Raw genomic sequence first — 121,567 nt, forward strand, 5'->3', positions numbered from 1 at the left:
CTCGGTTATCTTTATCTCTGCTTCTCCAAGGGAGGTGCTCTTGGTAGGGGCACTTTGTAGGTGCTCAGAGTCTAGTGAAGGGAAACAGACAACACATAAGTGACTATCATAAGGCAGCTGGTGACAAGTGCTATGTAGGTACGATGAAGAGGGTAGACAGCTGGGAGAGGCTAAGGTGCAATTGTTTTTGCAGGCTGGCCAGGGGAGACCTTTGGGTTAAGGGGCTATTTGAACAGAGTGCTGAGGAAGTGAGAGAGTAAACCAAATGCAGATGGGCTGAGGTGGAGTGTGTTTAGGGGACAACAAAGAGGCCAGTGTGGCTGCAGTCAGGTCAATGGCGGGAAGAGTGGTAGAAATGTGTTGAGCCAAGCAATGGGGGAGGGGGGGGGGGCTTCAGCTCATACAGAGACTTAAAATGAGATGACGAGTCACTGGAGGGTTCTGAATAGAAGACTGACAACATACCTAACTTAAGACTTGAAAGGATCACTCTGGCTGCTAGTATAAGAATAGATAATAGAGAGGCAAGGATGAAGGTGGGGAGATCTGTTGGCAGGTGACTGGTGTGGTCCAGGTGAGAGATGCGGGTGTCCTGGCCTTGGGTGGTAATGCGGAGGTGATGAGAAATGGACAGATTCAGGATATATTTTGAAGATAGAGTAAGGATTCGTTGATGTACTAAATGTAGGGAGAGAAAGAAAAGAGGCAAGGATGAATGGATAAGTAAATGAATAAGTTAATTGTATATATATAGTCATTACAGAGTGATACATTACAAGGGCTGCCTCGGTCAGAAAATAAATGAAAGGGAAAAGTTAACAGAAGAAAGAGGATTCAAGATACACTCACATACTTCCATTCGCTTGAGAAGAAGGGTAATGAAAGATAGGTCAATAGCTTGAGAATGAATTAAAGGGAAGGTGGTGTTTTTGTTTGTTTGTTTTTAAGAGAGGGAGACTTGAGCCTGTCTATAGCTTCAGGGAAAGTATCAATGAAAAAGGAAAGAAAAAATTGCTTAATGAAGATGCAGCCAAGTTTCTGAAAAGAATCATCTACCTTCAGAGCCTCCACTTCCTTCCCATCTTCCACATACTCTGCAAACACTATCATCTGGCCACCCACTACCCCATTGAAACTGCTGCCACCAAAAAACTCCCATGACTTTCTAGTTGCTAAAACTAATGGAGACTTTTTAGTTCTTGTTGTACCTGGTCTTTTTTGCAGCATGGTTGAACTTCTGGAAGCTCTCTTCCCTTGGTTTCCATGACCCCACTCTCTCCTTCTTGCTTTTCCACCTACCTCTCTAATCTTTCTATCTCAGATCCCTTCAGTGGCTTCTTTTCTGTGTCCATCCCTAAATGTTGATGTTTCTCAGAGTTATGTTCTTAATCCTCTTTTCTTTTCATTATTTCATTCATGTATTCAAATACTTACTGAGTGCTGACTACATACCAGGCACAGTTGTAGGTGGTGGGGATACAGCAATAAACAAAACCTACAGAAACACCTGCTGTCCCCTCCTGGAGCCTTCCCATTCTTCCTAAGCAATCTCATCTCAGAAGCCAGGCCCCAGTCCCTGCAGTGGGCTTGTTACTTCCAAATTTACATCTTCAGCACTAACCACTCTTTCTAATTTCATACATACAGAACCAACACTTTGTTGGGCATCTTCACTTAAACTAAATTCCTGTTTACACCAAAGTTTGCCTCTTTCTGTACAGCCTCCTCTAATTACACCACCGTGCACTCCCAATTGCTCATTTCTTTTCAGGATAACTGCTATAGTTCCCAGTCTAATCATCCTCTGATAGAAGACTGATCTTCCTAAAATGCAAATCTGACCATATTACTTCCATCCTTAAAATACTTTAATAATTCCTTATCATCTTGAAGATCCTGTGTTATTTGGTCTAACTCTCCCTCACCCCTTCCTCCAACGCTCATCTATTCCTTGTGTTCCTGCCTTATTAAATTTGAATTCTCTCCTACAGTTCTGCTTTGGTGCATGCTATTCCCTCTGTCTAAATAAAGTCCTTCTTTCCCCTTTTGTTCTCTTGGCTAACTTCTAGACCCATCTCAGGTGCCAGCCCCACTACCCCAGCATTCTTCAACCTCTCCTGTGTATACAACCATAGCATAATGTGCAGACTTCTCTTGTTGATCTTTACATGATGTATCATAATTGTGTGACTTGTAATTGTTTATTTTGCTACCTCTTCCCTTTGAGTCCTTTGAAGGTAGGATATGTGTCTTTTATTTTCAGTATCCCAAGCACTTAATATGCCCTATAACAAGAGTGTAATACATGTTTGTTGAACAAATAAATAAATGAACAAAGGAAAATGGGGAACGGGTAGGTCTCTTCAGATCACTGAAGAGTGGAAAGGCAGAGAAGGGAGAGCAAATGTAGAAGGATAATTTCAGAAAGAGTGTTCTAAATGTTTTCCTCTAGGACAGGAGAAAGGAGGGAAGAAATAGATCAGTTTGAGGTGAGGGGAGGAAATTGAAGGAGTCCTTGCTACATAGTTTCTATTTTTCCTTAATGTAGCAGGTAAGGCATTCCTCTTTTCTCAAAGACTGTCATGTGAACGAAGGTGTATCACCGCTTCTTTGAATCTCAACTTCCATGCCTGCGGAACACTTGATTCTATATTCTTTATCCCATAAATCTTATCTCTTGTGAAATTTTAAGAGCCAAGGAGATCGTATAATATAAGACTTTGGGGTCTTTAGATAAGTCAATGGACCTACTGATTCTCACTTAAATATGACTTTAAATCCATGTCGCTGAAAGCTGCTAAATTCCAAAGCCCTTCCCATTTTAACATTCCTTTTAATTACTTCTGTGTATTGTCAATGCTGCAGTTCCTGGAACTGGAAACATTTTGTTTGCCTCCAAATTACTTTGAAAAAAATCACTAGACCTAACATTACCAAATAAAAAAATTTTTGTTAAACTACAGGCAGAAAAAGGGTAATACTGAGCAATGTTATTCTCCCACTGATATGTCTAGGTGTTTTTGAGTCATGCTTAAAGTCTAACTCAATGGTCTGAAATTGGTTTAGGATTCCTTTCAACCACCAATGCTAACTCACCTTAGGCTAACAAGACTAGAGTTCAGTTAGTCTAAATTAGAACAAATTTTTATCTGTAGATGGGGTGGAAACTCTAGGTGAGGATTAAGGTCATGGCCAAGGTACAAGAGGAGGAGGAAGTCTGAGTTAATTATAACCTAGGTTCTTCAGTCTTAATTCCAGGAAGCTGTCCCTTAGCTAGGTGGACAGCTTGTTGATGGAGGAATATTCTCAGAGGAACTGGAAGCTACCAATTCCTGATTCTGAGATGAATTTCCACAAGTGAAGATGTTAGCATTGCAAGACTAGACTTTATGGTCACTTGAAGAAGACTTTTGAGTAATAAGCATTTGGTTATTTTCTCTCCAGCAATCATGACTGGCCTGGAAGTTTTCCCAAAGGTTATCTTTTCCAAGGCTAGATGAGTAAGCTTGTTTCGACATGTTTTTGAATCTATAATACAACGCATGCACTGTGTTTAGTTTATTCCTAGACTTAAAAAAAAATACTCACTGTATATCTTTTGGAAGATAACTGAAGTAAAAAACCAAACAAACAAAACCACGAGAGCATGGCCATCATTGCACAAGGCAAAGACCTCATAATCTGATACAAAAATGTAAGCCTGCTTTAAAAGCTATGCTTATTAATGTCTCTAACAGGTGAAGTTATATGAGCTTCTGATACCAAGTTTAAAAACTGAGAATTTATTTTGAAACATTATGGGTAGAGACTAGGTAGTTAAAGGGTCACTGGTTAATTTGACTTTTTTTTTTTTAAATTAATTTTATTCATTTAATTTTGGCTGCCTTGGGTCTTCGTTGCTGTGCGCGGGCTTTCTCTAGTCGTGGCAAGCGGGGGCTACTCTTCGTTGCGGTGCACAGGCTTCTCATTGCGGTGGCTTCTCTTGTTGTGGAGCACAGGCTCTAGGTACATGGGCTTCAGTAGTTGTAGCACGTGGGCTCAGTAGTTGTGGCTCATGGGCTCTAGAGCGCAGGCTCAGAAGTTGTGGCGCACGGGCTTAGCTGCTCCGCGGCATGTGGGATCTTCCCGGACCAGGGCTCGAACCTGTGTCCCCTGCATTGGCAGGCGGATTCTTAACCACTGCGCCACCAGGGAAGCCCAATTTGACTTTTAAGATAATTAGGATTAGGGTTTAGCCTTTTCTCTTTAGCCGCATTCTCTTCTCTGAGTCCTCTCTATTAATATCTGGACAATCCTATTGCTTAAGACCCAGGAAAAATCATGGGACGCTGACACAAGGAATACGTTATGAATCATCACTTGCTCCTGCTAGAGTTGAAATGAAGTGTCTTACATGTGGGTTAGAGTTCAGATGTAAGTTTCTGAATAAACACATAAAAAGCAAACCATCCCCCATCCCCATTCCTGCCCCTCAGGGTGCAATGACCAGGTTAAATATCCAAGCATAGAGAGGATGTAGTTAGAGTTAGGAAACCAGGAATCAATTCCTGCATTCCAGTCCTTCAACCCTGACTCACTCACCTCACCGCGAATGGTTCCACATCATTTCATTCTGCACTGAACAGTGAGGAGAGTAACATTTTGTTTCAAAACATCTAAGCGGAGTGGCTTCTGCTAACCTGCACCAGGCCTTTGCTGAGACGGGCAATAAGGAAAACATGCAGCTACGGATACCATCTTAAGAGAGAAAAGAAAAAGGGTTTCGTTGCTGATGTGTTCTTCAGGTGGGCCTTTCCACAGACAACTTTGAGAGGCTTGCTACTCAGTGTTTAGAGGCAGCTTTCTTCTGGGATGGGTGGCTCGCGGTGGCAGGCGGTGGAGGGGGGTGGTGTCAGACGGTGAAGGTAGAGCAAACAAACTCAAGGGTCTCAAATCCAGGGCCATTTGGCTTCAGTGTTTACCCTTAGTGCAGTGGGGGTGAAATTTGGAGCCTGCACAGAAGTGGAAATCAGTTTCCCTAATGTAGCAGTAACGTGGGTATCACATAATAAAGCATTCTTCTGCTCGCAATATTCAAGGCAGATGAAACCATAACAGGATTCAAAGTAAAGCAGGGACTTCCCTGGTGGCGCAGTGGATAAGACTCCACACTCCCAATGCAGATGGCCCGGGTTCAATCCCTGGTCGGGAAACTAGATCCCACGTGTATGCTGCAACTAAGAGTTTGCATGCCACAACTAAGGAGCCTATGTGCTGCAGCTAAGACCCAGTGCAACTAACTAAATAAATATTAAAAAACAAACAAACAAAGCAAAGTAATGACGATCAAAATATCACTCCTGACAATATTTATTTGGCTCACATTACTTTAAAAAAAACTCCCCAAAACAACAATCCTGGGCTTACACGGTTTTCTTTCCATTACTCTACCTGAAGGTCATCAAAAGTGGTAATCACTTTTCTACCATCATATTAGAATTCACTGTTACCTCAGAACTATAGTTATTCACTTGTTCTATTAACTTCCCTACCCTCTGGAGACCCAAAGTGAGATGACATCAAGGTAAAAATGCAGGTAATCCTTAGGGGAAACAATAGCTGTTTTAACAAGTAGTCTATAATTCAAAACCACACAACAGTGTTTGAATTGCTTTTGGATTTGACAACACTGGAATGCATTAAAACTTCGAGGCTCTAAAGATAACCTTTTTTACTTTGTGCAAGAAGTCCAACATATAATTCTTATAAAAATCCACCCATATCTATTTACACTAGCCAGGACATGGAAGCAACCTAAGTGTCCATCGACAGATGAATGGATAAAGAAGATGTGGCACATATATACAATGGAATATTACTCAGCCATAAAAAGAAACGAAATTGAGTTATTTGTAGTGAGGTGGATGGACCTAGAGTCTGTCATACAAAGTGAAGTAAGTCAGAAAGAGAAAAACAAATACCGTATGCTAACACATATACATGGAATCTAAAAAAAAAAATGGTTCTGAAGAACCTAGGGGCAGGACAGGAATAAAGACGCAGACATAGAGAATGGACTTGAGGACACGGGGAGGGGGAAGGGTAAGCTGGGACGAAGTGAGAGAGTGGCATGGACGTATATACACTACCAAATGTAAAACAGACAGCTAGTGGAAAGCAGCAGCATAGCGCAGGGAGATCAGCTCGGTGCTTTGTGACCACCTAGAGGGGTGGGATAGGGAGGGTGGGAGGGAGACACAAGAGGGAGGAGATATGGGGATATATGTAAATGTATAGCTGATTCACTTTGTTATAAAGCAGAAACTAATACACCATTGTAAAGCAATTATACTCCAATAAAAATGTTTAAAAAAAAAATCCACCCATAGGCTGCATGTGTAAATCCTATGAGGAATAGTGTGGTGCTATAAACTTATATATGATGTGCTTCTTTCAGCTCTCCAGAAGGGTATAATTCCTGAAAGGCAGGTGTGGCAAAGAAAGAGGGAGTTAAGATGATCAGTTCCTAAGGAATTTCTGGGATTTTCAGATTTCAGGCTAGGTCTTCGGTAAAGGATCTTCTGCTGCCCACCCTCTCATTCTTTCCTCCCAGGTCTTGTGAAGGCAGCACTGCACTAACCTTGCTTAGTAGAGAAGGGCTGATAATCAGGGATCCAAATCTCTGAGTTTCAGAGTTAGAGGCTGAGATGCAGGAGTGACTCAGCTGGCATCAGCTTTGTAGCAGTCTCAGCCTTCAGGCCTTCAGGAAATGAGTCCCCTAGGCCTGCATCTCCCTCTGTGGCAAACTGCCACTAAACTCTTCTGTTTTATCAACCTAGCACCAAACACGGTAAGCTAGAGTTGGCTGTTTTACTGTTTGAAAACCTACTATAGACAAGTCAGATAGATAATGAGATAGGCTAGGATTACAAAGGTGAATTAGATACTGTACCTTCCTTAAAAAGCTTAGCAAGGGGAATAAACAAATGTAAATGTGTCATTAGGGTACAGTGATGTGTACTATAAGAGGCCCAACAGGAGGGGAAAGGGAAGCAGTTCGGGAAAATCAGAAAAGACTTCTCAAAGTGGAACAGAGATGTACAGGTAGAAAGAGACAGGGTAAAGGCCGAGAGAACAGCATTTATAAAGGTATAGATTCATTAATGGATAAATTAATTTATTCATCATATCTGTATTGAGTGATTATGTGCTTGGAGCTTGGGATAATGTCAGTGAACAAAACAGATTTTTAAACATTTCTGCCTTTGTGGGGCTTGCATTGATTTTAGCAAGGTAAAACAATAAACATAATAATCCAGTAAATCATGTGGAATATTAGAAGTTGAAATTTTTGGAAAAAAAAGCAGGGTAGGAGAAAAGAGTATTTGGAGGGAGGTTTACTTGCAATTATAATTAGGATGTTTGGGGAAGCCCACACTGAAAATACTGAATGAGGTGAGGGAGCCAGCCCTGGGAAGATCTTGGGGTAGAGTATTCCAAACTGAGGAACCAGTCAGTGCTAAGGCAGGAGCTGCCTGGTGAGTTTGAGAAACAGCAAGGGGGCCAGTGGGGCAGGGTGAGAAAGGAGAAGGGTAGAGGGGGATGAAGTCAGAGATATAATGGAAAGCCAGATCTTGTTGGGCCTTGTGGCCCACAGTTAAGGACTTTAGCTTCAAATCTGAGTGAGGCAGGAGCCATTGAAGGGTTCTGAGCAGAGGAGTGACATGGTGTGACTTACACTTTGATACAATCACTCTGACTGATGTAAATAGACTGTAGACAGGCAAGCTTGGCAGCAGGAGGCCATTTAAGAGGGCATTTCAGCAATCCCAGTGAGAGATGATAGCGCCTTGGTGTTAGTGGTGGAGGTGGTAAGAAATAGACATATTTTGAAGGTAGAACCAATAGGACTTCTTGAAGGATTGATATGGAACATGAAAGACAGGAGTCAGGGATGACTCCAAAGGTTTTTAGCCTGAGCAACTGGAAGGACACAGTTGCCATCAGCTGAGAGGGAGAAAACTGTGGAACAGGTTTGGGATGGGGATGGGGAAGGAAATCAGGAGTTCACTTTGGATATACTAAGTTTGAGATGTCTATTAAACACCCAAGTGGAGGTGTAGTGGCATATAAGCCTAGAGTTCAGAGGAGAGGTAGGGACTAGAGCTATAAATTTGAGAGTCATCAGTTAAGAGGTGTCATTTAAACCAGGAAACTGGATGAGATCTCCAGTGGAATGATGAGAGAGAGAGAGAGAGGGAGAAAGAGAGCGAGAGAGCGAGAGAGCTGAGCCTTATGTTTGGGATATTCCAAAGACAGGCTGCCAGGGAAAGGAGGAACCAGAAAAGGAAACTGAGAAGTGAACAAAAAGGAAGGAAGAAGGAAGGCCAAAGGAAAGTTCTGCAAGTCAAGTCTATCAGAAAGTGCATCAAGCAGGAGGAAATAGTCAGCTGAGTCAGATATTGCTGAAAGAGCAAGTAAAATGATGATTGAGAAGTGACCCATTTAAAGTGTCAGAAGAGCAGTTTCAGTGGAGTGGTAGGAATGAGTGCTGGATTGGAATGGGTTGAAGGGAGAACAGGATTTGGAGACACCGAATACCGGTAACTTTCAAAAAAATATTTTATTTATTTATTTAGGCTGCGCCGGGTCTTAGTTGCAGCACACGGGATCTTCGCTGTGGCATGCGGGATCTTTAGTTGTGGCATGAGGGCTCTTTATTTGCCGCATGTGGGATCTAGTTCCCGACCAGGGATCAAACCCGGGCCCCCTGCATTGGGAGCGTGGAGTCTTATCCACTGGACCGCCAGGGAAGGCCCTGAATATTGACAACTTTTGAGGTGTTTTGCTGCAAAAGGGGGCTAATTTTGTAGAAGATGGGGTAGATAATATGTGTATACACTCATAGGAACAACAGACAAACAACAGGAAAAGGGGAGAAATGATGGCACAAAGACACTGAATGGAGGGACTGGCTTTAAAAAGGAGCATGAATTGGGAATTCCCTGGTGGTCTGACGGTTAGGACTCGGCACTTACACTGCCGAGGGGCCGGGTTTGATCCCTGGTCAGGGAACTAAGATCCCACGAGCTGCAGGGCCAAAACAAAAAGAAAGAAAGAGAAAAAAAAAAAAGGCACATAAACTATCTAGTATAGGCAAGGTGGAGAATATTTATGGGTGCAGACAGTATGTGAGAATGATGCTGTGGGAGCCAATGGAAGTTCTCTAATTGCTTCAGTTTTCTTAGTTAAGTAGTAAGCAAGGTCATCTGCTGACAGAAATAATCGTGGCCCAAGGAAACACAGTGTGGTTGTCAGGTAGTACTAAGTACCATCTGAAGATTCTGATCATGAACATAAAGTGAGAGTAGCCACCTTGGTTGTTTCCTCCAGCTACATTCAGCTACATGGGTGCAAGTACAGACTAAGCAGACTTAGCCGAGGATGTGGTTTTGGCAAATGAGTACACCAAAATGAGTGAGAGGTAAAGAAGTTCAGGGTTTATTCAAGAGTGATCCCGATTGACCATGGGATATAAATAAGCCGGGAGAAGAAAAGGGGACATCGAGGTGGTGAGGGAGATGGTAGTATCAATTTTTTGATAGTCATGGTGACTCCAAATTAATATAGCTGGGATATTAGAGGGAATGGGCTGGAAAGATTATAGGTGGTCAGAGAGAGGGATGCGTGAAACTTAAACTATGGAGTGGCTGAAATTCCTTGGTGACGACAGGAATGAACGCCCAGGGAAGGTGAGACATAATCATTGGACTTTTTAAGGGAACTGAGGCCAGTTTGTTGGAAGGACAATTTATGTCAATAGTTCTCAAACTTTAGCATGCATCAGAATTAAACGGAAAGCCAATTCAAACAGATTGCCAGATCCCACCCTCCCTTCCTAGGTAGAACCTGAGAATTTTCATTACCAAGTTTCCTTACTTTGAAAACTACTGATCCACGTGTACGTTGAAATGGCCAAGAATTAAGACAGAATTCGTTTTGTAGAGTGACAGAAAGCCAGGAGAAAAAAATTTATCAAGAAATAAAGAAGAGTGGCCTGGTGACTGGTAGAAAACTGCAACAATCAGGGGCAGTGGGTACATAATCTGAAGACTAGATTTAAAGCTTTGAGTTTTTACGGGGACTGGTTAGAAGCTGTGTGGCTGAAACCCTGGTTGGTAGCAAAATGTGATTACGCCAAGGCTGAAGGCATACTGTCAAGGGCCTTGCATGTATTTATCAGTATTTTAATAGTATCAGGGCCTTTCATTTGGTAAGCAGGCCTAGTGTTAAGTTCCCTGGTAAGGGAATCTCTGGCGGAATTGCTACTGTATTTATCTCAAGAGTCATCCTGATCATACCAATTCGTATTCCAGTAGAAATGAAAACCACACTAATTAGGAAATACTAAGTCTCACAAAGCTAGATATCACTTTATATACGATTAGGTAGGCTGACATCTGATTTGCCAAGAAAGCTTAAACAGCTTGACAGTAGGGCAAAGGACTGAGAATATACAGAAAGCAGGGCAGAATGGAACCGTGAAAAACAATGTAAGGGCGTCTACAAGGAGTGAAGACAGGGCAGAGGCTACACATGGGATCACCACCTGGGTCCAACTTGCGGTTCTACGGATTACCCATGGGATCCTAGCCAAATCACTGAGTGTTTCTGCTGCTTAGTTCCTGACTTCTTAACACATTACTGACCAGGGGATTTTTTTGCAGAAACTAACTCCTGTGGCCGTAGTATGTCTCTGATCAAAAATGTCTTAAGTGGGTCTATCATTTGTGCCGCATGCCTCAGAGGGAAGCTGAGGGCTAAATGAGATAGTCAGTGAAAATGTAAAGTGCTATACAAATATGAGATGTTAAAAAAGTAAATTATATTGAGCCATCCTTATAAATCAGGGCAGAATATGTACTTAGGTATATAAAAGATAAGTGGAAAAGAAAAAAGAAGCTTATCCAACGAGAGTAATGCTGAGGTGTACAGAACAGAGGATTAAGTATGCAATGTGGACAGAATCACATTCAACGTGGTCTTGAAATGCAAGCCTCAGGCAGGCTTTGCTGTTTATTGACAATTTATGTTTAATAACTTTAAGACCACATGCACCCCATGCATATTTCTACCCTAGCTTTTGTTAATGGATTTGAAATTGCCCGCTGCTGCTAGACTATACAAAGTGAAGGCTGGGATTGTGCCTTGTCTAAGTCCTTCAATGGGTTTCCGTTCACAAGCCACAAGGTACTCTAACTGCATGCTTAGTTACCTGTCTCACCAGATCAAGCTCTGTGAAACAGGTAACAGTCTTGTTCATGAATGTTTCTACCATTTAGCATACCTGGATTTAGGAGGTGCACCAAAAGTATCTGACTTCAAACTTAAGTTGCCAGTGGCAAACACTTGGCACACAAAAATTCAGTGAAAGACAGTCTGAACAGTTCTGTGCTAGGAGGCAAGACATTTGGGGTTTAGGAGGACAAAAAGTAGCAGGCCTGCAGAAGTCAAGTGGCCAATTCAGAGTCCACTGCTATTTTAACCCAAGAAAATTCTGTACATACACTATTAGCCACCCTACACCAGAGGTGTGCCATATGGCAAAGGAGGAGGAAGTAGCAGTGGAGTGAGTAGTAAACATTTATTTTGAGGACTTTCTGGTGTGACCATGTAGTTAAAATAAAATCACATTACATATCATGAATCAACTTGGCCTCTGTAGGTTCTTACTAGTGCTAGCTGATCTCATACCTTTAAATTTTTATAAAATTAACTGCACTGCTCACTCACGTATGCAATAGAAAAATTCATGAAAATCACCATTATTGTAGTAGTGTCTTTTCTGTCTGTTGCTATGCATATTTAAGTTACTGAATGCTTTTTGAAAAGAGGTAGTTTCAGTTTTGACCACCTGCAGTAAGTTAGGCATTACTTCACAGTTCAGAGAGTAGCAGTCTCTCCTTGGAGAGTTCTTGCCTATCACAAAGAAAAGCTGTGCCCTTTATTGGCTAAAGCAGCAGTGTTCAAAACCAGCTGGTAAATTTGGGATTGACTGGATAAAGGTTCAATACTATTAAAGGATTAATACTATATTGTGAGCCATGATGCTTTTCCAATATGCAATCATCTTTTGCTTATCGTCACCTGGTATTCCATGTTGTGCAATGGCTGCAAAGAGAGTTACAACGGATTTAGAAACATACCAACGAGACACTCATAGATGGTAAGAACCCCAGGAAAAGCCAATGAATGATTAAGTCGCTCCCAAATCCTCAATAAAGTGGCTCAAGATGACAGACTGATACCAATCACTTGTATTTATTTCAGGACATAATATACTATTTTGACCCATGGACGATACTAAACTATAATCCTGTTAAGTATCTATAGGATATTTTATTTTTGTAAAGATAGGTCCTTAAAAAAAAAAAAAAGACAGATTAATAACATATCAAAATTAGATTAAAAACATAGGTCATTGCTTTCATTCTCTGTCCTAGTGTTAAAGATGTTACAAAGACACACAGAATATCACCCGGCTGGTCTCTTTTGGGGAAGCTATATTCAAGTTGACAAAAAGTACCCCTACATTTACAGACACAGCTGTTGCCAAAGGGGTCTTTCTCTGATTTTAGCAAAGAAAAACAGTCCAAATTGTATTCTTTATACTAGGTGATTTAACTAGTATATAACATGCTTGGCACATGGTATTATTTTTCTCCTACTGGAACAAGTTCTTGTTTTCTCAAAGCCTTTCCCCAACTTTTCTAAAATTAAGCTTAAATATCATTTATTTCAAGCCTTCAGAGTAAAATGCTGTCCTCATATATACATGCACCAGGTTGGTATATTCATATCTATCCTTTCCAATTGCAGGCTAAGCAAAGACATGCATTTAGAGCTGTATTAATGTATTAAAGCAAAAGACAACCCAACTTAATATCAAGAGAAATTGTGACCTTCCATGTAGTGCTTGACAGAGAAACACTGATTTTGACACATTGTCTTATTTTATTCAAATAGCAGTCTGGTCACACATGGTCCAAGAACACCCAAATAACAAAGCAAAGATTGGTCTTCAAACATTATAGCCAATGATGCCACGCTTGCCTATGATCTCGCCAACATAAAACCACATCCACACCTCAGTGGCCACCAAACCATTCAGTAGAGCTTCCTGAAAAAAGAAGCACAAATTTTAATGTACATTTTTTTCTTATATATTTAAAACTATTCTTTTCCAGGATTAAGTGACAGAGAATATAAGGATGCTATTCAAATTAAAGGGCAGTTTTAGTCAAAGTCAAGAATTACTGATGTTAACTTTAACTGCTGAGAACCCCTGAACTTTCAATTATGTAAGGTAAGTAGGCCAGAGCTTATAAATTCTTTCAAAGCATTCTTTAAAGACCTGAACTGACTTAACCCTTTCATTATTAGTTTATGAGACACTTTATGAGCCCTAAAACAACCCACATCCTGGAAATAGCTGCCACATTTAGACAGGGCATTCATATGAAAGGATGGCTATAGGAAGGCAAGTCTCTGAACAGACATTTCTGTCTGGCCAAAGAAAATCTGTTGACAGATGAAGGGCTCTATCTTCCCCTTTAGACATAATTTTTATTCATTTATTATTTGGTTTAATCCTTTCCAAGTATTCAGTAGTTTCCCAGATCAATGTTTTATTGCCCTAAAGAGAAAAAGTACACACACACAGTTCCAGAAAACAGCAGTTCACACAAGCACAAATATGGATCTTGAAACTCCAGTTGAAAAGAATACCTTTCCACAACAAAACTGGGCCTTTTCCTTTCAGCACCTGGAAGTGAATTTGTTCCAACTATTTTTTCTTTTTTTCTTTTTGGCTGTGCTGAGCAGCATGTGGGATCTTAGTTCCCTGACCAGGGACAGAACCTGTGCCCCCTGCACTGGGAGCACAGAGGAGTCTTAACCACTGGACCGCCAGGGAAGTCCTCAAGTTCCAATTCTTTAGAATTCTTAAGTCTTTAGATTTTATCTCCCCTTCATATTATATTATATGCTTCTAGGTTTTGGTATTTTTACCCTCCATGAGTCTTAGCTGCTTGACTGTGATATAGACCAAGAGATCTTTTGGCCAAATTGGGGATAGTTTTAGGAGTACAGACAAAAAAAGTACAGAATCAGCAAAGCAAGCCATTCTATTTAGTACACTAAACAAACAGGAAAGGAAAAAAAAAAGCTGCCCAGTAAAAATGATCACTTCTTTGTTATAAGATTAATAGGAAACTAAGACATAAAACAGCCCAATTATTTCAACCCAGATGACAAAATTACAAAGGTAAGTATCTTTCTTCGCAGTCAAAAAAGAGATTATCTCTCATTATGTTGGCTTCAGCCTCACTGAAAAATACATATATTAATCAAAACAATCAGAAAAATCCCAAGGGGAGACATTTTCTTTTACGCACATACGTTTTCATTTAGCCCATAGTTACCTTAACTGTGAGCTGTTTGAAGCTACCAGTTTGAGCACTATTGATAATTTTTTTCAAGCTCTGAATAGCTGTAGGGATCTCAGCAGGGGTTGGAGGAACCAGCTCAACCTTGGCATAGTGCCAAAAGGTGGCCAATCGAGGCTTCGAGTAAGTCACAGCAGCTGGAAAACAAAACAAAACAAAAAACCAGGATGAACTCACTAGAGACCGAAAGAAGCAGATGTGTGGGCTGGACACAAATATTTATTCATGCATCACATTCATTCAATGCTTGTACCAAATGTGCACCCGGTGTGAAAAGTCAAAGCTGCTCCCTGGAAACCAGAGGCTTTTAAAGATGCAGAACACCTGTGTCACAGGGCAGTTCAATCAGGCAGGAAGCTATAAGCACATTCAATTATGCCAGGACTTCACTAGTGGCCAGTACCAGAGTACTAGTACTTCATTTATGAATGGCAAATCTAGTTAACTATAAAGTTACTAGAAGTTGTGTTCAAAAACAAGAAAACAGCAGCAATGTAACCATATTGTCTTGTAGAGACCAAAAAATTTGGAGGGAAGAGGTGCAGAAGGGGAGGGAAGGAGCTCTGTAGAATGGCATCCTTAAGAATAAGATTAAAACTTGTCACTATACTGGCCACAAATCCAGATGGAATTATACCAATTAGTACCCATTTTTGGTATCCTCATCAATATGTGCTGGATTAACAAAGGCATAGCTGCTCCTCCTTCAAAATACCACAAATAATAAAAATAAAGCCTACATGTAATGTTAAGAGCAGCCAAAACTTAACTCTGTTATTAAGCTGAAATTCCTCAAGGTATTTACTATTTCAGGAAAAAAAATTTTTAACAACCAGGGTAGATGTGAGACTGTGGTAGTGATTTCAGCAAAAGAAAAGGTATCTTATATAAAAAATTACAAGACAGCATGACAAAAATAGCACAAATACATGAACATCCATAAAGTGTCTACTGTTTAAAGACAGATAAGCCAAAGCTCCTGGTACTTTCCCTATTATTAACTGCCTGTATTTAGGTTATTTCACTACTCTTAAAGTTACTATCTCCGTCATCCTCTGGCTTAGGGCCATGGGTAAATCTTTAAGCGGACCCAAAGCTCTAACAGATAGTTCTAAATAGAACTGCCAACGCCTGCGCTATCAAAGAGAACAAAGTCTTGTTTAACAGTCAACAGTCTTTAAAATTATCTTCAACATACAGATATATTCTTTATAAACAAACAAATCAGTACAATGTACACAAACACTGTACTTTAGTTGGTAAATTTGTTTCTCAGGGAGTTTACGTTAAAAAGTTCGAAACTGCTTTACATGCATACAAGGGATGAACAAAATGTAAGTAAGTTAATGGTGGATGATGGGAGCCAGGTTTCTCACTGTAAGAGAGGGAAGTTACAGATGTGGAAAAAAAGAACAAACCTTGCGGTACTGGATTAGAGTTGGAGACATTCATTATGAACCTATGTTTAGTTTTATATACAGATTGATCAATAAGAAACAATTATAGTTGACCTTTGAACCGCACAGGTCCACGTATATGTGGATGTTTTTCAATAAATATGTACTACGGTACTTCACGATCCGAGGTTGGTTGAATGCATGGATGTGGAACTGTGGATATGGAGGGCCAACTGTAAAGTTATACTCGGATTTTCAACTGCATGGGGGTCAGCGTCCCTAATCCCCACATTGTTCAATGGTCGTGTGTGCGTGCGTGTGTGTGTGTGTACACACACCCATGGGTGAGTATACAGATGGTCCCCAATTTTTGATGGTTCAACTTATCATTTTTCAACTTTACAGTGTGAAAGTGATATACATTCAGTAAAAATGATACTTTGAATTTTGATCTTTTCCCAGGCTAGCAATAGTGGGTACCATACTTTTTTGTAATGCTGGACAGTGGTGGCAAGCTGCAGTTAGTCTATCATGTGATATGAGGGTAAACAACCAACACACAACCATTCTGTTTTTCACTTTCAGTACAGTACTCAATAAATTACGTGAGATATTCAACACTGTTTTATAAAATGGGCTTTGTGGTAGGTGATTCTGCCCAACCGTAGGCTAATGTAAGTATTCTGAGCACGATTAAGGTAGGCTAGGCTAAGTTATGATGTTTGGTAGGTTAGGTGTAATAAATGCATTTTTCGACTTACAATATTCTCAACTTGTGATAGGTTTACTGGTACGTAATTTTATTCTAAGTAGAGGAATATCTATATGCACACACCTCCTTGTCCACTGAGAGGGCCTAGAGGCAATGATATTCTAGTACAACAGTCCCCCCATATCTGTGATTTTGCTTTCCATAGTTTCAGTCAACCACTGTCCGAAAATATTAAATGAAAAATTCCAGAAATAAACAATCCATAAGTTTTAAGTTGTGTGCCTTTCTGAGTAGTGTGATGAAATTTCGTGCTGTCCCTGTTCCATCCTAATGCTGTCACAATGCCTACATCATCTGCCCCACCTCATCCTATCATGTAGGCATTACAACATCTCACTCATCAGAAGGGTGAGTACAGTACAATAAGATATTCTGACAGACAGCTCCCCTCACATAACTTTTATTGCAGTATTTTAATTGTTCTGTTTTATTAATTATTGTTGTTAATCTTTTACTGTGCCTAATTTATAGATTAAACTTTATCATAGGTATGTATGTATAGGAAAAAACAGCATATATAGGATTCAGTACTATCTGTGGTTTCAGGCATCCACTGGAGGTCTTGGAACTTACGTTCCATGAATAAGGGGTGACTAGCATAGTCTAGTGGCAAGGAACATATCAAGTACCTAGATCTTAGTTTCAAAATACAATTGTCCAATAAAAGGAACTAGGGTTCCTTGGAGAAATGGCTAATTCTAAGCCTGGGGCAGGGGATACATAAGATGAATCTGGGGAATTCCCTGGCGGTCCAGTGGTTAGGACTCAGCGTTTTCGCTGCCGGGGCCCGGGTTCAATCGCTGGTCAGGGAACTAAGATCCTGCAAGCCATGTGGCATGGCAGGGGAAGAAAAAAAAAAAGTCTGAAGCATCTTGTAGTACCAGAAAGTAAAGGGGAATGTCGAAGGGACAGAGGTGCCAAAGTGACAGTTCTCAATGACCAAAGCTGGAACAATGTGAGCAACAAAATAAATAACATACTACTGTACTACTGGAGGTACAAAGTTTGAAATAAATGTACGTGAGTCCATACAATAAATGACTGAATAAAAAAACAGGGAAGAAGAGACAAATCTTTCTCACAGAAGAATTCTATTTAAATATGTGTAAATATTCCCTCTTACAGGAGACAGAATCCAGCCCCTGCCTCCCCTAATTTAGTTACTTGCTTCTAAAGAATACAGTATGGAAAGGAAAAAACAGTAACTTTAGGAGAAACTTAGTGAAACTACCTTAACCAAGTGATGAAAGCTAACTTCACTAGTGATGTTATACGCATATCACTTACATCATGATATGTGATTAGGGGACTTCATTTTTGTGGTATTCTTTCTCAAAATCCACAGCTCCAGGGACTTCCCTGGCGGTCCAGCGGTTAAGACCCTGCACTTGCACTGCAGGGGGCGCGGGTTCAAACCCACATGCTGCGAGGTGTGGCCAAAGGAAAAAAAAAGAAAAAAAAGAAAAAAACAACAACAGCCCCATAGCTCCAGACTAATCATGACAAAGACACCAGACAAATTCAAAATGGGGAACATCTTTAAAGGATACCTAGACAGATACCTACACAGACATCCTGAGACTGTCAAGGTCATGAAAGGTAAGGAAAGGTTGGGAAACTGTCACACAGGAGACTAGAGAGATAGACAACTCATTGCACTGTGGTACCCTGGACTGGTTGCTGGAACAGAAAGAGATTAACTGGAAAAGCTGGTGAAATCCAAATAAAGTCTCAAGTTTAGTTAATAGGAAAAAAAAACAAAAACCAAAAAAAACCCCCAGACTCTATGACCTTTCCGGGGAAGTTTGATGAATAAAAATTACTTATTTCTGTAAGCTTCTTTGTCCTCCAGGAGAATTAACAGATATAGTTAGCAACATTTTAGATATTTAACATTAACACTTAATACACTAAGTTACAAAGCAAAATACAGCTCCACTTTAACATTCTGACCCCAGTTGAGTTCTCCTTTCTGAGTACTTCTGGAAGAATAACAACCTGTATCTTTCAATTATTCATGGTAATAGAGGAAATGGTTGATATATTTCATAATTATTTTCATATTACTTTTTTTTTTGTAAATTATCATTAAAATTAGTTTGCAATTCCCCAAGATGCACCACCGAAAAGATGTGAAAGCCCTGGGAGGAGAAGAAAAATCCACTTGAAATTAAAAAAAATTTGCCTCAAATCATCCACAAAGTCCAAATAATCAAGCTACTATTCCTTCTCCTTGTATTACGTAAAAATGTAGAGCTTTATCTTAGTCAAGTTGTAAACTTAAGTTCTTTGGTGAAGTGTGTAAACGGATAATAGTAGTGGACTGTGGGGTTCCGTAGGAGAAGAGAATCAAGTATTTATAGTATCTGACACTGTCAGGCATTCGGTAACTCATTGTTCGACTGCTGATGGAGAAAAGGGAGGAGACAACGAAGAAAATTTGAGCGAAAGCCGTTCAGAGATCTGCGCTTCAACCACTTACTAGAATATAGCACATCTAGCGAAGAAGCTTCCGTCTACTTAACTGATCTCACTATGGGGATAAAATGAATAGCTTGCTACCCAGCAGACAAATGAAATATTTACTGACATAAGACTACTACCCTGGGCTGTGAATACTCAGGGTTGTTCTGAAATACAGCGTTCTACCAGTAAGGCTGCATCCAGCTTTTTCAAACAGAAAATCCTCACGAACGCTAACCTATGGTAATAAACATTGCTGCTTACAAATATCCCTTCCTATGCTTACCGGGGCAGGAATATTCGTTCGTAAAGCTCAATTTCACCTAAAAATTCCCTTAGATTAAAGGCAAAGTATCTCAGAATCTGGCCAGGACAAAATGCAAAGGCAACGTTCCAAAGGTCACCCATCCTTAAAAATTCTACAGACTTCCACATACTCCACTGAGAAGCAGACAAGCTGAAGCGGCCGCATTTCTATGCTTTCCAAGTGTCTCTGCCTGCCGTCTCCCACGCTCTCCTAACTGAGCCATCCCCTCTCTATTCCTCCTCGTGGAGGTCGAAGGGCGTCATGGCGTCGGCTGCTGGGCGACCCCGGCTGCCTGCACATTCCTTCCGCTCGCTGTCGCGGTCAGAATTCAGAATTTCTAGGTTGTAGACAGAACCCAAGCCGCAGCCGCAGGCCTGGCCAGCGGAAAGCTAGAGAAGAGCCGCCAATCCGCCTCCTGCCCCCCAGCCCCCCACCCACGTTCAGGCCGTGCCCGCCGCGGCCCCCGCCGGCCGCGTCCTCCCCTCGGGCCCTCGCAGGCCTCTCCGCCCGCCCGGGTACCCGCGTCGGCGGGATGATGCCGCGCTCACCGCTGACCAGCGCCGGGGCCTTCTCCGCGAGGTTACGGACAAACTGGGCCATGGTTCTAGGACGGAAAGCCCGTCGCCCCGACTGGCCGGCTGAATGTCACCCTCCCGGAAGGACCTGTCGCAGGACCCCGTTCCGCTTCCAAGGTCAGGCCTCCCATTTCCGCGCCGGTCCAAGATATTTAGGTGTCCTAGTATTTTTCCGGAATTCAGTGGGCCAATTCATTTTCTTCAGTCACAGATGAGAAAGTGGGTACGAGAAGATGAGACCAGAGAGCACGTAAAAAACAACGGAATTCCGCAGAGAAACAGGCATTTCTTGGGACAGCCGCTCAGGGAAGTTCGAAAGGCCGGCGCGAGGAGGGAAGGCGCATGCGCCCTGCGGTGGCGCCGACCTCCACTTTTTTTTTGCGCAGGGTGCTTTTGCAGCTTTTCAGAGAGAGCGAGGCAAGTTAGGGCTGGAAGGCACCGCTGCGATTTTTCTAGGCCAACATGATCGTCTTACAAAGGCAGAGAGGGTCCTAGGCCAAACACGGAAAGTTAGGGGCGGAGCAGGCGCCACACACCCTGTCAGCTGATTTAGCCCATTGCCTTTAGTTGATCTTTTGTAATCCTGGTCTTCCCCGCATCCTGTATTAGGATTGGAATCCAATTCCCCTAATTCCCTAACCAGCCGCAAGGAACTATGGGGATATAAGGAACAAAACCACATTTACTGAGGGCCTCCAGTCTGTCAGGCATTTTGGAATTTAAAGAAAGCCTGTGTGTTAGGTAGTGTGCCCATTTAAGACTGGCATTGGTAAATTGCCACAGTAGCTAGTGAGTGGCAGAGTTGGGATCTGATGAGGTTGCAATGTAAACAGAGAAGAGGCATTAGCATCGGATTAGGCGTGGTGCTGATCTGGGAAGACTTCCTAGAGAAGGAGATCCTTGGGTTGATGTATAACAGAACAGGTGTGTCCTACCGAGTTGAACTTTATAGTTAACATGACTGGAAGGAAAGATATACGTAGGGATGTGGCATTTGATGAGAAAAACACAATAAATAATGGACCCGGGGAAGCTGAGTGGAAGTAAAACTCTGATTGATGGAATGGTTAGAGGTGGAATGAAAAATTAGGAGTGATATCAAGGAGTCAAGAACAGCGCTTCAGTGAAGGACTGATTCAGTTGCCTGATACTCCAGAGAAGTTAAAATTAAGGATGAGGAAGTTAATGGAGCAATACAGAAACATTAGCTAGAGCAGTTTCAATTAGGATAGAAGCCAGAGTGAATGAGTGAAGAAATATGGCTATAAAGGAATACCAGCCAGAAAACCAAATATGAGATATGAAACTCAAGGGAGAGATTGAAGATCAAGAAGCGGGATTGACAAGATTCCTGATGAGGCTGGAAATAAGGTTGGAGGGATGAGCCTTGAAACTGTGGGGCCTTCTCCACAGATGGGATGATGGAAGAGAAGTTTGAAAGTGGAAATTCTGAAATCTATGAAGTAGAAGGCAAGGTCATCTGAGTGTGAGGGTTAAGTGGGAGGGTGGGAGAAAATCTAAGGAAAGAAGTTAAAGTTTGGAATAGCTGTTGAAGTTAAGGACACACAGGATTGTTGGTCACACCACTCTAAAGTTTGTGTCATTTTTCTCCAACAGTAACCTGTAGCTGGGATATTGGAGCAGAGGGAAATAGTTGGGTTAATCTGGGCTGAGGTTTTGCATAGCAGAGGTGCAGAAACAAGGGGCAAGAAAGGGGAACTTGATAGTGAATGATTAAAATGAAAGACCTGGAGTTTAGGCCAGATGAAGAAAAGTGAAGCCAAAAGTGAACTGCTTAGGAAGAAACATGCCCTGAGACTCATCTGAAGATAACTCCAGGGTCCAGAAGCCTGGTAAGGCAGGTTAGGTCAGTCAGGCCACACATTTGATAAGACCTTTAAAAAAAAGTCAAGTTCAGAGCCTTCTAAGTTTTCAGAGGGATTTCTGGAACTGCCACTAGCTTTTGATACTGTAATAAAGGCAGTGATAACAAAGGTTGTTAAGTCAGATGTTCATTTATTAAATACAAGCTTTGAACAAACACCCCCAGGCAAGTATGACAAGAAGTAACCTTCCTGGAATGTTCCAAAATAGTTACGTTGATCAAGTTTTATTTCAATCAAACTTTTTGTTGTTTTGTTCTTCATTTTCTTTGTTTCTAGGTTCTTTTTCTTTTCCAAGCAGTTAGAGCATGTGCATTATTTCCTCACATGACATCAACAGTGCAGCATCAGCCTCTGGCTTGTAAAGGCACCCAGTAGACTTATGCTCTGTGCAATGGCTGCTTAGTAACCAGCATCAAATAAAGTAATGAAGCTTTTGTAGAGTGTGATACCAAATAGCAACTGGCACCTTCACCTGCACCATTAAAAAACCTTTGACATTTCTTTGTTTTCACATATCCATTAAAAACTATATTAAAAACAAACAAACCCAGATTGCTTGATAAAACCTACTTAATTTTCCAAGTTTAGTATTACCCTTAGTAAGCAATACTAGAGCTGATTAAAGAGTCTTCACTTTCCTATCATACGCTAGCAAAGCCAACACATAAAACTAGGTATGTCAGAAAGTCTGCTCTAATAGATTTAGAGCTTGCTTCCGAGTTCCAGAAAACACAAGCCCTCTTTAAGCTTCCGAGTGCACATATGCACCATGTTGTCCCACGATCATAATTTTTTAGTCTCATTTTTGGGATGTCTTAAATTACTTCAAGGAAAGGAAAAAGGCACAGAGGACACTTGGTTTCCTTACCAATAGTGGCCTTAAGCTATGCACTTGCCTTTGTGATGAGTTTATAGATATTCAGCAGCATTAATGGTGCCATAGCCATTCATAAAAAGTTTCAGGAAAAGAGATTTTTTTTTTTAAAACAAAACAAAACAAAACACCTTGCCAGAAAAGGCTTACAATCTGAAGACTTAATACAGAAGTAGAATACAGACACAGATACAAGAGGCAGCATAGAGGTTGTTAACTAGAAAGCTGCTGGGAACAGCTGCCTTCTGAGGTTTTGTGCCCGTTTTTTCCTCCAATTTTCTCCTATAAAACTCTGGTCTTTTCCCCACTTCTTTTAAAAATGAAAATATCCTACTACATTGGGTTTGGAAGATAAATGCAAGTAAATTGAAGCTTATTTTATACAGTTCATTCTCAGAGAAGTAAAGGAGGATAATAAATATGAAATGAAGCTCATTTTAAGAAAATAAACAAATCCTGTCAACCCATGCCTTAAAGGCCCAGGGAGCATACTGAATTACTATCTTACATTCTGGCATTTGCGAGAGTCCTAGACTGCCTTTTTCATTTATAAGCACAGCAATAGGCAACATCTACTTTATATCTAGTGTGGGATGCCCTCTGACTTGAGGGTTTCCAGCTGATACCATCAAAAACACATCAAGGACTGCTTATAACAACTTGTGTTGGATTACCGTAAAACTACCATCTTATTTGAAAGAGGCGTGGTTAACAATAATATCCTCTAAATGAAGCAATGACCCCCGTTTCTAGATCATACTACTTTTCTTGTTAGTTATATTTTCGGGCTTAGAGGGATAGTGATATAGACAGTCCCTAGGGGAATGTGCCTCACTCAGCGTGTTAAGCTCCACAACTGAGTAGGGAACTCAAGCTCAACTTGTAAAAGTGGGGCCCATCCATCTACTAACTGCATAGGGCTAAGTGGGTATTTAAAATGGTTTGTGGACAAGGTTGTGTTCAAATTCCTGCTCTGTTAATTGATGACCTAAGCCTGAGTTAGAAGCAGCTCTTAGAAGTCAGGTCATAAGCCCAAACAAACGTTAACTATATACATTTTACAGTCTCAGAACTTTGTCTAGAATAAGTGTTAGTAAACATGGCCACACACTGCATACATCTTACCATGGAAGAGACAATATAAAGTGGTACTCTGTTTACACTAGACCAATATAAAAATGTACATGGTGTGTGTATGTAGGTGTATATATATATATACTGAGATATACTGCTGCTATTAGTGTCTTAAAATGACATTTTTCATGGTTACAATGTTTGTTGCCTAACTTTTCTACTCAAGCCTAGTCCTTGATTTCCAGTAGATGAAAAGGGCCCAACAGCCTTCTTTTTTCACCTCGGAATTTTCTGAATAAAGTGTCAAAACTGCAAATTTGTTCTACCAATCCTCCTAAAAATATTATAGGGCTAAATTTTCTGTGGTAATGACAACTCCATGGGGGAGTGTTTGGCCTCCAAGGTATCTCTGAGTTACAAGATAACACAAAACTAAGAGCTACCAACTGAAGTTGCATAAGATTCCTTTTTTCATGCCATCTTTCAACTTATTCAAAAATCTACTCAGACATCAAGGTATCTGCTTTTATACAAAATGTTATTCTGTAACATTGCAGAGCTGTAACAAGGAAAAGGGCTGAAGTCTGGGTCACAAAGTCTAGTAAATACCTTGATAACACAGGACATTCTGATATCAGCTGTCACTGAAATATGTGACATCATACACTTAAAAGCAGTGCTCACCAAAGATGTTTGAGCAGTTCTTGGAAGAGAAATAGTAAGGTGGCAGGAGGTTTTAGTAGTTGAAGTTAATGTAATTTAAGGTAAGAAAAGGAAGAAGAAAGAACAGGAAGAGATATAACAAAGGGTAAAAATTACTGATGATTTCCAAACGTGGTGATGCTATAAGTATAATTTCCTGCAAGCCAGCACTGTAAAGTTCTTAGGAATTTTAATTATCATAATATGAGAAAGCGCAGTTCTCTAATTTAGTAAAGGGTGAAGAAAAAAAAAGAAAGAAAGCAAGAAAAAGGAAAGGAACAGAACCAGAAAGAGAGAAACCACAAACAATTGTTTATCTACACTCTGGGGTTGGTTTTTGGTTTCTTTAGGTCACAGTATTTATTCAAGTTGCTCCTTTTGTTGTTGTTTCCTCTCTGCGAGCCACCGTTGGATTTTTTCTTTTAGTTCTGTGTTTGGCCGGATCTGGTCCATGGTGAGGGGACTACGGTTAAAGGGATCTGTTTGGTCACTGAGACAAAGAGAAAAAGAGAAATGGGGTTATTTCCGTAAGTTCTAACATCTTCAGCCAAAAAGAGAATACCTAGGCATCTCACCTTGAGACTGAAGCTAGAGTGTATTATGATTCTGAATCAAGTGCTGACTTGAGGTTAGAAAGAATGGGATGAGAGAGAGTGATTTGGGAGGTTTTTTGGTTTTTTTGCAGATTTTTTAGCTACTTTGTCTCTCTGCTTAACAAACTTTATCTCAGCATTGCTCTTCAGATGGTATTTGATTCCATTTCCCCAAGACAGAGACCCTATAACAATCATGTCAGCATAAAGAGCTGTTTGTAGTTTTAGTGACAGACTCTTGAAACAGTATAAGGTGTTAAGGGATAAAGCTTTGTAGGTTGACACTGGATTTAGCTAGCTGATTGCTCTTCAAGTAAATGCAGATTATGGCTTCCTCATAGGTAAGATGATATACCTTCTCTCTGTATTCTGAAGCCACGATAAAAATATAAATTCTCACTGACACTTTGGAAAAGACATACTACCCAGCACAGCATCATGCATATAGCGAGTGCTTAATACCAAATACCATCAAGTAGAACATCCTTTTTTCCAATATTTAAAAAACATTATTTCCCTAGATCTGGGTCAACTTATATAACTTCATTTTAAATAGGCAGAGTCTCTCAGTACCCATTTCTTTCTAATGCTGCACTTAGAGTAGGCAGGCTGGGGAAAACTTGTAGTCACCATGGCTGAGTCCAACAGCTGCAGCAGAATGTGGGTAAACCCATACGATGAGTGTAAAACCTGAATTTTTTTTTTTAAATCTGTCTTTTATATTTTTACAACTAAAGTAAAATTAAAACAATTTCATGTCAACTTATACTCCAGGTTGACATATTTTATAATTGATAGAAATTATTTCCTTGAGGAAGGAAGAGGTAAGGTTAGCTCCAGCATTTCTCAACAGGTGTCTTGTTTTGGATGTTGAAATCCTTAACAATCAAGTGATATACTTCTACCAAAATGCCTCCTCAACACAATACGTTAATAAATCAACAATGTGGAGTACCTACTGGGTGCACAGTACTGTACTGGGAGAAAAAGATGATAGCAGACAAATGTACACCTGTACTCTTGAGGCTGCTTTTGGGGGCTGGCTTACCTGAGCAAATGTCTGGCAATGGTGGATCTATCCACAGTGACTCTGGAAGACGGCAGCACCACAGGGTCAGACATCAGTGTGCTCATGATGGGATCCAGAAACTCATCACAGGCATCTGCATAGGTCTCCTCTTCCTGTTGTTGGAGGTCTGCTAGAGACTGAGCACAAATACCGGGTAGTTACGGGGAAATCACAGAAGCAGCTGAACTCAAAATGCTCAGTGACTATACCTTAATCTTCAAGGGTTATTATTAGTAACCCTTTACGGCGACAGTAACAATTCTCAGCTTTATGTTCGAAACAAGCCAATATGGATACTATAGGAGCAAATTTAACATTCAGCCCCAACTCTGAATCTTCAGTTTGGCTCAGCTGCTAGCAGCCATGACCAGAAATGGATTTAAATGTTAACAGGGGAAAAAAAACCACACCACGCACAACATCCATCCTTCTGACAACAGCCTGGCTGTAAGGGGTGGGGGTTGGAGGGGGTTATTATTTGTATAATTACAGAGTTACTCATGCAGTCTGTGTATGAAAAGCAGTTTCCGGTTTTAGGTACAAACAGGTATGGGAATTTAAAAGTGGCTTCAACATCTGATTGAACTTTAGTTCCTCAGCGATCCATCTGCCTAAGCTCTAGGCAAAGATGAAGCCCAATTCAATAAATAAGTAACTCAATGAAGGGAAGACTGTTATCAATTAGGAAGGTTCTCCATTAGACTCCGTGCCATAATTTTTCCTTCTTCATAAATGCAAATGAAGCTGCTCCAACGAAAGGGATTAGCTGAGTACAATACAGTATTTTAATCTTTAAAATGTATGGCCATTCCTATATAAGCCAACTACCAACTACAAATAGAGAGAACAGAGAAAAATCAATAAAAATCTATGACTAAAAGATACTAATCTTGAATTGTATTCTGAAAAGTTCTGCATTAATATTGTAGATTTTCAAATCTATTGGTAACACTGTACAGAGAAGTTTTCATAAAAACAGCCTATTAAAAATCTGTAAATTGTTTTCTTTTAGTAGAAGCTTCTTATTTTTCTGTTCTCACCTTCATATTGAAAAGAGTAGTACTATTAAAGAATATGGTAGTTTAGCTATTGACTAATCAGGAAGAATCAGCTATATGTATTTTCTCAACGCAATACTCTTTTTCCCCCTCAAATTGGATAAAAAAGCAGAACGGCTGAGCTGACATGATTTTTATTGAACATGTTAATAAGCAAATTATCCTCCTCCTTACCTTGATTCTCTCTGCTAAGTTGCTGAAAGCCACAATCATATTCCCAGGCTTATTTATTTTCTTCAGGACTCGGACTGTCTGTGCAAAGAGAGTTGGGGAATAGGAACGTCCATCCTTGGGCACAGTGGCACAGAAATTCTCCTCATCCCTAGAAGGTCAGCACCAGAAAGAAACTGAGCATCAGAGGATAGGTCAAAGAGGGCAATAACGGATGGGCTGAGGAACAAAGTTCCCCATCACTTATATATCATGAATGTTCTTTTGATATAGAATGATTTCTTCTAATTTTTAGGAAGGAAGTCTTATCAAGTATCCCATGGCCTTAAAAATATACTGCTTTACCAAACAATGTAACAATCAGTAAAGTTTATCTTTGCACAGATCAAGGCAGAATGTTGGAAATTCCAAATAACGTCCCACAGGTCATACAAAATCTCATTATTTAAAACTATAGAAGATTCCTTCATCAGCCAACTAGAAACAAACCATTTCCTTTCTATTTCCACATAACTACCAGCTAGTCATTCCATTGTCAAAACCCCCAGTTAAAACATGAGCAAGGCCTCTGGCCTGCCCAATTTAAATCTCAGGTACCCAAGATTTAAGTAGATGGTGCAGATATCTGAAACGAGCTGCTGGGGTTTGAAGTCAAATTCACTGAAGTCCTTGACTTTTAAGGCCCCCATCTTGGGGCCAACCAGGTGCTGCAGGAAGTAGTTCAGCATGGAGATGATGCGCTCGGCCAGGAAAGGATGCACAAAGAGGGATTTGATCTCTGGAAAAAAAACCAAAGTCTGTGAAAACTCAAGCCATTAGCAATCTTCAACTTACAATGTCTTAGAGTTTTACTTGGAGACCTCTGGGGACTGCTATTTTTTAAAATACATTTTCATTGCAGTAATATTAGAAAATATTAGACAAGGAAAAGCAAACAAACAAAATATAAAAACTACTACTCAGATGTAAACACTGTTAACATTTTGCTAATATATCCTTCTAGTTTTTCTGTCCATATTTACATACATATACATTTATAAAACAAAATGATTATCATATTGTACATATTCTGTAACTTACTTTTTTCATTAACGATATCGTAAATACCTTACCATTTCAGTAAATATTGGTTCTTGTGCTGTCCAACATGGTAGCCGCTGGCCACATGTGACTATTTAAATTAATTAGAATTAAATTAAAAATTCAGTTTTTCAGATACACTAGCCACATTTCAAGTGTTCAATGGCCACATGTGGCTAGTATCTATAGTATTGGACAGTCCAGATTTATAGAACATTTCCATCACATAAGGTTCTATAGGATAGTGACGATTCATACCCTTTTTAATGGCCACATAGTTTTCCAATGTGCGACTGCACCATGAGTTATTTATTTACTCTATCTTTATTGCTGGACATTATGACTGTTTTCAATTTTTTCCTATTATAAGCGTTTCACTAATTGATGAACTTCACTGTGTACATATCTTGTAGACATTACTTCCTACAACAAATTTGTAAGGAACTGCTAGGTCACAGCATGAATGAATGAACGAATGAATGAATGAATAAATAAATAAATAAATACCAAGTGCAACAAACCAAGTAGTATAAGGCTTGCTTAGTACTGCTGGCTCTTAATTTTTCAATTTTAGTCATTATCTGTTGACTCTACTACTGATGAGAGTTTAGCTCTCATTGCTGTCCCTCTTCCCCAAATACAAATTGCCCTAATATATAAACAAATCTTTCGTGAAATAATTTATATTTTGTCATTAAGATTATGTAAATATCATATACAGCAGAGCCACAAAGTATTCTAATGATTATATATATACTTTTTAATTTTTACTTTTAAAAAAATTTTAATTAAAAAAATTGTTTTATTTATTACTATTTTTGGCTGCATGGGTCTTTGTTGCTGCACACGGGCTTTCTCTAGTTGCAGCAAGCAGGGGCTACTCTTCGTTGTGATGCATGGGCTTCTTATTGCAGTGGCTTTTCTTGCTGCGGAGCATGGGCTCTAGGTGTGCGGGCTTCAGTAGTTGTGGCACGCGAGCTCAGTAGTTGTGGCTTGCAGGCTCTAGAGCGCAGGCTTAGTAGTTGTGGCGCACGGGCTTAGCTGCTCCACAGCATGTGGGATCTTCCCTGACCAGGGCGTGAACCCGTGTCCCCTGCACTGGCAGGCAGATTCTTAACCACTGTGCCGCCAGGAAAGTCCCAATACTTTTTAATACTTTTTTTCCCCCACTTATTTTCAGAGTACCTATCATTAAATCTTTCGAAACTCTCCACCAGAAATGTAAAACTCTCAAAAATAGTTTTTGGAGATGTTCTTTCTGGAAGCTTCCATTCATCACTCCAATCTGGACTCCTTGTTTTATAGGCCTATGGTGTGGTCATACAAGCTACCTCTATCATCAGCCTGGGAACTTCCTTTGCATCTCTCTTACAGGATTCCACTTTCTTCCTTCATATTTTTTTTTTTTAAATTATTTATTTATTTATTTATGGCTGTGTTGGGTCTTCGTTTCTGTGCGAGGGCTTTCTCTAGTTGCGGCAAGCGGGGGCCACTCTTCATAGCGGTGCGCGGGCCTCTCATTATCGCGGCCTCTCTTGTTGCCGAGCACAGGCTCCAGACGCACAGGCTCAGTAGTTGTGGCTCACGGGCCCAGCTGCTCTGCGGCATGTGGGGTCTTCCCAGACCAGGGCTCGAACCCGTGTCCCCTGCATTGGCAGGCAGACTCTCAACCACTGCGCCACCAGGAAAGCCCCTCTTCCTTCATTTTGATGGAGTATATTTATCCTTTTGTAGCTTCTCAAAAAAGGGTACACCAGAAGTAAATCTGATACCTTCATATCTGAAGATGTCCTTACATTTTACCCTCAAACAGGGTAAAATTGTTTGGTTGGCTATAAGATTCTAGGCTGAAAAGATATTTTCCATCAGGACTGTGTTCCAGCTTCAAACGTCAGTGCTGTGAAATTCAAAGATGTTTTGATGCTTAAACCATTGTACATGACCTGATTTTTCTCTGGAACCTTTTAGGATGCTCTCTTTACCCTGATTTTCTGAAATGCCACAATGATATACCTTAGTGCAGGGGTTTAAAAATTCCCTGCGCTGGGTACTTGGTGGCTCCTTTTAATTTAGACTCTCTTAGTTTTGGGGAATTTGGGGGGTATTATTTCTTTGATAACATCCTCCACTTTTCTCTTTTGACACGTCCTAGATTGATCCTTAATTTTCTTGTTTTCTCTTCTAATTTCCATCTCTTTTTCTGTTCTACTTTCATGGAAGAGTTCCTTGAATTTATCTTCTAACCCTTCTACTGACTTTTCAAAATTTCTGAAGTTATATTTTCAATATCCAAGAGCTCCTTCTTGTTCTTTGCATAATCCCTTGTATTGCCTCTTTGTTTCTGTTTTACGTATGCTGTATCTTCTCTCATACCTCTGAGATTATAAAGATATTTTAAAGCAGCAGTCCCCAGCCTTTTTGGCACTAGGGACCGGTTTCGTGTAAGACAATTTTTCCACGGAGTGGGGGTGGGGGTGGGGTGATGGTTCAGGCGGCAATGCGAGTGATGGGGCGCGATGGGGAGCGGCAGATGAAGCTTCGCTCGCTCACCCGACGTTCACCTCCTGCTGTGCGGCCCTGTTCCTAACAGGCTGTGGACCGATACTGGTCCGTGGCCTGGGGGTTGGGGACCCCTGTTTTAAAGAGTTTTCATGTGTTATCTGTGTTTCACATTAGAGGATTTCCTCAAATGTCTGGTGATCCTTGGTTGTCATTTCATATATAATCAATATAAAAATTATTAATGAAAGGTTTTACTTTGTTTGTAAATACAAAGTCTTGCAGTGTGCATTTTCTACTTATATCACATCTCAATTCCGACTAGTCAAAGTTTAAATGCTTGAGAGCCACATGTGGCGGGTGGCTACTGAACTGGACAGTGCAGCTCTAGAGGGAGTAGAGATAAATATCTCTGTTTGATCTACCACATTTAACCAGAGTTCAAGAATATTTTTTTTCAGGTAACACAAACACCCCCAGATACACTGATATGGCTAAGTTGTCCTCAAGAAAAATGATACTAACTTATGCTTTCTGGCAGCTGTGTGAGGACGACCGTTTCCTCATTCCCATGTCAACAATGGACAACATCATTCTTTTTGAAGCTTCTCTAGTGATTCACTTCCTCTCAGACTGTGGAGGAGGATACTGTCACCAGAGCCTCAGTGGGCTGATCCCTCAGATGAAGCAGATCTTAACCACTGCATGTTTTGGGAAAGCAGTGTGTTGTATCCTTACCTGATGTCAGAAAGGCAAGGGTACCAATTGTTTCATTGGACATGATGTTATGGAAACGTGCCAGCTGTCCAAACATCTGTAGGCCAGCCTCCTTCTCTCGGCGGGCTTCTGGAGTCAGACTGTCCCATTCACCTCGGTCCTTCTCAATTTGTTGAATTTTTATCTTGCTCAAATACTACAGAAACCAGAGGTGGAAGGTATCAGAGAACAAAGTGTATTGAAGGGAAGATGATATTTAAGAGGTCCTATTTAAAATCTAGTCCACTAAGCTGGGAAAACCACGGACTATCTAAGAGACATGAGGCTTTATTTCTCAGCACAGGGCTGAAGTTTAAAAAGAAATTGCGGGGAGACTTCCCTGGTGGTCCAGTGGCTAAGACTCCATGCTCCCAATGCAGGGGACATGGGTTCGATCCCTGGTCGGGGAACTAAGAATCCTGCATGCCGCAAGGCACAGACTTAAAAAAAAGACGAAAAAAAAGACAAAAAAAGATAAAAAAGAAATTGTGGGAAAAATTGTTTCAGCCTGGGTAGACTTATGGGTAATTCCCCTGGAAATACTATAGTCTATGAAATAGAAACGAGGATAAATAGTATACGAAATACTGGTAAAAGCAATCAGGCTACAGGGAAAAAAAAGATGAAAGATGGAAAAAAAAAACCACCCCCAAAACTGCTTATCAAAAAACAAAGCCTTATCAAATATGCAAAAATGTCTGGAAGGAGAACCATAAATATTTAAAACCCTCTACCTCTCACCACTCTTGCTGTTGTAGCAAGCATGTTAAACTTACAGTCCCATGAAAACGCCATCTGTGTCATTCTGTCACATAGCTCTTGCTTAGAAAGGTCTATTTATTACAGGACTTGTTTTCTAAGGCAACAGATCTAAAATCTTCAAGTATGGGATTATGAACAAGCAGGAACATTTTCTCACAAATTAAATACAAGCTACTGGGAGATTGCTAATCAATACGAGGAGTGTGTGGGCTATCCAACAGGCTACCCTCATGATTTACCTGCTTTGTCTCCCTTTGGGTCACTGCCCTTTCTTACACCTGTCGCAGATAAGGGAAGTTTTTATAGGAGCAATAAGCAGCTCCACAAGGGATGGTTAAGCTGAAGGAACTGAGAGGCCCCCACGTGTATACTTTGTAAAACTCATGTTTCAGATATAGCTAAAGATTTGGGAGGCAGTGGACAGATGAAGAGTACTGATGACTTGGAGTCTTTATGTGAAAAAATAACCCAAACCAGAGATTTTTTTTTTCAAATAGTGGTATAAAAGTCAGAAGCTTTTAGGAAAGAGGGCTAAGGATCATTGCCTTGGTCAGTCACTGTTACTAAAGTCTTGGGATGGAAGAAAGTTGAAAGTCACTAACTGAATGAAGATCCTGTGATTTCTTTCTGTAGTGCTAGACTGATTAGTTCCGCCAGTGTACCTTAGTTTGGCCTTTCACACTTTCTTTTCCACTCTCTGCCAAAATATCATCCTAGCTCATAAGGCCCTTGGTCTTGGTCTCTAATGGAACAATACCTATCAGACTCTACAAGGGCAAGGTTGGTGGTACATTACTACTTGCAAATTTTTGGTGTCTAAGACTGGTACTAGGGGGTTGCTAGCATAAGGATTGCTCTATTATGACTAAGAGGTAAAAAGTATGTATGACAGTAAAAGGGCAGTTAAATCTGTTTGTTTGTTTGTTTGTTTGTTTACCTGTATGGCTTCATCCAAAAGGAAGATGGCATCGTTCATTAGCAGGTTAAGAAAGCGGAGGAAAAGTGGGGGATTCATGGCTTCTAAATTCTTAGAGGCATAGTCAGCCAAATCCTGTAAGTCCCAGCCCAAGAAAAAACCATTTTAGTACCGAATCACAACCCACTGGGGCTTATGTGGAGCAAAACTCAGATAACTCAACTTTGGTTTCACCAAAAACATTCTCACCTTAATGCTCTCTCGATAGGCATCTGTCCCCCACATGTACCTGAGGATGGGATACATGGGGCGGCGGTAATTAAACTTCTGCTCAAACTGATGGGGGTCTCCTGCAGTAAGGTAAGAGCAAAACATCAGCAAAGGTGGTGCTATTAGAGAAAAGGCAAGGGCTTATGTTTATGTGTAGCCATTTTATAAAAATTCTGAATGTTGTCAAGGCTACCGGCAAGACCTGCTGTGGGAGTTTATGAAGGCCTAGAGTCATAACCAAGTGTTTGCTTATCTCCTTACCGATAGAACAAGAGGGAGACATATAAACGATACAGTACTCAGAAAAGGACAAGGACTGAGCTGCAAAATAAAAGCCAAGGGAAACAAATGCTTCCATATCCAAACGTAGACTACTTATCAGACTTTGAATGAGGCCTCTGAGCTGGCCACTGTGGCAGTGCCAGCCATGTGCAGAATGGGCTACTAAAAGTAATCCCCACATTCTTCATGGATAACATCCCAACTGTGGGGCCAACTGGTTCTTGATTACTCTGAAAAATCAGGCCAGGAGCTAAAAGTCTGAGGCTTATACTGCTTTTGACATGCCAGAAGTACCACCAGAGCTCTACAGGTTGGGTCATATAATAAAGGAGGGGCATGGGATTTGGAGTCAGGAGACTCAGGTTTTCCTTCTGGCTCCACTTAATGCAAGTCTCTTACTCTTTCTCAACTCCCACTTCCTCAGAAAACAAAACAGGAATTATAATACACCTTCTATTATTACAACCAAAGGGTCGTAGTGGCTGTATAATGAGATAACTGCAATGATTTATTGTGCAACTTCTTATATATTATAAAGATTTACATACACTGCCTCAACCATCACTTCAACCCCTTTTACAAATGAGGAAACTAAGTCTCGGAGGTAAGCAAGTAACAAAGTCAAAATTCAAATATGGAAAAACAGTCAGTAAAGTGTTAAATGTCTCTTTAATGTTAACTGTATTTATCACTGGCTGGTAGGACATCCCCTTTAAAAGGGGTCTTAAGTAACTGCTTTGCATATCTTGTTTACTGGTTGAGAGGGGGTACTGTTTACTCAGACATAGCATCTCAGGGTTACAGCTCAAAAGGGCATGAGAGAAAGGGAATGCTGCCTGCTGTTATTCTTAATCTAACAATTAAACTGTACGAGAGTTAGACCGTCTGGATAAGACAAAAGAATATCTCAATCAGCACATTGTCTCATTATCCACCATTCTGTAATTTTGAGGCAGAGAAAAATAAAGACCCGGGGTTTTAACTGGACAGACTAATTTATTTGAGTATGATTCTATCAAAAATTATAGTAAAGTTGTTAACAGTATGCGTTTTTCTTTTTTAAGGTGAGAGAGACCTGATTCTACCGCTTAGTTGTATGACATAAACAAATAATTTAATCTTTTTGAGCACCCATGTCTTCATAGGTAAATGGGGATAAAAGAGTAAAACTTTCCAGATGGCAACAGATTAAGTAAACAATGTGAAAAAAGCACTTAGCATCAAGGGTAGCACATGGTAGGTATTCAATAAGTGATGGCTTATGATAGTTTCCTGACATTTAAAAACTGATCAGCGATGTATCAGTTTCTTGGTTCTAGACTGCTTTACCTGTAAACTCAATGTCCACAAAGACCTTGATTAGAGCTTCTGCAAGGTGGGATGCGTAGGGAAAGTTGCAGAACACACGTTTCCGGTGGAACACACTGGATAGCAAGGGATTTGGGGTCTGATCCATGTGGGGCATCACTGCTTCCAGCACCTCAGCGAGTTTGGCCCTTAGGTGGGGATTCTTCATCCTATGAATAGGGCAGAAAGCAAACTGAGCAGGCAGAAAATTTGACTCCCAAATTTGTAACTATTCTCTCCATACGAGGAGTCAAAACATCATATATCATCTGTACAGAGTTACAGGAGAAAACACGACTCCACAGTTTTAAGTCGGTCAATTTCTGGGGGATATGCAGAGTGTACCGTTCAGCTCTTTAAGATCATCACAGCTTACCAATTACGAGGGTGAGTACTTAAGTTTCTATTTAATGCTCCGCCATTCTGTTTACTTCTCTATAACAATGCATGACTTACTATTTACTATTCTCTGACAGCTTCATCTGGGATAAACTTGCCTTTCCAAGCTTTCTGAGGCTAAGGGCCAGGATATTATTATTCCACGTTACTTATAATGCATACCATGTGCGCCTAATACTTGTTGACTTATGATTTTTCATTAGGTCTGCTCAGTTCAGTGAAGGACTGGCTTCTACCTATGTCTCACTGACACGGCTCAGGGGATTGTGGATCTCTTCTTTGTGCAGCAAATTCTCACTTACGTACGTACTGTTTCCTTTGGCCTACCACCAAAAAATCAGAGAAGCAACTCCACAGGTCAATGAGCGTCTTCCTTTGGGAAGGAGGACTAGAAGCTATGAATGGTAAGACTTGAGATCAGAGAGCATTTACCCAAGTTTACTGCTCATCCAACTCAGAATTTTAAGAGCAAACTTTGCTATCATACACTAGAAGATCATTAGCACCTGGCAAGGTCTCTGGCATTAAGGTAACTATTTTAACCAGGGACTAGCAATGAAATTCCCATCAGGTACCTTATATGCAGGTTCAAATTCTCTGTGGGCAAAGTCCTTTGTTTATTATGCCTCTCAAGTGTGGGATTTTGGGCTACCCATAAGGATAGTCAGGTGATTCATTAATGTTAACACAACTTCTGAAGGCAACCCCTTATGATTCAGGCTTGTTTATTTCTTGGTTTAGAAGTCTTCTGAATGTTTTGCAGCTCTAAACTGTGACAGAGCCACGCTTTCAGCACTTCACCTTTCTATGCTTCCAGTGAAAATGGTGATAAAACGAAGGACATGTTCCAGGGAATCTGCTGATGTCTCCAAGATGTCGTCGGCAAAGCGGCGGAGAAAAATGAGGAAATCACCCAAGTTATCTGCAAAAAATTCTGAGAAAGAAAATATACACTGGAATTAGCCAAACATCTGACTCTTTGTATTATGCAATATTTAAATTCCTCCCTTTTACTCTACTCAGTGAAGGTTAAAAAAACCCCAAATGTCTTGTAGGTACTAGAAATGACGATAAATTAATATAGAATCTCCTTTGAATGTAAGTCAATTTTTATTTTTATCCAAGTAAACAGAATAGTAGAGACATAAAATGTTAACACACCAGTGCAGTTTAAGAAAGTATACTGATAGACATTATACTTCCACACTCAAGGTTAACTGTGCATTAAAATAACCCTTTAGATGAAAAAGAATCTTGAATAGAAATGAATACGTTAGATGACTATGGTCTTCACTCTCCGGGGTCCTCCACTGGTCCTTGCCTTCTAGTATTTATGCCCTTGTATACCTCCTCCTACACTATTCCAGGGTAGAAGACACACTATGGGGCACACAGAAGTGATGGCATGTCATTTCCGTAATTAGGTTATAAAAGCCTACAGCTTCCATTTTGGTTCCCTGCTCTGAGGGAAGCCACCTGCCATACCGTTAGCAGTACTAAGGAGAGTCCTGTGTGGCCTGGAAAAGAAGCCAGCAAGCAACTGAGGTTTGCCAACAACCAAGCAACTAGGCTCGTAAGCAGATCCTCCAGCTCTGGTGGCGTCTTCAGATCCCCATGGCACTGGTGGGCAGCCTGGCTGCAACCTCGCGAGAGGCCAGAGTCAGAACCTTGCAGCTAAGCTACCCCTGGATCACTGACCCGTGGAAACTGTGTGTGATAATGTTTGTTGTGTTAAGTTGCTATGTTTTGGGGTGATTTGTGACTCAGCAATAGATGACCGGTACAGTGATCAAGAACATGTAACCTGATTTTGACGGACAGTTTCTGCCGACCCCTCACCAACATACATACATACATACACAATCTCACTTCTGGGTTAACTGAGAGGAGATGTTTTTTTTTTTCTAAAGAATAGCACAGGGGGGTGGGTTAGACAGATGAATTTGTAAGTTGAACGACAAACAATAGTAATGATAGAAACTAACAGCTCTGAAAACCCTGACCGCACTTCATCCTTTGAAGACTATTTTCTTATCTGCACAGCAGTGGCGACACAATGCCGAGGAACAAGCTGTCAGTTCCCCCAGGCTTCAACCAACAGACATTACCTACAAGTTTGAGCTGTTTCTCCAAAAACAGCTGAATGATAACTAAGGAAGGATATTTTGAGGATTAAACTTCCAACGTGACCCAGTTAAACTTAGATGGCTATAAATAGGAAGCTCCCAAGGGAGAGCCTGCTTACCTGGCACGTAAGCCAAAGAACTGTAGCCATCTGGCAAAGGAAAAGTTAGCTCTATCGGCTGTGAGCCCTCATTGCCTATGGCCAGTTGAACTAGGAGAACAGCCATGGACACCTGCAAATTTAGGCAGTTTTGCAGCATTTGCGGCTCAGTCATGGCAGTCTTAGTAGAAAGATAGATGGTCATCAGTCGTTCAAACTGCTCACGGAGGTTGTCAGCAGCAGGGCTAGAACTTTGCTGAGCATCCCGCCAGGCTACCTGCAGCCGATGCAGATTTTGGTTGATTTTTACCATCTGATCATGCAACCTGCCCCCAAGAAAGCAGAAAAGGCTGGGTCAGGAGGCTCATATAGGGACAGTTGAGTACAGACCGTTTTTTTAAATTTTAACATCTTTATTGGAGTATAATTGCTTTACAATGTTAATTTCTGCTGTATAGCAAAGTGAATCAGCTATACGTATACATATATCCCCACATCCCCTCCCTCTTGCACCTCCCTCCCATCCTCCCTTACAGACCATTTTTGAAAACCAAATCCTCACTTATTTATTCTATTATTCCCTTTTAGGATGTAGGGAGCTGCAGTTGTGATGACACAGAAGGCAATCACAAAAGTTATTGACAGGACAGAGGTGGGGGCATAGCACCGGGAAAATGTTACCAAGTATTCAAGAATTGAATCTAATTACATAGATTAGTTGTCTTCGGCTGAAATGCACCATCCATAGAATGGCTCGGTTGAGCAGGGTGTAGATTGGGCTTTTATTATGTACAATATATAACGATCAGGCAAAGTACAAGAAGCCCAGCAGGAGAGTTTGACACCACACAAGTGCAATGATTGTACCTGGATGTGGTTATATGGACAGTCTTTCCATGGTTAGTAGAGAACTAACGCTGGTGAGAAAGGAGTCTAGATTACTAATGACCACATATCAACCAGCAGCCACCTATGATGCAGCCTAAGAGCAGCTTCCAGTCCTCTGATGCTCAATATAAAATTAAATGATTCTTCCAGAAGGGTCAGCCAAGTGTTCTCTAATGAAAGGAAGACCCATAATTCAATGTTATAGATAGTTGTGTCTATGTGTACAGTCCAAAGTCATTCTTGGCCTCGTGGATAACGTCTACGATTAGCTAGTCAATACCGGGAAACTAGATGACATTCATTTTTGTGTTTGAATCTACGTGGTTGAACAGGTTAAACACATGCTAAATTGTTATCTATTGTCTCACTTAAAATGTCAATGATAGGGATAGAAAATGTCTCTAATAAAGATATAATTTCATTCTTCCAAAAATTTGCTGAGTTTTGAAAAATGCTGTGTCAGTTTAAGTATCCCGAAAAGGCATTAAAAATTGCTGTCCTCAATATACCTTCCTATAGACTGAGTGAGTAGCTATTTTCTCCCCTTATTTATACTTGTCACAGTCAGCTAAATCAGAGGGAAAAAAAAATCATAGAATAACATACGGTTAGCCAGAACCAGACCATTTTTGGAAGTCATACACTTTAGCTCTCAAATCTTCACACTTCCAGAATCCTCCTTATCTTTGATACATAGATTTTTGTGTTCCTACTGATCTTATTGAAATACCTTATACACATTTAATTTTGTCAATTTTGTCTCTATACCATAGCGTAAAGCTTTCTCTTTTTTCATCAGGAGTAATAAGTAATGAAAATTCAAGAGCAGAATGTGAAATGTTAAATGAAAACAATTCCACTTTAGCAGATGACAAAAGGAAGATGGTGATTTAAAAATGTGCAAGTTTAGAGAAAAATACTAGTGTATCTTTAATTTTAAAAAGTTTAACAGGTCAAAAATTAAAAATAAATTCAAGTTATATGGATAAAGCCGCTTCATGTAGACACAAATAAATGCATATAATGCCCTTTTCCTACTAGATCCTAATGTCAGCCTTCAGAATAAAGTGAGATTGTTATCTGTAAGATGCACTTTCAACCTTCTGGTTATCAACACAACCAAGCAGTTCTTTCTTAATGACATCAGAGCAGTTACCTGTGAAATCCCAAGTACAAGGTGTACTCTGTCAGGACAAGGTTTTCTGTTACAAGGTTGTAGTTCTGGGGAAACTCTGGCTCCCGCACAGCTGGGATCAAACAGGTTTCTTTGTCCAAACCTCAAAGAAATTAAAAGGAAGAGTAAATGGCTTGCCACAGACATCTATCTTGGCTCCAGTGTCCCCTTATTCTAGTTCAACTTCCATCCTGCTATCAGTGAATTAAGTAATACCTTCTTAAAAACAAATCTTCTCACATTCCTACTCTCTTGTCTAAAAATGTAATTTGGCTTCTCAGTTTATAGAAATACAGTTAAATCTCTTTAGCTTGATCATGAAATCACCAACAATTAAAAGGAATGATAACATTGTAGATTTTTCCAGGGGATAGATAATAGATCATTTGTATCTATTCTGTGCTTTTCTGTATTTAAGATTATTTGCTTTTGAGCATGTGTTACTTTTATAATTAGAAGAGTTATAAAACTGGGAGGAAATACATCAAGATTGAGTGATTCATTTTGAGTGGTAGAATTAAGAGTGATTTATCTTCTTCTTTTCACTTCTCTGTGTTGTTTGAGTTTTCCCCAATATTCTTCCTCCCTAGGCTAATATTTCCTGCCAATTCCCATACCCCTTCCCCCACCTACCCCTTGTTCCAGCCACATTGAGCTTCTCACTGTTCCTTAGTTAAGACATTACACAGCTGTGTACCTTCATACTTGTTTTTCCCTCTATATAAAGGGCCTCCTTTGCTCCTTTGCTTGATAAACCCAACTCATTTTTCAGGACTCAGCTATGAAGACCTCCAGCTTCTGTAGAATTAATCATTTACTCCCTCCTCTGTGCTCCTGTAGATTAGCCCTAGACCATATTATGATGATCTGTTAACATATCTGCCTTCCTGTGGAGACTTTGAGTTCAAAAAGGACAGGGACTGTACTTTATTCATTTTCATAAAGAATGAATGAATGAGCGAATATCCAAGTCTGCCAAATTCAGACAGAAGGTCTCATTAAAGGACAACATCTAAAAAATAACAGTTTTTAAAAGTTTGTCTTTTTAAAACTCATAATAGCTTTTCTTTTTGCCTCATCTTCTTTGATAAAGAGGGACCTCTGTGAAAAAGGATATAGAAGTGAATGGCTTAGATGTTATGCACACACAGTTTTGAGAAGACCAGCTCCCCCTTACCTCTCATGTGTACATTTTTTATTTTTCGTTCTTCATCATTCAACTCCTTCAGGGCACAGTAAGTGGGATTAAAGGTGAGGAGCCGAGAAGATCTGGGTTTGCAAAATGGCTGGCATAACTTCAGGAGAGCAGCGCCCAGATTCAGAAAGAAGGCATCCGAGGCGTACATTTGGAAGAAGATTTCTGGCATCTGATTGGCCCAAATCTTGGTGCGGCCTGCATTTGCATGCAAACAGTTTCCAAGCCAGGACAAGATACAGTGTTTGGTTTCTGGAGAGAGCTGGAGTAAGTTCTTCAACATCTGGTAGATCTTTTCATGGAACCGAGCCATGAACTGTTTAACCAGAAAACACAACCACAGAACATTCCAGTTTCACAATCCTAATATTTGTTACTCTCAAATCTTAGCCACTGGCAATTTCCAAAAATACACGAATCCTAATCTTCTCCCTCACTCTCCCTGTGCCTTACGCCACCATTTCTGATTAAAAAAAAAAATTTTTTTTTTTTTTCTGGGAACTTTTAAGAGATTTCCTGATGAGCTGTCCAACTGCAGGTAGCATTTACACAGCTTTAGAGTAGGGGATGGTAAACTTCTTCTGCAGAGGGCCAGATGATAAATATTTTTGGCTTTGCATGCCATATGGTCTCTGTAGCAACTATTCAACTCTACCACTGTGGCATGAAATCAAGCCATAAACAATACATATACACAGGGGCATGGCTGGGTTCAATAAAACTATTTACAAAAACGGACGGCAGGCTGGATTTGGCCACTGGTATAATTTGCCAACCCCTGCTTTAGAAAGTTGTGATGACGGGAGATTTAAACTGCCCCCAATTCAACCATTTATTGCCATATGTTGGCCAGACTTCTACCATAATTTATGCTAAGAAGCCCAAAAAGAGAGGACATAAGTAGAAGGAGGAAAGGGAAAACAATTTGGCTTTTAAGCTGGAGTTCAATCAGAAGATTTTAGGAGCTAAAGTTATAAGAAATAGCTTGGTGAGAAAAACGAGGATTGAGAGCAGGTAGCTGTGCTACAGCACAAGGCAAAGAAGAGCAGCAGCTTACTCTTCAACCACACAAAGGTTTGTCCCCTGCTCTTAGCGCTTGCTAAAAAGAGGGCCATTTCTGGACATGATTATGGTAGAGAGCCAACCAGATTGATCTGCTTTCCCAAAGAGGCTCAAGCAGCCTTATCTGCATCTGCTTTCTGAGGAAACGATACTTAATCTAAGATCAGGGGGCTGGGATACACCGGTAAACAGCTCCACCTGATGAATGTTGGCCTCTTGTACTTTGATCTCCTGGGGACTGGAACGAGATGGATTCAGGAAGTAGCCATGATTTTCTACTACACCCGGAGTCTTTAATAAGCAGGAGATATTCAGGATTACTCCCAGCAAGGTCTTCTGGTACATCTGCCCATTACTAGGATCCTTGGGCTGAATGTATTCTACAAAAACCTGTAGGAGAAGACAAGCCTAGTTATTTGTCTGTATGATGAGATAAATGATGGGATGAGAGGGCCTCAAAGAGTTAAGACTATACAACAACCAATGCATCTTTCTCTTATTCCATAGGCAATATTACACTGCCCTCAGGATAGGGAAGCATAGAGTATTAAGCTTCCAACTCGACTGAATACATATGAGCTCTCAGACCTACCTTTGCCATATCCTTTTGCCTAGTGAAATACAGAAGAACGTCCAGATATGCGTACAACATGATCTGGCAGAGTTCTAGATCTTTTATTCGGCCCAATAAAATATCAAACACTGGAATCATGACTTCTGGAAATGTTCGAACTTCCTCATCCAGTATCAAGGCTTCGATGACCTCATCCAGAAACTCAGCTACACCTTCAAAATCTGACAGAAGACAAAAGAGAGAGAGAGGAGGCCATAAGAATTTTTAGACGCCTTTACACACAGCTCTTTACTCTTCTGATACTTTTGATAATTTTATTGGTATTCAACCTCAAAGGTCAAGGTGTGAGCTCTCTTCCTTAATTTACGCTGGAACCATAGTAGCTCTGAGGCTTTCTAATGCAATCAGAGGAATGTTACACTTGGAAATCAAATGTAGAAGCTCATAGATGTTGCTTATGTACTCACGGCCTCCTAGGATGGCTTCCAACATCAAATCTACCAGTTGCTCGTGGATGTTTTGGTCAACATAGATCTCTGGGGTGAGGAGAACTGTTCGGGTATTGGACACAGTGAGGTTCCTGCACTGCACTGCAAAGGGTAGCAGGTTCTCTGGAACTTTGGTAATCTGGAAACAGCAATGAAAAGAGGGAAGAGGCTAGCTCTGTGACCTGGCACAAGGACAGATATAGCAAATAGAAGGGAAAAGACACTGTGTCCCAAAACAGTAGTGCTTTCCTGTGGATGCTTGAAAAGCCATGAGAGTTCATTCTTTGGTTTAAGGAATCACCTGTTAGAAATTCTAATGCTGGAAGTGATCAAGCTTAGTCTACTCTGTTATATACACCTTAGTGGAAATGAATTTATCAGACCGTTTTTTAATAAGGGTGTCATATATTAAGACGTTTGTGGAAAGAATAATAGGAGGCACTTGTTAATTGGGGAAAGGGGTAGACCCCAAGCCACAGAAAGGAGAGACTAAAACTTTAGAAGATAAACTAACAGTGCCTCTGATATCCAGTTCCACATATAATATGATGTATATAAATTGATATAATAGACACTGATCTTGGGACTTCCCTGGTGGTCCAGTGTTTAAGACTCTGTGCTTCCACTGCAGGGGGTGTGGGTTCGATCCTTGGTTGGGGAAGATCCCGCATGCTGCATGGCACAGCCAAAAAAAAAAAAAAAAAAGACATTGATCCAACTCTCTGGCTTATGTGTTAAAGTCATACCCAAGAGGACAATGGAGTACTCAATAGGGATTATTCTTTTACCTCTTCCTTGGCTCTTTGGAAACAGGAATAAAGGTAACAAAAAATGTGCCTCTCCCCTGCATCTCGATCAGCAGAGAGATTCAACGTTGTAGAAGAGGTCATGTTAATCAAGTGGTTGCCTGGATCTTGAAGTAATAAGCGAGTGAAGACGGCCTATTAAGAAAAACAAATAAACAAAAATACTAAATCATTGCAAAGTTAATTTATTTTTAAATTTTTTTGATGTATTTTTTATTGAAGTATAGTTGATTTACAATGTGTTAGTTTCAAGTGTTCAGCAAAGTGATTCAGTTACACACACATATATAGATATTCTTTTTCAGATTCTTTTCCATTATAGGTTATTATAAGATATTGAATATAGTTCCCTGTGCTATATAGTTGGTCCCTGTTGTTTATCTATTTTATATGTAGTAGTGTGTATCTCTTAATCCCAAACTCCTAATTTATCTCCCCTGACCACTGCAAAGTTTATTTTAGAACATCAAGATATAAAAGATAATTCTGACACAGGTTATTATGAGAATCACAGAACACAGAACAAATGGGGAAAAAAGAGCTCAGTGTATCATTACTTTAGAAAGTATTACATATACAAATCTAGTTGTTTATGTAGTTATCCTAAAGCAAGCTTAAGTGTCTAGCATAGCCCCTAGCACAGAGTAAGCATTAAAAGAATATTTGTTGAATGGTGTGGAGAATCGGAGATTAAACTCGTATGTGAAATCTAATACTCTGCATCACTGCTGACCTCACTCAGACTTATATAAACACAGTTTAAATGTACTGGGTTGGCCAAAAAGTTCGTTTGGGTTTTCCCATACCATCATACGGAAAAACCCGAATGAACTTTTTGGCCAACCCAACTATAAAGTTAAACTACAAGTTGTCAAGTCTTCCCTATCAAACTTTTATTCCTTTAATGTTAATTAGGCACCTGTAAGGTAAAATGCATTGTTTTGATTTTGGAAAAGATATAAAAAAAGAGATGGACCTTGGCCTTGATAAATTAGTGTCTACGGGAAAGAGAAGACAGGTTCATAAAGAAGCCAAGACATGAGACAGAAAGAGACAATTCCCGTAAGAGATGCATGGAGATTACTGCCGGAGCCCAGAGGAGAAAATAACTTCTACTTGGCAAAACTTTGTAAACAGGATGGCATTTTAACTAGGTCTTAAAGGATGGGTAGATTTGGACATGGGACCATGGTAGATGAGAAGATTCCAAAAGAGGAACACCACAAACAGTGTAAGAGATGGAGCTACGCAAAGCCATGGTTGGAGAAAGGTAAGCAGAGTTCAGCTGCAAGGTTAATTTTTGCTGAAGGCACATGTAAGGAATGTTAAGAATGGTACCTGCTCTACGTTGTTCATATCAAGCCAGTCTTGATCTTCCAGGTCTACTGCCATTTCTTCCAAATACACACAACGGCTGGGGATGCCATTCCCACTTTTCAGGCTTGGGTCACCTGGGAAATGGTTTTAATCTGGTAGGTTAAGGATAATGCTTCTGTCTTATACAGACAACTGATCTTGATGGCATTTCTCTTGAACCCCAAGTTTGACTCAGGTAACATCAGAATGATCTTGACACACAGAGCAGTATCTAAAGATTTAAATCTTTTTTACCCCTCAAGAGTATGTGCTTTGTTATAAACCTAACACCATGATATTTAAAGAGTAAATCCCAGACATCAGCACTAATTCTGGGGTTTAACTACAGATAGGGCACAGAGGGGAAACACTATCTGACCCTTCTTGGGGCTTTCATCTAAATGTTTAGGTCACCTCTGAGAAGAAAATGGATTTAGCTACCATTCCCATTTCCCTTTTAAGGTAGTAGAGGCAGTAGCTACATGGCCCAGTCAGTATCAAAATAGAAATGAAAGTTGTATCTGTGTCAAAATTCTGCTTTAGGTCACATTAAAAGCTTCCTTGAAATATAAACCCTGTGTTCCAGGGAGTATGATGGGTTTGTTTAACCATCAGATACAACAAGTTTCTAGGAGCAAGTCCCTAGCCCAAGCAGGAAGGGCAGAGTAATAAACACACTGGCTGCAAATATGTAACTCACTGTTGTCCAGAGTGATGAGGAAGATCCTTTGGATCATGTGATTGATGTTGAGTTGCTCACATATTTCCTGCTGTGAACGGAATGAGCGGCTAATCTCAGCCACAGAGTAATCAAATTCATCCAGGCTCTCTGACACACTATTATCTGAGTCATCTGGGCTGGCTGGGAGTTCATCTGCCAGAAAATGTAAGTCATTAACAGTTACAATGCTCTCTTTAAGAGAAAACCAAGTGCACATGATAAATGTAACCAAGAGGAGGATAATTTTGGGTGTTAAACAAGTTAACTATCTAATTAGTGAACATCTCAAGTCAGGCAACATCTTTTGTTTTTTAAATTAAGGTATCATTGACATATTAGTTTCAGCTGCACAACATAATGATTCGACATTTATATATTGTTAAATGATCACTACAATAAATCTAGTTAATGTCTGTCACCATACATAGCTACAAATTTTTTTCTTGTGGTAAGGATTAAGATCGACTTTAACAACTTTGAAATACACAATACAGTATTGTTAACTACAGTCACCATGCTGTTCATTGCATCCCCATGGATTCTTTATTTTATAACTGGAAATTTGTACCTTTTGAAACCCTTCACCTATTCTGCCCATACCCCCCCACCCCCCCGCCCCGCCTCTAGCAACCACCAATCTATTCTCTGTATTTATCAGCTTGTTTTTTTTTTTTTTTTTAAATATTCCACATAAGTGAGATCATATGGTATTCGTCTTTCTGACTTATATCCCTCAGCAGAACGCCCTCAAGGTCCAACCACTGTCCACCTGTTGTTGCAAATGGCAAGATTAATTTCTTATTTATGGCTGAATAATATGCGTGTATGTGTGTGTGTGTGTGTGTGTGTGTGTGTGTGTGTATGTAATTACATTGTTTTCTTTATTCATCCGTGGATGGACCTTTAGGATGTTTTCACATCTTGGTTATTGTATACTGATGCAATGAACATGGGGGTGCATATATCTTCTTGAATTAGTGTTTTTGTTTTCTTTGGATAAATACCCAGAAGTGGAATTGCTGGATCATATGGTAGTTCTATATTTATTTTTTCTTAGGAACCTCCATTCTATTTTCTATAGTGCCTGCACCAATTTACAATCCCAGCAACAGTGCACAAGAATTCCCTTTTCTCCACATCCTTGCCAACACTTGTTATTTCTTGTCTTTTTGATAATAGCCATTCTAAGAGGTGTGAGGTGGTTTTGATTTACATTTCCCCAATTAGTGACAGTTTTTTTTTCATCGATTAGTGATGTTGAGCACCTTTTAATGTACCTGTTGGCCATCTGTATGTCGTCTTTGGAAAAATATTTATTCAGATCCCGTGCCCATTTTTAAATTGGACTGTTTGTTTGTTTTGCTATTGAGTTGTATCAGGAAACATTTTAAATACAGAATTCTGAAATCCCTGGTTATAAAATCTACATTTTAAAAACCAAAAGTTTTATTCTTTATACTCATAATTAATTGTATTCCAAAATGCCAATAGTAGCAACACTATCTTCCCTACAGAATCCTAGTGGGCAAAGAGTTACCCAATAGATCAGTATGCCTTTAATTATATGAAATATGGCTTGGGGCTTCCCTGGTAGCGCAGTGGTTAAGAATCCGCCTGCCAATGCAGGGGACACGGGTTCGAGCCCTGGTCCAGGAAGATCCCACGTGCCGCGGAGCAACTAAGCCTGTGCTCCACAACTACTGAGCCTGTGCTCTACAGCCCGTGAGCCACAACTACTGAGCTGCAACTACTGAAGCTCACGTGCCTAGAGCCCATGCTCTGCAACAAGGGAAGCCACTGCGATGAGAAGCCCGCGCACTGCAATGAAGAGTAGCCCCTGCTCGCCGCAACTAGAGAAAGACTGTGTGCAGCAACGAAGACCCAATGCAGCCAAAAATAAATAAAATAAATTTATTAAAAAAAAAAAAAAGAATCCTCCTTTGAATGCAGGGGACATGGGTTCGATCCCTGTTTGGGGAACTAAGATCTCACATGCTGTGGCGCAACTAAGCCCGTGCTCTAGAGCCCATGCCCCACAACTAGAGAGCCTGTGTGCCGCAACTACTGAGTCTGCGCGCTCTGGAGTCTGTGTACCACAACTAGAGAGAAGCCCTCACACCGCAATGAAGATCCTGTATGCCGCAACTAAGACCCGACGCAGCCAAATAAATTATTTTTAAAAAATAATAATAAATAAAAAATAAAATAAAATATCTTAAAAAACAAAAGAAGCAAGAGTTGCTTCACTGTGGTGATTTTAGTAAAAGTGAAGCTCAATAAAGGAGACCAAAGGTTTTGGTAGAGTACTAACTGCTGGTGGAAAACGGGTTAGGTCAGGTGGCCTGACTAACTCACTGTAAACAAACTAAGACGATGAGGTGCCAAAATAGTAACAGAAGGGCATGCACCTGACTTGTCCCCACTGCCTGGCGCCTGCAGTGCTCCCGAACCTAGCCAGCTTTATGTCTGTTTATAGCCAGAAGGATGAACATTCTGTCACTCTATTCCTATACCACTCTATTCCCTTCTGAATTCCAAGAGTAATAGGTGGTGATTAGCAAAATTTCCCTCAACCACATACTTAAAAACTTTATTTTCTCATTTCCTTATTTTTCTAACGCCTCACTCTCCATTCTCTCCTACAATCTCTTAATCCAGGGTTTCCCATTCTGATCCTATATATTAGAAATCTGGGAAAGTTTTCAGAGGCGGAGACTCAGAGCTGCCTCTTTCTATCACGTGAAAAAAGTCAGCATTACATGTTTTTCTCCCTTGTTTCATCCATCACTTTGTCTACTACTCATGTGTCTTCCCCTGACCTCCTTTTTCTTTTTTTAAAAAATTTTTAAAATTTATTTTTGGCTGTGTTGGGTCTTCGTTGCTGTGCGTGGGCTTTCTCTACCTGTGGTGAGCAGGGGCTACTCTTCGTTGTGGTGCGCGGGCTTCTCATCGTGGTGGCTTCTCTTGTTGCACAGCATGGGCTCTAGGCGTGCAGGTTTCAGTAGTTGCAGCACGCAGGCTCAGTAGTTGTGGCTCACGGACTCTAGAGCACAGGCTCAGTAGTGTGGCGCACGGGCTTAGCTGCTCCGCGGCACGTGGGATCTTCCTGGACCAGGGCTTGAACCAGCGTCCCCTGCATTGGCAGGTGGATTCTTAACCACTGTGCCACGAGGGAAGTCCCCTGACCTCCTTTTCATTCAATCCTAATCAGAGAGTAAGGCCACAACTTAGCTACGTATCTGAATACTTCAGAAATAAACAAAATAAAGGGAAAATATAAACATTTCTCCTTTCCTAAAAACAATCACACTATTATCCTTTTTGGAGGAGGGAGAAGGGGAGCGATTTCTGGCTTGAAAGATCGTGAAAACCCTCAGAAGACGAATACATTTGAGAAACAGCACCCTACTTCTAGTCCATATGTTACCTTATAGGAGGGAGCTGGACTTGATCTTAATTTTGGTCCCAGATGAGGAAAATCATTGTTCTGATTAGTAAGATATTATCCTAATTTTCTTCACATTAAGGTTAAGGATCAGATTTTCCTAGATGTCTGTTCTGAAAGCAGTAAGTTATGAAAGTGGCCACTCTATGGAGTGAAAGAAACGTTCTGCTTGAGATAGACTCTGAAGCACTTGGCTTAAGAACAAATCTCATTTATTTCTCTACAGGCCAAAAAGCTTTTAAAATTCTTCCTTCAACACATCTGCTTTCTACAGCTGCATGTGACTTGCTTTCCGCACCTACGCGTATAACCTCAGTTTCCTATGTGAAAAAAAATTAGTATCTTTGTTAAGTATCTTTCACTAGGTGATTTTTAAAATAAAAGAGCTTGACAGCTTTGGGATAATGACCGGCATCTGTTCCTCTGGAACCACCTGTTATCTGGTCTCTTTTTCATGCAGGGGATAGGACAGGGAGAAGAACCCAAAACAAAACAAACAACAAATACGAACAAAGAAAACACTTCTGCCCTGAACTTAAATTCTAGTTGCAATTAAGGACCCAAAGAATACTTAATTTGGGAAGACCCCATTCTCGGTCATCTCATCTGCCACTACTGGCTCGTCCACTTACCAGATTGCTGCTTCAGCTGCTCTTTTTGGATTGCTGCAAACTGCTTGGCATCAGCCAGGGAGCCAAAAAGAGCAGCAAAGGGGTTACTTGAGATGTTGTTGTTATTCTCCTGGTCTGTCATTTCACTTTAAAGTATCCTCCATCCAGACCTAGGGGGAGGGGCTATAGAAAGGACAGGTATTAGACGCCGAAGGGCAGATAACACAACAGTTATAATATTATCATAGTTGTTTCTTCTCCCATTTCTTGAATACATTTTAAAAGGGTTTGGGTAAGACTTGCCAACTCCTCTTCCAAGATTCAAGACAATTTTTGGCAAAAAGGTTACAAACCTACCAACTGGACAAGTTGGCTTGATTTGGGGGTGGCTAAAACCAAAAAGCTTAATAAATGTTCAGCTGGAATGCATTTATCTGTTGACATGTTTCTATTTACTATACCTTTAAAAAATAGATTACATAGAAAGAATTATTGAAGTCAAAGAGGAAACTCAGCTACTAATAGTAACAACAATGTGGCACTTAAAAGTAATAGGACAAAAACTGTGGATTTCCCATAAATCCCTAGGCTGGTCGACTAGTCCTCACTCACCATGAGCATAAGGTGGTGCTTGCACAGGCTTCTGTGACTTAAGAGTTGGAGCTGGGAATTCCTCAGCTACACAGAAACTAAATGTAAGTCTGTATGTCAGATGTGGAATTGCAAACCAGGACAGGAATCAGATTAGCAGCATATCGTGGGTTTTAAATCTATATTAAGCAATCTATCTCTACTTCTAGGCTTATGACTACAGATATTTTTTCCTCTAAAAACTAAATGGTCTTTGCTTAATTCTATATTTAACTTTCCCTATTTATCTGACTTTTTACAATACTGAAGAAACACAAATTCCTAACGTACAATATGAAATAGATATATACCTCAAAGGTATTTAAAGGAGCTGACTGAGGCTGCATTTGCACTCTTCTGACTACATTTCCTCATCCAGGCGCCAAGGGGACTCAGTGGCACAACGGGATGAGCAGAGCTCCCTGAAAGGCTTTCTCCCCTTTCTGAAATTTTAAGGCCACAGCATAGAAATACAACCCTGAAAAGGGTGAGAAGAGACAAAGGGTATGAATACTCTGCTTACAAGGATGCTGAATTGCTACAAGGACAGAGGCCTTAGAAGGAGTGGGGTCAGGGACACAAATGTGGGAGAAAAAAAAGAACGTTCGGTCTACCTTTAATTAATTGAGTTAAGACTCCTTACACAATCCTATTAACAAAAGCTAATGCAAGTCGGAAAAGTTCCCCTTATTTTTAGGAGGAAGAGAGACTAACACTTTTTGACACTTCTGAGGCATCTCTACCAGTTGCTTCATGCTCCTCTGCCGTGCTTTCTGCCTAAGAGCTAATGGCTACTGAGCTGTAATGACTCAGGCAGACAGTCTAGTCTCATCTCAGCATGGTGCTGGGCTTTACTGCTTCAAGGAACTGAACTGTTAGATGTTGCTCTATGTATTTTACTTTTTACTATGTATAGTTTAGTTGAGCTTAATAATGCAGAAAAGAAAGACAGCATATTTACTGTTGGAATTAACAATCCTTGAGAGGTCTTTCCTCCCATTTAAACATTGCATAAGCTTAATTATTACCCCTAATTCATGTAGAGGCACCAAGAATTGTGTCACTGTTAGCTGACCACCACCCTACCTCTATTCTGAGGTACCCAGAGGAATGCAAAAAGTGTAGTGAGCTCTCGTTACTTTTCTGTCTGCAAGATATCAACCTCTTTTTTCAACATGACACCCACACTCTTCCTTTCGGGATCCAACCCATTCCCGGTCCATGTGTACAGAAGGGGATGACCTTACCCATTAGCTCTAGAAATGGGCATATGAATCTGGCCTGGCCAAAGAGAATACAGTATTCTCTGGCCAAAGTGACTGATTCAGGAGTGGGCACAAGACCCTAGCAAGGCCTCACAGAATCAATGAACACCAGCTACAGGCCTTTGGCTAAATCTACAGAAAAGGGGACTCTTTTTTCCTGCTTGGGTTGTTAGGCTAGTAAGATAGGAAACTGGAGTTGCCATCTTTCTACCATCTAGAGAAGGCCTAGCCTAAAACTAAGCCAACATGTAGGAAAAGAGATGTGAGATGGAAAGAGTCTTCTCAGTTATAAAAAAGCCAGTAGATTTCCCTACATTGTGGAAGCCAATACAACTGAAAAGAGTTCAGATTAGTACAAAGGAAATGCATCACCTGCACCATCTATGCAGAAAGGAAGTGAGTTGAAAGCTAAGAATCAGAACATAGGACACAGGCTCTTAAGACTATCAAGAGAGATAAAGAGGATTTATCATCACAAATGGCATTATTTCCTCCTTTCAATAATATACTGTTGCAGTATATAAAGCTAGCTTCCCACTACATTTTACCTATATTAACAGGATTTATAACTTTCTACACTGTATTCCTAATGTAGATCTTCTATCTTACTAGAAGGTAAGCAATTTGAATACAGGTTCATATCTGATTATTTTTTTCTTCTGTACCTGGCATATTCCGTAATCACAAAATCCCAAATAAACATGTATTGAATGATTCAATCTTACATGTAATTACTCCTGACCTTCTTGTAATCAATAGCAGCACCCATAATCCTACTTCAAGGTAAGGGTTTTACTGTTTGTCCTGGGTTGCAGTGGAAGGTCAAACTATTGGGCCAGACACTTGTGGCTCTTTGATATCTCAGAACGTGTAGAATAGAGAATGGAAATAAATCTCTGTTGTCATCTATGCTGTCTTTTTGAAAAACAAAAAGGGCTTTGCCTACCTCACTAAGCTCAACTTTCTCATATGTACTTCAAATCTATTTGAAGTAATAGTGCAAAAACTATTTTCATAGAAAAATAGCTAACACTGTGCAACCAGGAAAATTTTACAGGAAAAGGGAGGACTGATCACTTGATGGGAACCTTTGTGGAGATGTCAGTTTAGATTTGTTCAATGATCACACAAATGTAAAAAGAGTACCCACTCCAAAAGAAACGTCTGATAAAATGGAAACTTGATATTTTGTTTAGTATTCAATGTCATCAGGAATTTATAATCTCCTACTTTCAACTGCCATACAAAGATAAAGTACTACCCTGTTGTCAGCCTTTGGCAAATAACCAATCCATATAACCACCAATCCTTAGATGTTTTTGGATTTGATTTTTAAAAGACGTCCTCTTTATTTATTTATTTACTTTTGGCTGCACGGCTTGCAGGATCTTAGTTCCCCGACCAGGGATTGAACCTGAGCCCTCCGCAGTGAAAGTGCCGTAGTCCTAACCACTGGACCGCCAGGGAATTCCCCAAATATGTCTCCTTTAAAAACACGTTTCCCTCTTTTTTTTAAAATAAATTTATTTGTTTATTTATTTATTTTTGGCTGTGTTGGGTCTTAGTTTCTGTGCGAGGGCTTTCTCTAGTTGCAGCAAGCGGGGGCCACTCTTCATCGCGGTGCACGGGCCTCTCACTATCGCGGCCTCTCTTATTACGGAGCACAGGCTCCAGACACGCAGGCTCAGTAATTGTGGCTCACAGGCCCAGCTGCTCCGCGGCATGTGGGATCTTCCCAGACCAGGGCTCGAACCGGTGTCCCCTGCATTGGCAGGCAGACTCTCAACCACCGCGCCACCAGGGGAGCCCACGTTTCCCTCTTATATACATGCTGCAAGACTCTACATTTAAAAAAGCTGTCTATCTCCAGTCCTACAAAATCCTCTCACCCTCCCCTGATTCAATCTTTTGTTTATAAAGAGTACTGCTAATCCCTTAAGGGGCACTGTCAGCTTTTAAAGAGGTGAGCACATAAATGTTTTAACATCAGATTTGGTATTGCTTTTAAACAGAAATACTTGGAATACGTCACAAAACTAGGATTGTCAAAATTAAGCTTTAGGGTTTCCCTGGTGGCGCAGTGGTTGAGAATCCGCTTGTCAATGCAGGGGACACGGGTTCGAGCCCTGGTCTGGGAGGATCCCACTTGTCGTGGAGCAACTAAGCCCATGCGCTACAACTATTGAGTTTGTACTCTAGAGCCCACGAGCCACAACTACTGAGCCCGTGCACCTAGAGCCCATGCTCCACAACAGGCGAGGCCACTGCAGTGAGAGGCCCACGCACTGCAGCGAAGAGTAGCCACCACTCGCCACAACTAGAGGAAGCCCACGTGCAGCAACGAGGACCCAATGCAGCCAAAAATGAAATAAATCTATTTTAAAAATCAAGCTTTATTAAATTATACTCCAGAAGGTCTCTTTCCTGGTGAGTAATACATAGATCAAACCAAAAAAGGAATTTAAAAAATGTTTTCATTGTTACACATTCAGGCCTCTGTTGTGGCAACAGATCCTTCCATCACATCAGCAAGCTAGAAGGATCTCATCAAGTCGCAATGCACACAGCATTCCTTCCTGGGTCCCATTTTATCTCAGGACGGCTCCCATGTGAGACCAAAACAGACCAAGGCAGTGAGGCTAAACATATCCTTGTTCTGGGAGTGAAAAGCTGAATCCAAAGAGAAGACCCATCAAGTATAAGCTCCTGAGCTCTGGTTACTCAATTTTAGAAATGTCTTCTAAACCCAATTGCTGAGGGAGCAAGAAGCAGAGTGCTAGGAGAGTTTTGAGTGGTGAACTGATCACTTGCCTTAAGAAATATCAACACCTTGCCATACGGATTCGGCTGGTTTGACTACTGCGACTCGTGCTTAATTTTCTCTTCTTTGGCACCTAGCTATTTGTTGTCTACTCTTTATATTTTATCCCTCCAGGTTCCATAAGGGATTTGCGGGACGGAGGGAGACCCACCCACTCGGCGCACGTCCTAGAGAAAGGAAACCAAAGATAATGCAAGGCCAGGATTCGGCCTTTTCCAGGAGGGAAATGGCAAAGAGGGGCAGAGATGCCAGAAGCTGGAGCACTGTAAGGGGTTCCCAAAGCAGACAGGGTCGAAGTTCGTGAAGGAGAGAGACAGTGTTTAGGAAAGCACAGGAGAAGGCATTTGGAGGAGGTAAGAGAGCAGAAGTTTGGACTGGCATTCGACTAGGAGAAAAAAAATCCCATTGTAGACTCAACGATCCCCTCCCCTCCAGCTATATCCTCTCTTACCAGAGCCTGAGGGCCAGCAGCGACGACACGACTGAGTCTCAGTGGCCGAAGGGTTCCCACTTCCGACTCAGCACGGCAACCGGAGGTAACGTCATGACAAGGCGCCGGGCCTTGTGGAAGCTCATCTGGGCGCCGGAAGCTGGGTGTGTCGCCCTGCGCTGGAAGCGGGCGCGCAAACATCCCCACTGCGCATGCGCTAACTGGCTTGGGCGGGGCGGAAGTGGCCGGAAGTGGATTTGGGGTTGAATTGGGGGCGGGTCAGGTTGAGTTCGGAGTGGATTGTGGTGGAGCTCACTGGGATATGCGACCCTCGGAAACCCATGTATCAGCAGCAGATATGACTTGGTGAACCCTGGCACTGCTAAGGCCTCTGTGGACTTAACGCTAATTGTCCCACCGATCTCAGGCCTTTTTGAAACAGCTTCTGTAACTCTTCATAGATAATTATTATCTATGAAGCAATAACAGTAGCATTAACAATAACTGAAACTTGTGAACTGTTATTACGTACCCGGAAATGTGTTAAGATATGCTTTGATTGGAGTGCAGTTTTCTTATTTGTAAAGTGAAGACGAGTACATCCTAAAGGTTACTTTGAGGTACACAAAGGCAAAGGAAGCAGCATACTTTTCAAGCACGCAAGTGAAAAGACAATTCATAGAGTGACAGAAAATATTTGTAAATCACATATCTGATAAAATATTAATATCCAGTTATATAAAAAAGCCTATAACTCAACAACAAAAAACCCAAACAACTTGATTAAAGAATGGACAATGGGCTTGAATAAGCATTTCTCTATAGAAGATATACAAATGGCCAATAAGCACATGAAAAGAAGCTCAATGTCACTAATCATTAGGGAAGTGCAAATTAAGAGCACAATGAAATACCACCTCATACCCATTAGGAAGGTGATTATGAAAAAAAAATAGAAGATAAGTCTTGGTGAGGATGTGGAGAGATAGGAGCCATTGTGCATTGCTGATGGGAATGTAAAATAGTGGAGCACTTTGGGAAAACAGTTTGGCGGTTCCTCAAAAAGTTAAACGGAATTATCATATGATGCAGCAATTCCACTTCTGGGTAAATACTCCAAAGAATTGAAAGCAGGGACTCAAACAGATACTTGTACACCACTGTTCATAACAGTATCGTTTGTAATAGGCAAAAGGTGGAAACAACCCAGAATGTCCATTGACGGGTAAATGGACAAACAAAATGTGGCATATACATACACATGATTATTAAGCCTTAAAAAGGAGGGAAATTTTGATACTTGCTATGAACCTTGAGAACATTATGCCAAGTGAAATAAGCCAGACACAAAGGGACAAATATTGTATGACTCCACTTATATGTGGTACCCAGAGTAGGCAAATTCATAGAGACAGAAAGTAAAATAGAGGTTACCAGGGGCTGGGGTGAGGGAGGAATGGGGAGTTATTGTTTAATGGGTAGAGTGTTTCTTCAGGATAATAAAAAATTCTGAAAATGAGAGTGGTGATGGTTGCACAACATTGTGAATGTACTTAATGCCACTGAATAGTATACTGTAACATACACAGACACACACACCAAATGTTGAGCAATCTTAGAGTACCTATTATGTTCCAGCATTGTTCTAGCTCCTGAAGCTACAGTAGTGGAAAAAATATACAAGTTTTCCTGGAGCTTACAATCTGGTGAGAGTGGAGTGGTAATGTAGCATTTAAAATTAATGTGCACAAGGTGGATTATTCAATAAATACTTCCAGAATAAGTGGGTAGCTATGGATTTAAACGTTAGTCAAGATATTAGACCTTTACACTAAAATTAATTCAAGATGGATCAAAGATTTAAATATATAAAGTGAAACCAGGAAAATGCTAGAGAATTAATGGGAGAAGTTTTGTAAAAGAATAATCTAAGAATGGGAGAAGGCCTTTCTAAATAAGAAACAACCCAGAAGCCATAAAAGAACAGTGAATTCTTCTACAGTCAAATATTTGTAAAATGTGTATAGAAAACCAACCATAAGTAAAGTCAAAATCTAAATAACAGCACTGGAAAAATATTTGCAACTAATGCCACAAACAAAAGATCTATTTTTCCAAATATGTAAAGGGTTGTTGCAAGTCAGTAAGAAGAAGGTCAGGGGCTTCCCTGGTGGCACAGTGGTTAAGAATCCGCCTGCCAATGCAGGGGACCTGGGTTCAATCCCTGGTCTGGGAAGATCCCACATGCCACGGAGCAACTAAGTCCGTGTGCCACAACTACTGAGCCTGTGCACCACAACTACTGAAGCCCGTGCGCCCTAGAGCCTATGCGGCACAACTACGGAGTCCACTCGCCACAACTACTGAAGCCCACATGCTCTAGGGCCCGCATGCCACAACTACTGAGCCCGCGTGCTGCAACTACTGAAGCCCGTGCACCTAGAGCCTGTGCTCCGCAACAAGAGAAGCCACTGCAATGAGAAGCCCGTGCACCGCAACGAAGAGTAGCCCCTGCTCGAGCAACTAGAGAAAGCCCGTGCGCAGCAACGAAGACGCAACGCAGCCAATAAATAAATAAATAACACTAAGAGAAGGGGTTATATTCTAAACATCAAGAGTAACAGTAAAAAAAAAAAAACAAAATCAAAGGATATGAGCCTGTATTTCATGAGAAGGAAAAACAAATGGTTAGAAAAATGCAGATTAAAATTAAGCTGAGATGCCATTTTTAACTTATCAGATTGGCAAAGTTCAAAAAATTTAAGGGCTTCCCTGGTGGCGCAGTGGTTGAGAGTCTGCCTGCCAATGCAGGGGACACGGGTTTGAGCCCTGGTCTGGGAAGATCCCACATGCCGCGGAGCGGCTGGGCCCGTGAGCCACAACTACTGAGCCTGCGCGTCTGGAGCTTGTGCTCTGCAACAAGAGAGGCCGCGACAGAGAGAGGCCCGCGCACCGCGATGAAGAGTGGCCCTCGCTCGCCGCAACTGGAGAAAGCCCTCGCACAGAAACGAAGACCCAACACAGCCAAATATAAATAAATAAATAAATAAATAAATAAATAAATAAACTTCTTAAAAAAAATTTAATAGTACACTGTTAGATTGTGTATGGAACAGTAGGGACTCTTGTTAGGATTATGTATTGGTCCAACCTCTATGAAGTGCAATTTGGCAATATTTAATTAAATTACAGGTGCAAATACATTATGGTCCTGCAATTCCATTTATTTGTATTTGTTACGAATAGTCTTAATGTTCAAAATGACATTTATTGTTAGAAATAAAACTGTAAAAACAAGACATATGAGAAATCTTTGTGACCTTGGGTTTGGCAAGGATTTGTTAGACATGACACCAAAAGCACAATCCATTAAAAAAAAAAAAAGGATAAAACAGACTTCAGCAAAATTAAAAACTCTTGCACTTCAAAAGACACCATTAAGAAAATGAAAAGACAAGTCACAGACTGGTAGATATATTTGCAAATCATGTAGCTGATAAAAGACTTATATTCAAAAATATATAAGAACGTTTACAATTCAATGGTAAGAAGAAAAACAACTCAATTAAAAAAAAAGTTTTGAACACACGCTTCACTAAAGATATGATAATAATAGCTAATAAGCACATGAAAAGATGTTCAACATCGTTAGTCATTAGGGAATGCAAATTAAAGCCACAATTAGACACTATTTTACATCTACTAGAATGGTTATACTAAAAAAGATAGTAACAAATATTTGTGAGGATGTGGAGAAACAGGAACCTCATTCATCCATCGCTGGTGGGAATGTAAAATGGAACAGCCAGTTTGGCAAACTGGCAGTTTCTTAAAATGTTATACATAAATTTACCATACAACCCAGCAATTCTTCACTCCTAGATATCAACCCAGACAAATGAAAACATATGTCCATGCGAAGACTTGTACGAGGATGTCCAGAGCAGCATATTGTATGACTCCATTTATCCAGAAAAGGCAAATCTAAAGAGATAGAAAAGAGATTAGTGATTGCCTGGCGCTGAGGGTGAGAACAAGGAGTGGCTGCAAAGAGCGCAAGAGATCTTAAGAGACTGGTGGAAATATTCTAAATCTGGATTATGGTGATGGTTGTACAACTGAGTAAATTTGCTAAAAATTACTGAGAACAGGTGAAATCACTTAAAATGAGTGAATTTTATGTAAATTATACCTCAATACAATTTAAAAAAATGACATTTATACAGTCATTGTGGCATTTTAAGAGCAAAAGAACAAACTTAAATGTCCATCAATAGAGGACTAGTTAAATAAATTATAGGGGATCTGTACAAAGTGGCTGCATTAAAAAAAAAAAGGAGCTCCTTTATATATTGGTATGAAGTAATCTTCAGGTTTTATTAGGTGAGAAGTGCAAGATGTAGAGTATGATAACATTTGTGTGGAAAATAGGGGAAGGAAGAAAAATGTGTACTTAAGAATTTGCTTGGGGACTTCCCTGGTGGCACAGTGGTTAAGAATCTGCCTGCCAGTGCAGGGAACATGGGTTCCATCCCTGGTCTGGGAAGATTCCACATGCAGCGGAGCAACTAAGCCTGTGTGCCACAACTGCTGAGCCCATGTGCCACAACTACTGAAGCCCGTGCGCCTAGAGCCCATGCTCCACAACAAGAGAAGCTATCGCAATGAGAAGCCAACGCATTGCAGTGAAGAGTAGCCCCCACTTGCGGCAACTAGAGAAAGCCCACGCGCAGCAATGAAGACCCAACGCAGTCAAAACCAAACAAAACAAAAAATCACGATGCATTTATCACCCATAAAACAAAAAAGAATTTGCTTATGTATGCCTAGAATACCTCCGATATATAATACTTTAAATATCTTGTAAAGCTATATAAGAAACTAGTATTATTGTTTGCCTCTGTAGAAGGCAACTGGGTGGCTGGAGAGGGAGGCGGAGGGAGACCTTTCACTGCATATTTGAATCATGTGAATTATGACTTATAAAGGAAGTAAATAAAAATTAAAACTTAAAAAAATGGTATTCAAATAAAGGAGGTTATCTGACCTTTCCGTTTTTCTTTTACAGAAAAATTACTTCCAATAGGTGGCGCTCCTGAAACACCATACAAGTTTTACTTTACTTTTTTTTTTTTTTTTTTTTTTTTGAGAAAAACCCGAATTTGCTCTGATGGCCTTTCTTCTCCATTTGTCACCTTTGGGAATCTTGAGTCTAGATTTAAGGTTGAAAATCTCTACTAGGATTGCTCCAAAATGTATTGCTTTGTTTCTGAGAACTGGATAGAAGGGAAAACACCTGGATTAGAAAAAGAAAAATTGCAACTGGTTCAGAAAACCAAATAATGCTTGGGCCCTGTTTTCCTGATTGAAAATTCTGGTTGATTGAATTAGAACTTCTGATTGATTGCTTGGGTGATTGGAAGGTTAATATAGGTTCAGTGATTCTTAACTAAGGGCGACTTTGCCTCCCGTGGGGATACTTGCAATATCTGGAGATATTTTTGTTGTCACAGCTGGGGAGTACTACTGGCATCTGGTGGACAGAGGCGAGGGACGCTGCTAAAAATCCTACAATGCACAGCAGCGTCATCCCCCTCCCCCCAAGGAATTATCAATCAATCCTTCCTACCCCCCCATCCTTATAGCTGCTTGGGGAAAGGAGATAAACTTGGCAGTAGTTGGGAAGGCAGGTAGTGCAAAGGCACTTTCTTAGAATTGGTGTAGAGAGACACACCTACTCTGAGTCCTGGGCTCAATTCTTCCTCAAATGGTTTCCTTGAAGGTGGCTGTATTGGTCATCTTCCCGTTCCTTAAGGGGCTAAAAAGGATAGTACAGTCATAATCATTTTCCATCATCCTCTATGAGTTAATTTGATGCATATTTATTTTCTAATTAAAAAAATTTTTATCTTTCACTCTAAATGTCTTCATTTTTTTCACCTTTCTTCATATATATATACTTTTCAAAAATTTTTATTGGAGTATAGTTGATTTACAATGTTGTGTTAGTTTCAGGTATACAGCAAAGTGAATCTATTATACATATACATATATCCACTCTTTTTAAAAAAAAACTTTTTTTAAGATTCTTTTCCTATATAGATCATTACAGTGTATTGAGTAGAATTCCCTGTGCTATACAGCAAGTTCTTATTAGTTATCTATTTTATATATAGTAGTGTGTATATGTCAAATCCCAATCTCCCTATTTATCCCTCCCTGCCCTTACCCCCTGGTAACCATAAGTTTGTTTTCTATTGATGCATACTTATTGAGTGCTTTTTATGTTCAAGGCTTTGGAGTGGTTTCTTTATGGTCCTGGGGGTGGGAGAGGACAAGAATGGAGACTCTGTATCTAGTTTCTCTGTGTGTTCTTCAACTTTTTCTCACTAGACCCTGACCTCAGTCTCTCTCAACCCTTCTCTTTATTTCATCCATTGTACCCAAAGGGATAACGATGCCATCGTCTGGTATGTCCTAAGCAGTTTCTTCCAAATAACTTGTCCCCCAATTCCAAAATTTTACCACTACTAACTAGCAATGTCTCTTTCACTTCACATTCCCTTACCTGATAGAGCTGATCATTGGACAACAGTGTCTGCTTGTCTGAAGCTGCACAAAAAATAAACAAAATGTACATATACACAAGATAGAATGAATAATAAACTGGGATATATTCACCCAATGGAGTACTGAATAGCAATAAGAATTAGTGAAATACATCTACATATAACACTATGGATAGATCTCACAAGCATATTGTTGAGTAAAAGAAGCCACACACAAGAGTACTTACTGTATGAGTCTATTTACGTAAGAAACAAAAACAGGCAAAATGAATCAATGTTGTTAGAAGTCAGGATAGTGGTCGCTTTGGGGACTAGGTGGAGGCTGGAAGTGACCACAAGTGTTAATTCTCTTTCTTAAACTGGGTGCTGGATTCATGTGTGTGTTTGCTTTGTCAGAAAATTTTTTTGAGCTGTGCGTATGTGATTCATGCACTTTTCTGTATGTAGGTTTTACTTCAAGAAAGAGTTTTTTAAAAAGCACAGAGGACAAATCAGAGAGAGTTGGATCTTGAGATAGGCAAATATGCTGTGAAAACACCAAGTGTCCTTTTCTCCTGCCTACAGAACCAGAGCCCCACCCAGCCATGCTCATCAGTGACACGTGCCAACCCAGTCTTTTCTATTGGTTCTATTTTGGTAGGAAGGAGGCTAAGGGTCCCAGGTGGTCTCACCTCTCATCTAAGAGCATTCTTTTACCTCTTGACTGGCGAACTCCTTCCTGTCCAGCAATGTAGTAGACCCCAACAGCAAGGAGGAAAATGCTGATGATTTCAGCGAAGATAAAGCCAGACACAGTGGCTGAATTCAGCTCAATGCAGTTCTGACACACTGTGGGGAAAGGGAAGGATAAGCTTCCTTCGAGGTGTGAAAGTTGTTCTGGATTTTTTTCTCCTGAGATAATACCTCTGTCTAGGGCAGCAGACTGCTCTCTCTGTGGGTGGTATGGCAAGGGAATTGCCTGGGAAGATCCTTGGACTGAGAACTCAATGCTTTTTGATGTTCCTCTGTCCCCCAGGAGTCCTGGGGAAGCCCACGTAGTCTTACTACCAGCAACTATTGAAATATAAGGAAGACCAGATCCCATTCTCCATGCTCAACTGCCTTCTACATTTCTGTTGCTTACCTTGTAGTCTCCCCTGTCTCCCTTACCCGCTCTAACTCACTTTATATAAACTGCTGACTGCTCCAGTCTGTGGGGCCTACCCGAAAGTGAGTCAGGCTTTACAACACAGGCTATGCTTTTTCAAGAATTTGGGGGAACTGCTTTGTTAAATTCAAAAAGAAGTAAGTTAAAAAAAAAAAAAAAAAAAAAGAAGTAAGTTGAGGGACTTCCCTGGTGATCCAGTGGTTAAGTCTCCACGTTCCCAATGCAGGGGGCCAGAGTTTGATCCCTGGTCAGGGAATTAGATCCTGCATGCTGCAACTAAAAAGATGCTGCATGCCGCAACTAAAAGATCCCACATGCCGCAACTAAAGATCCCCCATGCCTCAATGAAGATCCCGCGTGCCACAACTAAGACCCGGTGCAGCCAAATAAATAAATTAAAAAAAAAAAAAAAAAGAAGAAGTACGTTGAGATTAAGAAAACTCGCTCTTACTTCACTGTTTAGCATCTATTTCCACACTCACCCCAGACAAGAAGCTCACCAGAACAGCAAGTACTGCTTAATTTCACACAAGCAAACCAAAGGGGTTACGTACTTCTATAATATACTTGGAGTGGTTTTGAAAGGTTCTTTGATCCTTGACACCAATATATCCCTCGAGGGTCCTTGGTACTACTTCCAAGATTCCAAGTCTTTTTATTTGTGTTTACAGGACTTATTTCCACCTGATCTTTAAACCATCTGATATCTTTTTCATTCATGTCACAAGTCAGAAGTACTGAACCATCTTCTCGATTGTCATCCACTTTTACTGAAAAAGGAAATGTCTGTTAAGATCTTGCCTCTGAAATTCTCCCTGTCCCAGGGCATCAGGAGAAGACCATGACAGTAGTGCTTCTTAAGCTTTAATGTGCACATGAATCACATGGGGTCTAATTAGAATTTCAGGTTTTATTCAGTAGTTCTGGGGAGGTACTGAGATTCTGCATTTCTAACATGCTCCCAGGTGATGCCAATGCTGTTGATTCATAGGTTGTGCTTTGAGTAGTGCCTAGCTGCTAGGGTCCTGTTTCTCCTCCAAGAACCAGAAAATTAATTGTTTAGCTACAGGAAAGTTGCCAGGGAGGTCAAGACTGGCCACTGATTTGGTTGACACTGGAGAGGTTTGCTGTCTATCCTTCATCATCCCATCCCTTCTTAGCTCTTCACTTGCTCCTATAGGACTACTGTTGTGGGAAGCCATATTTCCATGAATTTCCTCAGAGGTTGATGATAGAAAGAAGCCATTTCCCCTACCTTCATTCAACTGTGCCATAGTACCTGTAGAGACAGAAGAGAGACAGTGGATCAGCTGGGCATGGAGTCATTCAGATCCCCTGATGTATCATTTCCACGGTCATTTGAGGCCAACATGGAGAGCGAGAGCCTAATTCATGTGAGTGACAGTATCTATACCTATTTCCTTGGATTGTAGCCTAAATCACCAAACCGAATTTAGGGTGTTGTATAGCAAAGAGTTTGTCTGGTCTTTCTCCTGGGTTGCTGGGAGGGAGTTTCTCAACCCTTGGAATTTCATGAATGACAGGATTGCCTTTGTGATTCTTCGTGGGCCCTTAGATCACACATGAGTTTATGCTAATGAGATGACTCAGGATGGGACTGGTCAAGACCAAACATGTGATTGGAGAATTGGGACTTTGAGCCCTAGGAAGGGGAGGAGGACTGGAGATTGAGTTCAGTGACATGACTAATGATTCAATCAATCATGCCTATGTAATGAAACCCCAATAAAAATTCAGTTGTACTTCCTAGTTGGTGAATATATCAATGTGCCAGGAGGGTGATGTATTTTAATTCCTGAAGGAGAGGGCATGGAAGCTCTGTGTTCAGGACCCTCCCAGACTTCACCCTATGTGTCTCTTCATTTGGCTAGATCTGATTTTATTTTTTATAATAAAACTGTAGTAGTAAGTATAGGGCTTTCTGGAGTTCTGTGAGTTGTTCTAGCAAATTCTGAGGGGGTTCTTGAGAACCCTCCTGATTTGTAGGCAGTTCGTTAGAAGTGTGGGTAGTCTGGGGATCCCTGAACTTGTGCCTAGCTTTTAAAGTGAAGGCAGTCTTTTTGGGGAGTGAGCCCTTAACCTTTGAGGTCTGACACTAACTCTGGACAGTTAGTATTGCAGAACTGTATTGCAGTATACGTAAGGGTATTGCCTGTACAGTGTGGAATGCTCTGCTCCTTTAGCAGCTAAAGCCCTGGCAAAGACTGGGTGTGCACTAGCTAAAGTCTTTCAGAGCTGAGTTACTTCTAAAATCTTCAGCCTTGGTGATCCATTTTTTGTGGAAACCCTGAACGTCCCAAAGGAGTTAGCTATTAAATAGCCCTCAAATCTGTCTCAAAACTCAGAGTAGTAGAGTTGCATGGTAGACATACTATAGAGAACCAACACTGGAGTTCAGTTCAATTGGATTTAATCCAAACACTTACCACTATTATGTGCCTGACATGAGTAATGAGTGTGGAAGAAACGGGTGGTGATACAAATAACTAGTTGTCGCTTCTGAAGAGTTTACAATGAAGTGGAAAAAAAATAAACACAAATGTAATAAATGTAATAGTACTTATAAATTATCATTTAGTATTTGTATAAATGCATATGGAAAGGGGTAGAAACTATTGATTTTGACCAAGGGTGAGGGGACAGGGAAAGCTTGACAGAGAAGATGGCATTTGGTTCTGCCTTGAAGAATGAGTAAGAATTCACCAGACAGAGAAAGAGTTTCCAGGTAGAAAGAATAGCTGAACAAAGATACAGACTTGGAAAAGGACAAAAGAGGTAGTTTGGCTAGAGGTAGAGTTTGTTACGGGGAGAGACGGGGGCATAGATCAAAGTGTGACGGAAACAGTTGGAAGGAGTCAACAGTCTTAGAACTTCATACAGGGGTGAACTGTTTATGAATAGTTCACCCGGAACAGTGCCTGGAACATGGTAAGAGCTTTATATATTTTGAATGAATGTATGAGTGAATAAATGAGTAAATGAAGATAAAGAAAAGCAAGACAAAGAGTTAAGCAGATTTCTAACTAGCTCTTCTCCCCATCCACCTGATCACCATGGGAGGAACAAAGAGTTCCCTCATTCTAACTCTGATTCAAAACTCCCCATATCTCCTCCCTCTTGTGTCTCCCTCCCACCCTCCCTATCCCACCCGTCTAGGTGGTCACAAAGCACCGAGCTGATATCCCTGTGCTATGCGGCTGCTTCCCACTAGCTATCTATTTTACATTTGGTAGTATATATACAGACTTAAAATTTTAAATATATTCTTATATCTGTGGACGTCTCTTTAGCATTTCATACTCATGGTGATTTTCTCCGTCTGGAAGCTCTCTACTCCCTTGGTTTCTATGGAATAGCACTCGTCTGATTATTTCAGCTCTTGGATCATTCCCTTATCTCTTTACTGACATCTTTGTCCTCTAACTATTCCTTAAAGGTGGTATCCTCACAGTTCTATCCTCAGCCTCCTCTTCCTCACATCTCTCATAGTTCTTGCATGATTTCAACAACTTTCAATGTGGAGAGAATCATCTCTAGTCCAGATTCCAGGCATCGGCCCAGTTTATCCACTTCCTATTGTATTTCCAACTGGATATTCGTTCAGGCAACCTATATTGTACCTTACACTCAATCTGTCAACGTTGAAACTTATCTCTTCAATTAGACTACGAGCTAATTGGAGCAGAAGGTTTTTATTCACCTTTATACCCTTCTAGCCTAACACGTAGTAGGATCTCACACATATTTGTTGACCAGCTGACCAACAGAGTGAGTGAATGCTTCATAGGTCTACTTCTAACCCCAGCTCTGAGTTAAAGAACACATACCTTTTCTCTTCAGATTCCTGGCCTGTGCCCTTTGGGCTACATTCAAACCTAAGATGGTGGCATCCGGATTCTCTCTCAAGCCAGTAAAGTCATCTGTTTTGATTTCTTAAGACACAAGGACTCCATCTTTCCCATGGAACACGGCTTCTCTTTAGCAGAGAGCAGTAAGAAGCTTCATTTTTGCCCTTCCTTCTCTGAACTTCAGGGTGACAGCTCGAGGTTAGGGGATCCCAATATTCTTGCCCCCCTGTGATGGCTTCTTCCCTTGAGCCCTTCTCCAGACTGTCAGACCCCCTAGCGGGCCCTTACCTTGAAGAAGAGTGATAGCCAGGATGAGGCCAGCCAGACGCGTCCCCTGCTCCATAGCAGCCTCTGTTCTTCTCCCGCAGAAGCACTGAGCAGCCCCTAGCAGCCAGCCAGCCAGCCTGTGCTAGCATATAGCCTGGCTCCGCCCAGCATCCTTAGGGCTGGGGCCCCTGTGCGAAGGCAAGAACCCGGAGCCTCCACCCTCTGCTTCAAGTGTGGGCAGTGGGTGGGGGCAGGGCTCAGGAGGGCTGCAGGTGCAGATATCTCTGGCTTTTCAGTTAAGGAGAGGAGCGTGGGTGGTGGAGGGGAGGGAGCGGGAGGGAGTGCTGGATTCCCATCTCAGAGACTCAGCTGGTACAGAAAGCCACCTTGGGTGCTGGGCAGGAGGTGGCCTGGGCCCCTTTCTTTTTCTGAGGGGAAGATAAACGTTTCTGCCACCACTTGTTACTTGGATCTCAGCCAGTTGTTGCCTGTTGCTGGCTGTTGTTGTTAGAACTAGTGAATTTAGGTGGGAACTCTTAGGTGCTTGGGGCTGGAACTCTGAACAGAAAGCCACCTCAGTCCGGGGATTTTTTTCACTGCTCTCTTGAGATGCGATCATCAAAGTGGTGCCTGCCTGGAAAGGAATGGGTAGGACAATTCCACCGAGACAGACCATACATTTCCAAGGACTAGGGTCAGCTGCGTTCCCAAGATCTCAGGCCCCTCAGCCGGTCAGCCAGTGAATTGACAAAAATGTACGGAGCTCTCGTCATGTGCCACACACAGGCCAGGTGCTGGTGATACAGAAGTGAGCGAGACATGTACGCTCTCTGCCCTCAGATAAATTAGAGTCTAACTGCGACAGTGTAGACAGTTTGGGATTTCCATAGCCCAGAGGAAAAAAGTCCATTTGTCTCCTGGGGAGGCTCAATTGTGCTGCGAGTTAATCATATTGTTATTAATAACTCTCTCTCTTATTGAGAACATATCAAGTGTCAGCCACCATGGAAACATTCCATTCGAATTCTTCTCATGATACTGAGGGAATTAGGCTCTGAAGAATTCTGTGACTGGCTCAGACCCAGCAGGTAGACAGTATTGGAGCCAGGATGTAAATCTCTCATTAGGGGCCTCCCAAAGCTCAAACTCCCACTGCTAAGAAGCTATTTAGTCTGGTGTCCCAGGCGGCCCAAGGAGGACCTCGGGTAGGGTCCCAAGAAAGACCAGGAAAGGGAGGAACCTAGCTGATATGGCTTATGGGATGGAGTTCACAGCTTGTCTCAAGGGTTTTGAGAGGTGGCAGTTTTTAGGTGGTGAGTAAATGTAGTGATGTTGCTGACAGGAACTCAGAATTTCTTGTTTTTCATCAGTGACTCAAGAAAGGACACCCTGAATCTCCTTTTACTTCCTAGAAGTCCAGGCAACCTTTTCCATATCGTCTGCTTCCCCCTTCTACCCCTCCCCCACCCTCCATGCTCTGAGAAAGAGCGATTTGCACCTGCTTCCTTCCTACCCCACCCCCAGCCTACCTCTACCCTGGCAGCCTCCCATCACCAACAGTGGAGAGCAGAGAAATAGGCGTCTTCTAGTGCCTCCGCCACCCTTTACTTTTTCCGGGTACACATGAGTCAGTTGGGGGAAGGCGGCTTTCACCTTGGCTGATAGTTCTGTGACTTGGGTCTGTCTATTGGATGAATTCTGCTGGAAGATGGAACACAGAAGTTTTCTGTCTGGCCTAATACTGGCTGCCCTTCTCTCCCAAGGTAAGGCTTCTCTGGGTGGATGCGGGCATCTTGGAGAAGGGACCTAAGGGGGACATTACCACCTGGAATGTGGTCCACTCAAAAGTCCTTCTCAATGCTAGCTTCAATTCACCAGGCAGCGTTGTCAAGGAGGGCCATGTTGGGATGTAGCACAGGGTCTGGGAAGCACAGGCTCTTGGCTCTGACTGACTCCAGCTAGGGGTGCATCTTGGCCTTGAATGTCTCTCTGAAGACCTTAGGCCAGAGATCTGTAGGAAGTGTTGCAGTATGTGCGTGCCTTAGCCTAGGGCTGGTAATGGGAGCACTGTTCCTTCTAGGGCAGAGAGCCTTTGGGATCCAGGACTCTTGGTCATTTGGCCATCATGATGTCACCACCTGGGGCCATGGCCCAGCACTCAGGGGAATGCTTTAAGAGAAAAGTTAAATTGAGGCTGAGCAGGAGGGAGGGCAGATTTGGGTTGGTAGAATGACCCACTCATCCACGTTTGCCTGGTTTTAAAACTGATACTCTCATGTCCCAGGTATTCTCTCAATCCCAGGCAAACTGGGATGAATGGTTACCCTAGTAGTCAGCTTCTTTGGGACATCCAGGATTTCCATTGGAAACGGATCCCCAAGGAATACATGACTATGCGATGTGGAGCATCTGATGTACATGTATCTCCCTGAGAATACATGCATTTTCTCCTGACCTGCTACTGAGGGAAGAGAAATGGCTCTTTGCAGGGTTTTCTAGAGGATGCTCTTCTATCCAAATTGGTAACTGACTATGAATCTCAGGAAGAATGTAGATTCCACTTTTTCCTGGGATTGGAGATATAGATTCCAGTGCCTCTGTGGGCTGTGGAGATGCTCTCAGTCACAGCAGTTCAGTGGATCTAGAAAGGAGCCGTTCATACCTCCAACCCTTAAACTCCCCACATGACTTGACCTGTGTGGAGCCCCAAGAACAGATTCAATAAAAAGTTTTTTCCTGTCCCTCTCCTCCTAAGCAAGTGTAGAACAACTAAAAATCTTTACATGGGATTTGCCCTAGGTCCCCTTTTGGACCACTGGGATGGTAATTCATATTAGCTTCTCTCCTACCCCCAGCCGTCACTGGCCATAGGAAAGGCTTTAGTAGTACCATTCCCTTGGTAGTGGTTGGGGCAAGGGTGGGGCGAGGAGGCAGAAGATGAGAGGTTGACGTGGGAGTGTTGCAGGCGGCTGGGAAGTAGAATTAGAAGGTTTCTTGGAGAAAAAAATGTGGACATCTCCAATTGAGTACCATTCTTCTGCCTTTCTATATCTCTTGGGTGTTTTAGCAGTCTGGGCTCCCCTCCTACTTCTAATCAGTGGTCTGAACACATTTCCAGGAAGGTTCTTGGATCAACCCAGCTCCACGTTTTCCTCTTTTGCTCCATGTCCATCAGGGCCTGTCCTCTGTTTGGATTGTATCCTCATGTCCTTCTTGGTCCCTGCAGTTTGTGGGGGGCCTATTGAAGCACTTCTCTTGTGACTTCCGTCTCTCTCACTAGAAACCATGCACTATTCTAGACTTGGAAAGTGGTCCTTCTTAAGTATGAGCCTCAGCAGAACAAGGAGTCTGGTGCAGACCAAAGAGCTGGCTCCAACTGTGGTATTTTTTCCCTTAGTGAGCCCCTTAAATGTCTCTCTGGAGGAACTTGAAGACAGAGTATTTTTGAGATGCAGTACCAGTATCACGTGGCTAGAAGGAACAGTAGGACAACTGGCCTTAGGCAATAAAACTATGGACTTGGGAAAACGCAACCTGGACCCACGAGGAGTGTATGTGTGCAATGGGACAGATGGAAAAACCAGCAAAACACCTACTCTGCAAGTATACTATCGAAGTATGTGCTTCCAGGACCCTTTGGGTTGGAATGGATGGGGCCTCTGGATATGAGAACTTTCTAGGTGTAGGAGCCCTGGTGTACCAGTCTGTGCTCTCAACAAACTGGGTTGCTCTCGTAATGGTATGAGCCAGATTTTGGAGCCCTGAGTGGGAAATAGCTTAATGGCAAAAGAACAATAGGGACCTTGTGACCCAAGCAGTAGGGGCTTGGTTGGGAGAGTGGTTGGCCTACTGCCTTGTTTAAGTTCCTACAAAGCTGAGACAACTTCTTGGCTCTCCTCAGGGATTTCTTGGGTTGAAGGTTAGAGGTAGATGTAGCAAGGCTCTCAGCAGGACTTTTTCCAAGTTTGGGTCTTGGCATGAGAGACCCTGGGGCTGCCCTAAGAGGCAGAGATGGTTCCCTGATCTTGAAGACCCTCCACCTCTCCTTCGGCCTCCCCTCCCCCGCAGTGTGCCAGAACTGTGTGGAGCTGGACTCAGCCACCCTGGCAGGCATCGTCATCACCGACATCATTGCCACTGTGCTCCTTGCTTTGGGAGTCTACTGCTTTGCTGGACACGAGACTGGAAGGCTCTCCAGGGGTAAGTGGAAGGGACAGAACATGTGTGTGTTGTGGCTGTGAATGTGGGTATGAGTGTGTACCTGCTAAGGAATGGGGCTGGAGGTGGGTTGTGTCTCATCTGGGGGTCACTATTGCAACCTCCTAAGGACTCCTACAACTGGTTGCTGACAGAACTTAGGTGCCCATATGGCTCATGCAGACTTCCAAGGGTGTGACCAGCTGCAGTCCCCCTGCAGCATTCATGGGGTCTCACTGTCCCATCTCCTAGGCCCTTGTTGACTCTCTTTCCCTGGTTCTTCTAGCTGCTGACACTCAAGCTTTGTTGGGGAATGACCAGCTCTATCAGGTGAGCCCTGAGGGGAAAAGGATGAGAATGGGGGGAGGAGTGAGTGGGGATGGAGAGCCTGATACTAGGTTTAATGTGTATGTGTGTGAAGGTCCTAGTGGGGAATTCATCACTGGGGAGTCTGGAAAGGCCAGGAATGAGCTCTCATCTCTGGGGTCTGCTGGGGTTCTCCCTGGGAGAGTTCTGACACTGCCTCACTGTTTCTCCTTCTCATCTCTTAGCCCCTTCGAGACCGGAATGATGCTCAGTACAGTCGTCTTGGTGAGAACTGGGCTCGGAACAAGTGAACCTGAGGCTGGTGGCTTCTAGGCTCATTGGTTATCGACTGGACCTTCTCTCCTTGCTCAGCCAAGAAAACTGTCCTCCTTCACTCAGCAGGCGCCTGGACTTTTGAAGGCTCCAGGACAAGGCATGGGAGTGGCCCTGACTTGACTGGGCCCTTGCTCTCCCTGCCCATCTGTGTCCTTCCTTCATCACTTCCCTCCTCTGCCCCACATGGACCGTGTGATGGACAGTCTCCCACCACATCTTGACCCACTGGTGTTTCTGTCCTGGTGGGCTCCCTGGGTGCAGGATCAGCCCCACCACACTCTCTTGGCTCCAGTCCCCTATTATAACCCTTCTACGGCTTTGACTTCCTCACCACAGTGGAGGGCGGGCTGCTGTGTTTAGGGACACCGCCACTCAGAAGTTTCCATGACATCATGAGCGGAGGTGGCAGAGACATCAAAGGTCCTGAGGATCACTTCTTATCAAGGCTCCGAGAGTGTGTATGACAAAGTCCCATTTCTGCTAAGGGGCTGGTCTTGGCTTTATGACCCCTGTGGAGTGCTAGCCACTACCTACAAGGAGGTCTCAGCCAAGGCCCCTTCAGTACCCTTTTCCCCTGTATAGAAGGTACCATTCTATTTTTTTTCCGCAGACCCTGTCCCTGCCCCACCCCTGCCTTCTGCATAGTAAACTGACATCAGAAACTCTTCATCAATTAAAACATACTATCCTTCTCCACCCACTTGGAAAGCTGGAGTCTGAGACCGGGTGGGGAATTAGGTTATTTTCAATAGATGTCATCTTTAGCCATTGGGTTAGTGGTGGTTCTGAAACTTTGGGATTTATTTAAAAAATACACACTTGGGTCCCACTTGGGGACACTCTTGTGTCCCCAGGTGATTCTGAAGCAGCCTCAATTCAGAGAATCTCTGGTTTAGAGGAAGAATTGAAGCTACTTATTCTTTTGTGTCCTTTACGCCCATTCCTGTCTACCATGTGTGGGAATCCCTCTTTTTTTTCTCTGCATAAGAGTAATTCAATAAACTTCAGAACAGTTTAATGAGAGATGGGAAGTTTTCTTTTTAAAGATTTTTTTTGATGTGGACCATTTTTAAAGTCTTTATTGAATTTGTTATAATATTGCTTCTGTTTCATGTTTTGGTTTTTGGCTGCGAGGCATGTGGGGTCTTAGCTCCCCGATCAGGGATCAAACCCACACCCCCTGCATTGGAAGGCAAAAATTTAACCACTGGACCACCAGGGAAGTCCCCAAGAGTGGGAGTTTCTTAGACCAGGGTTCCCAAAGGAGAAAATTATTAACAACCACATAGCCAGAGACCTGGATGATTCTGCCCACTATCTTCTCAAGATACACACAGACCCTAACTTTGTTAGAGACAGAATGAACTTCCAATTTACACATGTTTCATTCATGGTTGTGATTCATTCCTACCCTTTATACCCTACTGCTGCAGTCCTCCTAGCCCTAGATCCCATTTTCACACTGGATCCCTCCACCTTGGGCAACTCTTCCACAGCTTGCATTGCACCAATACTTGTGTCCTTCCCATGCCCTGCACACTTCCTTTGACCCTGTGCTCCTCATATACCCTTATGTCCCCCTCTACAGCTCACCAGTTCTCAAAATTCACTGCACATTGGAATCTCCTGGGGAGCTTTCAAAGTACTGATGCCTGGGTGACACCCCCAGAGATGCTGATTATACTGGGTTGGAACATCAGGACTTTTCAAACTGCCTAAGGTGATTCTAATGTGAAGCCAAGGATGAGAAACACTGACCTTCACCTGAGCCCTTCTGGAAACTTGGGTCCCTTCACCTCTCTTTTTTTGTGTGCTTTTAAAACACAGCTTTACTGAAGTAAACTGACATGAATAAACTACATATATTTAACTTGTAAAATTTGATAAATTTTGGCATATGTGTACACTTGTGAAACATCACCAAGACTGATAAGTATGAACTTACCCAATACCCTGGACAGTTTCCTTGATTGTCTTTTGAGTGTTTCCTGGTTTTGGCTATTACAAATTAAGTTGCTATGAACATTCATACATAAATCATTATATAAGTCATACACTCATATACAAGGACATACACTCTTATCTCTATTGGATAAATACTCAGGAGTGGAATGGCTGGGATATAACTTTTAAAGAAAGTAGTCTGGCTATTCTAGGTTCTTTGCAGTCCCATATGAATTGCCGTCTCAGTTACTACAAAATGCCTGCTGAGATTTTGATCAGGATTGCATTGAATTTATAGATCAGTTTGGAGAGAACTGACATCCTAATGATATTGAGTTTTCCAGTCCATGAACTCGTCTTTTGTCAGATTTATCCCTAAGTGTTTTACTATATTTTTGATGATTGTTTATGTTATTTAAAAAATTTTGATTTCCAGTAGTTCCTTGAAATTGTATAGGAATACAATTACTTTTTATATATTGATCTTCTATCCTGAAAACTTCCTAAACCCATTTATTAATTCTAGTAGCCTTTTTTTTTGTAGATCCCATTGGATATTCCATATATTTGATCATGTTGTTTGTGAATAAAGACAGTTTTTTATTTCCAGCTTTTCCATTTCCAATCTGGATCTGTTTTACTTCTGTTTCTTGGCTCATTGCACTGCTAGAACCTCCAGTACAATGTTGAGTAGAAGTGGAGAGAGGACAGCCTTGCCTTATTTGTGGTTTTTTTGTTTGTTTGTTTTTAAGTTCTGGGTCCATTCTAAATATTTATTTATTTTGCTGTGCCGGCTTTTAGTTGCAGCACGTGGGATCTTTAGTTGCGGCATGTGGGATCTAGTTCCCTGACCAGGGATTGAACCCAGTCCCCCTGCATTGGGAGCACGGAGTCTTAACCACTGGACCGCCAGGGAAGTCCCGCCTTATTTGTGATCTTAGGGGGAAAGCACTGTTTTTCATCATTAAATATGATGTCGGCTGTACGTTTTTCTTAGATGCCCTCTAACAGGTTGAGGTCATTCCCTTCTCTTTCCAGTTTGCTGAGAATTTTAAACAAAAATAGTTGTTGAGGATTGTCAAGTGCTTCTTCTGTATCCATTGAGATGATTATATGGTTTTACTTTTTTTGTCTGTTAATATGGTAAATTACGTTGATGGCATGATCTGTTAAACCAATCCTGCATTCCTGAAATAAACTGTACTTGGTCATTATGTATTTTTTTTGTGTGTGTATATTATTAGATTAAATTTGCTAAAATTTTGTGAAGTTTTTTTTTTTTGGCTGCAATGGGTCTTCGTTGCTGCGCGCGGGCTTTCTCTAGTTGCGGCGAGTGGGGGCCGCTCTTCGTTGCGGTGCGCGGGCTTCTCATTGCGGTGCCTTCTCTTGTTGCGGAGCACGTGGGCTCAGTAGTTGTGGCTCGCGGGTTCTAGAGCGCAGGCTCAGTAGTTGTGGCGCACGGGCTTAGTTGCTCTGCGGCATGTGGGATCTTCCCGGACCAGGGCTGGAACCCGTGTCCCCTGCATTGGCAGGTGGATTCTTAACCACTGCGCCATCAGGGGAGCCCGTGAAGCATTTCTGCATCTATTCATATGGGATATTGGTCTGCAGCTTTCTTTTCTCGTAATGTCTTTGTCTGGTTTTGATATCACGGTATGTTAGTCAGGGTTCTTCAGAGCAACAGAGTTGCAGTTGATGTTGCACGTTGAGCCCAAAGGAAGGTCTAGAGACAGAGAAAGCGCCCTCTTCCTCAGAGGACCTCAGTCTGCTTTTTCTTAAGGCCTTCACTGATTGGATGAGGCTCTCCCACATTATAGAAGGTAATCTGCTTTACTCAAAGTCGACTGATATAAATGTTAATCTCAGCTAAAGAGTACCTTCACAACACAATGAGATGTGTTTGACCAAATATCTGGGTACTGTGGCTCAGCCAATCTGACACATAATATTAAGCATTGCACGTGATAAGTTTGGTCTTCATAGAATGAGTTGGAAGTATTCTCTCTTCAATTTTCTGAAAGGGTTTGTATAGAATTGGTATTATTTCTTCCTTAAATGTTTGATAGATTTCACCAGGGAAGCCATCTTGGTCTGGAGTTTTCTTTGTGGAAAGGTTTTCAACTCTGAATTCAGTTTAATAGCTAAAGGGCTATTTTGGTTATCTAGTTCATCTTCAGTGAGTGGAGTGCCTTCTCCTTTGTCTTCAAATTCTCTCCATCCTTCCCTTCAGGGCCCAGATCAAGTCTCTCCTCCTCCATGGAGCTTTTGCTGACCACCTCAGCTCTCCCAGTTCCTCCTGGGAACACTGACAACACCATCTATAGCACTTCTATGCTTACTCACATTGGTTCTGTCACTGTTTAACTTTTTGCATACTTGGCCACTCATATAATTGTAAGCTCCTTGAAGACAAGAACTGTTTGTATCCTTTTAGTACTTAGCACAGTGCTGGTCTGTCACACGAGTGATTAGAAAAGCACTCATGGAAGGAATACCTAAGCAATTCAATACAGAGTTTTAAAGTCAGGAAAATGGAGAGCATTTCTAATGATCACAGTCAGCATTGGGTAGCTGTTCAGAGCATTGGAGTTGGACAGCCTTGGCTGCTAATTCCAGCTCTGTCCCTGACTAACTGTGCACCTTGAGTGAATGACTTCCCCTCTTTGAGCCCCCTATTCTCATCTGTAAAATAAGGACATCTACCTTGTCAGTCGGTCATCATAGGATGAAATGAGATAACGCTTGTAAAGTGCTAAACACAATTTCTGGAGCAGAGTAAATGCTTCCTAAGTGTTAGCTATTATTGCTTTCATTACGCTGAGCCACACCTCCCTTGCCTGGGCAGCATCAAATATACCTGGGACAGAACTGCCACCCCTGGGCCAGCCTGCTGATCAGCAGCTATTGATGGTCAACGTCACAGAGATTCCTTTTGAGCCTGAGTGCTGAGTGCTTACAGGGAGAGAAGCAGCTTCAGCAGGGACCAACAAATAGAAACTGTAGCCACAAGACCGGGGCCGAGTGTGTCCAGTATGTGGAGACTGCTAACGACAAAGGGCTTTTCTGAGTCGTGGTCACACTCTTCAGTAGTCCTGGGGTCAGCAGAGAGGTTTCTGAGTGCAGAGAGGGAGCAAGGAGAGCCCACTGGTTTGGGCTGGGCTGAGAGGTCCTCAGTGCTCTGGCGTCTTCTCTCTGCAAGCTGAGTGTGTGCCCTGGGAGAGTGGAAAGAAACCCTCCCACAACACGAGTCTCTGCTGCGCTGCACCCCGTCCCTCGCTCAGAGTGCAGCCCACATCCTGGCCGCTAAACCACAGCCCGCCTCGGGCTGCAGGCTGCTGCCCGGCAGCACCTCCGCCCCTCCCCTCCCCTCCCCAGCCCCAGCTCCGTGGAGGCACTTCCTTTTCGAGGCAGCGAGGAAATGTGTGTCTGCTGCCTCCCCTTCACCTCCTCTCTTCTGTCTGCTGCCTTCACCTACCTTTTAAGGCCTCTGTTTCTGTCTCACCCATTTTCTGAGCTGACCACTCCATCAGGGACCCATCAGGCACTCTCTGCCATCCTTGATGTTTTTCTCCAAAAGACGTTAGGCAAACGATCATTTCTTTCTTTCTCTTTCTTTCTCTCTCCTTTCTTTCTTTTCCTTCCTCCCTCCTTCCCTCCCTCCCTCCCTTTCGCTCTCTCTCTCTTTTGATTTATTCCCTGATGCCCTTTCCAAAGAGAGCTTCAGATAATGCCTGTTTCAGCTGTGAAAACAGGTAGTACTGGCATTTGGGGTCATAGCTGGGAATATAGTCAGAGGAAGGGAGGACCTGCATTGTCTTAGGAAACGAGGCAGCCTCTGAGGGCCTCCCAGAAAAGAGGGACAGCAACTCTTTCAGCCAAATACACTTTATTTCTTTTCTCTCTCAGCTGAAAAGGAGCCTAGCACATTCATGGAGCTGCAAATGACCGTCTAGGGGCCTGCTGTGGAGACAGGGAGGGAAGGGGCACAGGACTAGATCTGGGCCAGGGTCTGTGAACAGGGCAGGACCTCTGCCAGCATTTACCCAGTCCATTCCCACAGAGGGTCGCCAAAGAAAGCTAGAAACAAGGAAATGTAGATGGAATAGTTAGGGATGGGGCAACTTCTATGCAGGAGAAGGAGGGAGCCAAAGGGAGAAGTAACAGCCAACAGGGCAGGAAGGAATGGGGGTATGTGAAGAACAGAAATAAATATCCTAAGAGGGCAGGCCAGGTGTGAGGGGTGAGTAGTGATGATGTTTCAAAGGATAATGAGGCAGCAATATCCTTGGATGGGGTCCAGGAGAGAAGGCAGGAAGGAGGCCGCTGGGGACAAGGCTGAGGGTGTGAGTTCCCCACAAGGCAGAGGAACAGTTCTCCTGTGGTGTCCAAGATTTGCCCAGGGAACAGAGAGTAGCAGTCCTGGAGAGGAGCCAGACCTGGGTCAGTGGGAGACAGTGTCTTCAGGAGCTGTCAGTTGCCTCTCTGATTTAGGCCAGCATACAGGTCCCGCTGGCCTTTCCGGATGGGCTAGGGGTGGAATAGAGAGGGGTGGTCAGCAGGGTGGGAGGAGGTCACTCCTGAGAAAGAAGGGCCTCTGAAGAACCTTAGACCAGGGGTCAGGAGGCAGGCTCAACTGGTAAGAGATTTGATCTGGTCACCTCCTGTGAGCCTCAGTTTTCCCATCTCAAAAATGGAAAACTAAAGACCCAACTCTCAGGGCTTTTCTCAGAATTAAATGAAGTCACTCTTGCGAAAGTGAACAGCACACTCTTGACTGGTGCTCAATAAATATTTGTTGAGTTTGTCCAGGTGTGATATTCAAAATATTTAACAGTTGGTAGTGCCCATACACCGAGCAATCAGAACAATCCTGGTGGTTCTCTGCTATGCCAGGCAGTAACTCTTCAGTTGTCCAATCTAGAGGTGGTCCAGTGGGGGAGGGGCTGTGATGTCTGGCAGTGTGTGTGCTGGGGATGGAGGATGGAGGAAGCTTGGGGCTATTCACCAGTGAAATATTTTCATATTCCAACAACTGGTAGGTGCATGACGGTGGAGTATCAGTCATGTTTATCATGCTAGAGTCTGGGTGTACGGTATTCCCCATGGCTGTCGCCCAGCTAATGAATAAGCCAGAGAAATAGGAGCAGCACCTCACCCCCACCACCCGTGGTTGTGGAAACCCTGCAGCCTTTGAGATGGCCCCGTTCTACCATGATGGATGCAGAGGCGGGCACGTGGTGGGTTGTCCTGGAGCCCTGAGGGAGGGGATTTGAAGTGTCTGATGGGCCAGATGCACAGTCCCATCTGTCCCCTTCTCTCCTAGAAAGACCCCTCCCCCCACTTTATCCCTTGTTACCTCATAGTCTGGGTTGGGTACAGGTGGTGGCCTCTGCCTGTTTTGTCCTGCAGAGGAGGGAAGGGAAAAGGATTCATTTCCATGAGGAAACACCAATCTTGTGAGAATGAGACCCAGATCAAGGAGGGCGAACTCCCCTCTACTTCTTTTTTCTATTTCAGCTGCCCTTTCTCTTTGCTTTCTTTCATCCCATCTCTAATGACCCCACACTGTCCTTATCATTTGTGACCTCAGCCAAAGGTCCTTCCACTGTTTCCTTTCCCACAGGTTGGAGTCGGGAGGGCAAGGAAAAGGCAGGAACTAATGTCCCAAAGTCTCCCCAAAGATTGAGGGGTGGAGTCTGATTACTCCAGAACACTGACAGGCACTTGAAGAAGCCCATCCTGGTAGTAAATGTTTTTGCATTTTTCAAGGGTGGAGAGGACAGGAGTGATCTGAAATGGGACACTCTCTGTCAAGATCTTGGCCACACTGGTGAATGTTCTAGAGAAGCTGTCTTGACCTAGCCCTGGACTTGCCAGCCCATCCTGGCCTGGGCTGGACATCCCCCCTTGGCGGGAATCTCCTCCATGGTCTTACCCCTGGGCCTGCTGCCAGCACCCGCTCCTCTCGTCACAGGCATGGCCTTGGCCTTTCTGCTCTTGCTCCAGTAATACACCAGCAGCAGCAAGCCCAAAGTGACGCAGACGTCCACTACGATGATTGTGGCCACCACTATCAGATCTGCCTCCACGCAGTTCTCACACACTGTGGGGCGGGGAGTGTGGAGAGAAGAAGAGAAATCACACAGAAAGGAAGACACAGGACACTGGAGATGAGGAAGGAAAAAGTGAAGGTCGTTCTCCCTTTAATACTCACCTGACTGCCATGGTCAGACACCCCCTGCCCCCTTTCAACACGTTTATAACAACAAGCAAACTGTGGTGTGTATGGGTAGAGGTTCTGCAGTCAGACAGTCCTGGGTTCAAGTCCCAGCCATGCTACTCACTAGCTGTGAAAGTTGTGAAATGTGTGTTCAACTCACAAAACCTCTGTTTCCTCATCTATAAAATGGGAGTAAGATAGCACTCAACCCATATGGTGGTTAAGAGGATTGTGTGAAAAGCCCTGGCAAGTATTTGGTATAGTGCTTAAAACTTAATAAGCACTCAATGATTGTTAGCTATCATTATTGCTTATTATTATGCCTTAGTTTATGACATTTTAGTAGAGTGGCTTTGAGTCCTTTTTGTAAATCCTGAAGAATTCCTCTCTGGATAAAGCATCAGATAAACTAATATTGGTGTCCTGTAATTCTGGACATGATATAATGCAAAGGACCCAATCTTGTCTCTTGGGACATTGTAGTTTTAGATCTAGAGCTGACTGAGGTTACCCAGACAGCCCCATATTGGTGTTTAATCTATATTTCAGAAAACACTGATGCTGTGTGGCCCCAGACAGTCCCGGATTGAGTGTCGGAGAAGCACAAAGATGCCAGGAGACTGTGAGTTGGGTTAGGGGAAATATTGAGAATGCCCTTTAGAAATGGTCCTCCCTAAAGAGTCTAATAGTGCTTGCTCTGAAGATCTATATTACCTCTTGCTTTCAGGTAGAGCTTATGATTCCCGTCCTTTGAGCAGGTATAATAACCGCTGTTCTCTATTTCTGAAAAATCCTCCAGTAACAGTGGATTGTCATAATGGGGCATTTTTATACCATCTTTTTTCCAAGTTATTTCCTCAGATACAGTATCCTCAGGGCATGTCAGCTTTACGCTGTTTCCAGAGATGGAGACTTGATATACTGGGGAATGGGAGAAAAGAGAAATTAAGGGGAGAACCCAGCAATATTTAAGGCAAATTAGTAGCAGAAGAACCAACCAAATGCGGAAAGTCCTCTGACCTCCTAGATCTTAGATTTTCTTGTCAAAAGGGAACTCTGCTGGCTAGGGGGTATGAAAGAGGAGATATGTAGGAGAAGGGGCCCTAGAGAACCTTTTGAAGGTGACTTCAGAGTTTAGGCATGGACATGGGGACTTGGAAGTAAAGAAAATCTACAGCAGTCCTTATTTGTAATGTTTCTAAAATGGGAGTTAGAAATATGAGGTTGGGAGGACCTCAGTTCTTGGGGTTAATCTCTCTCAATCAGTTCCTTCTTCCCAACCACTGACTTGCATCATCAGATAGGGCAGAATAAAAGACTGATAAACTTACATTTCAGTGTTTGTGTTTGTGTAACTTCATCTGAAAATGAAAAAAGGAAGGAATGGTAAGAAAATAACCTTGGTTTAAGTTTAAATTGTAGGTGAAAAATTTCAAGTGGAACTAGATACTAGCCCCAAGAATTCCCAAAGAGGGCCCGTTCTTTAGGGAGCTCCAAGTCTTGAAGGTGAGGTATGTACTTGTCCTATGAGATATGCTCATAGACACAACTCAGATACATCAAACTGAGAATATACCAGCATGTGCTTCTAGATTTAGATCCACTAAAGCTCAGAAAGCCTTAAAAGCCTAAAGCTGAAAAATTCCAGTCGTCTTCAAGCTTATTCTCTTGCATTAGCAAGAACCATACTCCAGATAGATATGAAAGGGTCTTCTCAGAGCTAAAGACCTTCATATGTTTGAATCACTGATTCTTGGGCTTACCTGTTTTTCGTTATTCAGAAGTTCTTACTTATAACTAACAGAAACTCTCATAGCAGAGATCAAATATCTTTCTTCTTATTCCATCCCACTTTTCTGTTATTGCCCTTAAATTATGTGAAGCACTATGCACATTTTAAGGAAATAGTTATTCTAATAAAATGTGACTTTATTTTAAATTATATCTGAGTGCAATCAGCTTGAGCCTGTATATGACAGCTGGAAGAGTGGAGAGTGGTGCTCAGAGACAGCCCTCTCTCTGTTGGGGGTGTTTTGCTACAGTGTGCTGTTGGGGACAGAGCACCGGGCTGAGTCAGTAGCGCTGTGTTTGAATCCCAGATTTGCTTTAGGCTGTGTGACCAAGGGAAAATCATTTAACTTCTCTGAGCTTCAGTTTCTTCATCTGGGAAATGGAGAGAAAACATCCACTTCACAGGGTATTCGTGAGAATTAAATGGATTATGAAGGTGAAAATGGATGGTGCATAGCAGATGCTCAAGAAAAGTGTTAGTTACTTTCTTCCTTTCCTTCTGGGGGTCCTGCTAATGGAGAACAGAACAGAGTTCTGCCCCAGTTGCTCAGTCAGCCCTCCAGCTGAGATCATACGGAATGTAAACAAGTCATTCTCCAGGTGTATCTATCTGCTAATAATTGGGAGTTGAGTATAATGACAATAGATAGTCTATAATATTTTGATTTGGGAATAATTTTTCAGCCCTGATATTTCTTAGAAATATTAAAATAGAAATCATAAATAAAATAATTTAGAAGTAAATAGAAGTTTCACTCTGATTGGTGTGTTTGTTTGGAAAAGCAATGTAAAGGAAATTGCTCACAACTCCATTTGGCACAAATGCAGTAGTAGAGATCAGAACAACACATTCTCATACAAGGGCCTAGATGTTTATGCTCACAAAAATTTTATACACATTCATAATGATTAAAAAGATGAGCTTCAGCATCAGCTAAATCTGCATTTATATTTCTCTCTCTGATTGGACTATATATTTATTTTCTAAGCCTTGGTTTTCTTACCTGTAGAATAGGGATGTTAGGAGAACTATATGAGGAAATTCAGGTAAAATATTAAGGGCAGTACATAGAACACACATGCTCAATAAACTTTAATGCATATTAATTAGTCTGCATACTTCCCATATAATGATAAAATCCACCCCCTGCTTTCTATACGTCAGATAATGTTCTAAGTAAATTACTCATTCAGTCCTCATAACAACCCTACAAGCTAGGTATCATGATTATTTCCATTTCTCATGTAATGATGCTATGGCACAGAGAAGTTAAGTAAATTATTCAAAGACACTCAGCAAATAAGAAGTTGAGCCAGGATTCAGATATGACTGTCTAGATTCAGAGTTAGACTCTTAACCTCACACTACATGGCCTTCTCCTCTGCCTGAGATATTCTTCCTTAAAATATAAGCACACCCTTTAAAACTCAGCTCAAGAATCACCTCCTCTGGGGAGCTTTCCCCAACCATCCTCTGTAGAGTTGACCACTCTTCTCTTTATATTTTATTCTGTATCTACCCATAACATGCAATAGACTATATTATCAATTATTTGTCATTCAAATAAGACCATCAGCTTTTTTTTACGACCATACCACCTATCTTGAGGGATCTTAGTTCCCCAACCAGGGATTGAAACTGGGCCCTCCGCAGTGAAAGTGTGGAGTCCTAACCACTGGACTGCCAGGGAATTCCCAAGATCATCAACTTCTTGAGGGGAAGGAACTAGTGATGCATTCACGTGTATGATCATTTATTCATTCAAAAAATATTCATTGAGCACCTACTATGTGCCAGGCACTGGGCCAGGTAAATAAGACGCCATCTCTGCTTTCAATGAATTCATGATTTACACAAAAACTTATGGTGGCTCCAACACCCACATGTGTATTCTTTCCTGAATGGATGCTCAGGGATACACATCACTCTCAGCTATAATCAGACCTGACAGTTAGCAACAAACCTAGGCACATCTCATTGAAAGATAATTGTATTTTCCCTCTAATAGTTCTGGTTCTTAGTATTTATTACTATGATTGTCTTCTATGACCATTTTGTTCCACATTTGAAAGGAAGTCGTACAGAGTGAAAATCCTCTTACCAGTTTCTTCAAAATCTGAAAAGGAAATGATAAGAAACTATTAGCAATACTCCTATCAGCTACTAAGATCAGACCCTGCTGCCATGGGTTAGGACTCTTCCCTCAACCTTTAGAAAACAATGGATATTCAAATTCCCCATGACTGTATACGAAAAGCTGTTTAGGATCCTACATTAAACAACTGGTAGCTAATTATTTATAAAAAGTGTTCTAAGTAATCATTTTGAATATAATATATACATTTGGTATATAAATATAAAAAATATATTTATGAAATCATTACATTGTATGCCTTAAACTCACCCCATGTTATATGTCAACTATCTTCCAATAAAGCTGGGGAAAGAAGAAGATCTGTATTGGGCATAAATTAAATGATAAATAAAATCAACCCTAAATGGCCAATAACATGTGGAAGAGGTGAGTTATTCTGAAGCATATCAGTGCTTTTGACATATCCCATCTGTCAGTAATGTAACATTAACACATTCTCCATGATATATTAAAAAGAGTATCCAAAGGACACTACAAATTAGGCAGTGTAATGGAATGGAGACTGGCCCAGTGGCTGCCTTTAAACACAAAATTGGTTCACTCAATTTGGAGGAGCTGACTGAATAGAAAGCCTTCCAATATTGGGACATTCTTGACTCTCTGCAATGACTGAGAAAGTAAGTCCAGGGCAGGCACACTCATATGTATGTGCACACATGAACACATATGCACATACATTCAAAGTATTTGGACATGTAATTCTGAATGTGCACTCAAATGCTGCCCCAGAGGCTTATTCAGTGCATCTCCATGCAGGCATTCAAGCCACAAACCCTCTACAAAAATCTCCCATCAAATATGAAATGCAAACAAATGAAAACTGTTTGCACTTTTTTAGTTGTCTCAATTTTTTTCTTTTGAATAGTTAAGACTCATTATTTCCTATGATCTCTTTTGCATTCCTCTTCTTGGCTAGAACTATCTCTAGACTTATGAAGAAAAGGCAAAGGAGAAGATGATAGAAACCTCTTTTATTGGTATCTGTGGGAGCTCTGTGGGAGGTCTAGTGAAAACTCCACTCATAAATACAAAACACACTGGGCTGATTTCATAATGAGGAAAGAAAGCATATCTCACCTTCTTCTGCCCAAGCGCCAACTAGAAAATAAATAAGAAAAAAAGAGTTAGTAAATGTTGTGAGTGCCTGAGATTCCAAGCAGAAAAAGTTCTACGGCCTAGTCTGCCCATCTCTGAAGATCTAAGGTCCTTTCCACTCACTGCTGGATCACAGTTATTCCTATACCCCAGATAAGTGACAAAGACTGCTGCGTACTGACCACGGGTTCCTGGTCAATTTGGGATGAAACAGAAGAAGAAAGCATCTAGCATTAAACATGAACACACAACACTTGGCAAACAGAAGTTAGAAAATGTTGAGGGTACATCTGGGGAGATTGGAGAAACAGCAAAAGAAGTTTGCAGCCCAGCCACAGTTTTGAAAAGAAATCTCTGACTGTGGAAGAAAAACAAGCTCTGGGTTAGGTACAAAGACTGAGATTCTTGTTCCATCTCTGACTCCTGCTTGTCTGATGGTTCGGTTTTTCCATTTGTTTCCTACTTGAGAAAGAGATGGAAATATTTGAAACCAATTATTCATCAACTAGAGCCTGTGCATTGAAGAGTCCCATCATATTTCCACTGGGCCCTCCAGAGTCCCCGCACTTAGCAGTAATTTGGATTCTTTATAAAAACCAGTTTCCCTGACATTGCCTTAAAGTTTTTGTTTTTTTAAAAAAATTAATTTATTTTATTTTTGGCTGCATTGGGTCTTCGTTGCTGTGCGTGGGAGTTCTCTAGTTGTGGCAAGCGGGGGCTACCCTTTGTTGTGGTGGGCGGGCTTCTCATTGCGGTGCCTTCTCTTGTTGCGGAGCACGGGCTCTAGGTACGCAGGCTTCAGTAGTTGTGGCACGCAGGCTCAGTAGCTGTGGCTCGCGGGCTTAGTTGCTCCGCTGAATGTGGGATCCTCCTGGACCAGGGATCGAACCCATGTCCCCTGCATTGGCAGGAGGATTCTTAACCACTGCACCACCAGAGAAGTCCTGCCTTAAAGTTTTATGTGTACCTCTTTTATCAACAGCCTCTATATTGGGTGAGACACCCCTCCCAACTGCCTGCTGCCCGCACCTGCCTAACCAGAGCAGACTGGGCACATTGTCATGATGCCAAATCTCTAGAGGTGCTTGGGTCTTTGGTATTCTCTCTCTCTCTCTCTCTCTCTCACTCTGCAGAGCATAGTTTATACTATAGGCCTCTAAGCCAGTTCCTTGAAGGAGTCACACTCTGCCCCTTGACACTCCAAATGTGTCTCCTGGACCAGTAGCAGACAAATAAGCCAGAGAGCTTATTAGAAAGGCAGAATCGCAGTCCCACTCCAGACCCACTGAAACAGAAGTTGCAATTTAACAAGCTTCCCCCGGGATTTGTGTGCACATTCAAGCTTGAGAAACCCAAGATGGAGCAGGAAGTAGAGAAGCCATGGCTGTAGCTCTGAGATGGGAGCCCCAGCTGTGATAGCAGTTTCTAGGTCTCTGAAATAAAACCCTTGTGAGCTGTCTGGCCTCATGTCGTGCTGTCATTAAGAGCACAGGCCTGTAGGCAGTCCTGAGTTCCCAGATCAGCTTCAGCCCTTACTAACTGTGTGGTTCTAAACAAGTTATTGAGCTTCTTTGAGGATTAGTTTCTTCATCTGTAAAATAGGGGATACATATAACGTTTACCTTCCAAGGTGGAGGTAAGGATTAAATTAGTTAACACGTGTAAAGATTTTTTTAACACGGTATCTGACACTCAATAAACGGAAACCTTTAAAAGAATCTTCTTTGTCTGTTATGAGATATAGAAATGCTCTTGGTTGTTTATCAATTTATATTCCACCTTGCTTCAAAAAGGACTAAAGTAATTGAAAGCTCTTGGTCAACTGAAGAAGACTGAAAATTATGAGGTGTTTCATTGTCTCAGATACTAAGCTTGCTGTATATCCTGTGCAGAGTTTGGGTTCAACTATCTAGTCTCCTCACAACAAAGAGTGAAGGTTAACTCTTCTAATCTCTTCTGTGTTAGTTCTTAAGGGCTCGGTTGTTCATTGACAGAATGAGCTTGTTCTCAGAGGCACAAAGACTGCCTTGCTTTCCGTAGATATGATCATCCCAATTGCTTTCCTTTGGCTGTTCTCTGAAAGGTCTCCTGGGCACACACTAGCCTCCAGCCCTGGTTCCCTATGCTAACATTGCACAAACACTTCATATTTTCTAGTAAATGAGGTTCCTTGGTACCACTGGGCAGCACCAGGTTAGGCTGTGAGCCTTCTACGGTCTGGAGAAACACCCCTCCTTTTCATTCCATCCTACTCACCTGATAAGAGACAGAGTCCCAGAACTCTCCAGAGAGTCCCCGACTGCATCCTTCCCTCACCGGACACTCACTCTACCTAAGATGGCGGAGGCCAGTTGGCTTATAACTTCTGAAAAAGAAGCCAGAGGACTTTTTCAAAACCCCTGATGGAGATGAGGACCCTGGGGCCATTGCTCCCGATGCTGGGATGAAGAAGGGGGCTTTGTAAGAGGGAGACTCACCATTTTCCGAAGCAGGCACCTAAGGCTGGGAGGGGAGGCGGGTTTCTGAAGCCTACACAGGAAGTGTGGAGGGGCCTCTGGGCCTGCAGGGTTCTACGTCACTGGGAAACGTTCGAGGCGGAGGCAGCCACCTGGGTTGGCTGGGGAGAGTTGGGCCCCACGTCCTCCCATTGGACGAGCGAGACCTGAAGGTGCTGTGAAAAATACCTGCAGTTTAGTTGTCTGGGCCTTGCACAATGTAACCCCCATGTCGGGAGCTCCCTTCTCAGAAACCCCTGCCCGCCAAACAAGCTGTGACAGGAAGAGAGAGGAGCACCAAAGAGCTGCTTTCTTTCTGGCGTATGTGGCATGGGGCAGCAAGGCACAGCCATTTTATTAGCAAAACTGTTGGCTTGAAAGGACATGTTGACTTAAAACCATGAGATGCCATTCTTTTTTGCCTATAATATTTGGAAAAATATTTAAAAACACAATATTCAATGTTGGAAAGGGTAAAGAGTGACAGTCTCAGAATCTGCTGATGTGAGTGCAAATGGATACAGCCTTTCTTAATTTTTGAGCATGCCTCAATCAAATGCTTACCGGGTGCCAGGCACCGTGCTAAGGGCTTTACCAACAGATCTCACTTAATCCTCAAAACAACCCTCTAAGGTAGGTATTATTTTCATCCCCATTTTATACTTGAGTAAACTGAGGTTCAGACAGTTTATTTAAGTTGTCACAGATTACAGACCTGGGACACTGGAAAACCTTTTGGCGAAATTCATTGATTTAGTAAATATTTGATATCTACTATGCTGTAGTATGTGCTGGGTGCTAGTAATAGAGCAGTCACAAGATAGTCCTTGTGGGGGATGAAAGGAAATGTGGACATTAAACTGATTATTTCAGGAGATTGATGCTGAGAAAGAGGAAATACAGGGGCTGTGGGAGTGATAAAAGGGGGCCTAATATAGTCTGGGGGTAGAGAAATTCACCCTTCTCAGGGTGACATCTAAGCTGAAACCTGATGGAGGAATAGGAGTGAACCAGGTGCGGGGCGGGGTGGGAGAGCAGGTAAAGTATTCCAGACAAAGGGAGCATCATGTTTGGAGCCTGGAGATGAGGAAGAGAGGCATTCAAGAAACTGGAAGTCCAGAAAGGCAGGTAACAGAGTGAGAAGGAAGGTAAGAAATGGGACCAGAAACTCAGCAGGTTCCAGATGGGGAGGGATTTGCAAGCCTTGTTAAAGATTCCTAAGGATTATTTTAAGGGCAATGGGAAGTGATGGAAGGGTTTAAAACAGGAGGATGACAGCATCAAATTCTTTAAACATTTTAACATTTTTAAATGAAAAAATTAATTATGGAAGTGATACATGCACGTTACAAACAAAGAAGAGCACAGAAGGGTACATACAACAGTCTCTCACCTCACCTCGACTCAGCCCTATTCCTCTCCCTAGAGAAAACCACTTTCAACTTTGTAAACTGTTTTTTTTTTCTGGTGGTTACCTTCTTATCTCTAAATGTACGTTGTCATCATTCGGGTTCTCTGGGAAATAAACTTTGCCGTGGAGATTTGTGCGCAGGTGGCTCATGGAGGGAAGCACAGGAACAGCACCTGTCAGGGAAGGAAGCGGGATTGGCAGAGGGAGAAGGGGAATTACAACGAGAGCTCAGCCAATCCCATGGGGAGTTCCCAGGCTAGGATTATAATAGGGAAGAACCTTGTATTCTATTACAAGTTAATCACTGAAGTGATGTTACCTATAAGCTTAAATTATACATAATGGCCCATCTCTGGGAACCCTGCCTCCGAGGTAATGAGCGTTAAGCTAAAATACCTTTGTTTAGCTCACAGGGACCATCCTGACCAGGCCCACCTGTGAATGACTGCGGGAAGGAAGAAATTAACACAACCCCTCTGGAGTCTGGCTGGAACCAGGACTTTATACCCTCCCTTTTCAGTATAAAAGAAGCCTGAATTCTAACTCTGGGAAGATGGTTCTTTGGAGCACTAGTCTCCCATCTTTTCCATCTGCTGGCTTTTCGAATAAAGTGGCCATTCCTTTCCCCAGTAACTCCTCTATTTATTGGTCTGTTGTGCAGCAAGCAGTATGAGCTTGGACTCGGTAACAGGATGACTGGTCAGGGTGGTCCTGAATTGAGGCCACAGTTATATCATCTAGTTTTGCTTTTGAGCTGGTTCCAGAGAGGTGTGAACTTGGGTGTTACAGCTGCTTCCACTGAGAACGATGTCTGTGAAAGGGCTCAGCTGTGGGCTTTCAGAGGACACCCTCCCAGCAGCCAGGGGGGTAAGCAGTCCTCAAGGGGGAACCTGGGCAGTACCCACGCAGGTCACCCCTTGCACTGCTCAGATCCACTTGCTGTATAATAATTTCACGCCATTTTTTTTTTTTAAATAAATTGTCTAGTCACACAACCACATCCAGGGGTGCGGGCCCCGGAACCCAGGTCTCTCCACTAAGCTCTTTTTTTTTTTTTTAAATAGATTTATTTATTTATTTTTATTTTTGGCTGTGTTGGGTCTTCGTTTCTGTGCGAGAGCTTTCTCCAGTTGCGGCGAGCGGGGGCCACTCTTCATCGCGGTGCGCGGGCCTCTCACTGTCGCGGCCTCTCTTGTTGCCGAGCACAGGCTCCGAGACGCGCAGGCTCAGTAGTTGTGGCACACGGGCTTAGTTGCTCCGCGGCATGTGGGATCTTCCCGGACCGGGGCTCGAACCCGTGTCCCCTGCATTGGCAGGCAGATTCTCAACCACTGCGCTACCAGGGAAGCCCTCACACCATTTTTAAAACAGCCTTTTCAGGGTTCTGGTTGATCTCTTTTCTTGGAGAAGCTTGTGAAAGGAAAATTACAGTCCCACTACACAGCTCTTCTGGGGGTCCCATCTGATACTCATCATCTCCCTCCTTTGTTACTCTTCTAGATCGCTCCCGGCCTCAGCTAGCCCTTCTGCTGACCTAAGAGAAGACATAGCCTGGGGAGCCTGAGCCCCTGGTCGGCATGGCCTTCTCAGGCCGTGAACCCTTGGGTTCTATATGTATTCTCCCTGCTCCCTGCAGCCCTGACTCCTCATGATGATAAGGAGAGATTCATCCTGCTGGGACAGTGAATTATTTTTTTGCCTACTGGTCTCTTGGCAGGGGAGGCAGAAGGTGTAGCTTAGTTTAATAGGACTCTTGGTGTGTATTATGGTGGAAGCATTCTGCCTCTGGAAACCATGGCCTCTAGAAACTCAGAGTCTAGAGTTACAGGGACAGGAAACACAAATTTCCTAAATGCTTCACTGGGAGTAATGGTAAATATGGATGGGCCTACTTCCAACCCTTGCTTCCTGGATGCATATATTCTACGTCTTGGGGATGCAGTATCATATTATAGTCACTGATTTTTTTAAAATATAAATTTATTTATTTATTTTTGGCTCTGTTGGGTCTTCGTTTCTGTGTGAGGGCTTTCTCTAGTTGCTGCAAGCGGGGGCCACTCTTCATCACGGTGTGCGGGCCTCTCACCATCGCGGCCTCTCTTGTTGTGGGGCACAGGTTCCAGACGCACAGGCTCAGCAGTTGTGGCTCATGGGCCCAGTTGCTCCGTGGCATGTGGGATCTTCCCAGACCAGGGCTCGAACCCATGTCCCCTGCATTGGCAGGCAGATTCTCAACCACTGTGCCCCCAGGGAAGTCCCTATAGTCACTGATTTAAGATGTATGCCACATCCTGAAGGATAGTGCCCCAGGCTGCAGGGTGTCATCTTTAAGTTGATACCTTAGCTATGTCTTCTAAAGGCTATTCCATTGGTCCATTGGCTGGCAGCTTTAGGATGGTGTGGTATATGATAGGCCCAGTGGATCCCATTGTCTTACGTCTATATACCTTTGTTATAAAGTGGGTCCCATGGTCTGTTGTGATGTTATGCAAGATCCAGTGCTTATGGATCAGACAGTATGTGAACTCTTGGATAGTAGGACTAGCTGAGGCATTACAGGCGAGAAAGTCAAATCCGTACCCAGAATATCTATCAATTCCTATCAAATGAATTGAGTCCTTTCCAGGTTTGGTTTGGAAGGGTCCGATGTAATCATCTTGCCAGGAAGTGGCTGGTTGGTTTCCCCCAAGGATGGTCCCAAATTGCAGCCTCAGCACTGGACTCTGTTTCGGGAACAGCAGTAACTAGATCAGCCTTGGTGAGTGGCAACTCACACTATTGTAACCAGGTATAGCCTCCATCACTGCCACCAATAGTTACTGCATTCATAACCCCATTGTCCCTGTGTTGGGATGGCTGAGGACAGAGGCTAGTTGACATTAGCTGGCCAAGTCATTTTCTTCTACTTTGTGCTGTAGTGCCTCTTCCATGATGGATGTTCTCTGGTGGGTGTTAACTCATGACACAAAGACCTACTCACTTTATAATGATGCCCGTTGGTCCATACATATGCCTCTTCTCCATACTTTCTTGCTCCCAATCTTCTAATCTTATTTAAAACCCCTGATCAATAAATTAAGCCATCCACCACTGCGCATGAATCTCTATATATTCAAACATCCATAAAGTGGATGACCAGGTACAATGCCAGAAGCTCTGCCCTTTGGGAGGATCTCCCCTCACTACTGGCTTTCAAGGCTACTTCTTTTCTTTTTATTTTAAGTTTTTTGGCTACGTTGGGTCTCCGTTGCTGTGCACGGGCTTTTCTCTAGTTGCAGTGAGTGGGGGCTACTCTTCATTGAGATGCACGGGCTTCTCATTGCGGTGGCTTCTCTTGCTACAGAGCACAGGCTCTAGGAATGCGGGCTTCAGTAATTGCAGCGTGCGGGCTCAGTAGTTGTGGCGCACGGACTTAGTTGCTCTGCGGCATGTGGAATCTTCCCGGACCAGGGACTGAACCCGTGTCCCCTGCATTGGCAGGCAGATTCTTAACCACTGCGCCACCAGGGAAGTCCTCAAGGCCACTTCTGAGTGGCCTGCAGGGCTACAGCAGTCCATTTTGGCTTGCATCCACATGCTGAGCTGACATCTGTCAATAAAGAGCAGGCTTTATTCTCCACTATCAGTGGTGGAGGACATAGGAGTGTGGGCTAGGTACTCCTGCAGCTTGTATCCTCTGTAGCTACTCATGCCTGAACCAGACTGTATTCCTTACATATTATGATGAATTGTTGCTATATCCACCCAACTTTACAACTTGGTGGATCTGACAAGTGCCTAACTTATAATGGGCAGTTCTGATTTAATGGCCAATTGATGTCCCATAGTCAGTCACTCAACTCTACCAGTGTGTCTGTTCTAGTAGCTTGCCTGGAGCTGTTTTTCCAATGGTATACAATTCTCTGCTGAAGATGGAATGGCCTTGCTCCAGAGCCCTATGTGTCAACATTGTGATCCTCCTACTAGAACTTGCCATAGGGACTTCCCTGGCGGTTCGGTGGTTAAGACTCCGAGCTTCCACTGCAGTGGGTGTGGGTTTGATCCCTGGTCAGGGAACTAAGATCCCACATGCCATGCAACGTGGCCAAAAATAAATAAATAGATTAAAAAAAAAAAGAACTTGCCTTAAACTCCAAAAGGCAACTTTTCTCACTGCAGATATTTCTAATTACCGTCAGGTGTGCCAAAATATGGCCCAGGTTGCAGAACTGCTGGCACTGCAACCTGGACTTGCTGCAGAGCCCTTTACTGCTCTGGGCTCCACTCAAACCTGGAAGAGTTCCAGGTCACATGGTAAATAATCAAGTGTGGAGTATGCTCCTCCAAAGCATGAGGTGCTGTGTTTCCTTCTTAAAGTTAGGATCAGTGCAAGGTGCAGTAACATGTCTTCTACATTAGAAGGCATGGCCTGGCTGGCCCAAGACCCTGGACTCCTAAAAAGGCCACTTAGGTGGCAGTTCCCTGAATCTTCATAAGGTTTATCTCCCATTCCCCAAAGCCTCAAAGTACTTGCCATTTCTTGCTTATTCGATTTGGTTAGCGTTGATGTTATTGATATAGTAGACTGCTATAATGTTCTCAAGAATGTCCAGATCATCCAGGTCCCTTCAGACTATGTTATGACAGAGAGTGGACAAATTAACATAGCCCCAGGCAAGACCAGGAAAGTATTTGTCTGTTATGTCTGTTTCCTGTGTGTGAATGCTCTAACAAAGGTATTACATTTGGCACAGCTGCTGCAATTGGGGTTACTATTTGGTTTTCAGTAATTCACGCTCATGTACAATGATTCCTCATTTTTTGCAAAAGCCAAATTAGTGAATTAAATGGGGATATGATAGAATCATTGTTCCTGCATCCTTTAAGTCTTTCAAAGTGACACTAATCTCTACCATTCCCTTTACGGTGCCATATTACTTTTTATTTATAATCTTGGCTGGCAGTCATGGACAGTTTCAAGGGCTTCTGTTGGCTTTTCCTAACACAACAGCTCTTACAGGTTGAGGAAGCGAAGGGAGGGTTCTGCCACCTGCTATGTCCATAAATGTCCCTTGGGCCATTTGAAAGTCATTTGGGGTGTAGGATAATTTTTTGTGTTGCTGACCTATTCTGTGCATGGCAAGATGCCAGCATTTGGTTGACTATAGGCCTTTAGCATCCCACACAAACAACCCCACACCCCTCTAGATAACAGTGCCATCTTAGTTGAGAATTACTATTCAAGAGCTTTCCTCCATCCTGGGTTTATAGAACCCAGTCTCCATTTCCCTCTCAAAATGAACAGAAGGAAGCAACAACTGATTAGGAAATCAGCAATATGGGCACATAAATGCTTGGTATGAAATGTCTCTACTCCTCTGAACTTTGCCCTCACTCAACCTGCACCACAGCCACTAGACCAGCCCAGAAGCCCACTCTGTTCACTGGGAGTCTATTAGGTATGTTCTCCCCTCTGGCTTCCCAAATGGTCCCCATCTCTCAGTTCTTAGCAAGCTTACAGTCCCCAAGCAGTGGAGTCATTTTTTTTTTTTTTTGAAGATCGATTTAAAAAGAAAAAATTGTGGTAAAATACACATAACAAAATTTACCATCTTAACCATTTTTAAGTATACAGTTGAGTAGTGTTAAATACATTTGTATTGTGTAGCCAGTCCCCAGAAGTCTTTTCATCTTGCAAAACAGAAACTCTATATTCATTGAAAAACAACTCCCCATTTCCCCCTCCCTTCAGCCCCTGGCAATCACCATTCTATTTTCTGTCTCTATGAATTTGATTCTCTCATTTAAGTGGAATCATATGGTATTTGTCTTTTTGGAACTAGCTTATTTCGTTAGCATAGTGTCCTCAAGATTAAGACTGAATAATATTATATCCTATGTATATAGCATATTTTGTTTATCTATTCATCTGCTGATGGACTCTTGGGTTGCTTTCACATTTTGCCTACTATGAATAATGCTGCTATGAACATGGGTGTACACATATCTCTTCAATACACTTCAATTCTTTTGTGTATATACCTGGAAGTAGAATTGCTGGATCATATGGTAATTATGTGTTTAATTTTTTGAAGAACTCGTGCACTATTTTCCACAGCAGTCGCACCATTTTACGTTCCCACGAACGGTGCACAAGTTTCCGATTTCTCCACATCTTTATCAACACTTTTCTGTCTTTTGATAATAGTCATCCTAATGGGTGTGATGTGGTATCTCATTGTAGTTTTGATTTACATTTCCCTGATAATTAGTGATGTTAAGTATCTTTTCATGTGCTTGTTGGCCCTTTTATATCTTATTGGGAGAAATGTCCATTCAAGTCCTTTGCTCATTTTTTAATTGGGCTTTTTTTTTTTTTAAAGCTGTCATACTTTATATATTCCAGGTATTAACCCCTTATCAGATATATGATTTGCAAATATTTTCTCCCATTTCATAGGTTGCCTTTTCATGCTGTTGATTGTGAAACTTGATGCACAGCTTTAAATTTTGATGTAGTCCAGTTTATCTATTTTTTACTTTTATTACCTATGCTTTTGGTGTCATGCAGTGGTCCCATTTTATTGCCAGCCTAGAGAACCCTTCAGGCTGTGGAAGAGAAGGAGGAGGAGGAGGAGGAGGAGGAGGAGGAGGAGGAGGAGGAGGAGGAGGAGGATTGGATTAATCCTTTGAGTCACACTTAGCTATTGCAGTGGTGGTCTTTTCACCTCCATGCTTGGTCCCACCAATCCATTCTCCATAAGACAGTGAGAGTGAACTTAAAACACACCAAAAATGTGATTTTGTCACTCTACTGCTTGAAGCTTAAAACACTCACACATCATCCTCATGATGATTATAAAGCCCAGGGATGGTGGTGGGGGTGGGGAAGGAGTCTTGTCCCTGATTCTCTTTCCAGATTTATCTAGCCTTATATTCCTTCCTCCCCCTCTCCCATGCTTCTGCTATACTAAATTATTAGTAGATGGCTAACCACTTCATGCTTTTTCTTTTTCTTACTTCTAAGAAACACTTGGTTTTTCTGCCTAGAAGATTCACCCTCATCTAGTCAACTCATACTAAGGCTTCAGGTTTTAACTAGATGTATCAGCCTCTGGGAAGCCTGCCCTAAACCCCAAACAAAAAGTTAGGTTAGGCAACACTCCTCCACACAGAACTTGTTATAATGCCATTTACTTGTCTTCCCCCATCTAGATCACTGTGTCCTGTAAAATATTGTTTCTCCGTCCAACACTTTGCTGAAGGAATACGTAGGAGGCTGTGTATAACAAAGGTCTTAGTGTTACTGAACCAAACTTGGGTCTACTCGCCCATGCACAGTAAAGCCAATCTACTGACACTGGGTTGTGGTGCAAGAAAGTGCAGTGTTCATTGCACGGAACCAAGCAAGGAATCCAGGCAGCTAGTGCTTAAAAGACCTGAACTCCCTGATGGCTTTCACGGAAAGGTTTTAAAAGACAGGGTGAGGGAGGGAGATTGTGGGGTATGTGATAAGCTCGTGGATATTCTTCTGGTTAGCTGGTGGTGAGGTAAGCAGGAGTCAACATCATCAACCTTTTGGTTTCAACCAGTCTGTGGTCTACGTGCTGTGGGTGGCATACGGTTAACTTCTTCCACCTGGTGGGGGTTTCAGTATCTGCAAAACAGCTCAAAGGACATGGCTCAGAATATTATCTATAGCCCTTGAGGAGGAACTAAAAGCCCTTGACATGGTTTAATGGCTAAACTATTACTATTTTGTCTTGCTTGACTATTTTCCTTTATTTCCTTTTTTTTTGAATTTTATTTTATTTTGAATTTTATTTTATTTATTTTTTTATACAGCAGGTTCTTATTAGTTATCCATTTTATATATATTAGTGTATATATGTCAATTCCAATCTCCCAATTCATCACACCACCACCACGCCCCCCCACCACCACTTTCCCCCCTTGGTGTCCATACGTTTGTTCTCTACATCTGTGTCTCTATTTCTGCCCTGCAAACTGGTTCATCTCTACAATTTTTCTAGGTTCCACATGTATGCATTAATATACAATATTTGTTTTTCTCTTTCTGACTTACTTCACTCTGTATGACAGTCTCTAGATCCATCCACGTCTCTACAAATGACCCAATTTCGTTCCTTTTTATGGCTGAGTAATATTCCATTGTATATATGTGCCACATCTTCTTAATCTATTCATCTGTTGATGGACATTTAGGTTGCTTCCATGACCTGGCTATTGTAAATAGTGCTGCACTGAACATTGGGGTGCATGTGTCTTTTTGAATTATGGTTTTCTCTGGGTATATGCCCAATAGTGGGATTGCTGGGTCATATGGTAGTTCTATTTTTAGTTTTTTAAGGAACCTCCATACTGTTCTCCATAGTGGCTGTATCAATTTACATTCCCACCAACAGTGCAAGAGGGTTCCCTTTTCTCCACGCCCTCTCCAGCATTTGTTGTTTGTAGATTTTCTGATGATGCCCATTCTAACTGGTGTGAGGTGATACCTCATTGTAGTTTTGATTTGCATTTCTCTAATAATTAGTGATGTTGAGCAGCTTTTCATGTGCTTCTTGGCCATCTGTATGTCCTCTTTGGAGAAACGTCTATTTAGGTCTTCTGCCCATTTTTTGATTGGGTTGTTTGTTTTTTTAATATTGAGCTGCATGAGCTGTTTATATATTTTGGAGATTAATCCTTTGTCTGTTGATTCATTTGCAAATATTTTCTCCCACTCTGAGGATTGTCTTTTCGTCTTCTTTGTAGTTTCCTTGGCTTTGCAAAAGCTTTTAAGTTTCATTAGGTCCCATTTGTTTATTTTTGTTTTTATTTCCATTTCTCTAGGAGGTGGATCAAAAAAAATCTTGCTGTGATATATGTCAAAGACTGTTCTTCCTATGTTTTCCTCTAAGAGTTTTATAGTGTCTGGTCTTACATTTAGGTCTCTAATCCATTTTGAGTTTATTTTTGTGTATGGTGTTAGGGAGTGTTCTAATTTCATTCTTTTACGTGTAGGTATCCAGTTTTCCCAGCACCACTTATTGAAGAAACTGTCTTTTCTCCATTGTATATCCTTGCCTCCTTTGTCATAGATTAGTTGACCATAGGTGTGTGGGTTTATCTCTGGGTTTTCTATCCTGTTCTATTGATCTATATTTCTGTTTTTGTGCCAGTATCATTGTCTTGATTACTGTAGCTTTGTAGTATAGTCTGAAGTCAGGGAGTTTGATTCCTCCAGCTCCGTTTTTTTCCCTCAAGCCTGTTTTTGCTATTCAGAGTCTTTTGTGTCTCCACAGAAATTTTAAGATTTTTTGTTCTAGTTCTGTGAAAAATGCCACTGGTAATTTGACAGGGATTGCATTGAATCTGTAGATTGCTTTGGGTAGTATAGTCATTTTCACAATACTGATTCTTCCAATCCAAGAACGTGGTATATCTCTCCATCTGTTTGTGTCATCTTTGATTTCTTTCATCAGCATCTTATAGTTTTCTGAGTACAGGTCTTTCACCTCCTTAGGTAGGTTTATTCCTAGGTATTTTATTCTTTTTGTTGCAGTGGCGAATGGGATTGTTTCCTTAATTTCTCTCTTTTTTTTTTTTTTCAATGTGTGAAATCTTTTAATTTCTCTTTCTGATCTTTTGTTGTCAGTGTATAGGAATGCAAGAGATTTCTGTGCATTAATTTTGTATCCTGCAACTTTACCAAATTCATTGATTAGCTCTAGTAGTTTTCTGGTGGCATCTTTAGGATTCTCTATGTATAGTATCATGTCATCTGCAAACAGTGACAGTTTTACTTCTTCTTTTCCAATGTGTATTCCTCTTATTTCTTTTTCTTCTCTGACTGCTGTGGCTAGGACTTCCAAAACTATGTTGAATAATAGTGGTGAGATTGGACATCCTTGTCTTGTTCCTGATCTTAGAGGAAATGTTTTCAGGTTTTCACCATTGAGAATGATATTTGCTGTGGGTTTGTCGTATATGGCCTTTATTATGTTGAGGTAGGTTCCCTCTATGCCCACGTTCTGGAGAGTTTTTATCGTAAATGGGTGTTGAATTTTGTCAAAAGCTTTTTCTGCATCTATTGAGATGATCATATGGTTTTTCTTCTTCAATTTGTTAATATGGTGTATCACATTGATTGATTTGTGTATATTGCAGAATCCTTGCCTCCCTGGGATAAATCCCACTTGATCATGGTGTATGATCCTTTTAATGTGTTGTTGGATTCTGTTTGCTAGTATTTTGTTGAGGATTTTTGCATATATATTCATCAGTGATATTGGTGTGTAATTTTCTTTTTTTGTAGTATCTTTGTCTGGTTTTGGTATCAGGGTGATGGTGGCCTCATAGAATGAGTTTGAGAGTGATCCTTCCTCTGCCATTTTTTGGAGGAGTTTGAGAAGGATGGGTGTTAGCTCTTCTCTAAATGTTTGATAGAATTAGTCTGTGAAGCCATCTGGTCCTGGACTTTTGTTTGTTGGAAGATTTTAAATCACAGTTTCAATTTCATTACTTGTGATTGGTCTGTTCATATTTTCTATTTCCTCCTGGTTCAGTCTTGGAAGGTTATACGTTGCTAAGAATTTGTCCATTTCTTCCAGGTTGTCCATTTTATTGGCATAGAGTTTCTTGTAGTAGTCTCTTAGGATGCTTTGTATTTCTGCAGTGTCCATTGTAACTTCTCTTTTTTCATTTCTAATTTTATTGATTTGAGTCCTCTCCTTCTTTTTCTTGATGAGTCTGGCTAAAGGTTTATAAATTTTATTTATCTTCTCAAAGAACCAGCTTTTAGTTTTATTGATCTTTGCTATTGTTTTCTTTGTTTCTATTTCATTTATTTCTGCTCTGATCTTTATGATTTCTTTCCTTCTACTAACTTTGGGTTTTGTTTTTCTTTCTCTAGTTCCTTTAGGTGTAATCTAACCTTACACCAAAACGTTTACTTGAGATTTTTCTTGTTTCTTGAGGTAGGCTTGTATTGCTCTAAACTTCCATTTTAGAACTGTTTTTGCTGCATCCCATAGGTTTTGGGTCATCGTGTTTTTGTTGTAATTTGTCTCTAGGTAGTTTTTGAATTCCTCTTTGGTTTCTTCAGTGATCTCTTGGTTATTTAGTAACGTATTGTTTAGCCTCCATGTGTTTGTGTTTTTTACGTTTTTTCCCCTGTAATTGATTTCTAATCTCATAGCGCTGTGGTAGGAAAAGATGCTTGATATGATTTCAATTTTCTTAAATTCACTGAGGCTTGATTTGTGACCCAAGATGTGATCTATCCTGGAGAAAGTTCCGTGTGCACTTGAGAAGAAAGTGTAATCTGCTGTTTTTGGATGGAATGTCCTATAAATATCAATTAAATCTATCTGGTCTATTGTGTCATTTAAAGCTTGTGTTTCCTTATTAATTTTCTGTCTGGATGATCTGTCCATTGGTGTAAGTGAGGTGTTAAAGTCCCCCACTATTATTGTGTTACTGTTGAGTTCCTCTTTTATAGCTGTTAGCAGTAGCCTTATGTATTGAAGTGCTCCTATGTTGGGTGCATATATATTTATAATTGTTATATCTTCTTCTTGGGTTGATCCCTTGATCATTATGTAGTGTCCTTCCTTGTTTCTTGTAACATTCTTTATTTTAAAGTCTATTTTATCTGATATGAGTACTGCTACTCCAGCTTTCTTTTGATTTCCATTTGCATGGAATATCTTTTTCCATTCCCCTCACTTTCGGTCTGTATGTGTCCCTAGGTCTGAAGTGGGTCTCTTGTAGACAGCATATACATGGATCTTGTTTTTGTGTCCATTCAGCGAGCCTGTGGCTTTTGGTTGGAGCATTTAATCCATTCACGTTTAAGGTAATTATCGATATGTATGTTCCTATTACCATTTTCTTAATTGTTATGGGTTTGTTTTTGTAGGTTCTTTTCTTCTCTTGTGTTTCCCACTTAGATAAGTTCCTTTAGCATTTGTTGTAGAGCTGGTTTGATGGTGCTGAATTCTCTTAGCTTTTGCTTGTCTGTAAAGCTTTTGATTTCTCCGTCAAATCTGAATGAGATCCTTGCCGGGTAGAGTAATCTTGATTGTAGGTCCTTCCCTTTCATCACTTTAAATATATCATGCCACTCCCTTCTGGCCTATAGAGTTTCTGCTGAGAAATCAGCTGTTAACCTTATGGGAGTTCCCTTGTATGTTATTTGTCAGTTTTCCCTTGTTGCTTTCAATAATTTTTCTTTGTCTTTAATTTTTGTCAGTTTGATTACTATGAGTCTCGGCATGTTTCTCCTTGTGTTTATCCTGCCTGGGACTCTCTGTGCTTCCTGGACTTGGGTGGCTATTTCCTTTCCCATGTTGGGGAAGTTTTCAACTATAATCTCTTCAAATATTTTCTCTGGTCCTTTCTCTCTCTCTTCTCCTTCTGGGACCCCTATAATGCGAATGTTGTTGCATTTAATGTTGTCCCAGAGGTCTCTTAGGCTGTCTTCATTTGTTTTCATTCTATTTTCTTTATTCTGTTCCATGGCAGTGAATCCCACCCTTTTGTCTTCCAGGTCACTTATCCATTCTTCTGCCCCAGTTATTCTGCTATTGATTCCTTCTAGAGTATTTTTCATTTCAGTTATTGTATTGTTCACCTCTCTTTGTTTGTGCTTTAATTCTTCTAGGTGTTTGTTCTTTAATTCTTCTAGGTCTTTGTTAAACATTTCTTGCATCTTCTTGATCTTTGCCTTCATTCTTTTTCCGAGGTCCTGGATCATCTTCACTATCATTATTCTGAATTCTTTTTCTGGAAGATTGCCTATCTCCACTTCATTTAGTTGTTTTTCTGGGGCTTTATCTTGTTCCTTCATCTGGTGCAAAGTCCTCTGCCTTTTCATTTTCTCTGTCTTTCTGTGAATGTGGTTTTCCTTCCACAGGCTGCAGGATTGTAGTTCTTCTTGCTTCTGCTGTCTGCCCTCTGATGGATGAGGCTATCTAAGAGGCTTGTGCATGCTTCCTGATGGGAGGGACTGGTGGTGGGTAGAGCTGGCTGTTGCTGTGGTGGGCAGAGCTCAGTAAAACTTTAATCCACTTGTCTGCTGATGGGTGGGGCTGGGTTCCCTCCCTGTTGGTTGTTTGGCCTGAGACGACCCAGCACTGGAGCCTACCCAGCTCTTTGGTGGGGCTAATAGCAGACTTCGGAGGGCTCACGCCAAGGAGTACTTCCCAGAACTTCTGCTGCCAGTGTCCTTGTCCCCACAGTGAGGCACAGCCACCCCCCGCCTCTGCAGGAGACCGTCCAATACTAGCACCTAGGTCTGGTTCAGTCTCCTATGGGGTCACTGCTCCTTCCCCTGGGTCCCGATGTGCACACTACTTTGTGTGTGCTCTCCAAGAGTGGAGTCTCTGTGTGGATGGATCTAGAGACTGTCATACAGAGTGAAGTAAGTCAGAAAGAGAAAAACAAATATCGTATATTAATGCATATATGTGGAACCTAGAAAAGTGGTACAGATGAACAGGTTTGCAGGGCAGAAATAGAGACACAGATGTAGAGAACAAACGTATGGACACCAAGGGGGGAAAGTGGTGGGGGGGAGGGTGGTGGTGGGATGAATTGGGAGATTGGGATTGACATATTTACACTAATATGTATAAAATAGATAACTAATAAGAGCCTTATATATAAAAAAATAAATAAAATTTAAAAAAATGTATTAAAAAAAAAAGTGGAGTTTCTGTTTCCCCAGGTCCTGCTGAAGTCCTGCAATCACATCCTGCTAGCCTTCAAAGTCTGATTCTCTGGGAATTCCTCCTTCCGTTGCCAGACCCCTAGGTTGGGAAGCCTAACGTGGGGCTCAGAACCTTCACTCCAGTGGGTGGACTTCTGTGGTATAAGTGTTCTCCAGTTTGTGAGTCACCCACCCAGCAGTTATGGGATTTGATTTTATTGTGATTGTGCCCCTCCTACCGTCTCATTGTGGCTTCTCCTTTGTCTTTGGATGTAGGGTATCTTTTTTGGTGAGTTCCAGTGTCTTCCTGTCGATGATTGTTCAGCAGTTAGTTGTGATTCTGGTGCTCTCACAAGAGGGAGTGAGCGCACATCCTTCTACTCTGACATCTTGAACCAATCTCCTATTTTCCTTTATTTCTAAATATTCTGACTTCTCCAGTTAATTTTATTCTTTGGAACTTGGGGAAGGCCTGGGAGGTTAAAATTTTTCTACAAACAAGAAGTGGGTGGAGGACATGGAAGGCTCTGTCCTGGGAGGGCCCCCCTGGGTCTTGCTTGGTTATATTAGTCAAACTGGAGGCTGGATGCTGCTTTCTTCTCACCTTTGGACACACCCCGAGGTGAAGATTTTATTCCACTCATGACAAAATACCACTTGTAGGGGACTGGGCTTATCACACATTTCTGGCCCCAAAGTAAGTTTATGCCTAAACTGGGAACCGTGAGACCTGTCAATTCTGTCCGAGAGTCTTAGCTCTATAGTTTTCCTTAGGCCACTTAGCTGGCCTCATGCTCTTATCCCATAACTGCTCTACCTTCTGCCCTACCCCCGTGGTTCCTCTCTCACCCTTTCCCTTGTGCCATTTGAAATACCAATGTAAAGAGATTGCCTGAAATCCTCTACCTCCTCACACAGGAAACTTGGCTCCTCTTCTCCCTCTCTTCTCAAGACACTGCTTTTCTTGCTCTTTCTTCAAATGCCCCTACCCCCTTATAGGACAAGAATCAAGAGAAAAAAGTTGAGGGACTTCCCTGTGGTCCATTGGCTAAGACTCCACGCTCCCAGTGCAGGGGGCCCGGTTCAACCCCTGGTCAGGGAACTAGATTGCACATGCTGCAAATAAAGACCCTGCATGCCGCAACTAAATATCCCGTGTGCTGCAACTAAGAGCCGGCACAGCCAAATAAATAAATAAATAATTTTAAAAAAAGAGAGAGGGAGAAAGTTTGAATATTTTCCTTGTTCCTCACTGCCTTTTCCAGCCTGTTATGTTTCCACTCTCCTGCATGAAACCTTTGTGGAGATGCTGTTGTCATCTTACGTCACATCCCCTTGGTCCATCTATGGCTTCAGCTGCAGCTGTGTGGTCACTTCTGATGCACATTGATGCCATCCCACATCAAAAGCCTGCTGCTATGACACCTGCAGCCTTTTCTGCCTTAGTTTGCAGGTGGGAAGAACTTTGAATGGGTAGGAGAGGGTAGGGAGTGAATGTTCCCAGAGGCAGCCCTCTACTAGTGGGAGAGGAGTTAGTGGATCATGGCCCAGCCTTTCAGTCAGAGGATTCATTTCTGAAATGCATTCCACATGGTTCCTCAGAGGGCCTCCAAAGAGATTGACCCAGGTGCCCAGAGCAGTTACTCACTTAACACTGCACTCTTCACTGGCTCTCTCCTTCCCTCTCTTACTCCCCCAGCTCCCTCATTTTGGCTTGATAAGATCGATTCCACAGTAAACTGCCAGTTCCTAGGTCCTCTCCTCTGGCTTTCTCCCCCTCTTCTTTTGAGGTTTTGTGTATGATGTAAACAAGAGATTCAATTTCACTTTTCTATATGACATTTTTTCCAAGCTCCACATTTTTAATAGTCTTTCCTTTCCTCACTCTTCTGACATGCCCCCTGTATTATATACCAAAGTTTCATATGTGTAAAGGTCTAACTAATGGGGTATAATTGTTTCACCAGTTAATTTTTCCATCCCTACATCAATGCCACATCATCTTTATTTTTTTCTCTCTTTTTAAAAATTGAAGTATAGTTGATTTACAATATTATATAAATTTCAGGTGTGCAACATAGTGATTCACAATTTTTAAAGATTATACTCCATTTATAGTTATTATAAAATATTGGCTAGGGCTTCCCTGGTGGCACAGTGGTTAAGAATACACCTGCCAATGCAGGGTAAACGGGTTCAAGCCCTGGTCTGGGAAGATCTCATATGCTGCGGAGCAACTAAGCCCATATTCCACAACTACTGAAGCCTGCATGCCACAACTACTGAAGCCCATGCACCTAGAGCCTGTGCTTCGCAACAGGAGAAGCCACCACAGTGAGAAACCTGTACACCACAACAAAGAGTAGCCCCCGTTTGCTGCAACTAGAGAAAGCCCATGCGCAACAGAGACCCAACTCAGCCAAAAATAAATAAATAAATAAATAAATAAATAAATAAATAAATAAATAAATAAATTTACAAAGAAAAAATAAAATATTGGCTATAGTCTCTTGAGTTCCTTTTTTAAAAAAATATTTATTTATTTTGGCTGCGCCAGGTCTTAGTTGTGGCATGTGGGATCTTTAGTTGTGGCATCTGGACTCTTAGTTGTGGCATGCATGTGGGATCTAGTTCCCCGATCAGGGATCCAACCCAGGCCCCCTGCATTGGGAACATGGACTCTTACCCACTGGACCACCAGGGAAGTCCCAGCTCTCCATTTATTTATTTTTAAATGTCTCAGTGTTTTATAATTTCCTCTATATAGGTCACATTTTATTGGGGTTAGATTTTTGTTGAATATACTCTGATACTATGTTAGGTGGTATCTTTTTTTAAATTGAAGTATAGTTGATTTTCAATAATATGTTAGCTTCAGGTGTACAACATAGTAATTCAATATTTTTATAGGTTATACTCTATTTAAAGTCTTTTTTAAGCTATGTTTTTAGTTAATTGTTGGGGATACAAATGTTTATTAATATTACGTATATTAATCTTATATGTTTCATTGCTAAATTCTATTATTCCTAATCATTTGTTTATATTCTTTTGTTATGGTATTGTGAAAAATCATGTCATCTGCCAACAATTACAGCTTTAGTTCCTCTTTTTTTGTTCTGTAATCCTCTAATTTGTTTTCCTTATTGTACTGCACTGGACAGGGCTCTGTCTGATACAACATGGAATGGAAGTGGGGACATTGGGCGCTCTTCTCAATTCTTAATTTGGAAATGAATCTGCTATTTCCCCATTTAGGATAATATTTGCTGAAGGATTTTAATAGTTATTGTTTATCAGGTTAAAGAATTCCCTTCTAGTTCCAATTTACAAAGAATTTTTATCCTGAATAGGCATGGGATTTTATTCAATGCTTTTTCTGCTTCTATTGAGTTGCTCAGGTAGTTTTTCTCTGAATCTGTTTATGTGGTAAATTACATTTGTAGATTTTCTAATATTAAACCATTGTTGTATAACTGGTGTTGGGCTGCACCCTGCAGGCCTGCACACTTTGTAGTTGCCCAGTTAGTGACTGAAGAAAGAGCCTGGAGACAGGGACAGAGACATCAATGGTTTATTGGACAGGGGATCTTCCACAAAGTGTCCCGGAGTGACACCCCACCGTGTGTGGCAGATGGCCTGGAAGGACATAGCGGCTTTTGCTCTGGGGGACGTGGTGGTGGAAATTGATGTCAGTTGGGCTCAGTTATCAGGGATTAAGTAAGCCCTATGATTAATTGGATAGTAATGTGAGTGAAGCAGCGACTGGTTGAGCAGGAGATGTACAGAGAGCAAGAGAACAACCATCTTGAATGGCCTGACCATACAACTGGATAAATCCTGTTTGGTAGTGGTCCCTTCCATCCTCCCTCCCTCTGTATTTTCTTTCTTCCTTCCTTCCTTTCTCCCTCCTTTTTTTCCTTCCTCCCTCCCTTCCTTCCTTCCTTCTTTCCTTGCTTCCTTCCTTCCTTTCTTTCTTTCTGATTTTTCCCTCTATTTTCATTAGTGAAATAGGCTTGAAATTTCTTTGTTACAGTATCTTTGATTTTTGCATTGGCGTTATGCTGACCTCAATGAATGAATTAAGTAGTATTTTATTTCTTCAGTACTCTGGAAGAATTTAACTTTTTTTTTCATTTCATTTGCCACTCATTCACTGGTTTTTCAGCTTCTAAACTTTTGTTCTATTTCCTATCTGCTGTTATCTTCACATTCTCCTTGTCTTTTATGGGTATATGCCATTTTAGTAGGGTTTCAGGAGTGAAAGGGGATAAATAACATGTGTGTGTTCAGTTTGTCATACCAAATCTGGTATCTCTATTTCTTTTCCCACTTATGCATTTATCTGTAAAGTTGGACTAATTGAGAGTTGATTGTATAAAGAGTAGATTCAGATCTGAGCTTGCATATTTAACTTTAAATTATTCATTTTAATGGAAGAACTAGAAGCCTATATAACATAAAACAGTACATAGTTAAAAAAATAATTTACCAGTTCAGTAGCAATAAGCACCCCCAAAGCCCAGATAAGTAGGCCTCAAATACTATTTCCCATTAAAAGTGATCAAGGAGGGCTTCCCTGGTGGCTCAGTGGTTAAGAATCCACTTGCCAATGCAGGGGATATGGGTTCGAGTCCTGGCCCAGGAAGATCCCACATGACGTGGAGCAACTAAGCCCGTGTGCCACAACTACTGAGCCTGCACTCTAGAGCTTGCGTGTCACAACTACTGGGCCCGCGTGCCACAACTGCTGAAGCCTGCACGCCTAGAGCCTGTGCTCTGCAACAAGAGAAGCCACCGCAATGAGAAGCCCGTGCACTGCAACGAAGAGTAGCCCCCGCTCGCCGCAACCAGAGATAGCCCGCACACATCAACAAAGACCCAACGCAGCCCAAAATAAAAATAAAAAATAAATTAATTTATTAAAAAAAAAGTAATCATGGATACCTGAAGAATTGTGAATGATTTCAGACCTGGGGCAAGAAGTAGACAAGATGAGGCTGCAACATCTTGTCACATGTGTCAAAAAGACTGTCATGTGAGAAATTACCTTGATGTTATGATGGCCTCTTAATATACTACATAACAAACAATCCCAGAGATCACAGAGCAGAATCGTTCACAGACAAAATTAATACCCTTGATTCATTTGGTTTATTAAATCAATTAAAAACATTTAGTGAGTAGCAACGGGAAAGAGATGTGGAAGGTTAATCCCTCTGGGGTAGGGTATAAACCGGTGCAAGACCCACTGGATGTGAATCCTGTCTACATAATGTTCATCAGCCCTACCTTTCTCTCTGCTGCAAGGACTGGGAGTGTGGATGAACAGGGAGGCTCTGCAGATGATGGTAGCTGGATTGCAAACACTCTTGCTCCCATCAAGGGGCTCAGGACATACTATCCCAAAAGATGGCACCTTGGCATATTGAATATTTTAAGCTGAAGGACTTTGAGAAAACAGCAGCAGCAGGAAGCTCACTCTCTCCTTCCCCCCTTGCCCTTCTACCCTGAAACATGTAGGTCATAAATCCTCATGTGATAGGTGCCCTACCTATGCCTGGAGGAAAGGAACATTCTTATCTCCAAAGACAGAGGAACTCGGAGAAGAATCTGTCCTTGTTAAATTTCCCCCAGTGTAGTACAATGACCTCATACTCCTCAAACTATTATTCCACCACTATGGTCCACTCTTCAGCAAACCCAGCATAAAATACTCAGGTGTGTTTCTTTGAGTCTTCATTTCCTTATGAAGTCTCCCATGTCCTGCAAAATTACATTAAATCAATGTGTAGGTTTTCCTCCTGTTAATCTTTCTTTGTCAGTTTAATTTTCCGACCCAGCCAGGGACCCTAAGAGGGTCAAGGAAAACTTTCCCCTCTCCTATACTCTGTTGTAGGAACACAGGGGCAACAATTCCAGGCTACAGCTGTAGCTTGTCAATTACTGTGATAGGCAGTTATGGGTTTTACCTGCGTGTGTCAGGCAGAGTACACAGAGTGCCACAATAGGTGCCACAAGCAAATGACTGATTTAAGATTTTACAAATATTGAGTGTCTCAGAAATATCTGGTGTTTCATGTGCCTCGTGTAGATTAGTATTCACCTACTTAGTCTGTCCATTGCTTCCTATATCAACAGGTATCTTATTCATTAAGGCCTGCTCTACCTCACAAGCTACTCACTTCTACACTTAATTTCTTCTATCCTCCTTATTTGTTTCCTTCTCTTATTTTCCATAGCAGACCTGACTATTCTTTTTTCTTTTTTTTTGGCCGCACCGTGCAGCTTGCAGAAGCTTAGTTCTCCGATCAGGGATTGAACCCGGGCTGGGCCCCAGCAGTGAGACAGTGAAAGCACCGAGTCCTAACCACTGGGCCACCAGGGAATTCCCAGACCTGAATATTCCTAAATAACATAGCAAACACACCTTACAAGGATTCAAGAGCCAATCTGAAGAGGCTCCCGCCAGCTAATGATGGGATAATTTGAGAATCAATAAGTATAATATCTGTAATGTTTGCAATGCATCAAATATGTTTAATGCCATGAGTTTATAATGACACTACAAACAAACAAACATACAAAAAAATCTTTAAATGGTGACAATTGGACAATACTAGTGAACCAGGTTGTTGTGTTCAAAACTAGTCTTTCCTGTATAAACTATCCCACTGGGTAACCATTTAGCAGATGAGGAAGTTTCTCTTCCTAGAAGTAGCCTAGCTAGTAAATGAAGCAGGAATGATAGAATTAGAACATCATAGTTTTATAATGCCTAATGAATGGTTCTAGGCACTGAGCATTGAAGACTACTAACCGAACCAAAAAAGATGACATTATGTACCTCTTGAAGGAAGAATACAATACCACATGTGAGGTAGTCTCACAAAAAATCAACTCTGATTCTGACTGAGGCTCAGTCAAGTCTACAGCATGACTCTCAGGTGTGGTCAATCATCACCTGACAACTTGTTAGAAATACAAAATTTCAGGACTTGCCTTGGACCAGAAACAGAAACTCTGAAGGTCGGGTCCTGCAATCTGTTTCAATAAACCATTCAGAAGAGACTCTGATGACCACTAAAGATTGAGAACCATTGCTCTAAATCCAATTTATAGAAATACAGAGGAACATATTACACGACATGATATTGTAGGCAAAAAGTCCAGACTGTGGAAAAATCCAGAGACAAATGACTCAGTTTCTTTAAATGTAAATTGCAAGGAAATGAAAAAGTGATGAAGAGGAAGCTATAGATTAAAAGAGACTTGGGAAACATACGGACCAATTGCAAATTTTGCACCTTATTTGGACCCTAACTCAAATATGTAAACTGTATCCTTTTGAATTATGGTTTTCTCAGGACACATGTACCCCAGTGTGCACTGCAGCACTATTTACAATAGCCAGGACATGGAAACAACCTAAATGTCCAACAATAGATGAATGGATAAAGAAGATGTGGTACATATATACAACAGAATATTACTCAGCCATAAAAAAGGAATGAAATTGCGTCATTTGTAGAGATGTGGATGCACCTAGAGTCTGTCACACAGAGTGAAGTAAGACAGAAAGAGAAAAACAAATATCGTATATTAACACATATACATAGAATCTAGGAAAATGGTACAGATGAACCTATTTGTAGGGCAGGAATAGAGACGTAGACGTAGAGAACGGACATGTGGGCACAGGGAGGGAAGAGGAGGGTGGGACGAATTGGGAGATTAGGTTTAACATAAATACACTACCACGTGTAGAATACATAGCTAGTGGGAACCTGCTGTATAACACAGGGAGCTCAGCTCAGTGCTCTGTGATGACCTAGATGGGTGGGATGGGGTGGGTGGGAGGGAGGTCCAAGAGGGAGGGGATATAGGTATACATATAGCTGATTCACTTCATTGTAGAGCAGAAACTAACACAACATTGTAAAGCAACTTTACTCCAATTAAAAAAATAAAACAATAATAAAACACAAGTATGTAAACTGTAAAAAACATAACATTTATGAGATAACTGGAAATTTTAACACTGTATATTTGATATTTAGGAAATGTTAATTCTTGTTAGGTGTGACAATGGCATTGAAGTTATATTTATGGGTGAAATGATTTTTTTCCATTTGTTCAAAATAAGATTGGATGGATAGGTGAAGGTATAAGTGGAAAAAAGTTGACCGTGAGTTGCTGATAATCGGGGCTGAGTGATAGGTACCTAGGGGTCATTATACCATTTTGTATACTTTTGTATATGTTTGAAATTCTCTATAGTAAAATGATAAAAAAAAAAAATTGCCTTTGACTTTGTGGGGCTTTGTGAGAACCCATGGGAAGAGCTTTAGTTTTAAATACAGAATCCCCAGAATGGGCCCGAGTTCTTCCGTTTATTTTGTAGTGGGAGTGAGCTGGATAGCTGGGCAAATCGCTTCACATCCTCCTCCTCATTTTCTTCATCTGTAAAAAAGAATAGTCATAATTAAAGGATATAATGTCTTCAAATGCTTTGCGAAGAGCTTTGCAGATAGAAGCTTCTAGTATCAAGTATCTGTGAATTCCTTAAAGCCCAATATGGCATCTTCTAATATTTCTTCAGCACAGTGTGGGGCATATATCAGTCGCTCTTTAAGTGTTCAGCCTCAGTTTTTTTTAATTTTATTTAATTAATTTATTTATTTATGGCTGTGTTGGGTCCTCGTCTCTGTGCGAGGGCTTTCTCTGTGGCAAGTGGGGGCCACTCTTCATCGCGGTGAGTGGGCCTCTCACTATCGCGGCCTGTCCTGTTGCGGAGCACAGGCTCCAGATGCGCAGGCTCAGCAATTGGGGCTCACGGGCCCAGTCGCTCCGCGGCATGTGGGATCTTCCCAGACCAGGGCTCGAACCCGTGTCCCCTGCACTGGCAGGCAGACTCTCAACCACTGCGCCACCAGGGAAGCCCTAGCCTCCGTTTTCTTATTCAATCAAATCATTATTTATTAAATAAATGAATGGATGAGTACATTCCAAATTCTAGGTTTCAGACCTCTAGGTTGAATCATCCATTCAGTAATTAAGACCTAGAATAAATGAATAAAAGTAGGAGACACATCCTGACAATTATGATTTAATACATTACATTATACATATTCAAATAGAATCTATTATATATATTATAGATTATATTTGCTCCCCTCCTTTCATGATGGCTACTAGGCTGAAAACAGTGGAAGGTGGAAAACTCTTGTTCAGTGTAGATTTTTCAATTATGGAGAGGATCTTTCCTGAGATATAAAAATAAGCAAAGTTAAAGCTGGGACTTGGTTTTAGGTCTTCACCCTTGGAGCTTTTTTGGGTTCCACCAGAGGGCGCTCCATACCTCGTGGCCTCGCTGAGGTGTGGGAGCCCAGCATGGAGCCCACAGGAGCCTATCTGGTAGGTATGCAGTCACTCCTTTAGCAAATGTACATTGAGCCTCTACTGTGTGCCTAGCACGTTTAGGTGCTGAGGATACAGAGACGAAAAGACCTGGACCCTGCCCTCAAAGGACCCAGTCTAGAGTGGAGACAGACGTGTAAACAAGTAATGATGGCATAGTGCAGCAAGGGCCATAATAAAGGTGTTACAAGGTGTAAGGAACTATTAACTCTGGCTCCAGGGCTCAGGGAAGCCTTCATAGAATGTGAGCTTAATTTTGAAAGGCAAATAAGGATTCATCAGATGGACAAAGTAGACAGAATAGCGTGTACAGATATATACGTGAAGGTAAGAACACACACGTGGTTAGTTTGGCATGGCCAAGAGTGAGTTTCAAGGAGCCTGGAAAACGTGAAAGTGGGGCTGGATAGTTGGTGGGGCCGGATCATGAAGGGCCTTATTCCATGAAAAGAGAAGAGCCTCTGAGTGTTTTTTGTTTTCTTCTTTCTTTTGGCCGTGCCACTCGGCATGTGGGATCCTAGTTCCCAGATCAGGCATCAAACCCACACCCCCTGCATTTAAAGGGTGGAGCCTTAACCACTGGACCTGCAGGGAAGCTCCCCTGTTCGTGTCTGTATCCAGCTCAGTAACCACAGGAGCGATCTTAAACTCTAGGAGGGATTATCCTCTCAACACAGTTACGCACAAAAGAATTCTTTAGTTTTTTGTCTTTGAAAGGCTCCTCAGGGAGCACGTACACACTACACAAGATCTTCATTCTCCTGATTTTATAATCAGTGGCGTTTGGTTACTCACTTTCTCAACTTTTTAGATTTGATCTATGTGACTTTTAGATGTGTTGGAGAATCAAACTAGCTCTCAAAAGCGTGAAGATTTGTCATCGTTAAGGATCTCAAAAAAAAAAAAAAAATTGTGGTTCAAGCTGCTAAGGCAGTTCCAGAAAAGTCCTTCTAGAAACGTTTGGAATAATGTCAGCATCATTAGAGTAAGAGCTTGCACTCAGGGTGACAGCTTTAAATGATCATTTTTTGCTCTGTCTTTGAAAGCCTCATTTCCTCTGCTTACTGCTAGTGTAGCCCAGCAGACACTGACACTCAGAGGGCGTATAACACGGGGGCAGGCTGGAAGAAAACAGCAACGTTGCCGAGAATTTTTCCCTGTCTTCCCCTTTCAGAAGCTGGAAGCTGGGGAGGGGGAGGGGAACCCCCTGGGGGGCTGGGCAGGCGTGCTTTCTCTCTCTGGCTCTGACTCACCAGGGAAGACTCACATCCTGTTTGCCTGGACAAGCAGCGGGGCTGCCCTTTCCACCCAGAAATGCTTCTGAGTCGACAAGTCCAACCTGCTTGTTCCCTTGCAGGCAACAGGCCTCGATGGGAAATGGAGGGGAGTGCAGAGAGGCTGAAATGCCTTAGCTAACTCAGCACCTTTGCTGCTTCTCAGCATTCAATGGACCTGTGATGAAAAAGAGTGGTTCTGAGGCCTTGCGGCATCTGAGGTTTTCTGAGTAAGACTGAATTTTGAGGATGAAGCACGTTAAATCTTCGATGGTTACGACTAGAAGGGTCCTTCGAAGTCAGTTGGTCCAACCCCCTCACTTTATTAGTGTGGAAACTGAGGACCCAAGAGTTTAAAGTAGGGTGACCCTACAACCCAGTGTCCCTGGGAAGGCCCTGTTTTATATTTCCAGTGTAAATATCAATAATGCCACTTTCACTCTCAAAACAGTTCCAGTTTGCAGTGAACTAAGTCAGACAGAGAAAGACAAATATCATATGATATTATTGCTTACATGCAGAATCTAAAAAAAAAAAAAAGATACAAATGAACTTAATTTATAAAACAGAAACAGACTCACAGACTTAGAGAATGAATTTATGGTTATGGGGGGGAGGGCTGGGGGAGGGATAAATTGGGAGTTTGGGATTGACTTGTACATACTGCTATATTTAAAATAAAATGTCTTTCCATGGAAAACAAAAACAAAAACAAAAACCAACTGTTCCAGTTTGGACAGTAAATTATATGGTCACCCATCCCCACCCTAAGAGAAAAGGAAGGCTGTGAATAGGTGGGGAGCAGTAAAGAAAGAATGTTAAAGGAAAGAAACAGTTTGAGAAAGGTATAGAGAGGAAAATAAGAATGAACTTAGTATGGCAGAACTCTTTTTCAGTGATTCTGCTAAATTACATTTTCTTTCATAAAGGTTTTGCTTCTCAAGATAAAATAGAGAGGAATAAATATTAAAGTTTTGGTAATCTGCTGTTTATTACTAGTACCATGGTTAAATTCTGTTTGGCTGTTACAAACAAATTACTACAAATCATTCATATAAAAATACCAAAGAAATAAACTAGATTAGGGGAAAAACTCAAAATGGTAGACTTTTTTTGGGGAAAGAACACCTTGAGTTGACTTTGGTTTTATGAAGAAGAAAGAATTTTTAGTCAAAACTTATGCTTTCCCCATTATCCTATAAGTACTTATTTCTCAGTAGAACTCAGTTATCACTTTTTGTGAACAAGTTGGAATTGTCATGTTACTGTGTATTTGATTTGCTTTAAGATGAACAATAAATTTAATAAAAAAAAAAAAAGTACTTGTTTCTGCTAACCCGAGATCAGCTTACTCAATCACCAGTGTTTACTGAACACCTACAGTGTGCTAAGTACTGTGTCTGATCAATGAGACAGGGCATTTTTTCCAAGGAACAGGTAAGTTTTTTTTTTAATTGAAGTGTATTTGATTTACAATATTGTTTTAGTTTTAGGTGTATAGCATAGTGATTTGTTTTTTGTTTTTGCAGATTATATTCCATTATAGGTTATTATTAACTTATTAAGATATTGGGTATAACTCCCTGTTCTATACAGTAAATCCTTGTTGCTTACCTATTTTATGTATAGTAGTTTGTGTCTGTTAACCCCATACTCCTAATTTGTCTCTCCCCACCTCTGTGTCCCATTTGGTAACCATCAATTTGTTTTCTATGTCTGTGACTCTGTTTCTGTTTTGTATATAGATTCATTTGTATTATTTTTTAGATTCCACATAAAAGTGGTATCATATGATACTTGTCTTTCTCTGAGTTACTTCACTTAGTATGATAATCTCTAGGTCCATCCACGTTGATGCAAATGGCAATAGTTGACTTTTTTATAGTTGAGTAATATTCATATATATATATATATATATATATATATATATATATATATATATATATATATACCCCACATCTTTATCCATTCATCTATTGACGGACACTTAGGTTGCTTCGAAGTAGTGGCTGTTGTAAATAGTGCTGCTATGAACATTGGGGTACATGTGTCTTTGTAAATTAGAGCTTTTGTTTTTTCCAGATATATGCCCAGGAGTGGGATGCTGAATCATATAACTCTATTTGTAGTTTTTTAAGGAACCTCCATACTGTTCTCCATAGTGGCTGCACCAATTTACATTCCCACCAGCAGTGCAAGAGGGTTCCCTTTTCTCCACACCCTCTCCAGCATTTGTTATTTGTAGACTTTTTGATGATGGCCGTTCTGTCTGGTGTGAGGTGATACCTCATTGTGCTTTTGCTTTGCATTTCTCTAATAATTAGTGATGTTGAGCATCTTTTCATGTGCCTGTTGGTCATCTGTATGTCTCTGGAGAAATATCTATTTAGGTCTTCTGCCCATTTTTTGATTGGGTGGGTTGTTTATTTATTTATTTGATATTGAGTTGTATGAGCTGTTAATATATTTTGGAAATTAAACCCTTGTTGGTCACATTGTTTGCAAATACTTTCTCCCAGTCCATAGGTTGTCTTTTTGTTTTGTTGATGGTTTCCTTTGCTGTGCAAAAGCTTATAAGTTTAATTCGGTCCCATTTGTTTATTTTTGCTTTTATTTCTTTTGTCTTGGAAGACTTATCTGAGAAAAGATTGCTACAATTTATGTCAGAGAAGGTTTTGCCCATGCTCTCTTCTAGGAGTTTTATGGTGTCATGTCTTACATTTAAGTCTTTAAGTCATTTTGAGTTTACTTTTCTGGATGGTGTGAGGGAGTATTCTAACTTCCTTGGTTTACATGAGGCTGTCCAGCTTTCCCAAAACCATTTACTGAAGAGACTATCTCTTCTCCATTATATATTCTTGCCTCTTTTGTCAAAGATTAATTGACTGTAGGTGTGTAGGTTTATTTCTGGGCTCTCTATTCTGTTCCATTGAACTATATTGTCTGTTTTTGTGCCAATACCATAGTATTTTGTAGCTTTGTAGTATTGTCTGAAGTCTGGGAGAGTTATGCCTCCTACTTTGTTCTTTTTCCTCAGGATTGCTCTGGCAATTCTGGATCTTTTATGGTTCCATATACATTTTAGGATTATTTGTTCTAATTCTGTGAAAAATGTCATGAGTAATTTGATAGGGATATCATTAAATCTGTAGATTGCTTTGGGTAGTATGGCCATTTTAACAATATTCATTCTTCCAGTCCAGGAGCACAGGGTATCTCTTCATTTCTTTGAATCATCTTCAGTTTCCTTTATCAATGTTTTATAGTTTTCAACATACGAGTCTTTCACCTCCTTGGTTAAGTTTATTCCTAGTTTTTTTTTTTTTTAATGTGATTTTAAATGGGATTTTTAAAACTTTCTCTTTCTGATATTTCATTACTAGTGTATAGAAATGCAACAGATTTCTGTATATTAATCTTGTATCTTGCTACCTTGCTGAATTCATTTATTAGTTCTAATAGTTTTTGTGTAGAGATTTTAGGGTTCTCTATATAGAGTATCATGTCATCTGCAGATAGTGACAGTTTTACCTCTTCCCTTCCAATTTGGAAAACTTTAATTTCTTTTTCTTGTCTGATTGCTGTGGTTAAGACTTCCAATATTATGTTGAATAGAAGTGGTGAGAGTGGGCATCCTGGTCTTGTTCCTGAATGTAGCGGGAAGGCTTTCAGTATTCTTGTGTTATCATTGGTGACTGGTATGCACTTTTATATTGCATATCAACCTGTATTGTGACTACTTTTTTGGTTTTTATTGGCCTGATCATGCCTTAAGGGCTAAGATCTTGTCTTTTTTTTTTACACTTGAATTCTTTTTTTAAAAAATATTTATTTATTTATTTTGGCTGTGCCGGGTCTTAGTTGCGGCTCGCAGGATCTTTATTGAGGCTTGTTTAGTTGCGGCATACGGGCTTCTTAGTTGTGGCATGCATGTGGCATCTAGTTCCCCGAGCAGGGATCAAACCTGGGCCCCCTGCATTGGGAGCGTGGAGTCTCACCCCCTGGATCACCAGGGAAGTCCCATACCTTGAATTCTTGAGGGCAGTGCCTGATACTTGGTAGTTGCTCAAAACTATTAAAAAACAAAAAACAAATAACACACACAAAAAATGAGTAATAGGACATGGAAGGAACAACATAGTGAGATTTTGGCATAATCCAAACCTCATTTTTGACAAAATCTCCAAATATTCTCTCATCAAATCTTTTCTTTTAGGAGAGATGCCGAGAAGAGGATGCCTAATGTTTATTTCATTTACTTGTGCTTCAGAAGTCTTCCAGAATGGTGGCAGTGGTAGTGATGGGGAGGGAAGGAAGGCACCACTGGTCAGAGAGTAGCCTGAACATACAATGGAGGGCTGATTGTAGACAAGCTTGATACATTCTATTTTTTTTTTGGCCTTGCTGTGCAGCTTGCAGGACCTTGGTTCCCCAACCAGGGATTGAACCCGGGTTCTGACAGTAGAAGCACCGAGTCCTAACCTCTGGACCACCAGGGAAGTCCCATTTGATACATTGTAATGAGAAGAGGTGACTGGTATTGTAAGAAGAGTTCAAATTGGCTCTGGAGTTGACTTGAGAGCTGGGCAGGCCTGGTTTTGAATTCTGACCATGTCACTAGGTAGGTGACCTTGGGAATGCTACTTGACTTTGGCCAATTTCTCCTCTCATTCCTGTCACCAACTGTGTCAGACCTCCTCTCCCTTTCCGACTTCTGCTCCTCCGTCTCCTTGCCTCATCCTAGGACAGTGACCTTTCTTCCCTAGTACACAAATGAAGTGGGAACCACTAGATGAGAATTCTCTCAGGAGGCGAAAAAATCTTTATAAACACACACACACACACACACGCACACACACACACTCACTCACACACACGGATGAAAACTTCAATTTTTGGTCCCAACACTTTCACTTTCAAAGTTAGCCAAGTCTGTGCCCAGCCTGGGCTTCCCCCTTATCTAGGTTGACCATATAAATTATCTTCCACACTGTCACAGTGTGAAAGGGGTACTAATTTTTAATTTTAATTTTTTATTTTTTGGCCACCCTGCACGGCATGTGGGATCCTAGTTTCCCACCCAGGGATCGAAACTGCGTCCCCTGCATTGGAAGTGTGGAGTCTTAACCACTGGACCACCAGGGAAGTTCCCCGAAAGGGGTACTATTAACCATTACAGAAGGACAACAAGTATTAAGCAGGACTGTCCTGAGCATCCCCTGAGCATTTTTTTAAAAAATATTTATTTATTTATTTAATTTTACTTTATTTTGGCTGCGTTGGGTCTCCATTGTTGTGCGCAGGTTTTCTCTAGTTGCAGCGAGCAGGGGCTAGTCTTCGTTGCGATGCATGGGCTTCTCATTGTGGTGGCTTCTCCTGTTGCTGAGCACGGGCTCTAGGCACGTGGGCTTCAGTAGCTGTGGCACATGGGCTCAGTAGTTGTGGCTCATGGGCCCTAGAGAGCAGGCTCAGTAGTTGTGGTACACAGGTTTAGTTGCTCCAAGGCATGTGGGATCTTCCCAGACCAGGGCTTGAACCTGTGTCCCCTGCATTGGCAGGCAGATTCTTAACCACCAGGGAGGTCTCCGAACATTCTTAACCTCTTGTTAACAATGAGGGAGGTACACTTCCTCCTGTTTGCTGGCTCATTCCCGGAAGCATTTTAACATGCTAATACTTTCCTTTCTTAAAACCAACAAATGAGCCAAAAGCTAAAAAACTTTTTTCTACCACGTTCCCTTCCAGCTACCGCCTCTTCTGCTCCCCTTCATAAGCTCTGACCATAAGTAAACCACTTCCTCACTCCCATTTACCCCTCCATCGACTGCAAAACGACCTCCACCTTTACTACTTTTCGGGTGAAAGTGCTTTCACCAAGGTCACCAGTTGGGTGATCTAGTGAATACTTTCAGTCCTTATTTTACTTGACTCTCAGCAGCACTTGATATCTTGTATATTTGCCTTTTTTTTTTTTTTTTTGGAAACCCTCCTCTTCCTTTAGCTTTGGGACACCACTCCAGTTATTTTCTTCTCTCTCCCTTGCGTTTACCCACTCTCTTCAGAGATCTCCTTTTCTCTTGTTCCTTAGGTGATGTTCAGCCTGTAGGTTCTGTCCTAGGACCGCATCCTTTCTCACTCTACAGTGGCCCCACAATTGCCTTCTGGAAGGGCTGGAGACCTCAAACTGGCATCTCTAGCCCAGAGCTCTCTTTGGAGCTCGGATCCATTTATCCCATTTTGTACTGAACATCTCTGCTTGGCTGTCCCACAGGAACATCAAACTTGACAACTCCTCATCCTCTCCATTTCAGAGAAGGGCAGCCACCGTCCACCAAGTTACCTATGCTAAAAATTTGAGAATTATCCTTCAACACTTTCCCTCACTTCCACTTCCAATCATGTACGAATCTCCATCCACTCTGCCTCCTTCATAGCTCTCAAATCCCTACTTCTCTCCATTCCCTCTGCCATTGTTTCAGTTCCCGTCAAATCATCTGCCTGTTGATTACTGTTCCCAGAAGCAGCTTCTTGCTTTCGGTCTTGTTCCTCTCCATTGTCTCTCTCCAAATTGTAGTTGCATGATCTTTTATTTTTTTATTTTTTATTTATTGATTTATTTTTAAAATTTTGGCTGTGCTGGGTCTTCGTTGCGGCGCACAGGCTCTTCGTTGTGGTGTGGGGGGCTTAGTTGCTCTGTGGCATGTGGGATCTTAGTTTCCTGACCAGGGATCGAACCTGTGTCCCCTGCATTGGAAGGCGGATTCTTAACCACTGGACCACCAGGGAAGTCCCACGTGATCTTTTAAATATACAAATCTGATCAGATCACTTTCTGCTGGAAAGTTTTCAATGTCTCCCCATTGCCCTCCAGATAAAGTCCAAACTCCTTAACCCTTATCAAGGGCCTTTAGGGTCTAGCCCCTGATGAGATTTTCAGCCTCATCTCTGGTCATTCATTCTCCTTTTCCCCCTTTTCTCTCCACCCACAAGGGCTCGATGGGTATTAGAATGAATGAGTCTCTTTGTGCCTCAATTTCCTCATCTATAAAACGGAGACCTCTGCTTATCTTGCTATTATGAGGATCAGACATAATATCTGTGACATGCCTGTGGTGGTGCTGGGAACATAGTAGGCACTTGATAAATGGTAATTTTTAAATTAATGGTAATTTTTATTTGTTAAAATTGACCAATATTCTAAGGAATGATGTCTAAACTATAATGTTGTAAAATAATGACTCTCAAACATTTTATTTCTAAGTTTGGTGTTGTCATTTACTTAATGTTAAGGAAACTTGGTAAATGAGGAAGCAGATTTTTGCCAACATTTTATTATGAAAAGTTTCAAACATGCAGAAAAATTGAAAGGATTTTACGGTGAACACCTATATTCCCTGCTTAGTTTCTTCAGCTAACATTTTACTGTATATTAATACATGATTTATATCATATATCTATTCATTTCTCTTTTCATCCCTTTATCCACCTATCCATTAATATCTTATTTTTTGTATGCATTTTACAGTTTCAGACATCAGGACACATCCTCCTACATACTTCAGCATTAATGAGAGTTCAATATTCATTTATAATTCCTTTTAAGAATACATTGAAATAAAATTTGCATACAATGAAACACACAAGACTTAAGCATATACCATTCAAAGAACTTGGCAAATGCCTAAGCCTCTATAACCCAAACCCATATCAAGATGCAGAACATTAATATCACTCCAGAAATTTCCCTCATGCCTCTCCAGTCAATTCCTTCCCCCACTCACTCCCCCAAGGGCAAACACTGTTATGATTTTTTCCCACCAAACATTAGTTTTGCCTGTTCTAGAACTTCGTATAAGTGGAATCAAAGAGTAAGTACTGGGACTTCCCTGGTGACGCAGTGGTTAAGAATCCGCCTGCCAATGAAGGGGACACGGGTTCGAGCCCTG

At 41.6% G+C, this 121,567-nt stretch overlaps 5 protein-coding genes across 10 annotated transcripts; 1 reads left to right on the forward strand and 4 right to left on the reverse strand.

Annotated features, from left to right (window-relative positions):
- Nucleotides 1-12,284: 12,284 nt before the first annotated feature.
- ATP5MG (ATP synthase membrane subunit g) lies at nt 12,285-20,113 on the reverse strand. The gene is made up of 3 exons (XM_082477519.1): nt 19,974-20,113; nt 14,463-14,623; nt 12,285-13,159 (listed from the first exon to the last, which is right to left on the reverse strand). Exons 1-3 carry the CDS (start codon nt 20,023-20,025, stop codon nt 13,061-13,063), a joined length of 312 nt encoding a protein of 103 aa, XP_082333645.1. The 5' UTR covers nt 20,026-20,113; the 3' UTR covers nt 12,285-13,060.
- Nucleotides 20,114-21,996: 1,883 nt separating this feature from the next.
- On the reverse strand, nt 21,997-55,578 carry UBE4A (ubiquitination factor E4A). 2 transcript variants are annotated; one of them, XM_082477510.1, is made up of 20 exons: nt 55,450-55,578; nt 50,304-50,465; nt 46,206-46,379; nt 45,488-45,600; nt 44,132-44,284; nt 43,323-43,482; nt 42,874-43,076; nt 42,480-42,671; nt 41,202-41,535; nt 40,007-40,127; nt 37,984-38,288; nt 36,540-36,672; nt 35,322-35,509; nt 33,690-33,790; nt 33,462-33,575; nt 31,745-31,919; nt 28,025-28,205; nt 27,431-27,578; nt 26,178-26,335; nt 21,997-25,026 (listed from the first exon to the last, which is right to left on the reverse strand). In XM_082477510.1, exons 2-20 carry the CDS (start codon nt 50,422-50,424, stop codon nt 24,897-24,899), a joined length of 3,204 nt encoding a protein of 1,067 aa, XP_082333636.1. In that variant the 5' UTR covers nt 50,425-50,465; nt 55,450-55,578; the 3' UTR covers nt 21,997-24,896. The 2 variants fall into 2 exon arrangements, with proteins under 2 accessions (XP_082333636.1, XP_082333637.1); XM_082477511.1 differs by lacking the exons at nt 45,488-45,600; nt 50,304-50,465; nt 55,450-55,578 and having other exon boundaries at nt 46,206-46,326.
- A 124-nt stretch (nt 55,579-55,702) lies between these two features.
- On the reverse strand, nt 55,703-68,512 carry CD3G (CD3 gamma subunit of T-cell receptor complex). Of its 2 annotated transcripts, XM_082477518.1 has the most exons (7): nt 67,302-68,512; nt 64,400-64,423; nt 63,699-63,914; nt 62,694-62,825; nt 61,997-62,040; nt 61,163-61,246; nt 55,703-59,412 (listed from the first exon to the last, which is right to left on the reverse strand). In XM_082477518.1, exons 1-6 carry the CDS (start codon nt 67,354-67,356, stop codon nt 61,181-61,183), a joined length of 537 nt encoding a protein of 178 aa, XP_082333644.1. In that variant the 5' UTR covers nt 67,357-68,512; the 3' UTR covers nt 55,703-59,412; nt 61,163-61,180. The 2 variants fall into 2 exon arrangements, with proteins under 2 accessions (XP_082333644.1, XP_082333643.1); XM_082477517.1 differs by lacking the exons at nt 55,703-59,412; nt 61,163-61,246 and having other exon boundaries at nt 61,331-62,040.
- Nucleotides 68,513-68,606: 94 nt separating this feature from the next.
- On the forward strand, nt 68,607-77,373 carry CD3D (CD3 delta subunit of T-cell receptor complex). 4 transcript variants are annotated; one of them, XM_082477515.1, is made up of 5 exons: nt 68,607-69,043; nt 70,678-70,896; nt 71,349-71,480; nt 71,764-71,807; nt 72,029-77,373. In XM_082477515.1, the coding sequence occupies exons 1-5, from the start codon at nt 68,989-68,991 to the stop codon at nt 72,092-72,094; spliced, it is 516 nt and encodes a 171-aa protein (XP_082333641.1). In that variant the 5' UTR covers nt 68,607-68,988; the 3' UTR covers nt 72,095-77,373. The 4 variants fall into 4 exon arrangements, with proteins under 4 accessions (XP_082333641.1, XP_082333639.1, XP_082333640.1 ...); XM_082477513.1 differs by having other exon boundaries at nt 71,764-77,373; XM_082477514.1 differs by lacking the exon at nt 68,607-69,043 and having other exon boundaries at nt 69,088-70,896.
- Nucleotides 77,374-77,822: 449 nt separating this feature from the next.
- CD3E (CD3 epsilon subunit of T-cell receptor complex) lies at nt 77,823-89,037 on the reverse strand. The gene is made up of 9 exons (XM_082477801.1): nt 87,803-89,037; nt 87,582-87,690; nt 85,308-85,328; nt 84,177-84,191; nt 81,615-81,644; nt 80,998-81,204; nt 79,999-80,166; nt 79,420-79,466; nt 77,823-78,590 (listed from the first exon to the last, which is right to left on the reverse strand). Exons 2-9 carry the CDS (start codon nt 87,628-87,630, stop codon nt 78,534-78,536), a joined length of 594 nt encoding a protein of 197 aa, XP_082333927.1. The 5' UTR covers nt 87,631-87,690; nt 87,803-89,037; the 3' UTR covers nt 77,823-78,533.
- Nucleotides 89,038-121,567: the final 32,530 nt, after the last annotated feature.

This window comes from Balaenoptera physalus (genome assembly GCF_965194825.1).
Source record: "Balaenoptera physalus genome assembly, chromosome: 10".
In the NCBI taxonomy this organism is placed as follows: Eukaryota; Metazoa; Chordata; class Mammalia; order Artiodactyla; family Balaenopteridae; genus Balaenoptera; species Balaenoptera physalus.

Bases quoted from the DNA above. Each gene is read 5' to 3' on its own strand.
- CD3E (XM_082477801.1), bottom strand. From the start codon at position 87,630: ATGCAGTCGGGGACTCTCTGGAGAGTTCTGGGACTCTGTCTCTTATCA. The intron at 85,329-87,581 runs GTGAGTAGGATG...TTTATTTTCTAG, and splicing joins GGGACTCTGTCTCTTATCAG to TTGGCGCTTGGGCAGAAGAA. The intron at 79,467-79,998 runs GTAAGACCATGG...CCTCCTCTGCAG, and splicing joins TGCTGGCAGCAGGCCCAGGG to GACAAAACAGGCAGAGGCCA.
- CD3D (XM_082477512.1), top strand. From the start codon at position 70,566: ATGCACTATTCTAGACTTGGAAAGTGGTCCTTCTTAAGTATGAGCCTC. The intron at 70,897-71,348 runs GTATGTGCTTCC...CCTCCCCCGCAG, and splicing joins TCTGCAAGTATACTATCGAA to TGTGCCAGAACTGTGTGGAG. The intron at 71,481-71,763 runs GTAAGTGGAAGG...TGGTTCTTCTAG, and splicing joins GACTGGAAGGCTCTCCAGGG to CTGCTGACACTCAAGCTTTG.
- UBE4A (XM_082477510.1), bottom strand. From the start codon at position 50,424: ATGACAGACCAGGAGAATAACAACAACATCTCAAGTAACCCCTTTGCT. The intron at 46,380-50,303 runs GTAAGTGGACGA...ATTTTCTGGCAG, and splicing joins GCAGCTGAAGCAGCAATCTG to ATGAACTCCCAGCCAGCCCA. The intron at 28,206-31,744 runs GTAAGGATACAA...TTTTTTTTCCAG, and splicing joins CCTTGCCTTTCTGACATCAG to AGATCAAATCCCTCTTTGTG.
- CD3G (XM_082477517.1), bottom strand. From the start codon at position 67,356: ATGGAGCAGGGGACGCGTCTGGCTGGCCTCATCCTGGCTATCACTCTT. The intron at 64,424-67,301 runs GTAAGGGCCCGC...CTGTCTCTACAG, and splicing joins GGCTATCACTCTTCTTCAAG to GTACTATGGCACAGTTGAAT. The intron at 62,041-62,693 runs GTAAAAGAATGC...TTTTTTGTGCAG, and splicing joins AGGAGTTCGCCAGTCAAGAG to CTTCAGACAAGCAGACACTG.
- ATP5MG (XM_082477519.1), bottom strand. From the start codon at position 20,025: ATGGCCCAGTTTGTCCGTAACCTCGCGGAGAAGGCCCCGGCGCTGGTC. The intron at 14,624-19,973 runs GTGAGCGCGGCA...TTTGTTTTCCAG, and splicing joins GGCCCCGGCGCTGGTCAGCG to CTGCTGTGACTTACTCGAAG. The intron at 13,160-14,462 runs GTAACTATGGGC...TTCTTTTTTCAG, and splicing joins TCAAACAGCTCACAGTTAAG to GAAGCTCTACTGAATGGTTT.